Genomic DNA, 144,179 nt, shown 5'->3' with positions numbered 1-144,179 from the left:
AGGCACTGTCCCTGATGTCCATGCGATGTTGCAGAGACGTGTCAACCAAGACAGCCCTACAACATCCAGAGCCTTGAGGAACTCCGGGCGTATGTCATCCACCCCCGGGGCCCTGCCACCAAGGAGTTTTTTGACCACCTCGGTGACCTCTGTCCCAGAGATGGGGGAGCCCACCTCCGAGTCCTGAGGCTCTGCTTCCTCATTGGAAGGCATGTTAGTGGGATTGAGGAGGTCTTCGAAGTACTCCCCCCACCGACCCACAACGTCCCGAGTCGAGGTCAGCAGCTCACCATCCCCACCATACACAGTGTTGACACTGCACTGCTTCCCCCTTCTGAGATGCCGGACGGTGGACCAGAATCTCCTCGAAGCCGTCCGAAAGTCGTTCTCCATGGCCTTCCCAAACTCCTCCCATGCCCGAGTTTTTGCCTCAGCAACCACCAAAGCCGCATTCCGCTTGGCCTGCCAGTACCTATCAGCTGCCTCCAGAGTCCCACAGGACAAAAGGAACTGGTAGGATTCCTTCTTCAGCTTGACGGCATCCTTCACCGCTGGTGTCCACCAACGGGTTCGGGGATTGCCGCCACGACAGGCACCAACTACCTTACGGCCACAGCTCTGGTCAGCCGCCTCAACAAATGAAGGCACGGCCACAACAGGCACCGACTACCTTACGGCCACAGCTCCGGTCAGCCACCTCAACAATAGAGGCACGGAACATGGCCCATTCGGACTCAATGTCCCCCACCTCCCTCGGGACATGGTCGAAGTTCTGCCGGAGGTGGGAGTTGAAGCTACTTCTGACAGGGGGCTCTGCCAGATGTCCCCAGCAGACCCTCACAACACGTTTGGGCCTACCAGGCCTGACCGGCATCCTCCCCCACCATCGGAGCCAACTCACCACCAGGTGGTGATCAGTTGACAGCTCCGCCCCTCTCTTCACCCGAGTGTCCAAGACATGTGGCCGCAAGTCCGACGACACAACCACAAAGTCGATCATCGAACTGAGGCCTAGGGTGTCCTGGTGCCAAGTGCACATATGAACACCCCTATGCTTGAACATGGTGTTCGTTATGGACAATCCGTGACGAGCACAGAAGTCCAATAACAGAACACTACTCAGGTTCAGATCGGGGGGGCCATTCCTCCCAATCACGCCCTTCCAGGTCTCACTGTCATTGCCCACGTGAAAATTGAAGTCTCCCAGCAGTACGAGGGAGTCCCCAGAAGGTGTGCCCTCCAGCACCCCCTCCAGGGACTCCTAAAAGGGTGGGTACTCCGAACTGCTGTTCGGTGCATACGCACAAACAACAGTTAGGACCCGTCCCCCCACCCAAAGGCGGAGGGAGGCTACCCTCTCGTCCACCGGGGTAAACCCCAATGTACAGGCTCCAAGTCGGGGGGCAATAAGTATGCCCACATCCGCTCGGCGCCTGTCACTGGGGGCAACTCCAGAGTGGTAGAGAGTCCAGCCCCTCTCAAGGAGATTGGTTCCAGAGTCCAAGCTGTGCGTCGAGGTGAGCCCGACTATATCTAGCCAGAACCTCTCGACCTCGCGCACTTTCTCAGGCTCCTTCCCCTTCAGAGAGGTGACATTCCACATCCCAAGAGCCAGCTTCTGTAGCCGAGGATCGGAACGCCAAGGTCCCCGCCTTTGGCCACTACCCAACTCACACTGCACCCGACCTCCTTGGCCCCTCCCATAGGTGGTGAGCCCATGGGAAGCAGTGTACCTCTCAGAGTATTTTAACCCACTGCATCTGAGTGTGGAATCACAGCTCTACAGCAGCTGTTGGAAAGAGGATTATCGGGATACAGCATCTAGCACAGTCTGCCTCAGCCATGCACACAGTCTATTTAAACATCTCCCATATGGCAAACACTTCAGAGCCTTTCCTGTAGGGACCTTGCAGTTCAGAAACAGTTTCATTCCAAGAGCTCTAAATGCACACAATCATTCCATCAAGTGCTCCCGGTAAAACTGTTTGTACTTATAAGTACAATTACCTCACTGAAAACTTGCACAATAGATAGATAGATAGATAGATAGATAGATAGATAGATAGATAGATAGATAGATAGATAGATAGATAGATAGATAGATAGATAGATAGATAGATAGATAGATAGATAGATAGATAGATAGATAGATAGATAGATAGATAGATAGATAGATAGATAGATAGATAGATAGATACTTTATTAATCCCAAGGGGAAATTCACATACTCCACCAGCAGCATACCGATAAGGAAACAATATTAAATTAAAGAGTGATAAAAAATGCAGGTAAAACAGAAAATAACTTTGTATAACGTGGTGGAATTGAAGAGTCGCATAGTGTGGGGGAGGAACTATCTCCTCAGTCCGTCAGTGGAGCAGGACAGTGACAGCAGTCTGTCACTGAAGCTGCACCTCTGTCTGGAGATGATATTGTTTAGTGGATGCAGTGGATTCTTCATGATTGACAGGAGCCTGTTCAGTGCCCGTCGCTCTGCCACAGATGTCAAACTGTCCAGCTCCGTGCCTACAATAGAGCCTGCCTTCCTCACCAGTTTGTCCAGGCGTGAGGTGTCCTTCTTCTTTATGCTGCCTCCCCAGCACACCACTGCATAGAAGAGGGCACTCTCCACAACCATCTGATAGAACATCTGCAGCATCTTACTGCAGATGTTGAAGGACGCCAGCCTTCTAAGGAAGTATAGTCGGCTCTGTCCTCTCTTGCACAGAGCATCAGTATTGGCAATCCAGTCCAATTTATCATCCAGCTGTACTCCCAGGTATTTATAAGTCTGCACCCTCTGCACACAGTCACCTCTGATGATCACGGGGTCCATGAGGGGCCTGGGTCTCCTACAATCCACCACCAGCTCCTTGGTTTTGCTGGTGTTCAGGTGTAGGTGGTTTGAGTCGCACCATTTAACAAAGTCCTTGATTAGGTCCATATACTCCTCCTCCTGCCCACTCCTGATGATAGCAGTGTCGTCAACAAACTTTTGCACGTGGCAGGACTCCAAGTTGTATTGGAAGTCCGATGTATATAGGCTGAACAGGACCAGAGAAAGTACAGTCCCCTGCGGCTCTCCTGTGTTACTGATCACAATGTCAGACCTGCAGTTCCCGAGATGCACATACTGAGGTCTGTCTTTAAGATAGTCCATGATCCATGCTACCAGGTATGAATCTACTCCCATCTCTGTCAGCTTGTCCCTAAGGAGCAGAGGTTGGATGGTGTTGAAGGCGCTAGAGAAGTCCAGAAACATAATTCTTACAGCACCACTGCCTCTGTCCAAGTGGGAGAGGGATCGGTGTAGCATGTAGATGATGGCCTCCTCCGCTCCCACCTTCTCCTGGTATGCGAACTACAGAGGGTCAAGGGCGTGACGGACCTGTGGCCTCAGGTGGTGAAGTAGCAGCCGCTCCATGGTTTTCATCACATGCGACATCAGAGCGACAGGCCAGAAGTCATTCAGCTCACTAGGATGTGATATCTTTGGGACTGGGGTGATGCAAGATGTTTTCCAAAGCCTCGGGACTCTCCCCTGTTCCAGGCTCAGGTTGAAGATGCGCTGTAGAGGACTCTCTATCTCCAACGCACAGGCCTTCAGCAGTCGTGGCGATACTCCATCTGGACCCACTGCTTTACAGTCACAAATTCTCCTCAGCTCCCTGCTTACCTGGGCTGCTGTAATTGTGGGTTGGGGTAAGCTCTCTCCTATGCTGGTATCAGCAGAAGGATGTGTGGAGGGTGCAGTACTCCGAGTTGAGAGTGGGTTAGGGTGGTCAAACCTGTCAAAAAACTTGTTCATCTGGTTTGCTCTCTCCACATCTCTCTCGATGGTGGTACCCCGCTTCGAGCTGCAGCCAGTGATGATCTTCATCCCATCCCACACTTACAGTTGTAATATTGCACAACCTGAGCGACTTTATGAACCATTTCACTATCTGCACTATATGTAAATGCTTTTGTATTGTATATTTTTCATTTTTTTTATCGTATTATTATTATTACTGTTATTTTATAGGAAAATAAGTTTCTGGAGGATTTACATATTGTATTGAATCTCATTGTACCATATAATAACAATAAAGGAATTCAATTCAATTCAATAGAAGAGAGCGTGTATTTACAGATGATGACGACTCGCTTCTAAGTCGATTTAGATTTCCAAGCGTTATCTTCTTGGAGCTCTCTATATCATTTTTAAGATGAAATGCAGTAAAATATGTATATTACATTATACAGATAATTTTTTAACCTAATTTAAATAATGTATATTGTTAATAAGTAAACATGGGAGGGCTCGGTGGCTCAGCAGTAGCGATGAGCTGGCGCCCCATTCAGGGATTGTCCCTGCCTCGTACTGTATGCTTGCTGGGACTGGTGCAACCCTGGATGGATAGATGGATGGAATTATTAAACATGCACAACAAAGATATTTCAATATTCCTTAAAAGTTTTGAAGAATCGGCTTTCTAAGCTTACAGATGGCTTGACATTTTTTACAAAACTGATTGTGTGGCAATTGGTTACTTAGAGAAAGAAAAGGAAGGACAGGAATTGAGGGTTAGTACGTTTGAAAGAGACGATACTGCTGCAATAAATTATTTAATCAAGGGTCATGTACAGCACAGCAAGCATCTTGCAGGAGGCAGGAACAATCCTTGGATGGGGCCCTAGCTCGTCGCAACCACTGCGCCACCATGCCCCCATGTTTAATACATGCTTTAATTCCTATCATCATGAAAATGAAATCAAGTATACATCTTAGTATTTAAATTGTTCAGAGAGCTGTAATATCATGAATGTAATGTATTCTGTGTCCTGTCGGCGTAAGAGAAAGCCCGTTTAAGAAGCAAGTAGTGATTCACACACATACAATACATAGAAGAACACATAGAATACGAATCATTTAACATACTACTTTAGTTACGATGGGAACTGAGAAACTTTAGAAAATTAAACATTGATTTTAAGATCAAATTTACAACGTTCTACTTTAATGACAAACTATGAGATTGATGTGGACATTTTGACAGGTTTTTTTTACTGTGTCCCTATTTTTTTTTCTTTTCTCTGTACTCTAATACACTTCCGTATGACACTCAGATGGTGGGTAATGACTCACCTTTTTACAGCAAATTTGATATCTGACCACTTCTTTTTTATTTCGGGCACCAAAATACTGTAATTTGAGTGAGGGATCTCTGTTTCACTTTTCAGCAGAAACACCAGAGATATGAAGAGAACTGTTCAATTTACGAACGAAGTACATAAATTGGCAAAAGTCTACGTTAACAGTTTCACTTTCCCTGTTGCGGTTCAACATGGCAATAGACTTACTTTTGCAAATAACCCAAACACGCTTGTTGAAATAAACCAAGTAATAATATATGTTTATAACATAAGGATAACAGAACATGGAAATATGCACGTGCAATAAATAAAAGGATATATAGATGAAAGACTACGGAAGCTCTGAACCGCACAGTGAAAAAAAAATATGGGATAACCCTTATGTTTTCGCGTACATACAGGATACTTTTAAATTAGATTAAAATATTACAAAGGTGCTGTTCGGAGCTACCTATTTAGGCCTATGCCTTTACCAAGGCCATGGCGCTTCAGTTTGACGTCACTTCCAGCTCTTGTAGTGCGGTGATATAAAAAAGTAGACGGCTGGGCTTTTATTTATTAAAGGAGTGTGGGATGGTTGGAGATGGGTTTAATTGCAGCTTGCAATACCTATGACGTACGTCAGGTAATGCCCACAACATCAGTCACGAAATTCCCATCTCATACCCTGTTACACTATGGTTAAGATTAGGCTTGTGGGAGGGTAAGGGTTTAGGTACGTGCTTTATGTTTACAGGTATTCATCTGCACACTTGTACGGAGCACCTGAGGAGATATGGTGTTTTTTTTTTGTTCTTGGGAAACCACTTACCATAGCCTGCGCATCAGTTACTTTAAGGTCGCACCTGCCAATACTGTGTATGCGCCGCATACATTCAGATGAGCACCAAATGCCATTGCGTGCTACTGTACACCATTTTCTGGAAACAGGACATATCACTGAACAGTCTGATGTTTTCCACACACAGTTACACTCCACAGAAGTGGATATTGGCAAGTTTACAAAAGCAGGCTATGCATTCAAGCCCAGATTGTTAAATCCGTGAAGCAGCACCACTAACCACTGCACCAATTTATAGTAAAAGGAAATGACATTAGTTAGCCATCCACTTACTAGCCCGCAGCTTCTTATTCGCACAAGTAACGAAAGGAATTCATATTTCACGTAATTGAGTGCATGTAAAGTTTACGCAGTCCAATGTGGGTTCGCTAATTTAATTCTCTGGTAAACCTGGCACACTCGTTTCTTTCCTGTTCAGCCTTCTTCAGACATGTGGAAGAATTGTCAGGCACGTTCTTTCTTTTGTTTGAGGAGCTTGCCTCCTACTTTTGCCTTGGTGGTACCTTCTGGTTGTAGGAAGCTGTTCAACTTCTTTTTAAAGATTCAGACACACTATGCTGGTCCTCATGTTGCTAGCAAAATCACATCTTCCAAGCAACTGCCAATCAGTCAGCTTTGCAGTCTCAAGCTTTGCATATCAGTCTTCTCCAATCAGTTCCTGCACCACAAAGGTCATGGGAGGCTCTAATATTATATTTAAGTATGAACCTTCCCCATTCTCAAGAGGAGAGAGAGAGAGAGAGAGAGGTTGGGAGCATGTGCTGATAGCGCATTGCCGTACCCACCGCGTAGCAAACCACCTGGACTGGGACCCAAGTGCAGCGGGTATCACCTTAGTACCACACCGGAACAGTGTAAGGTTTTTTATGGTGGCTGGAGTGCCAATCTTGTCACTATTCCCCAAGTTTTCCCTGTAAACCGGAGGACCTGCTTGCAGGGCTAGATGCAGATTAACATCATACCAGGACAAAGCCCTCTCAAGGGTACACTATAATTCTAGTAATTGTTGATTGTTTCAGGAAACTTTCCTCTTTTATAGCTTTAAAAAAGTACCTTCAACTGAAGACTGTGTTATTTGGTTTTTTTTTTTTTGTGACCCTATATGGTTTTCCAATGTCTGTTATTTTGTTATTACAGATTATGGTCTTTAATCTATTTCCCTTTCTTTTAGAGTTTTCAACCAACATCTATCCATCCATTATCCAACCCACTATATCCTAACATAGGGTCATGGGGGTCTGCTGGAGTCAATCCCAGCCAACACAGGGTGCAAGGCAGGAACAAACCCCGGGCAGGGTGCCAGCCCACCGCAGTTTTCTACCAACAGTACTCTGTAAATTTTTAACTTGTAGCTGTCACTAGGAGGTTAACAAGGTATACTTTGTTGACTGTACAGGAGCTTTTGAGTGGATAGAATTGCAAGGGTCAAAATCAAAAAGAAGGATGATTAGACAAACTAGCTCAGGATTTGAAATGAGAGTCAAACTCATGAAACAGTGCAGGAGATAGAAAATCAATTAAATGTTAATCATGGTGAAAAACAGAGTAAAAATTTTGAAACCAGGTGTTGTGATGTAAGATTTTGCATATACAGTGGACCTTTGACTTACGAACTCAATTCGTTCGCAAGGGCTGGTTGTAGCTCAAGTTGGTTGTAAGTCAAGACTATTTTTCCCATAAGAAATAATGGAAATACGCATAGTGCGTTCCGAACCTCCCACAGCAACACTTACTTAACCTTTTCATAATAAAAAAGGGTTGTATAATGTGCATAAATTTACCAAAACACCAATCATTTTTCTAATGTACTAACCAAAAAAGTTATAAAAAGTGCCTAGCCTACCAGAAACAACAATTTCATACTGTACTCACCATTTAATTTGGGCTGCAGGAAGGGAGGAAGAGGAGAATGAAACGGAAGGTGGTTATTGTTTGGAAGGAGCCTCCTTATACAAATCTTTTCTTTGTAAAATTGTCGAGATGGTGGATTTCGACATGCTGTACATATTAGTGAGATCGGTCACACAAACACCACTCTCATATTTCCGCACAATTTCCTTCTTCGTTTTGATTTTGATTGCTTTCTTTACCTTTGTTACCTTCTCTTCCTTCCTTAGCAATTATCAAAATAAATTATATAAATCACTGCACTGACCGAAATTACGTCCACAAACACATGTATCTGGACTCCGACTGATGCTTACAAACGCTCTCGGCTGTTTGTTTACAGTCGCGCAAGCGGATACACGTGATCGCATTCAGGTTGTAATGCAAGATGTTGGTCGTAAATCAAAACAAAAATTTTGGTCGTAAATCAAGTTGTTCACATGTCAGGCCGGTCGTATATCAAGGGTCGACTGTAACTTGATAAATATTTTGTATGTCTTTATTTGTAATTTAGGCAAAGCAATGTAATTTAGTGTTACATTAGTGAATAGCATTCATGTTTACCCCTACCAGGAATGGGTCTCTTTGAATTTTATGACAGAGTTGGGGGAGGATGTTCCTTAAAACAGTTTGACGAGTATTTCTCTGCTAAAGTCTTTCAACCCCCACAAGGAAGCCAGTCTACCTAACATATGGTCTTGTTTGGTGGCAGGTTTTAAGATGTTGTATTCCCCTTTGGTCTGAAGTAGCCTTTAAGTTTCCTTATTGTCCTATTTGCTCTAGGGGTTGGACAGAGAATCTATAAATCTGCTTGCTCAACCACATTCTCTTTTTCTTACTAACCTCTGATGATGATCTCACACAATGAACTGACAAGAACAACACAATGAAGAGAACAGCTCGGCAGCCATATTGAACAGGCATGCGGCCTGTTCTGAAGAAAGCTGAGCACCAATGATGCCTTAACTAGAGACATTTTAAATAACTACAAGTCTGTGTGCCACCTGAAACTACACGTCACCATTTAATCAGGTTGTATGGTTGCCAATATTCAAATGTACTTTGCATATTGTTATTATTTATATATGAATATTATCAATAATACATTGTTTTATGTGTAACTTAACTCCTGCTTGTCTTTTTACTACACCTAATTGCCTATAGATATAGAAGGGAAGGTGGGGATAAGTTATATACTATAATACCTTATAAACAGTGGTAAGTCTGTGAGATTAGGCATTCTGACAAAGGCTACTTATTAATAATACAATAGGGGAAAGTAGAGCAATATATTACTCTACCAAGACAAAACACCAGGGATTGAGAGGCAAAAAATTAATGAATGCAAAGGTATTTGGGAGAATTCAATCATAGAGTAACAATATGATGCTGACCTCTATAGTTATGACCCCATGATGTCATGTGTCATACACTTCCACTTGACTCTGCATAGAAATGGCATAGCAGCCAATCAATAAAAACTCTCAAAATGCCGGAACCCATAAGAAAAACAAAGTGGTGTCACAGGAAAGAGGTTTACATTTTTCAATATTTTGGAAAAACACAGCAGGCACAAAAACAAATGTCACCACAAGGTTCCTTAATCATCAAATTCCCCAAGAAGAGGTCTTAATGACTTTTAACGACTACATAAAAATGATTTAAAAAAGGATGCATCGTTATCATGACACAACTGAAAGGGTCAACCGTGACTTGGAGAAATTTCTCCATTGAATTATTAACGATAGTCAATCTGATTGGTAATAGTTGCTTCCTTTGGCAGAATCGGCTTGGAAGGTTATACATCTTTTCTAGTGTCAAAATGATATTCAACCCAGCTGTTCTATATAACTTCTACTGCAGCTTTGACGCCTAGCATGGCTGAGTATCTCACTAGGCTCTCTTCTGTGTGGCGCCTATTACAGAGGACATTGCAGATGGCTGTTATTGTTTAACCAGGGTTTTGTCCCTGGCTCAAGTAGAATTTATTTTATTTAACATTTTTGTTGTTTGTTAAATATAAATTTAATATTTCGCTATTGGTAATCTTTTTGGTCCTCTTGTGTGTTATGGTTTGAATAATATTTTGTTTATTCATTATTTTTATATCTGTATTATGTTTATTTTGTGTTAATGTATTTACGTTTATCTATGTGCAATTTCCCCATAAAATAGATTATAGGGGTTGAGGCACCATGATGATCAGCTGGATAACCACCATCTGTCTATTTATTCGAGGCAGAGATTCAAGCCTTCCAGACCAGCAATGGCATTTGTGAAGTAAAGTGTTACTGTGAACATTATTGGATTTTCTGTTTTCTGTGAATTTTTGCCGTTGATGCACAGACTGGATTAGTTTTCGTTGGGCTGCCTTTTTGAGTGAACCCATCTTTAAAAAAAGAAATTGTTTTGCATTCTTCTCCAGTGGCATTTTTTGTTTTCAACAAAATTATTGGAATAGTGTAGCACAAGGATCTCAAGTTCCAGTCCTGGAGGGTCAATTAAAATTAATTCAAATGAAGTTAATTAGCAGCAAAAACAGGTCACTAATTAAGAAAAGGGTTAGAATGAAAACCTGCAACCACTGCAGCCCTCCAGGACTGGAGTTTGAGATCCCTGGTGTAGCATGCGATATCACTGGAGTAAGGGGTTAAGAAGGTCGGTTCTGGGTATTTCCAGCTTAACCAAGGTTACAGAGACATACTTTTAGTAAACTTTACTTTCTGACTGATTTTCTGGCTTTCAGATTAAAATATAATGACTGTCAACTTTGATTTAGGGATTTGAGTTTAGACTAGTTTGTGATTTTTCCGGTTACAACCTTTGCTTATATTTCTACTGATATCTATTAGTGTCTTGTTTAAAAAACAAACATGATGTTAGACACCCTTGACACATCAAAGAAGCAGAAATGAAGTCAACACATTAGTCAGCTAATCATTGCTTACAGCTGTACGAGTAACAAAGCCACTGGATAATCTCCTTTTCTTATGTTTGTAAGAGAAGCTCACCTACAAGTGGAGATTTGTTTTAGCATATTCACAGATGGCAAAGAAGGAGAGAAGTACCAGCAAATTAAACAAGCAGTGGTTGAATTTCAGAGTACATGTAAATTTGCATGTAAGGCTGCTCAGAAGAATCATCAAATAAATAAGAAACAGTATGACCAGAGAGTCAAACACAAGACTTTGGAGGAAGTAGACTGTGTTACTCAAGAATTTTAGCCTTAGTGGAAAGAAGAAACTACAAGGCAGCTGAAATTTTCTACCTTCTGTTGTGGTGAAAACACTGCCAAATGTACCCATTTGTCATATAATGCTGGAAAGAGGAATAAAACTGTAAAAACAGTACACAGAGACCATCTATTTATAATTGGAAAATCTGTTAGAATCTCACATGTTTGACATGACAAAAGAGAAATGTGCTACAAGCCTGTTACCAGGGCAAAAACAGCATTGAATTGACATAGGAAATGGCATAGCTATTTGCAACCTGTTGAGAGGTATGATGAGAAAGACTTGAATGAGATACATTCTGAGTCAGAAGATGAAGCATCACAGTTCTGTTACCATAATTTTCCAAAGTACTGCAGGTGCCAGAATATATGCCAAGGTCAACCAGGTATTTAGGTTTCCAAGTTTAAGATAACCAGTGTATGGCTGAGGCCTGAAAAACTTGTCAAGTTGAACAAGAGTGAAATGGATTCTAGGAAAGTTGAAAGGCATTGCCAGACCTTAGAAATATTTGTATAGCCAACATTTTGCAGTCTAGTGCACCTTTTGATACCCATGGGAATCAGCCTTGAGCTTTTGTGCAACTTTTCTGTGTTTTGAGAAACAGTAAAGGCGTTGCTCTTTGCTCTTTCCTCTTTACTAGATGGCAGTAAACCAGGTGTGTGCATTTAATGTGGGTGAAAAGTAAGGAGAGAGAAGCTGTTTTTTTGTTAGAAAGTTTTTTCAGTTCAGTTTTTTTAGTTTAGTTCAGTTGATGCTTTATTTTAAAATGAAGCTTGTTATCTGCTTAGCTGCTGGACACTTTCCAAGGAGCTCTGTATCTGGTATAATATCTTTCTCTTCTCTTTTCAATTAAGGATATCAGGGAACTGGGCTATCTGGGAACTGTCATTTGAGACTGAATGAAGAGTGCATGAACCCACCCAGGCTGTATAATTCTTTGTATTGCTTATATTTCCTACTATTAGTTATTATGCAAATAAATGTAATTTTAAAGTAAAAGCTTAATCTCAATGTCTCTGCCCAATTATTGATTACTAGTATTGTCAAGTGACGGATTGTCATTCCTTAAGGGTACCAAGGACACTTTGTGAAGTCTTCTATTGGTGGTAAACTGGGTTTGAAGTAAAGGGTAAAAATAAATGACAGTCCCAGTCAGTGTGCAGCCTAGGGTTGAATATGTAGAATACATTAAGGACAATGAGACAGGTAAGAGGTTACAGATAACAGTCGCATGATTTTGACATTATGTCCTATCCTAATCACTAAGAAAATAACCTAAGAGATTATATTGGTAACATTTTTTGTAGATGCGTGTCAGAGGTAATCTAATAAAACATTAAAACAATCTGCTCATTTCAGATGACTGTAAATGTAATTATCGTCAACATGAGGAAATGATTGGAGGATCTTACTCAGACAAAGAAGCTGAAGATATCTCACAACCATTTCTGGATTCTGTGGATTACACAGAATTAGAAGGAGGAGAAATTACTAACACTAGTACTCTGAGTGAGGTGATAACCCCTCCATCTGAACATCTCCTTAGAAGACCAGTAAAACCAGTACTTTGCCTTAGTTATAGTGAATTAGAAAAGCCAACAAACAGACCCTTAACCCTTGGTCACCAGGGTATGGTCATTCATACCAGTATCCCTTTACATATTAAGAAGATTTACAAAACTATCTGGAGTCACTTCTTGACCTATTGTCAAATCCTGTTCCCAGAAGAAGCAGACTTAAAGCTATATGAGGCATGGCATCATGAGGACATGCAGAATTTCAGAAGAAAAAAAGATGTAACACAGTAAAACAATTAGTACACTTTAGTGTTAGAATGGTACAAAAATTTTGACTTCAGTATTGATACCAGGTTTCAGACCTCAGTACCTATCTATACCAAGACAGTGCCAAAGTAAATAACAGATAACTCCTCAAAACCACCCCTCAATCACAGTAGCCTCTCTACCTTGCCGCATTCCGTAAATCTATACAAGGTGTGATGGGGCATGTTCCTCCTTGGAGTCTATATTAATACATTTGTAGGGTGGGGGGTTATCCCCCATGGTGAATTGAGTGAGATGTAATACATGATAAGGGCAATCAAAAGGTAAAGAAATTTTAAAAATTACATGGTAAGCACAATGGATAGAAGCTGGCTCAGTACAACAATTTTGTGGTGGCTTATAGTTAGTTCAAACACAAAGAGTGCAGAATCCTGCCAATAGACTAGTTAAAGTCAAGGTCAGACGAACATGCGATATTGCAACATTGTTGAACAGCACACTACATTAATTGTATTCGCCCATCCCTCACTGCCCACACGACTGCTATCCTTGTTCAAAGCCTTGTCACTTTTTGTCTGGATTATTGCAATTCCCTTTTCTTTGGTCTTTCTCGCAAAACTCGTTAGAAACTTCAGCTGGTCCAGAATTCAGCTGCCCGCATCATTACTAGAACCCCCTCTATTCACCATATCACTCCCATCTTGCAGCAGCTTCAATGGCTTCCAGTTAAGTTCCACATTGAATTCAAAATTCTTCGGTTAACTTTTAAGGCTATCCACAACCTTGCCCCTCCATATCTGTCCGACCTCCTCCATGTTGCCATTCCCTCCCTCACCCTTAGATCCTCTTCCTCCATCCACTTGACTGTCCCCTTCGCCCGTCTTACCACCATGGGGAGCACAGCATTCAGTTTCTCTGCTCCCCAGCTCTGAAACTTATTACCTTCCTAGCTTAGAAACATTGATTCATTCTCACTTTTCAAATCTAAACTTAACACTCATTTGTTTAAGACTGCTTTTTCTCTTTGACTACAATTGCTCTGTCTGATTTTAAATTTTGTTTTTTTAGTTTTGTTTATAATGTGTGTTTTATCTATTGTTCAGTATCCTTGAGTGTTTAGAAAGGCACCTATAAATAAATAAAATGTATTATTATTATTATTATTGTTGTTGTTGTTGTTATTGTTGTTGTTACTGTGAAAGATTTCTTTGGGCAGAAGGAGTGTAACCTTCTGAAATTCACTGAAGGATGTTTGCTCAGTGACATTCAAATCTTCTTTCAAGATGGCCCAGAAAAGCATTTGACTGTTAAGCAGGTTTTCTATGATAATTTTAAAAAATACCCTCTTTTTTCTTATCCTAGGTTCTCAGTGCAGAAAAGCTTATTTTTTTTGGTAGTTGTTACCTGTATTTAAGAAGCATAACAAAGAGATGAAAAATCAAAACTACTCTGTGGGCTGAAATTTAACAGGCTCAAATTCCTCCAGCCTGAGACGTCACTTATCACCTGTTTAAACCCTCATTGTAACTCATATATGTATTGCACTTTGGTGAGGCATTGCTTCTGAAAGGTGTTATACGAACACACTATATAAAAAAACTTGGAGCTTCTAAGTCCTAGGTTCATACATTAACAGAGCCAGACTATGTGTCGACTTTTCACATTCTAAATGTGCCTGCTTAGTTTTTCTAAGGGTACTTCGATTTTCCCCCCACATCCCAAAATTATCCAGGTTAAGTGGTCTAACAATTTTAATATGTCTGGGGTGAGTCTGTTTTTGCGTGTGATCCCTGTAATGGACTGATAAGTTCCCCATAGTACTGTAATGGAATAAGCTGTTTTGGATAACAATTAGGTGTGGCAGATCTTGTAATATTGTTGCTGAACTCTGGATGCCCTCTTCATGTCACTTTCTGAAACTTTTTCCAAAATGTACATCAGAGCAACTGCTCTAAAAGTCATCAAAGAATTATTTTAAAAAGGTTTCTTTGAAAGGGTTTCCTGAAAAAAAAACCTTTGGTGTTTCTGAAGATAGAATAGCCTGTCACCTGGAGAAAACATCTTTGTCTCAAGTGACCCATTTAATTACAACTGGAATTAGTCCAGGATGGGGGATCAACCGATCCCTGTGGGAATGAAATTACTCTTGTACAAACAATGATTTTTTTTTTTAAGTGGATGAACCAAATCATGCACAATACACATTGTTTTTAATGTTCAATTTACATGACACCCATTTAAACATCAAGCAGTGTTCCCCAAGGTAATGACTTCACAGCAATGGAGATCTAGTAATAGTAAGGAAACGGAAAGGAATGGTCAGAGGACGAGACATGTTCAATGTTTAACTTTTCCTTAGTTTGTATCAATAAATTGTTTAACAACTACAATTTCATGTGATTGGAATTACCTTCAGTGTTGTCGCTTTTGTCTCATAAATCAACGAGTGTGAAAACTTTAAAAAATTCAGCATGTATTTTGTATTTGTTTGGTGACACAGATTACCAATAATTCCCCAATTTCTGTTTATTCTTACTAGGTATGTCTGACATGTTCACACAATACATTTTAGTAACAAGACATTTTAATAACTCAGTGTTGACTTGTAAAAAGCTATTCTATATTCTGTTAATAAAATGATCTCAATTCATTATATATTTTTTTAAGTGCATTTAATGAAATGCATTCTATTACATTTTATTTTTAATCTTAGTACTGCATATCTGAACACCAGTATTGGATGAATCTCAAATAACTACATAAGAGTTGTGTAACGGTCTTCAGATACTGCGGCTTCTGTTAAAACAAAAGCAGTTGGAGTTAACTGATAACGCTTATCGCTGGGTCCAGGGATATCATATCACACAAATTTCAGTACAAATGCTAAGTATCAAAATGAAAGTTTATCTCTCACTATAGACTGATAGCATTGGCTGTACAGGAACAGTAAAGCCCTTTAAAAGTGTTACACTGCTTAATATCCCCATACTTTGTAATCCAGAATACACTCAAAACTTTTCCACTTCCAACTGACTTATTAAGTAATTCAAGTATTGTTTCAATATAAAAAAATTACACTACAGTTCTTGTAGATTCAGTAATCAGCCTTCAAATCTGACAGCAGTTGATCATCTTCCTTTCTTTTACCACATTTGAGCAGTACAGCATTATGGTTGCTGTCTCATAGAGCTTAGATCCCAGTATAATACTACCTGGAGTGAATTTTTTCTGGTCCTGTACTGATCTCTGTTTGCTCATATGAGTATTTCTCCCAGACACTCTTGCTTCCTCCAATTCTCCAAAGATATGCAGGCATTGTGTTGTAGTAGTTATCATTCTAGGAATTGAAACCACAAAGACATTGCTTCAGGCCCTACCACTGGCTCACACCTGCCCCTGCTTCAGCTGTTCAAAATGTTTGTAAGCAAGCTTGATTTTGGAAACTGCATGTAGTAATGGTTTGAGCCAAATATGATAATATCTTGTTATTAGGTCAGTTGACTGCTGTACCTTGTGTAAATGTGTATACCATGTAATGAAACTGTAGCCTCAGACAGCTGGATTCATCTTTTACACATTATATTCCTAAAAGAGTCTCTGGATCCTTGTGAACCTGATTAAGATGCAACTGATGAACACCAGTTAGGCAATTTCATTTCAAAGTATTGACGCTTAATGTTTTTCTTAAAAAGGTAAGCAATTCACTGGTGGAGCCTATTTTTAGCATAACCATCCTCTTCATAGGTACCTGTATTTTCTAATTGGCAGCTAATTCTTCTTTTTTTCAAAACCTGTTTTTTTCTGGTATTTTAATGGTGTATCAGCCTGATCTAACAGAAGTAAAAGAGAGGCAGAAATCATGTCCATATGGGATGCCAGTGTGTCAAAGGGATAAACACTCTCATACAAAGTAAGATTCACTCTCATGAGACTTATATGGAGTCACCAATCAACCTTATCCTCTGTCCACCATGGTGCCCTCTTCAGTAATACATTTTCAATAAACATTTAAATTTACCCTATCAAAGCCTAAACTGTCAAAATATTAGACTTCATAGACTTCGCCACCACCATCTACTCAAAGCACCATGATGTTCCAACAGTGAAGAATTAAAAGCCAGAAGTCTGCATGTCCATCATCATCAAGCCCTTCCGTGAGAACCCTAGACACAAGAGGACTATTTCATTTATGTTAGGTAGAATGCCCAGAGGGGACTGGGCGGTCTCGTGGCCTGGAACCCCTGCAGATTTTATTTTTTTTCTCCAGCCGTCTGGAGTTTTTTTTTTTGTTTTTTCTGTCCACCCTGGCCATCGGACCTTACTCTTTTTTTATGTTAACTAATATTGTCTTATTTTAATTTCTTATGTTGTTATATTTTTTTTTTTATTTACTGTTCTTCATTATGTAAGGCACTTTGAGCTACTTTTTTGTATGAAAATGTGCTATACAAATAAATTTTATTATTATTATTTTTATTATTATTATTATTATTATTATTATATCTATAAGGTCAAAGGTGATTCACCACAGTTTAACCCCAAAGTTGGACCAGCCTCTAGCTGAAGCCTTTTATATATGCTTGCCTTAGTTTTAAACGCTAAATATTTTGTTTTACATAATTTTACTGTACGCTGATTGAAGGTGGCCAGCCAGTTGACTTGGTACAATTAATATCATTCTGGAAATTTCAGGTTAATATATTGTTACAGTTTATAATGTCTTTCTTATTGTAGAGTCTCAGAGGGCTACATTGAATTAAATATTCAAAACAGTGAAACACTTCAGCAATTTTTGTTTTATACAGTAAACATCATTCCAATTTACTTTACATAATAAGAAATATAGTATAATTATTATGCATTTTTTGCAGTTGGAGTACTGTCAAGTTATGTAACATGGTTGCATTGTACACCAAAAAGGGATGAATTGCCAACCCTCTGGTTTAAACTGCAATACCTCATCAAGCAATATGTAACATGGTATGTACATATGTTGTCTCTACATCTGTACTGTATGCCTATATATATAAATTATACAGTATATAATATACAATATACAGTATATAAATTATAGGGTCATGGGAGACTATATTATACTTGATGGTGCATAGATATCTGCTAGCTTTTTGGACTACTCAGTTTCACCTAGTATGGCTACCTTCCCTGAAGATATCAGAAAGTTTTTAGTTGACCAGCTTGTTGCCATAAGAAACTCCATACATCTTAGTTTTCAAGAAGAACTTGGTGTACTATAATATCAATTTGAAACACAAGCACAACGATAACTGAGGAATTGGGGGCATTTGTGATATTAGGGTTTTGTTTGAGCTTTTTCTCTTTTTCTTGTTCTTTATTTTCATTGGCTTGGTTCTCATGTAGCATTTACTATTGCTATCAGTTATCATTGTAATCAGTCATTTGTTATTATTTCTATTCAATGTATGTCGAGTTGGAGTTTAAATACTGAGCCAAGGAGGGTGGACTCTCCTAGTTTTCTAGGTAGCTATCTGAAATCTTATTTAAGGAGACTTCCATACTTCATTGAGGTATATGCTTGTCTTTTTGCCCCCTTTTATTCAAATATCAGGTATTTACTCAAGCATTTGTTGAGCTTTGTGGGAATTTGTGCTGTTTTGAGGAATTAATTCTCTAGTACTTTCTCATTTACAGTTTTTGACAGCTCTGTAGTTAGGCTTCCTTAGGATTGGGGCTCGGGCTAATGTTTAGCCTTTTTGGTTTAAGTCTCTTCATTTCCTTACCATTTACGATGATAAAAGTTGAGAACTGTGTGGCTTTTTCTTTATCTATTTATTCTATGCTTTATAGTTTGTTTTTAATTTTGAATGTATTTGAGAAGCATCTTATGTTGTTAATGTCTTGCTTAATAAGGTAATTGTATTATTTAACCAATTTCTTTAAATAAATTATTAACTTTGCTACTTACTTGGCTTTTCCAGCATTTCTCTCTTTCACCACCTCTTGAATCACAATGGTTGAATATGGTGGGTTGCCATCACATTTAAATTCAAGCACTAGAACCCCAATTTTCATCCTTCTGAAAGAAAAGTATTGAAGAATTGATGCATTAAGGAAATAACAGTTTGATGATCACATGCAGTTTTTCAAGATACTGTTTCCAACTATATTTCCCAACCTCCTTAACTTATTTCTGGTGACTGAAATATGTCAAGGGGTATACTCGCTATGTGTGGAAATTCATCATGTCTAAAAGACACTGGTAATGTGGGTTCTAAATTACATAGACCACCAGACAAAAAAAAATCCCTAATCATGACTGTAAAGGTCAACAAACTAATCTGTTCTCAAATTATAGCCCAGCAATGACTCAGTCAGAATGAGGTGAAACAAAGCTTTAAGTGCCCACTGTGCTTTCACTTATACTGATGATATGGACAGTGGGGGACCAAGCCTGTGTGATATTTTGGGTAGCATATTCATGTGAAAAGATAATTTGTTAGCAAAAATTAGTGATAAAAAGGTTGTGATATGCTCCTGTTTGTTTCCAACTCCATGCAAGTCAGACCTACCCAGCCAAATTGTGGATTTTAAACACGTTGAATACTTTTTGGTGTTGAGGGAAATTCCTACATGAACCATCTGTTAGATACATTAATGTATTCCTTGCTTTATTCTGTCACTTTAGAACTATCCCTACAATTTAAATTTGGTTGACGCATTTGGCTTCATGAACATGTCCACCAAAGAATAATTTTTTTTTTGTTTTTTTTTTTAACTCAAATGTAGACCCAATTGTATTTTAATGTCACACTCAATTGCCTCCTCTGTTCAGAACTCCTGTCCTGCCTCTGTCTTACCTACTAAACTACTACTCTGTTAATGAATATCTGAATCAGTTTCTCCTGCATATAACACTGATAATACAGTTTTGGTTTGATTGATTGTTATAATTTTGGCTCATTGCAACCTTATTAAGAAATTAATAAGCTTCTTCTTCTTTCGTCTTCTTCTTTCGGCTGCTCCCGTTAGGGGTTGTCACAGCAGATCATCTTTTTCCATATCTTCCAGTCCTCTGCATCTTGTTCTGTTGCACCCATCACCTGCATGTCCTCTCTCACCACATCCATAAACCTTCTCTTAGGCCTTCCTCTTTTCCTCTTGTCTGGCAGCTCTATCATTAACATCCTTCTCCCAATATATCCAGCATCTTTCCTCTGCACGTGTCCGAACCAACACAATCTCACCTCTTTGACTTTGTCTCCCAACCGTCTAATCTGAGTTGACCATCTAATGTACTTGTTTCTAATCCTGTCCATCCTCGTCACACCCAATGCAAGTCTTAGCATCTTTAACTCTGCCACCTCCAGCTCTGTCTCCTGCTTTCTGCTCAGTGCCACCATCTCCAACCCATATAACATATCTGGTCTCACTACTGTCCTGTAGACCTTCCTTTATCTCTTGCTGATACCCCTCTGTCAATAATTTCTCTTGATACTCTTCTCTACCCATTCCACCCTGCCTGCACTCTCTTTTTCACTTTTCTTCCACAATCCCCATTACTCTGTACTCTTGATCCCAAGTATTTAAACTCATCCACCTTCGTCAACTCTACTCCCTGTATTCTCATCATTCCATTGACTTCCCTCTAATTCACACACATGTATTCTGTCTTGTTCCTACTGACCTTCATTCCTCTCCTGTCCAAAGCATATCTCCACCTCTTCAGTGTCTCCTCAACCTGGTCCCTACTCTCACTACAGATCATGATGTCATCAGCAAACATCATAGTATACGGGGACTCCTGTCTAATCTTGTCTATCAACCTGTCCATTGCAAATAAGAAAGGGCTCTGAGCCGATCCCTGACATACTCCCACTTCCACGTTGAATGCATCCATCATTCCTACTGCAGACCACACAACTGTCACACTTCCCTTGTATACATCCTGTACAACTGTTACGTATTTCTCTGCCACTCCCAACTTCATCATATAATAACACAACTCCTCTCGAGGCACCCTATCATATGCTTTCTCCAGGTCCACAAAAATACAGTGCATCTCCTTCTGGCCTTCTGTATTTCTCCATCCACACCCTCAGAGCAAACATCACATCTGTGGTGCTCTTTCTTTACATGAAACCATACTGCTGCTCACTAATCATCACCTCCCTTCTTAACCTAGCTTCCACTACTCTGTCCCATAATTTCATGCTGTGGATCATCAATTTTATCCCCCTGTAGTTACGACAGCTCTGCACACCCCCCTTATTCTTAAAAATCTGCACCAGTACACTTCTTCTCCACTCCTTAGGCAATCTCTCACTTTCCAAGATTCCATTAAACAATCTGGTTAAAATCTCCACTGCCATCTCTCCTAAACACCTCCATGCTTCCAAAGGTATGTCATTTGGACCAACGGCCTTTCTGTTCTTCATCCTCTTCATAGCTGTCTTTACTTCCTCCTTGCTAATCCGTTGCGCTTCCTGATTCATTATCTCCATATCATCCAAACTTCTCTCTCATTCTCTTCATTCATCAGCCTCTCAAAGTATTCCTTCCATCTGCTCAACACACCCTCCTCGCTTGTGATTATGTTTCCATCTTTATCCTTTATCACCCTAGCCTGCTGCACATGTTTCCCAGCTTGGTCCCTCTGTCTAGTCAATCGTTACATGTCTTAGTGTCCAGCCTCTCATACAACTCATCATACAACTTTTCTTTAGCCTTTGCCACCTCTCTCTTCACTTTACGACTTATCTCCTTGTACTCTTGTCTACTTTCTGCATCTCTGTGACTATCCCACTTCTTCTTTGCCTTCTTTTCCTCTTTGCCTTCTTGTCCTCTTACTCCCCCCCCCTGCGAACATTCAAAGTTCCTACCTTCAGTTCCTCTTTCTTTACCTCCCTCCTCTCCTCCTGCCTCCAGGCACTTCCCCTACCTCTTCTTCTCCTTCATCTTTGGCCAACTGTAGCCCACTTTCCACCAGCACCCTGGTGGCGACCATTGTTAACCCGGGCCTCAACCAATCTTGTATGGAAATTTGTATTGTTGTTCGCATATTGATCTGGCAAAATTTTACACCGGATGCCCTTCCTGACGTAACCCTCCCCATGTATCCAGGCTTGGGACCAGCATAAAGAACACACTGGATTGTACATTCTCTGTGGCTGGGTTATACGCTTCTATCAATAATAATTATCCTTTTTTTTAATGTATTCTGCATCACTCATAAAAATGACTATTGGGAACCAATTACACACAAAAAAAAATTGATTTAACTCAAAATAAGCATCTTTCACAGCTTTACATTTGCATTTCTAATACAACTGACTTAAGTTTCTTGGGTGTTACATTAAGAGCATACTCTGTGAAGGAACAGTATAAATGGGTTTTGTTAAATTCGAGCACCACTCACATAAATAATCTCTAGGGTATATTGCCATTACCCAGTTACTTTACTGTAGGTTGACTTTACTCAAAATGAGCATGTTTTTAAGCTTTTAAAAATATTTTTGGCAATATCTGGCATTATGCCGCTACTTACATTGATTCAACTGAAAATGAGTATGTTTGTAGCCTTTACACATCTGCTACTAATTCAGTTGACATACACTCCATTAATTTGTTGTAATTTGCTGGATGTCATAATAAATAGGTTAATTTATGTCTTAAAAAGCAAATGAATCTCATTATCATAAAATTACCTTTCAATTTGGAGTGTCATGCAGCCAAGTGATCAGGTGATTTTTTTAACCTTTTTCAATAGGATAAAGGGCCTTTGGTGGAATGTTATTTTAGGGATATTAGAATTTTAGTAATTTTTGTTAGCAATAAATACCATTTAAAATAAATGTGGTTAATTTGATTTAAGGGACACCTTTTTTTTAAAGATTTGGCAAAGATTTTTGTCACTCACCACACATTTATACCGTGTCAGGAAAAGATCAAGATCATATATAACTGTATTTTTTAAGTGCCAAACATGGGTGTGGCTGTAAAACTGGCCTTGGCATATACAGTATATCTTTGATAATTTGTCAAATGTGCCCTGAAACACAAGAACATGCTTTTCTTCTCTGTGTGACAATGGGGTACTATGTCAGATCATGTCATGTCATTTTCCAACCTGCTTAGTCCAGACCTGGGTTGTGGGGAATACTCTCACATTATGTGGCAACCGCCTATCTTTTAATTAAATCCAAAACACAGTTTTAGAAACTTTATTTAGTTCATTATTGCATGGCACAGTACCTGATGCACTAAAAGTGTCAGTCATTAAACCATTACTTAAAAAGTCAGACCTAGACCCACACATACTAAATAATTATAGGCCTATTTCAAATTTACCCTTTCTCTCTAAAATACTAGAAAAAGTAGTCGCCAATTAGCTTCAGTCTCACCTTACGCATTACAATTTATTTGAGAAATTCCTGTCTGGTTTCCGCACTGGTCATAGTACAGAAACGGCACTAACGCGGGTTGTAAATGACATTCTGATATCCTCTGATGAAGGAAACTCCACTGTAATTATGTTGTTAGACTTACAGTAAGTGCAGCTTTTGACACCATTGACCGTTCTATTTTACTGCACAGACTAGAAAATGATGTTGGACTTACGGGCACTGTGCTCGCTTGGTTTAGTTCTTATTTATCAAATTGATTCCAATATGTACAGAAATGTGCTAACAGTACTCCCATCATTATACATAGAAGTGAGATATGGTGTCCCACAGGGCTCAGTACAGGGACCTTTACCGTTTTCACTTTACATACTTCCACTGGGATCTATCATTAGGAAACATAATGTTAATTTTCACTCGTATGCAGATGACACCCGGTTATACCTTTCATTTAGATCAAATGAAATTTCTTCAATGTTGTCTTTAATTAGTTGTGTTAGTGAATTAAAGGAGTGGATGGACGGGAACTACTTGTGTTTAAACACAGATTAAACAGAGATGTTAATTGTTGGAGGGAATGACGCTGATCACAACAATATTTTGTCATCATTTAACTCATTTGGAATCACCATTAATTTTACTGAATCAGCACGCAATCTAAGATTTATTTTTGACTCTAGCATGTCATTTAAAGTGCATATTACAAAGTTGTCCAAATCATGTTTCTTCCATCTTAAAAATGTTGGGAAATTAAGGCACTTTCTAAATAAACAGGATTCTGAGAAATTAATTCATGCATTTATTTCTAGTAGCATTGACTACTGCAATGCAGTGTTCACTGGATGTTCAAACTGTTCTTTATACAGCCTCCAGTTAATCCAAAATGCTACTGCAAGAATTATTACAAGAACAAGAAAATACAAACACATCACTCCAGTTCTTAATCCTTACACTGTCTCCCTTTTAAGTTTAGGGCAGATTTCAAAATCCTCCTTTTAACATATAAAGCATTAAATGGCCAAGGTCCAGCTTACTTGTCTGAACTTATCATGACTTACAAACCAGAGCGCTCATTAAGATCTCAAGATGCCGGTCTGCTTATGATTCCAAGGATTAATAAAGTAACAGTGGGAGGTCAAGCTTTTAGTTACAGGGCCCTTAAACTGTGGAATGGTCTGCCTGCTACTATAAGAGAAGCCCCTTTGGTCTCAGCTTTTAAATCCTGGCTGAAGACTCACTACTTCAGTTTAGCATATCCTGACTAGAGCTGCTGATTAACTGTACAGACTGCATCTCTGTTGTTAGTCATTAGCACTAAAACATAAATAACATGATAGTTATAATTTGTTACTAACCCTCACCTATTCTGTTTTTCTTCTCGGTACTCAAATCTGGTACTTGGTGCCACAGCCCATCTGCCAAGTTGTTTTGCCTGCCTAAAGTAAAGTTATCCCTGATGGAGGATCACAGGAATCGTGGGGTAGAGGGGTCCTTTCATTAGATTGGCTGGCCCAGCACTGGCCAAATGGGGGAGGCATCTTGATGGCTGAGGTCTCCAGGGGCCTCATGTATAAACGGTGCGTACGCACAGAAATGTTGCGTACGAACCTTTCCACGCTCATATCGCGATGTATAAAACCTAAACTTGGCGTAAAGCCACGCACATTTCCACGGTAACTCATTCCTTGGCTTACGCAATTTATCCGCCCGGTTTTGCAGACTGGCGGCACCCAGCGTCAAAGCAGTGCTACTGTTCCTGTGTGGTTACCCTTTCTTAGATCCACATCAACAGCGGCAGCTTTATCAAATACACTGAAATTAACCGCATATCGTTCATAAATTTAATGCATCTGATTGTAATTAACCTGTAACAATATAATGGTCCACAGAATGGTCAAACTGCTGTTCCTGTGTGCTCATCCTTTCTTTCTTAGCTCCACATTCTTGACGCGGCTTTATAAATACACTGAAATTAACTGCATATTGTTTATTAGTGTAATGCATCTGATTGTAATTAACCTGCTGCAATATAATGGGCCAGGGAATAGCCATAGTATTCCAAATACCAGAACTGCTTTAGCGTTGTTACGCTCACTGCATCTTGTTCTTCTTTTTGCTGTTCCCGTTAAGGGTTGCCACAGCGGATCATCTTTTTCCATATTACTCTCACTGCACCACTTGGAGTATTTATATCACTGTATCTGAGTAAGAATCACAGCAGCAGATGATCGGAAAGAGAATTATCGGTACACAGTTTCAAGTACACACTACCTCAACCACGGCAAAAAGCGTCAAACCCTTTCCTGTACGGACCTCGCGTTTCAGAAACAGTTTCATCCCAAGAACTATAAACGCACTCAATCACCTCACTGTAAACTTGCACTACAGTTATAATATTGCACAACCTGCGCTACTTTATAAAGCGTGTATGATGACAATATCATTTTTAAGATGAAATGCAGCAAAATATGTTGCTTATAGTATACAGATAAAACTTTAACTTCATTTAAATAATCTGTATTGTTAATAATTAAACATGTGAGGACACGGTGCCGCAGCGTATAGCTAGTTCAAGGATAGCTCCTGCCTTGCGCTGTATTCTTGCTGGTGCTGACGCGACACTGGAAGGATAGACGAATAGAATAATTAAACATGTACTACGAAGATATTTCAATGTTCCTTAAAAGTTTTGAAGAATCGGCGTTCTAAGCTTACAAATGGCTTAACGTCTATTACAGAGCTGATTGTGTGGCGATTGGAGAAAGAAAAGTATGGACAGGAATTGGAGGTTAGTACGTTTGAAAGAGACAGTACTTCTGTAATAAATTATTTCATCGAAGGTCACACATGGTGCAGCAAGCCTCTTGCGTGAGATATGAACAATCACTGCGCCACCGTGTTCCCATGTTTAATAACATGCTTTCATTCCTATCATCATGAAAATGATATCACGTATACATCTCAGTATTTTAATTATTCAGAGAGCTGTAATATCTCGAATGTAATGGATTCTGTGTCCTGTCGGAGAAAGAGAAAGAACGGAAGCACATAGTGATTCACACACATAGAGCACATAGAAGATCAAACACAGAAAAAAGCATTTAACATGCTACTTGAGAAACTAGTAAAATAAACGATTTTAAGATGAAGTTTATGATGTTCTACTTTAATGGCAAAATAAACTACGTGATTAAAGTGGAAATTCCGAGATTAAAGTTGACATTTCGTGCTTTTTTCCCACTGTGTGCCTATGTTTTTTGTTTGTACCCTAATACGCTTTCATATGACACTCAGACGGTGGGCTACAACTCGCCTTTTCACAGCGACTTTGATATGTGATTTCTTTTTTATTTCGGCACTGTGCGACTTTGTGAATTTGATCTTTCGAGTTTTTCCGACACTCTGTCACTCGATCAGCTTTCTTTTGTTGATTATACCACTGCTTAAACCAACAAATAGTATTTTTTCCTTTGCCTCCACTTGGTATTCGCTGAAATTCTTATATTTTCTCCCGTGCTTTTCCCATTGTCTTTTCACAGAAGGCTATTTATATTGATTTGCATATTCAAAGAGGCGTAATTCTGGGAGGAGTTGGGGCGGGACAGAAGGCGCGTGCACGTGCGTTACTTTTCACGCAAATCGGGATTTATGTAGTGGAAGAACGTGAAAGTATGCGTGCGCACAGATTCCTGCATCTGGATTTTTCTGTGCGTACGCACAATCCCGCTTTTGTGCTTACGCCATGTTATAGTGTGAGTTCTACGCACGGCGTTATACATGAGGCCCCAGGACTCTAAACTAATCCAAATCATATTATGTGATATCATCTACTGTTAAATTCTGCCCCATACTTGTACATTTTTTATTTTTATAGTTTATTGAGGATTTGTTCTGTTCCATGTATTGTATTGTATTGACCCCCTTCTTTTTGACACCCACTGCATGCCTAACCTACCTGGAAAGGGGTCTCTTTTTGAACTGCCTTTCCCAAGGTTTCTTCCATTTTTTTCTCTACAAGGGTTTTTTTGGGAGTTTTTCTTTGTCTTCTTAGAGAGTCAAGGCTGGGGGGCTGTCAAGAGGCAGGGCCTGTTAAAGCCCATTGCAGCACTTCTTGTGTGATTTTGGGCTATACAAAAATAAATGATATTGTATTGTATTGTATTTACACAAATCCATCCATTGTCCTAACCTGCTTATGCAGAGCAGAGATGCAGGGCAGTTAGAGACTATCCCAGTAATCACTGTGCTCAAGGCAGGAACAAACCCAGTCCATCGCGGGGCAGGATACTATGTAATATATGAATTCTTTATCAAGTATAATTTGTTACTTAGTAATTTTATTTAATAATTAGTGGAAAGAGTGACAACAACGTCTCAGTGGTAGCACTGTTCCTTGAAATAAGGAGGCCAGGGTTTCCGCCCCTACATGGAGTTTGCATGTTCCACCTGTGTTCTCCCTGCTTTCCACCCACAGTCCAAACATGTGTTGGTCAGGTAAACTGCCATTGCTAAACTGGCCCAAGTGTGTGTGTATTCACCCTGCAATGGACAGGCATCTTGCCTAGGTGTTGTTCTTGCCTTGGCCCGATGATTGCTGGGATACCACCATGACCCAACTATATATAAAGAGGTTAGGACAATGGATGGATTTGTGTAAATAAAGTTTCTAAAACTGTGGTTTGGGTTTTATTAATAGATAGAAATTAGATAGATAGATAGATAGATAGATAGATAGATAGATAGATAGATAGATAGATAGATAGATAGATAGATAGATAGATAGATAGATAGATAGATAGATAGATAGATAGATAGATAGATAGATAGATAGATAGATAGATAGATAGATAGATAGATAGATAGATAGATAGATAGATACTTTATTAATCCCAATGGGAAATTCACATTCTTCAGCAGCAGCATACTGATACAATAAATAATATTAAATTAAAGAATGATAACAATGCAGGTGAAAAACAGAAAAACAGACAATAACTATGTATAATGTTGAATGTTAACGTTTACCCCTCTGGGTGGAATTAAAGAGTCGCATAGTTTGGGGGAGAAACGATCTCCTCAATCTGTCAGTGGAGCAGGACAGTGACAGCAGTCTGTCGCTGAAGCTGCTCTTCTGTCTGGAGATGATACTATTAAGTGGATGCAGTGGATTCTCCATAATTGATAGGAGCCTGCTGAGCGCCCTTTGCTCTGCCACAGATGTTAAACTGTCCAGCTCCATGCCAACAATAGAGCGTGCCTTCCTCACCAGTTTGTCCAGACGTGAGGCGTCTTTCCTCTTAATGCTGCCTCCCCAGCACACCACTGCGTAGAAGAGGGCGCTCGCCACAACTGTCTGATAGAACATCTGCATCAACTTATTGCAGATGTTGAAGGACGCCAGCCTTCTAAGGTAGTATAACCGGCTCTGTCCTTTCTTGCACAGCGCATCAGTATTGGCAGTCCAGTCTAATTTATCATCCAGCTGCACTCCCAGATATTTATAGGTCTGCACCATCTGCACACAGTCATCTCTGATGATCACTGGGTCCATGAGGGGTCTGGGCCTCCTAAAATCCACCACCAGCTCTTTGGTTTTGCTGGTGTTCAGGTGTAGGTGGTTTGAGTCGCACCATTTAACAAAGTCATTGATTAGGTCCCTATACTCCTCCTCCAGCCCATTCCTGATGCAGCCCACGATAGCAGTGTCATCAGCGAACTTTTGCACATGGCAGGACTCCGAGTTGTATTGGAAGTCCGATGTATATAGGCTGAACAGGACCGGAGAAAGTACAGTCCCCTGTGGCGCTCCTGTGTTGCTGACCACAATGTCAGACGTGCAGTTCCCAAGACGCACATACTGAGGTCTGTCTTTAAGATAGTCCACGATCCATGCCACTAGGTATGAATCTAATCCCATCTCTGTCAGCTTGTCCCTAAGGAGCAGAGGTTGGATTGTGTTGAAGGCGCTAGAGAAGTCTAGAAACATAATTCTTACAGCACCACTACCTCTGTCCAAGTGAGAGAGGGATCGGTGTAGCATATAGATGATGGCATCCTCTGCTCCCACCTTCTCCTGATATGCAAACTGCAGAGGGTCGAGGGCGTGTTGAACCTGTGGCCTAAGGTGGTGAAGCAGCAGCCTCTCCATGGTCTTCATCACATGTGATGTCAGAGCAACAGGCCGAAAGTCATTCAGCTCACTAGGACGTGATACCTTTGGGATTGGGGTGATACAAGATGTTTTCCAAAGCCTCGGGACTTTCCCCTGTTCCAGGCTCAGGTTGAAGATGCGCTGTAGAGGGCCCCCCAGCTCCGATGCACAGACCTTTAGCAGTCGTGGCGATACTCCATCTGGACCCGCTGCTTTGCTGGCACGAAGTCTCCTCAGCTCTTTGCTCACTTGCGCTGTTGTAATTATGGGTGGGGATGTCTTTCCTATGCTGGTATCAGCAGAAGGATGTGTGGAGGGTGCAATACTCCGAGGTGAGAGTGAGAGTGGGTTAGGGTGGTCAAACCTGTTAAAGAAGTTGTTCATTTGGTTTGCTCTCTTCACGTCTCTCTCAATGGTGGTACCCCGCTTCGAGCTGCAGCCAGTGATGATCTTCATCCCATCCCACACTTCCTTCATGCTGTTGTTCTGCAACTTCTGCTCCAGCTTTCTCCTGTACTGCTCCTTCGCCGCCCTGAGCTGGACTCGGAGTTCCTTCTGCACACGCTTGAGCTCATGCTGATCACCGTTTTTAAAAGCCCTTTTATTCTGGTTCAAAAGGCCCTTGATGTCACTTGTAATCCATGGCTTGTTGTTAGCATAGCAGCGTACAGTTCTTACTGGAACTACAATGTCCATACAGAAGTTGATGTAGTCAGTAGTGCAGTCAACAACTTCCTCAATGTTCTCATTATGAGATCCCTGCAGGATATCCCAGTCTGTAGTTCCAAAAAGTTCTCTCAGAGTATTCTCAGCCTCCGGGGTCCACTTCCTGAATGATCGTGTGGTTACAGGTAGGACTCTCACTTTTGGTTTATAGTGAGGCTGAACCAGAACCAGGTTATGATCTGCTTTCCCAAGCGCAGGCAGCGGGGTGGCGCTGTATGCGTCTTTAACGTTTGCATACAGTAAATCAACAGTCTTATTTCCCCGGGTGTTACAGTCCACATACTGGGAGAATGCAGGTAATGTTTTGTCCAGCGTCACATGGTTAAAATCTCCAGCGATTAGCACAAGCGCCTCAGGGTGCTGCGTTTGTAACTTAGCAACAGCAGAATGGATGATGTCACTCGCTGACTCCTCGTCCGCCCGAGGAGGAATATACACGATGACAACAATGACATGTCCAAACTCTCTGGGCAAGTAGTAGGGACGTAAACTTACGGCCAACAGTTCGATATCCCTGCAGCAAGTGGAGATTTTGACGTTAATGTGTCCAGAGTTACACCACCGTGTATTAACATAGAGAGCGAGTCCTCCTCCTTTGTGCTTCCCACAGGTACTTGCATCTCTGTCCGCTCTAACTGTGCTAAACCCGGGTAGCTCCACGTTGGCATCTGGGATGGTGTTATTTAGCCAGGTTTCGCAAAAACACAACAAACTGCATTCTCTGTAGGTCCTGACATTTTTCACCAGCGCAGCCAGTTCGTCGATCTTATTTGAGATTGAGTTTACATTCCCCAGAATCACAGAAGGCACCGAAGGCTTGAAACGCCACTTTCTCGCAAGCCGCTTCTTTTTTAGCTTAGTGCCGGCTCTGCTGCCACGATACCGCCTTCTTACCTCGTCAGGTAAATATGGAACCACACCGGCACTGGCATTTGTTCTCAGCGCTCGAAGTTGAGTACTTGAATATGCGAGTCTCGGCGTGTAAAAATCCATGCCCACATTGTAAAAGTAAGTGTGTCCAGGGAACGAATCCACATAAAATAAAGTAATAGGAGTGATCAATAAATAAAAATAGAAAAATAAAAGTAGAAAAGTACACATACATATACAGTCATACACGGAGCTGCTGAAAAGGCTGCCACTCACGGCGGCGCCGGATGTTTTTTTAGACACATAATGTGAGTTTATGCCATCTATCCAACTGAATTTTGTTCTTTTAACATTAAGTAATTTAGATTAACAAACCTGTCTTTTTAGATGTTATCAAATAAAGTAAGTTTGAATAACTCAAATAAGTTATGCTAACCCAATTTATTTCACTGCTGTTAGAATAACTAATTTAGCTATTGTTAGATTATCCACAATTAATTGCATTTGAATTACTCCATTAATTTTGAATGAAGTTCTTTCAACTTGTCCTTTTGAGTACTTTTTCTGATTCTACTATGCCAGTTCTTATATTTATACTGTATTGTAATTTAAAGCAACTTGTGATGCACACATTCTTTTAGAGGCATTAAACAATTTACGTTCAAAAAGTGATGTAATTTGTTTTTGAAATTCATAATAAATAGAGTTTTAAAAAGTGCGAAAAGTTTTTGAACGTCCCTCGTATGAAATAAAAGATTTACATACTGAATCGGAATTCATGTCTCATCTGTGAAAGGCAAATTGATTCCTCAAAGGAAACCCATGAAGATAGCACTAAGCCCACAAGCGCCATGAGGCAATAGAGCCAACCTAAGTGCCACTATAACACACATTCGAATGTTATTTTATTTTTTACATTTTTATCAATATTGTTATGTTATGTTTTACCGCTTCACTTGATAATCTTATTGTGTTTTGTTTTCCAAATATCTTCTTTGCATCTGCCAAAAGACCCATCTTTCTGATCAGCTGGGTAAGTGCTTGTTTTCCTCATACGCAAACGACACGAGCTAAGCGGGTGCTGCTACATCAAAACTCGGGCAATGGTTACGGTCAACGTTGCAAAATTCAGAGCGGCACTCCTCGCTTGAATTGCAGAAGGAATTGAGTAGAGCGTCCGGGTTTGTTACTCGGCTTGTCACTCATCTGATGAAGGGGTGGGTTCTGAACTAATACTCTTCGCGTTTGATTGGGTGAGCTTCGGGCCACTTGTTCCGAACAGTCGAGTTAGTGCTGTGGCTTGTGTAACTGCGAGTGCATAACGCTTGGTGAACTGGAACTAAATAGCAAGATATACTCAAACACAAACAAAAACGAAGAAACTTTGTGTTGCTGTAGCAGCAGACGTTTCGGATAGACCCGGTGGATCTGAGTGGTAAGCATCAGGAGTAAACTGTGTGAAACTGGAGCCTCGTGCACGTCGTGGAACTCAGCCGATGGGCAACCGGATCCGAGCTCATCAAATATTAACTAGCTAGGTTTTGTAAACGAATGTTCAGTAGACGGAGTTGTTCCTCTTGAAAGGTGTTTATCTATCAGAGTAATTGTGGTGGACATCTTCACCGTTACAGCCAGTATTGGCTTATGATGAAAAGGTATGACGACTTTACGAAGCTTATTGCGGTGGATGGATGCATTTAGAATTAAGAGGACTTGGTATGATTATAAGTGCTAGCACTTGTACAGCAGACATAATGTCAATACTGTGACATGAGTGTAAATGGCTGAATTCAAGCGTGTGAAGTACACCGTTCATTCTAACAAATCCCCTGCATGCGTTCGATAGGTTAATAGTGTTGTCTCAGGAAAGGACGATCATTAAGCTTGACATGACTGCTATTGATGAAATGCCGACGAGGTAATAAGTTCGGTGAGGCGTACGCAATACGTTTGGGGCATGTAATGGCTAGGGGATGACGTGAGTATATGTGTAGTGACCCAGCATGTGTCGATCGCACTCTTATCTTGGTAATTGATTAAGCTGTGTAAGATAATTCATACGTCGAAAATTGGACTTATTGAATAGCTAGCAAAATGACTATTGTTTCTGTGTAGCTTTGGTTGATTGCCCGACCTCGTAGCGGCGCTGTGTCTACTACCCTTTCTGTGTTGGGTGGGGTTAAGGTTTTTCTGTTGAAATGAGGATATTAAGTTGACCGCGTGTGTTCCCAGGTATCAGAAACGTCAGGTAGCTCACTGACACCTGCGTGTGTCTTAGAACAAGGGGCTGTTGTGTGTGTTGTGTAATCCTTTTCGTGAAGCAAAGGCGTATATGCGCGCGCGAGTAACGGAATTCAGTCTGTGTGATTACACATACCGTTAATCTGCCTTCAACCTTATGCACTCAGTAGAGGAAATCTTTAAAAATTGAACATTTTAGATTGGGTATTAAACGTGTAAAATTGAATTTTGTGGTTAGTCTCCGTAGGGCGCTGTGTTGGCGTATATTCTACCGCTGTCCCATCGCAACACCAAAACAGCCTGTTTTGAGTTACGGAGATGGATGGATGGAGGGAAGTCGGTGTAACAGCGCCCGCGCCCCAGTGTGTCTAACACTGCCCATCCCCATCTATGCGTGTGCCCTCATTTCAGCATCAACTCGACTTCATCGCTCGTCTGTTCTCTCAGGGAGGGCTCTTGCATTTGATACACTGGGGCTTTCTTTCACCGTGACAGATCGAGACGACGACTGGCTCCCATAATAACCCCTGCGCAATTTGTTCTGCGATGAGCCATGCGTGTTGCCTCGGTAAAGCAAATGGACTGATGCGTCGAATCCTGGCATCTCTTTGGGCTTCTGATTCCCGTGAGATTCTTGCCAATTACCATCATCCTGACCAGCGAATTGTGTGAGACTATAGTGCACTTAGGCTTCCTCTTTATTGCAAGTGATATTACCAGTGGGGGTGGATGTGATGTGAAATGTTTGCATGTTTCCTGTGAAGAGGAGAGCATGCATGCTGTTAGAGGATGTGGTGGGATTTCCTGTTCTTGGCACAAAGCAGCATCAAGGTACGTCAAAATCATGGTTTTACTGTGCTGAGTGATAAACATCTGCCACATGACTCAGAAATGTCCCAGATTCTGGGTGACCGGAGAAGGAGCCAATAAACTTATAATACGACTTAAAATGAACATATGTAGGCTACGTAACACTGATACATCTGTGGAATGTACGTATCTTAAGCATTAATGTCAGGAATGTCCTGTTCGCTCAGCACATAGATTAGCTACACCTAAATTACTGGTATGGGTCCCATCATGCAGTCCTGTTCAAATATTTTCCCATCACATCAAAAACAGCGTATAATAAGATTAAATCAATTTTAAAAATACCGGAAATTTAAAAATGTTTGTTTTTAGTACAGCGCGTTGCATTTCATCAACGCTGACCTCTCAAAAATGCATTTAGCAGCACCGTACCCTGGCTGTTGTCGCCGAGCCTTTCACTGACTTTCCAGAGGGGGACAGCTGCAGATCGCGACATTTACGTCACGGCGCCGAGTACCTCTGAATGTTCGACGTTTCCATGAATTTACGCTTGTATTCAAAGCGTCCCCGAGGTCGAACAACTGTTTTAAAATGTAACTGCAACAAGCAAAACCCTAACCACTGCCCCCACCCCCAGACTTCGACGGAGGGTTAACAATTGATAATATACGCCTTTCATCCCCTATTGTGGCATTATCAAAATTACAGGCAAGATAATTGTGCCGAGAAGAGTTTTAGCTACACGCTCTGTCTTGACCTATAGCAGGTTGTGTAGTACAACGTTCCAGGATCCGTTGAACTTGAAACGGTCACGACCCTCAACTCACTGATACGTCATTCTGTCCTACACCAATAGAGTTGATGTCCGCTTGCAGGTCCTAATATTGACACAGTGCACGGCTGATCATTTTTCAGCTTTTGTTCGGTTCATCTCAGTCTTTCAATTCGTCATTTTCTTTCATTTGTATTTAGTTTTAAACATCTCAACCAATCAAGCAAAACAATGGGGTGATCTTTATGACATTTTCATACTGGGGGAAAAACATAGCAAGGTATCATTCAAATACATGCAAATATTTTTAGTCGAGTTATTAGTCATTTGATTTAATTACTAAAATCTTGAACAGGTACCCAGAATGTAAGATTTTAATCTGGATCAGTCATTTGTCAAAAAAAAAAATCTGTCAGTGTTTTTCTATACTAACTCAGACCTGTATGGTATTTAGATTGCTGCTAGTTTGTTTAATATTGTGTATAATTCTGGTTGTTGTTTTTTAAAAGATGTCACAAGAGTAAGTGATGACTACGTGGTAATAACATATTGTAAAGTATTATGGCACAGTTTAAGAATAACTCAAATCATTTTAATATAAGACTTCTTAATCCTTTAGAATGTGCAAGACAGTTTTCAATATTGCCAGTTTGAGTATTCTTTTTGAAATTGATAAAATAAGGTTAGAAATAAAAATGTATGCATTTTTCCCAGCGAACTGTAAAGAGTGAGCCTTGGGGTTGTAGTTTTGCAAACAGGAAATAGAAATGAAAGAATTGAATAAAAGGGAAATTGTTTAAAGCAGGATGGATAAATCTTTCGTTCGGAGCAATTGTCGAGGTTTTCAAAAGTCCTAGATTTCATAAAGTTTAATTCAGTTATTTTTAAAAAAAATACTGCATACTTCCCATTTACAAGCTTAGAGTGTTGTACTCATTTACAAACATAGTTAAAACATGGAATCGTCTGCATGGTGTTGCTGTTTTTAGCACTGGCACCTCATAGTACTCCAAAAGAATAATGTTGTGGAGTTTATATGTTCTCTCATGTGTCTGTGGAGTTTCCCTCAGGTAGTCTGGTTTTCCTCTCGTATCTTTAAAGACGTGCATGTCAATTTCATTAGGGATTCTAAGCTGTTCTGGTTTGATTGAAGGTGGATGTGCGTGCCTGGGTGTTCCCTGTGACGTGCTGCTGGGTCTATTTCTGCCTTATCCTTGATGCTACTAGGATAGGCCCAGGTTTCTTCACTCATGTACTGCATTAATTGGGTTTCATAGTTGACGAATTTACAAAATCAGCTCAAGGCTGTTCCTCTGTTGTGAACTGTCAGATGTGAATCAGCCCAGCACACCTTTAAAGGGAGTTAAAGGGAGTTGCTTGCTTAGGATTGACACTGACAGCCATATTTGGTGGATGAGTAGAGTATGGAATAGGAACCCTATCAATTCAGATGCAAATATAAAAAATGTAATTTTTATTAAAGACTGTAATCAATTCGGACAAATCAGTTTGCAGTGTTTTTATAGAGTACCGGCTCAGAAGACTTACATAGATTTAAAAATATAGTGAAACATCACTAAAGACTGTAACCTTTGGCCATATACATAAATAAATGTGCATATCAATACCAAAAATCTATAAAGTGAGAAGCAATCTCATTTGTTATAATATAAATTAAGTCATGCTAGTAGAAGTTCTTGCCACTGTCAGGTGATCTGAAATTTCATAGATACACACAGAATGCCACACAGTATTTCTCTAGTAAAGTGAGACGGTCTTATGATCTGTCAGAAACCATTTTGATTCTAAGATTCCTGTCGCTCTAATGCCTTGTTTCATGGACAGGAGACCAGTATCTTGGAGAAGTAGCAGTAGCTCCAAGTGCCACAGCAGGATACTAAAAAGAGCTCTACAATGAAAGAGGGGCAGTAAAAGTTCATGAGTGTCAAACTTGTATTAGTGTGCGAATAAATAACATACAGTCATATGAAAAGGTTTGGGAACCCCTCTCAGCCTGCATAATAATTTACTTTATTTTCAACAAAAAAGACAACAGTGATATGTATTCAGTGGCGTAGCGTGGGTGTCAGCTGCCCGGGGCGGAGGAAAATTCCACCGCCCCCTTATTTAGGTATTTCAATTTAAAAGACTAAAATATACAGTAATTCTAAAGAATTTTTCGGCAAGAACAATCATCATTATTGTGTATTGTACAGGTTACAAATAAAAAAGTCATGTATATATGTTTTACAATATAATAATCACATTTATTACAAAAATTCTTACACATATGCCACTTACATTGATATAACAGGTATAGAACACTTATGATTATACCTTGACGATCGACAAGATGAAGTTATTAGCGAATTGAATATAAAACACAAATCGACTTCCAATTAGAACTAGAACGATACTGCTACTATTTATGTTTTTATTGAAAAATAATATAATTGTTAGAATTAAAAACAAAACTTCTGTCTTTAACTAAAACTTTATTCGTCTACTTTTTTTAAGAGCAAAGTCTTTTATTGCACTATCAATGTCTATAGCATCACACACCTCTTGCTCAATAGACAAGATAGCCAGATTGGTTAGCCTTAAAGTACTCATTGTTGATCTTAAATAATTTTTGATCAATTTCAATTTTGAAAAACTCCTCTCACAGCTGGCATTGCTTCTGGCAATTGTGAGGAATATTCAGAGCATTATTATAATATTGGGCAGAGTATCTTCCAGCTTGGATTTCACAATAAATTTTAATAATTCAAGTGGGTCCGCATTAATTAATATATTTTCGTTGCCTGTGGCAGTAATAAAAGTCCGCAGTCGAAGTCGTTCCAGTTTGAAGTCCTGCTCGTCAATTTCGGCAGATGCTTATACATTCATTTAAAGAAAGGGGATTCCCCAGTTTCATCACAGAATAAGTAATGAAAAATTCCGTGCTCATTTCAATTGGTCTGAATCGTAGGAGCGACAAAAATCTGAAATGAAATGGTTCAAATTTTTACAAGATATTATTATTATTTATTGTGAAATTTGGCCGCCCCCTAAAAGTGCCGCCCGGGGCGGGCCGCCCCTGCCGCCCTCACTACGCTACGCCACTGTATGTATTTCATTTCCTAGGAACATCTGAGTACTGGGGTGTTTTCTGAGCAAAGATTTTTAGTGAAGCAGTATTTAGTTGTATGAAATTAAATCAAATGTGAAAAACTGGCTGTGCAAAAATTTGGGTCCCCTTGTAATTTTGCTGATTTGAATGCATGAAACTGCTCAATACTGATTACTTGCAACACCAAATTGGTTGGATTAGCTCATTAAGCCTTGAACTTCATAAACAGGTGTGTCTAATCATGAGAAAAGATATTTAGGGTGGTCAATTGCAAGTTGTGCTTTTCATTGACTCTCCTCTGAAGAGTGACAGCATGGGATCCTCAAAGCAACTCTTAAAAGATCTGAAAACAAGATTGTTCAGTATCATGGTTTAGGGGAAGGCTACAAAAAGCTATCTCAGAGGTTTAAACTGTCAGTTTCAACTGTAAGGAATGTAATGAGGAAATGGAAGGCCACAGGCACAGTTGCTGTTAAACCCAGGTCTGGCAGGCCAAGAAAAATACAGGAGCGGCATTGTGAGAATGGTTACAGACATCCCCCAGATCACCTCCAAAGACCTGCAAGAACATCTTGCTGCAGATGGTGTATCTGTACATCGTTCTACAATTCAGCGCAATTTGCACAAAGAACATCTGTATGGCAGGGTGATGAGAAAGAAGCCCTTTCTGCACTCATGCCACAAACAGAGTTGCTTGTTGTATGCAAATGCTCATTTAGACAAGCCAGATTCATTTTGGAACAAAGTGCTTTGGACTGATGAGACAAAAATTGAGTTATTTGGTCATAATAAAAAGTGCTTTGCATGGTGGAAGAAGAACACCGCATTCCAAGAAAAACACCTGCTACCTCACAGGTGGCGCAGTGGTAGTGCTGCTGCATTGCAGTAAGGAGATTATAGGTTTGCTTCCCGGGTCCTCCCTGTGTAGAGAGCGCTTTGAGTAGTGAGAAAAGTGCTATATAAATGTAAAGAATTATTATTATTACCTACTGTCAAATTTGGTGGAGGCTCCATCATGCTGTGCGGCTGTGTGGCTAGTTCAGGGACTGGGGCCCTTGTTAAAGTTGAGGGTCAGATGAATTCAACCCAATATCAACAAATTCTTCAGAATAATGTTCAACCATCAGTCACAAAGTTGAAGTTCCGCAAGGGTTGGATATTCCAACAAGGCAATGACCCAAAACACAGTTCAAAACCTACAAAGGCATTCATGCAGAGGGAGAAGTACAATGTTCTGGAATGGCCGTCACAGTCCCCTGACTTGAATATCATCAAAAATCTATGGGATGATTTGAAGCAGGCTGTCCATGCTCGGCAGCCATCAAATTTAACTGAACTGGAGAGATTTTGTATGGAAGAATGGTCAAAAATATCTCCATCCAGAATCCAGGCATTAATCAAAGGCTATAGGAGGCATCTAGAGGCTATTATATTTGCAAAAGGAGGCTCAACTAAGTGTTGATGTAATATCTCTGTTGGGGTGCCCAAATTTATGCAGCTGTCTAATTTTGTTATGATTCATATCGCATATTTTCTGTTAATCTAATACACTTAATGGCCATCCATCCATTATCCAACCCACTATATCCTAACTACAGGGTCACGGGAGCCAATCCCAGCCAACACAGGGCGCAAGGCAGGAAACAAACCCCGGGCAGGGTGCCAACCCACCACAGGGCGCACACACACACACACCAAGCACACACTAGGGACAATTTAGAATCACCAAAGCACCTAACCTGCAAGACTTTGGACTGTGGGAGGAAACCAGAGCACCTGGAGGAAACCCACGCAGACACGGGGAGAACATGCAAACTCCACGCAGGGAGGACCTAGGAAGCGAACCCAGGTCTCCTAACTGTGAGGCAGCAGCGCTACCACTGTGCCGCCCTAAACTTAATGTCACTGCTGAAATACTACTGTTTTCATAAGGCATGTCATATATTAAAAGGAAGTTGCTACTTTGAAAGCTCAGCCAATGATAAACAAAAATCCAAAGAATTAAGAGGGGTTCCCAAACATTTTCATATGACTGTATTTACAATATGCATAAGCTAGTCATCATCTTCAGTCTGGACTTAAAAACTTAAAATACAAATGATACAGCCCTTACAGTAGCAGAAAGATCATTCTGCACTTTTGTGGACCTGTCACCTAAAATGTAATGTGCATTCTGAAAATGTTCATATGTTTATATGTTTTACACTGACTGCTATGATGAGGTCTTTTAAATAACAGGTGCCAACACCATTAAATCTTATATACTTGGATTAGAAGAAGGTCCTAAACCTAACTGAAAGCCAAAGTGCAAATTCAGGAATAAGAGTTATGTGGTTATACTTCTTACTTTTAGTAATGACCCTTGAAGAGGATTTTGAATTAAATGAAAGCTAGCAATGTGGGCAATGTGGAGGTCAGTTAGCAATGTGGACAACATGGATGCACAGATGCCTCATTACAGATGAAGAGTCTTGGCTTACAAACCTGCCCCAGAGACTATTCATATGAAGTCTGCATATTCTTCCCTTGGGGTTTTCTAAATGTACTCTTGGTTTCTTACCACATCCCAAAGATGTGCATGTTAGGTAAACAAGTGACTCAAAACTGGCCCTGTATGAGTGATTGTCCCATGTTATGAGCAGGAAAGTAAGGCTGCCAGGATGTGCTTTGGTGTTCTCAACAAATGTACTCTGTTAAAGTGATTCAGTAATGAATGGACGAAATCTAGAAACATAATGATTTGAACAGCCAGTGAATAAGGATTGAGATTAGTAGATTCTTTTGAATTAACTTAATGAGCGAATTGCTTAATTGTCTTTGTTTTAGCTTATTAAAAACAGGTTTTGGTGAGTGCAATAATGTGAGTTGTTAAGCAGAAAACTAAAGTTTAATGCGGTAAAAATTAGCTAATTTTCTGAGGCAAATAGTGATAGCATCTTGTTAGTTTTTTTTTTCCAATGACAAGGAGTTCTCATGCATATTTGAAGATATTTGAGAGTCAGCATCCACATCTTCAGTTTGTGTTTAAAGTTCAGTAAAAAGATAAAATCATCAACGCTAGGTAGTGGATTATTGTATCCTCTAACCAAGTTTCAATAAGATGACACATGTCACACTTTGTGCTAAATATAATGTTGTTAAATACATCTACACTTTTGCTAAAAGGCCAGTAAGTAACAGACCATATTTTTGCATGCCTTAATGTGAAAAATATCATAATCTTATTCATGTACCCCCAGTGGAAGACCTTAATTCTGATCAGATGTTCAATTATGATCTCTCTGTCTTGGCTACGGTTTTAACTTTTATTGATTTTGAGGTTTTTCCAATGTACAGTGTACTGTAATAGTAATATAATTTCCTGACAATTTTTTCTTTTTTAGGGTGAGGCAGATACTGTAAATTTGTGTGGTAAATTTGCAAAACAGTTTTCATTAAGAAGGAGAAGGGTGTCTGTCTGTGAAACCTGAGTTGATCCCCAACAACTTTCAGTAGCAAACAGTTTTCTATTTGTACATACACTGTGCTATCTTTGACCACCTGGTTTCTGTTCTTTTTTTTGGTCATGAAGTGCTTGGTTGATTTGTTGCTGCTTCCTTTTTTTTCTGATTAAAAAATTACTGTTGGTTATTTTGAATTTCAGGGCCAGGTGTGTAGCAATGACTGTACAGCAGCTGTATAGACATTTTATTGGAGCCAACAGAAAGTGGAGCTGTGAGCAGACTAGCAAACTGTCCCTGAACTCATAAGGAAAAAAATATATGTGCATCTGAGAAAAAGTGATACACAATGGAGGAAGTCAGGGAACTATTTGTAGTTGGTGAACCTCCCAGCCACTGTCAGGGGTACTAATTACTTCTTTAATTTTGTCAGGGAGCTTTCTTTGTCGGTTTTATTTATTGTTCATTCCTATAATCGCCACTGATTTGTATGAGCGAATACATGTGAACTTGAACATTGCTCAAAATTACAGCTACATAGCAAACTTTTCCCCTCAGTTCTGTATTGGGTGCTTGTGTCTCAGCAACTGTATCAGGAAGTTCCCTCCCACAAGTAGTCGTCTGTAGATAAAAAACAAAAAGACAACCCACTGTTTTTTCCATCAGGAATGTTTTAACAGTTATTGTTGATGCTTTGGTCTGAAACAATGTGTTGTAAAAATAAAGACCTCTTATTTGAGACAACTGGATAAGATACATTATTTCATTCAGTTATTGCGGTCTTTTCAGCAGTGGATTAAAAGACTGGAAAACCCACTATCGATTAAGACTTAACTATTTGATTTTGCCACATACCTCTTTACAATTTATTTTTGTTTCTTGCTGTTCACCTAAAGCTGCAGCCACAGCCTTTAAAGGTGCAAGGGAAGATGCAGTAGCCCAGGATTCCAACTGGTCTGTTCTGATGAGCCAAGAAGTATCCTCAAAGTAAAAAATCGGGAGTGTTCTAACCTAGACTTTCGCGTATACTCAGATATGGGGATGGATACTTGAGGAGTAAATTGCAAGACAGTGATTATATTTTTATATTATGTACATTAAAAAACCATCCGCAAAAAATCAAATCAAATTAATAATATATTAAAGAATTATTGTAAAAGTAAAGTTGAATAAATCGGGCTCTGCAGCTGCATGAATTAAAGGTAAAGTACGACTTCTGGATAATGGAAATAGCCCAAAAGTTGATAGAAATCAATGTTTTTTACCTAATACTTGTATGCCAAATTTGGTTGACCTAAGTGAAAGCATACTCAAGTTATCGTGTTTACATACACACAGACACACATAGACAAACACACAGACATAATTCCAAAAATGGTATTTTTGGATTCGAGGAGGTCTGAAACATCGAGGTTCATCAAAATCTCGAAATGGAATTTTTGGAAGATTCCAATACTTTCCCTATACTTCGTATACGAGAGAGTAAAGAAGCAAATGCCTAAGTACTTGCTGTGTCTTTGCTTCCAGCTAATACATATTAGGGTTGTCTAAAACCATATCCAGATGTGTGAGATTAACTCAAATGACTCTTTTCATTTCATTCATAAGAAAGCTTAGAAAAGTTATGTAGAGAATAGAAAACCTTGTTCAAATTCAGTTCAGTGTCGTTGATTCAGTTTAATTTAGTCCAGTGTCATGAAGGTGGGAGACTATCCCAGCAATACTGGACACAATACAGGACTCACCACTGGACAAGGCACCAGCCAATCACAGGACACATTAACACCTATGTCACATTAGACATCTTTTCCAGCAATTTTCTGTCGTAGCCTTCATTTACATAACATTAATAAGTTGGATGCAGTCAGTGACACGCTTCCATGAAGACAATCATCTAATGTGACATGTAAACGATTGAGACCAATTAGTCTGCAACTGGCTACGATAAAATCAGACAGGTTTGGTCAGAGGAGTGACTTCTTTACGTATGGGAGTTGAGAACCAACGAAAGTTCAGCCAGCAGTACAGTGCATACAATACAGTGACAAGAAATAAGGAACACGTGTCTTTTGAATCTCACAAGCAGAAGGGATGTCTGTAAGTCTAATGTTTTGTATTTTACATACCATAACAGAATGAGAAAAAATTATAGGGCAGATATTGCTGCTGAACTTGCTACAGCTGTTAAAAGTTTGTAAAGCGCGGCACTGTCATGCAACATGCTGTTGACTATCGGAAAAAGGGGCAAGTGTGACTGTGCTGGAAGATAAGAGTTCGGTTGGTAAACGTAACATGGGCAGTGATTTCAGTCATGCATTTTGACATGGTGGAGCGATATGATTAGTAACTGCAATTGGCAAATCTATGATACCCCCATGACAAAATGTCACATAATGTGGTATCAGCATAACACACACTCCCACACCCATTCATAATGAGCTGGGTTTAGATTAGGCAATTAAGCTACACAAAATTGTTTGGGATTCTGGTGGGAATGCAACATCCCCAGAGAAAAAACCCACACAGACGTAGGGAGAATGTATCTGTAATTGTTATTTATCTTTAAAGAAATTCAATGTTTTAAAGAAGTGCAAAATTCAAGAAATGGTTGGTTGAGACATACCCAAGTCATTACTATTACAAACTGCATTTTCAGTATGGCTAAAAAATTTAACATTACCAACACTTTAATTTCATTTGACACCATGTGGCTTCTCCACAAAGATGGACCATTCACATAACATACAAGATTTTCTATCTCTGTCAAACTGATCTTTTTATGAGTTCATTGTTATCCAGTGTTTCCTGGAATGTGCTTGCCAGTCTCTGCCTGAATGCAGTCTTCTGGTAGCTCCTAGTAAGTTAGGACATATCACAAGCTCTCCTAAGTCCTGTGGAAGTTAGGAGTTGTTTCCCAAATTAGGAACATACATAAAATGCTTTTATTAATACTCCTAAGAGTAGGGCCAGATTTGCATCATACGCCAGTTAGAACCGCTTTCCTACTCTGACACACTTGATAAATATGAGCCTAGGTCAGGTTTCAGGAACTGTGAGGAATCAGAAATAACTTCACCAGCTGGTTTCTTGAACATTGGTTTCTGAATAATTGTTGAAATGCATACCCCAATTAAGCGTTAAGGCTGTTTATTAATACTACTTACTGTATAGTGTACAATCACACCACCAGAGATGGAACTCTACATCAGTTCTCTGCTTGTGTTGTCCTTATTCAAAAGGCACTCCCTCTGTTTTTCTACCTCAGTAATGAATCTTGCGTGACACTTGTTTGTGATATTAACTTTTGAGCTTTTTAAACTCTTATAAGGGGAGGTATTTTATTTGGCTGATTGGATTGCACCAGAATAAACCAGTGTGTGTGTGTATGTGTAAGTGTGCACCTTAAAGCTTGGTTCCTGTCAGCACAGTAATTTGGAAAAGTTATAAAAAATAAATTAATGAACTGATATTAATTTTGGCTTCCTTAGCCACTATTATTTTGATTTCTACCTTTCCCATGATGTGTTTTGAGATTTTGATCAAATACAGGTAATGTACTATAAAACTTAAGTGAAAATGAATACTTTAACCAAATGTAAGCTATTACGCATTGTAAGATGCTAGGGATCACTGTTGCCCCTTTCAACCCAACAAACAGACATACTGAACACAGGGTAAATCACCAAGAAGGTCTTATTCTTTCTGATATTATAGTGCCCAATAGCACCTCCGCCACCATAAACAGGCAAGTAACAAATATAGTAACAATAATTACAATAAACAACACAAATCTCTCCTCCACTCCTACCAGCAAGCTCTGTCCACTACATCCCAACTCCGGCTCTCTTGCTGGGTCTTCAGTAGTCCTTTATATAGTCCCTGACCTGGTAGTGCTTCTGTTCTTCCATCCCTGTGACTTGCCAGCACTTCCGGGTCAGATGGAGGACTTGAGGTTTTTCTTCAGCCCGGAAGTACTTTGGGGCTTCTGACCCCGTGACTTGGGAGTAATTTCAGACTACAGTATATGGAAATACAAATCCCCAGATCTTCCTGCAACATCTCCTGGCGGCACCCACAGTACCCATCAGGGCTGTAATGCCAAACTACAGATTCCACCAATATGCTGCAGGAAACTCGCCATCTGGTGTCTTGGGGAAGGCAGTGTCCCACTGGCCGGGTTGAGCAGCCAGCCATCCACCACAGCATTCATAAATATAATAATATTAAGTATATTAAGTATTTTTGTATGCTTTAAAAACACTATTTGCTAAAACAAAAATGCTGGTATTCTGCATTACACCATTTTAGCTTCTGGTTGTTGTTTGTATCAATCAAAAATGACTTAGAAAAACTTAATGCAGTTTGGACTGTACTTCATCAGCATGAGGTTAAAATGAAGTTCAAAATGGCATATGCTTAATCTCAAAGAACACTTTGCTTGCATGAGCATCCAGCTAGTTCTGCAGTTAATGAAGCAAAATACACTTAACAGTAATAAAGTTTCTTGTGACACCATTTTAGGTGTCATAGCAGAGTGTATGAGAGTGATGTCATCTGCCAGAATTATTTTATTGCTATTACATGTTTTTCTTTTGTGACTGGAATTCATATGTATAAAAAGCAAAATCATGTACATCTATGTGTTGGGGCACAAGCCATTTTTGGTGCATATTGGGATGCAGCAAGCAAATACAGAGGGTCAGAATTTGTTTTGAGAGGTGTCATTTATAATGTCTGGTAAACCTGTCTGTTAAATCTCATCCTGTAGTGATTATAGTACAGATAGAGAAAATAAAATTTCATGTATCACTTTACATTTGATCAATTGACTAAGGTTTAGCTAGTAGCTGTTAGTTTATGTATCTTGAGGGTCAATCTTCTCTATGACTTGCTGCATGTTTGATTTGTGTTATTGTGTGATATGTTGGTTGTTTGTTAGTAAGAAATCTACAAGTGTAAGATAATAATAAAGATAATATTTAGCACTTTTGAGAACCTCATCAGGATCAGTGTGGAGTGTCCACCTCTGAAACAATATGAACTCATCAAAAATGCTCAGAAAAGGCTCAGTGAGGGCAAGAATGAATTGTTTACAGCTGACCAAAAATAAACTTCAGGGTGTGCGCCCGAAAAACAGTTGGCGTGAGGTAATACATTTAGAATTATTTTTTAGTTTTGGCTCTTTTATTCTTTCTACTGCTTGTATCCTTTGAGAATTAAGGGCACTAGTGCAGAAAGTAGACTATTTCATTTGGAGAACGTCTAGTTTGATAAAGTCTAGAATGCATAGTAAAAAGAATCTGCTTTTTAAGTATATGAATTAGGAATGAAGAGTTGATTTTTTTTTTGTTGATTTATTGTAAAGTGGACAGGGATTTTTTTACGTAAAATGTATTAAAACGAGAAGCAAACAGCAAGTCAACTGCAACAGATTACCCAAGTAATATAAGTAGTACATCTGTAAGGTCAGAAATAAAATCAAACACCTTAGTCAGAATTAAGAACAAGGTCAGAGTTTACAGATTCAAAAATAAAAGAGACAAATGTGTTTCAGACCTTTGATGCAATGAAGAATAATAAAATCAAAGAAGGCTGTGTGGGAACTTTAACTTTCTTCAAAACTCTCAAATGCATTGTTAAAATTAAGTGCCTTGAGCATGGGAAAGGTGCTATATAATTAAAATGTACTATTATTATTATTATTATTAAAATTGATATAGCAGAGTTCTTTCAATTAAATTAAATAGGGAATCCTGTACTCTAGGATAGTGGTTAAAATTAAGCAGAAATGCGTTAAAAGCTGAAGTCAGGGAATTTTTCTTCACACAAAGGGGCTTCCGAATTTGGAACAAACTACAAGCCATGCAGATGAAGTGGAAACATTGACAACTTTTAGAAAGTATCTGTGTGAGATATTTGGAACAAATTATCCATCTAAACAAGATTGCTGGATTAAATGGCTTCCTGTTGTTTGTCTGGCTTCTTGTGTTCTTATGAAGAGAGGGGATCAAATAGTGAGGACAAATAATTAAAATATTTTTTAAATTATTTTTTGAGATTTGTGTTTATTTTTTAAGAATATGCTACTAATCTGAACAAGTTCCTACTTTGGGGAATGGTTTGTCTACTTGTACAATGAGAATAAAAATGTGCAGGTAGCCCATAGCAATGCAAGCCTTGTTCTTGTATTTCATTTTTTATGTCCCCACACAAAAGGGGTCTGTTGTGAGTAAAATACTATCAGCCATTATTAATGTAGTATTACCATAAGCAATGCTGTATTATTCAAATACCTATGGAATGACTGACTTAGAAAAATAAGTTTATTTTGCTTTTATTTTTGTGATCATAATAGAAGAATACATAAAAGCAATATATGTTTATTTTTGGGCGGCACGGTGGCGCAGTGGGTAGCGCTGCTGCCTCGCTGTTGGGAGACCTGGGGACCTGGCTTCGCTCCCTGCATGGAGTTTGCATGTTCTCCCTGTGTCTGCGTGGGTTTCCTCCCACATTCCAAAGACATGCAGGTTAGGTGGATTGGTGATTCTGAATTGGCCCTAGTGTGTGCTTGGTGTGAGGGTGTGTTTGTGTGTGTCCTGCGGTGGGTTGGCACCCTGCCCGGGATTGGTTCCCTGCCTTGTGCCCTGTGTTGGCTGCGATTGGCTCCAGCAGACCCCCGTGACCCTGTGTTCGGATTCAGCAGGTTGGAAAATGGATGGATGTTTATTTTCTCAAGGCATTTCTTCTTTTATGTGAAAGTGCTGTTTTGGGATTGTTTTAACTCCTAGAAATGTACCATAACAAAATCTCCACTTTCTCAAACTGGTGATGCTTGTGACAGGATCTAAAGCAATCAGGAATTTGAAGAGAGTTTGCTTTTTTGGATGGTTTAGCCAGTAATGAGCTTGTATTCTGTGGTTAAAAAGTAGAGTGTTTCTGGCTTCTAATTTGAATTTAAGGTAAATGCTTTGTTTCCAATCCTGAATAACCTATGTCACTTTGATTACCATTAAATACTTTAAAAATTTGGATCAGGGAGTCAGTTTTTAAAGTACTGATCATTGTTGTAGGCTGAACATCTATACCACATGGCCCAAATTTATTAATCTAAAATACAAAATCAGGATTTACTTGCAAGAAGAAAGTGTGGTGTGACTGTCCATTAAAGGATAAGTTTGGTATTTGTTCTTCACAAACATGGTATATACAGTCAGGTGCATACGTATTTGGACAGTGACTCCATTTTTGCAATTTTGGCTCTGTGTGCCACCTCAATGGATTTGAAACAAAATAATCAAGATGTGATGGAATTGTACATTTTCAGCTTTAATTTAAGGGGTTTACCAAACATATTGTAAGAGCCATTTAGGAATGACAGCCATTTTTCTGCATAGCCCCCACATTTCCAGGGGCTCAAAACTATATGGACATTTGACTGACAAGCTCCTTCCGTAGCTAGGTGGTGCAGTTCCCTTATTATTTCATAAATTATTAAGCAGACAAAAGGCCTGGAATTGATTCCAAGTGTGAAATTTGCTTTTGGAAGCTGTCACTGTGAACTCTCAATATGAGGTCTCCAAAGAGCTGTCCATGCGAGTAAAAAGATTCATCATTAGGCTGAAAAAAACAAAACAAACCCTTTAAAGAGATATCCAGAAACACGAGGAGTCATTAAATCAACCATTTGGTACATTCTTATAAAGAAGGAATGCACTGGTGAGCTCAGTAACTCCAGAACGTCTGGAAAACCACAAAAGACAATTGTGCTGGACAATTGCAGAATTCAGTCCTTGGGGAAGAAGAACCCCTTCACAACATTTAGCCAAACCAAGAACACTCTCTGGGAGGTAGATAGATAGATAGATAGATAGATAGATAGATAGATAGATAGATAGATAGATAGATAGATAGATAGATAGATAGATAGATAGATAGATAGATAGATAGATAGATAGATAGATAGATAGATAGATAGATAGATAGATAGATAGATAGATAGATAGATAGATAGATAGATAGATAGATAGATAGATAGATTGATTACCAAAGTCTACAATCAAGAGAAGACTTCATGAAAGTAAAGGCAGAAGGTTTACTACAAGGTGCAAACCACTGGTAAACCTCATGCATAAGAAGGACAACTTACACTTTGCCAGAAAACATTTTTAAAAACCTGTCTATTTCTGGAATAATTCTTTTTGGACAAAGGAAATTAAGACCAATATATACCAGAATGTTTCTAAAGAGAGGAGTATGAGGAGGTGAAGAAAAAGCTCATGATCTGATGAATACCACATCATCTATGAAACATGGTGGAAGCAGTTTTATGGCATGATCATGCATGGTTGCAAATGGAAGTCAGTCACTAGTGTTTTTTGATGATATGACTGCTAGAAATAGCAGGATGAATTCTGAAGTGTACAGGGCTAAACTCTCTGCTTAAAGTCAGCCAAAGGGTGCGAAACTGATGGGACAATGCTTCACAGTACAGATGAACAATGAACTAAAACATACTGTGAAAGCAAACAAGTGCTTTTCAAGGCAAAGAAGTGGAATATTCTTTAAAGGCCAAGTCAATCAATTCACCTCAGCCAAACAGGACATACATTTCACTTGCTAAAGACAAAACCGATGGCAGAAAATCCAACGAACAAGACAACTGCAGTAAAGGTCTGGCAAAGCATCACTAGAGTGGAAACACAGCATTTAGAGATGGTCATAGGTTCAACCAAATATTGAAAATAATCATTATATTTATAATTATGTTAGTTTGTCCAAATACTTTTGAACCCCTGAAAATAGGGGAACCATGTATAAAAATCTCCATGTTTTCTAAACAGCTCATATAATATTTTTGTTAAACCTCTTGAATTAAAGCTGAAAGTCTATACTTCAATCACATCTTGATTGCTTTGTTTCAGATCCATTGTGGTGGTGTACAGAGTCAAAATTATGAAAATTGTGTCACTGTCCAAATACTTATTGACCTGACTGTATGCATTTACCGTGCAAAATTGTGTTGTAAAGTTAAGTGTTTTCTGTAAATTTTTAAAATTAAATAGTCATACCTGGCATTTTATAATGTATTCTGTGGGTCCCTGAGCGCCCTGGAAAATAAAAGCTTAAAACTTGCGAGATACATCCTCTTTAAAGAGACCAATGCTTTGATATAGGAAAACATACCTTCTTGTTTGTGACAACAAAATAAGTATGGAAAAATTGCTTTTGCACATATTTCTTTAGCTGTTTTTCCCGAGTAAGGATACGTTTTCTGTTTGCTTGTGTGACTTCTTTATGGGAGAAGTTCTCACATAAATACAGAAGTAAATCAACACAATACAAAGCAAGGGACACAAACAGTTTACTGTGATTTTGTCTTTCGTGGGGTAAGCACATTCTGGGGGATGAAAGTTGTTACAGAAGAAGATGAGTGCTGATGTAATGTGCACAGTTGGTCTTCTTTTAAAATGGCTGAATCTCAAAATATTGTGGTGCTATTAAATTTTTTCTTATGAAATGACATGTATCAGTTATTTTACAATGTGTATGTAATCTCAATGTGCAGATTAATGCTTGATGACTTTCTTGGTATGAAAGTTTTTTTTTTTATTTATTTAGTAAGTTTTTAGGCATTTATTTTGAAAAGCACTTTGCACTTCATAGATTACATTGTAAAATGCCAAGACCGACTACGTATTTTTTTCCAAATTTATAGGAAATGTTTAAACTTTAGACCCATGTTTATGAAATGAAAAAATATCTTTGGACTTGAAAAACAACATACTTATAAGATGTAAGGTGTATTGCAGTTTGCATATGTCAGGTAATTTTCAGGGTTTAAATTTTTTATAAACTTAACTTTAAGAATTAACAGAGCTATTGGTTGTTAGACCTGCCAAATATGAACACTTGTGAGAGAACTTAAGTGTTAATGTTGATAGCTGTACGTTTTACAAAAAAATCATGGAGTGATTTTTGATATTTGTCTTCCATTCCAATCTCATATCATATCATACCAAACCAGCATCTTTTCTTCCTAGTAATATTGCAAAAATCTGGTCTATTCTATCTTTGCCTGATGCTTAAACATTAATACAGTACATGCATTTGTTTCTTCTAGACTTGATTATTGTAATGCCCCTTTCTCTGTTGTGCTACTAAAAGTCTTCAGCTTGTTCAGAATGCTGAAGTTAGAATCTTACCAAAAACAAAAACAATTTGAGCACTTAACACCCACTCTAGCTTCTCTTCACTGGTTACCAGTGCAAGCTAGAGCTGATGTTAAAAGTCTTCTATTAACATATAAGGTCTTGCATGGATTTGCATCCCCTTACTTAGATGAACTAATTACACCATACACTCCAGTATGTCCTCTTCACTCTGTTAATGCTGGTCTTTTGGTGAATACCTCAGTTAAGAAAGATCATAGAGCATTTGCCTACCATGCACCTTAACTTTGGAATGGCCTTCAATTATGTGTTAGAGAAGCACACTCAGTTGATATTTTTAAATGAAGACTTTAAACCTACTTTTACTCCCTTCATTACAACCTGCCTTGGAATTCAGTCAGGTCTGTCATCTTTCAGACATTCGCTTAAAAGCTTAATTATGATGACTTGTTGACATACCTTAAATTGATGTGTTTAATGTCATTTTATTTAAATTTTATTAGTTATTATTCTTTCAACATTGATGTTGTTGTTTTATCTTAATTTCTATTTTTATTTACTTTCTTTATATCTTGTCCCATGTGTTCTTCTTATTTGTACAGTGTATTGGACCATGCTGCATGGTGATTCTGATTGATTGGTTTTTATCACTTTTTGGTCATAGGTCTTCTTCTCCATTATGCTGTTTGTGTGTGTTGTTTATTAAGCTAGTCCAGTAGCAGCACTATTAAAGACAGAAATAGAATTTAATTGTGGTCAGGTTTTCTTGGTCCACAGAAATAGTGCTAATTATTTGTCTCATTTCTTTCACATTTAAGCCATGACAGTGTCAGAAATAAACACACAGCCCTGCTTACTAATTTTGATTTAGAAAAAACAGTCTTAAACTGAGCACTTTGTCTTACGTTGTTAGTGTTAAGCCAGTAAATTCTATTAACACAAGATCTTCAAACCTTATTTTAGGACTTGTTGACCTGCCTGCTGAGCCCACTCAGCCAAATATGTCTACTGACCATGATATATTTTTTGAAGATAAGGTTGCTACTGTGATCTCAGTCTGTATTGATCTTCCAGCACTGGGGAAAGAGTGGAAAGCATGTAACTTATTGCTGTATGGATGTAAAGAGCCTTCTGCTGTCTATAAAGAGAGTGTACGTCTAACTGAAGAGATCTAAATATCCCATCACAGAAATAAAGTCTATAAGAATCAGTAAGATATATCACATGCAAAAGCAATTGAAATTGCAGAGATGGAGCACAAGGAGCTTGTCCTGACAAAGAAACTTAAAATGAACTTTCATTTACTTCAAGAAGTGTCAGTTCTTTCAGATCTGCCCTACACCTTCCCACTCCCCTTAAAGTATACCTGGCCTAAAATATTTAAATCTATCAAAATCTCAGACTCAGTTTTTAAGTGCCATTACAATACTTTTTCTATATCACATATGGAGAAAACAAAAAATATTATAATAAAAATGATTACCTCCACAGTAAGCAAAATAAAATGCAGAACATCAGAGGGGAACAAAGACTTAATCTTTTCACTGCACTTTATGGTGTATAAATGGTGGCATTTCTGCCTGTTTGGACTTATTCCTTTACGATCTGATTTTTCCTAATATGTGTGAGTGCACTGATAGCATTTTTGCTCTTTAAGGTTAGTATTATCTTTCCGTGAAACAACTTTTCCTGACCCTTATGCTGCTCTGGGGGTTTCCACTCTCACACACTCTTCTAACCAGACAGTGAAGCCAAAAAAAAACAATGTTGAATTTCCCCCAAACGTTTTTGTACAATGCACAATTAAATAATATATTAATACACTCAGGGTGGCATTGTAGCACAGCTGTCTCACAACAAGGAGACTGAGGTTTGTGTTTATGGTGCTCCCAGCATGTTGTCCCCATTTTTGCATAGCTTTCATCCCACAGTACAAAGACTGCGGGTTAGGTGGACAGGTGATGTTAAATTGTCCCATGTCTGTGTGTTCACCCCGTGATGGACCAGCATCCTGTTCAAGGATTGTTCTTTCCTTGCTCCTGATTGCTTGCTGAGATAGGCTCCAGCTTCTCCATGAAGAAGGTTTGGAAAATGGATGGATTGATTAATACACTCTCCCTAGTTTTTTTAAATGATTGAAACTGTTCAGTCTACACAATTCTTACACAGAAGCTACATTTTGTAAACTTATATTTGATCTTTTTATATAAAAAAAATAGTTAAATACTGTAACTGCAGGTTATTTAATTTAAAAGCATGTACACGATCTGGAATAGAACAATAACTTTTACTGGAGTCATTATAATATTAAAATTTTTATCGATTGTTTGCCTTAAGATAAATTTCAAAAACTGCTTTGCATCTAAAGCAGTCACAGGTATATATTTTTTATCAATCTGGTCAATACTGATTTGTACTAGTGTCAATGTCCTTTTTAGGATTAATTTGTCAGCTCTTTGTCTTGGCTCTTTGTATTGTGGAAGCACTCTACCCCCAGCTTCATACAGGAGCTGTCTTGTCAGAATGTCAGAACCAAACAGGGTGGAATTTTAGAGGAAAAGACACCTGCAAAGTCTATTAGCAAAGCATAACCGTCACCAGGCCCTCTATACACATTGTTTTGTGCCTTCCACTTTTTTTTGAGAAAAATGGACAATAAAAGTGACCCACTGGCTACTCGTTAGTTATAAATGCTTTGGAGAAAGTAAAACATAATGAGCAACTTGTTGTGTAGCTGTGTTTGTCCCAAATTACCAAAGTTCTGCAGCTTTTAGTTTGCTTCATAGGATGGTTCAGGTAATAGTGTAACACGTGTTCAAATAGTTCCACAGTCCATATATATTTGTTTTAAAAGTTTTAGTAAAATTCAAAGCAAAACAGTTCACACAAAAAATTGAAAAAAAAATTACATTAAAGGAAGGAAAAGTTCTTATTTAAGAAAGGTTATGTTTAAGGCCTATTTATCTTGTTTCATTTCCTTAATTTTGATCATTAAGTTGAACTTTAGGAATGTTAAACACGGTCAGAAAGCTGTATGACATCTCCTATTTGTTAACTTACAATATCTAACAGTCCATGCTAGCAATAAGACTATTTCCTAACTTTCTTAATTAGAAATTAGTCCTACAGATATAGCTAAGGAAATTCTATTTCATGTTAACTTACAGGGGAAAAATGATACCATTTACTAAGTAACTGTAAGAAACTGATATTTAATTATTGAAATTCCCCCGTGACCCTGTGTTAGGATATAGTGGGTTGGATAATGACTGACTGACTAACTGAATTAAGCAATTCTGCATTCTAAGATTGGCTGTTACGGGTGGTTCAGATGTAAAACTCTGACATTTAAGATGAACTGATGGTGCTGCTGCCATGTGCCAACAGGCTTTTGAGCAAGATAATTATGAAAATTAATGTACCTTTTCTTGTAAATAAAAATGTGGTTGATATAAAAAGAAGAAATCGATTGTCTAATTGGCTCTTGGGGCAGCTGCCATAGCCTCAACTGTGCTGTTCCCAGTAGAATCTGTCCTTCTCATTTCATTGTCTTAGTGCCAAAATGTATATCATGATATTTTTACAAATTATTACAGTTAAGGTATCTACAGTGGTATAATCATAAGTGCACATACTTTTAAAATGTAATGCAGTTATTGCTTCTATTGGCCCAGTTTCATAGGTGAACAGTTGGGAGTTTTACTTTAAATGTTTCTTTTTATAAGAACAATTTTAATTCACTGAGGTAATCTGAAAATATCTGAACAAGAAATAAACATATATTGCACATGCCCTTTTAAGACACAAAATCTTGTGTGACAGAAAAAAATAAATATTCAAAGAGCTATTCTTCCCAATTCTTTTATTTCCCACTGAACAGAAATCAAGCAAGACTAACGAGGCTTTAATTTTGCCTTTCAAAACATCTTAGAGAGCATTAAGACAAATTTTACAACGACAAACCCAATATAATTGTATCCTTTGACTGAATACTGCCTCAGCGGAGTTTATCAAAAGAAGCCGTGAGTGGCAGCCTTTTCAGCAGCTCCGTGTATGACTGTATATGTATGTGTACTTTTCTACTTTTATTTTTCTATTTTTATTTATTGATCACTCCTACCACTTTATTTTATGTGGATTTCTTCCCTGGACACACTTACTTTTACAACGTGGGCATGGATTTTAACACGCCGAGACTCGCCTATTCAAGTACTCAACTTCGGGCGCTGAGAACAAATGCCAGTGCCGGTGTGGTTCCATATTTACCCGACGAGGTAAGAAGGCGATATCGTGGCAGCAGAGCCGGCACTAAGCTAAAAAAGAAGCGGCTTGCGAGAAAGTGGCGTTTCAAGCCTTCGGTGCCTTCTGTGATTCTGGGGAATGTGAACTCAATCTCAAATAAGATCGACGAACTGGCTGCGCTGGTGAAAAATGTAAGGACCTACAGAGAATGCAGTTTGTTGTGTTTTTGCGAAACATGGCTAAATAACACCATCCCAGATACCAACGTGGAGCTACCCGGGTTTAGCACAGTTAGAGCGGACAGAGATGCAAGTACCTGTGGTAAGCACAAAGGAGGAGGACTCGCTCTCTATGTTAATACACGGTGGTGTCACTCTGGACATGTTAACGTCAAAATCTCCACTTGCTGCAGGGATATCGAACTGTTGGCCGTAAGTTTACGTCCCTACTATTTGCCCAGAGAGTTTGGACATGTCATTGTTGTTATTGCATACATTCCTCCTCGGGCAGACGTGGAGTCAGCGAGTGACATCATCCATTCCGCTGTTGCTAAGTTACAAACGCAGCACCCTGAGGCGCTTGTGCTAATCGCTGGAGACTTTAACCATGTGACGCTGGACAAAACATTACCTGCATTCTCCCAGTATGTGCACTGTAACACCCGGGGAAAAAAGACTATTGATTTACTTTATGCAAACGTTAAAGATGCATACAGCGCCACCCCGCTGCCTGCGCTTGGGAAAGCAGATCATAACCTGGTTCTGCTTCAGCCTCACTATAAACCAAAAGTTAGAGTCCTGCCTGTAACCACACGATCATTCAGGAAGTGGACTCCGGAGGCTGAGAATACTCTGAGAGAATGTTTTGGAACTACAGACTGGGATATCCTGCAGGGATCTCATAGTGAGAACATTGAGGAAGTTGTTGACTGCACTACTGACTACATCAACTTCTGTATGGACATTGTAGTTCCAGTAAGAACAGTACGCTGCTATGCTAACAACAAGCCATGGATTACAAGTGACATCAAGGGCCTTTTGAATCAGAAGAAAAGGGCTTTTAAAGACGGTGATCAGCATGAGCTCAAGTGCGTGCAGAAGGAACTCCGAGTCCAATTCAGGGCGGCGAAGGAGCAGTACAGGAGAAAGCTGGAGCAGAAGTTGCAGAATAACAGCATGAAGGAAGTGTGGGATGGGATGAAGATCATCACTGGCTGCAGCTCGAAGCGGGGTACCACCATTGAGAGAGACGTGAAGAGAGCAAACCAAATGAACAACTTTTTTAACAGGTTTGACCACCCTAACCCACTCTCACTCTCACCTCGGAGTACTGCACCCTCCACACATCCTTCTGCTGATACCAGCATAGGAAAGACATCCCCACCCATAATTACAACAGCGCAAGTGAGCAGAGAGCTGAGGAGACTTCGTGCCAGCAAAGCAGCGGGTCCAGATGGAGTATCGCCACGACTGCTGAAGGTCTGTGCATCGGAGCTGGGGGGTCCTCTACAGCGCATCTTCAACCTGAGCCTGGAACAGGGGAGAGTCCCGAGGCTTTGGAAAACATCTTGTATCACCCCAGTCCCAAAGGTATCACGTCCTAGTGAGCTGAATGACTTTCGGCCTGTTGCTCTGACATCACATGTGATGAAGACCATGGAGAGGCTGCTGCTTCACCACCTTAGGCCACAGGTTCAACACGCCCTTGACCCTCTGCAGTTTGCATATCAGGAGAAGGTGGGAGCGGAAGATGCCATCATCTATATGCTACACCGATCCCTCTCTCACTTGGACAGAGGCAGTGGTGCTGTAAGAATTATGTTTCTAGACTTCTCTAGCGCCTTCAACACAATCCAACCTCTGCTCCTTAGGGACAAGCTGACAGAGATGGGATTAGATTCATACCTAGTGGCATGGATCGTGGACTATCTTAAAGACAGACCTCAGTATGTGCGTCTTGGGAACTGCACGTCTGACATTGTGGTCAGCAACACAGGAGCGCCACAAGGGACTGTACTTTCTCCGGTCCTGTTCAGCCTATATACATCGGACTTCCAATACAACTCGGAGTCCTGCCATGTGCAAAAGTTCGCTGATGACACTGCTATCGTGGGCTGTATCAGGAATGGGCTGGAGGAGGAGTATAGGGACCTAATCAATGACTTTGTTAAATGGTCCGACTCAAACCACCTACACCTGAACACCAGCAAAACCAAAGGGGCTGGTGGTGGATTTTAGGAGGCCCAGACCCCTCATAGACCCAGTGATCATCAAAGGTGACTGTGTGCAGATGGTGCAGACCTATAAATATCTGGGAGTGCAGCTGGATGATAAATTAGACTGGACTGCCAATACTGATGCGCTGTGCAAGAAAGGACAAAGCCGGTTATACTTCCTTAGAAGGCTGGCTTCCTTCAACATCTGCAATAAGATGCTGCAGATGTTCTATCAAACAGTTGTGGCGAGCGCCCTCTTCTACGCAGTGGTGTGCTGGGGAGGCAGCATTAAGAGGAAAGACGCCTCACGCCTGGACAAACTGGTGAGGAAGGCAGGCTCTATTGTTGGCATGGAGCTGGACAGTTTAACATCTGTGGCAGAGCGAAGGGCGCTCAGCAGGCTCCTATCAATTACGGAGAATCCACTGCATCCACTAAATAATGTCATCTCCAGACAGAAGAGCAGCTTCAGTGACAGACTGCTGTCACTGTCCTGCTCCACAGACAGATTGAGGAGATCGTTCCTCCCCCAAACTATGCGACTCTTTAATTCCACCAGGGGGGGTAAACGTTAATATTTAACATTATACATAGTTATTGTCTGTTTTTTTCACCTGTATTATTATCATTCTTTAATATTATTTATTGTATCAGTATGCTGCTGCTGAAGAATGTGAATTTCCCATTGGGATTAATAAAGTATCTATCTATCTATCTATCTATCTATCTATCTATCTATCTATCTATCTATCTATCTATCTATCTATCTATCTATCTATCTATCTATCTATCTAAAGAAAGCTTTCACACTTGACTCACTACTAAAATTAAGGGATCTAGAAAGTGTACTTTTCAGTTTTCAAAATCTTTCTACAGAACTCAATGTTGGTGGATACATTTTTAAAAATATATTTTTAATGAAGAAATACCATTATTTGTATAAATAAAACATCTTACATTCCTTTGCTTTCTAACCTTAAAGATATATAGCATTGCAACATACATGGTTAAAAACCTAAAAATAATGCTTATTGTTCCTTACTTATAACTTTATTTACACTTATACATCTTCTACTATTGTAAAAACTCTGTGGTACCCCATTTCCCTCGGTGCCCTATGCATGTGTTTTTTTTTTGCTTAATGGTTAATGCAGGGTACCTTATTATTATTATTATCATAGAATGTGTGAAGTATCTGCATGCAAATGAAATCAGATCACAGATTTATTTACTGTTGCCAGAAGAGAACAATTGCCATTGGTATGGGGTGTGGGGAACAGCCCGGACACAGTCAGGCAGACATCGTTTTGTCACGCAACACACGTTTATTATACAATTATTATTTACAATTATTGTGCCACACAACCCACAGACTCCCCCAAAGTCCAGGTCAATACTACAACGCCTTTCCTTCAGACCGCCTCCTTCTCTCTCCTTCCAGACCTCGTCCTCTTCCACCTGACTCCAGCCATTGACTGGAGGGAGGCAGCTCCTTTTATTCATACCCGGATGTGCTCCAGGTGTGCACCGGCAATCTTCCACCCGACACGCCCCAGTGTGGCGGAAGTGCCGGCTGTCTCCCCGGATGCACTCCTGGTGTTCCCTCTCTTCTTCCCCCCGGCACTTCCTGGTGTGGCGGAAGTGCTGGGGTCCAGGGTCCATCAGGCATGGGGACGCCCCCTGGCGGTGGCCACGGGCCCCTACAGGGTTGGGCTTCCAAGCCCTGTACCTGTGGCCCCCAACACAACTAGGGTGGACGCCCCCTCGTGGTCTGGAGGAGGAATGAACCCTCCTCCTGTCTTCCTGGGTGTCCCGGCCGGGGTGCCACAGGGGTACTATATATTCCTAATTGTTCACATCTCTACATTGTTTTTAGTTGCTCAGTCATTTAACATTTGTAAAATGCATACATGAACATCATACAAAAAATGAGTTAATTGATAACTACATATGAGTTTGAACTGACCTGTTTAAAAATTAATAGTTTTAAATTTTCAGGAAAAAAAATTAATGTTGTGTCATCGCATCATACAGCATACAAAAGACTGACACACAGACATAAGCAGCATTTTAATGGTCCTTAATGAAACTGTTTATTGTCCCTTTAAGAAAGCACCCTAATCAACTGCTAGTGTTAGGCTCGGGAGACCCTGCTGTTCTTCTTCAAGGGAGATTTCTTATGCTCTTGAACCTTCACACTACACCAGATATCCTCTTTCCTCTACCAGGTCCAAATCCAGGTGTTCGATGTGCCGTGCTATTTGTCAAAACCTCCTTTTAGCTCCGTCAGCAGGCATAGCTCTGCCCTCCTCTCTGTAGGACCAGGTGGGACCCTCTTACAGACTGAGTTGCTACAACAACTCACACATTACACATTTTAACATTAATAACACAAAGGCAGCTAGAGCCCTACTGCCATCTAATTCCACTGTACAAGTTTAAAAGTTTTTATAAAATACAAATTTTTATAAATTCATTCACTGAAACACACTGTCAGTTGTAATGAAGCACACAATAATAATGAAGAGTTGGGGACACCAGGCGGTGACCCCATTTAATTGATGGCAAAACAAGAAACAGTTCTTTGATACGAAAAATGAAATTAATGTATTTTCAGACTGTGGTGGGTTGGCACCCTGCCCGGGATTGGTTCCTGCCTTGTGCCCTGTGTTGGCTGGGATTGGCTCCAGCAGACCCCCGTGACCCTGTGTTCGGATTCAGCGGGTTGGTAAATGGATGGATGGATGGATGTATTTTCAGACGCAAGTCCCCAATGTCACTGACTGGAGATGGCAGCGTCTGTGAATTTATATAATGCCGGCAGGAAGGGGAATGTCCAAAAGGGCAGACAACGGAAGTGACGTCAGTGGTAGAATGGCTGTCAGTGTTACATTCTGCTGAGGGAGGAATAGATAAGGCATTAAAAAACAGCGCCAACCCTTGACTTGGTGGGTAATTACCATCACTAGAGCCCTTAAACTGCCTCCTATGTGCATGTGCTTGACACAGTTTTAGGATATTTAGGCCATACACTAATTAAGTGCATGTAAACATCCAAATCTAGTTCTAGCAAGTTAAAGCCTGTGTGTACTGAGCACACACCTTTTTTCCAACCAGCTCATTATTTTGTTTGTGAATTTGAGGGCAAAATCAACCACTGTGTCTTCGCTTTCTTTTTTTATCTCAATGGGTGTACCTCCATATGGCCTGTTGTGCCAGAAGGACAAGTAACAAAGGCAGCTTCCTGATGTGCTAAACTGTGATAAAAATTATATAAGAAAATTTCTACCAGTTGACAAGTTTCTGTGAGTACACTGCACACATCTAGTTACATCTGAATCAAGGCGTCTCTCTTAAATTTCATGCACCATCAGGCAACAAGAAAAAAAAGAGTAAAATAATCTTGGCTTTCCCAAGAAATAATAATGAGATAAAAAGGCTGAACTCCAGGCAAAGAGAAGCAGTAGTGTATAATATTTATCTTCTTTTGTTTATTCTTCCTTAATTTGTGCATTAAAATCAAATGGTGTGCAGAGCTTAACATCCTTTAATTGATTACTCCCTGTTTATATGTATATTTGTGCTTTAAAGGGTTTCTCTGCTGTCTGGATTTGCCAGTCACAAAACTGGCACCAGACTTTCAAAGGTACTATATGGTTCAAAGGCAGTGGGTAACATGGCCCTAAGACAGAGAGCAAAAAGTCATGCTGGAAGTGGGGATACCAATCAAAATGCCATCAAAGGATGAATAGTACCATCAAGAGGCAGTAAACTCCAACATTGTGCTAGGTGACCAAAAAGTAATTTAGTGGGGATGCTAGGACAATAACGGTAGTGTGGCATTTGCATGAAAGAGGGCAGTCATTCCACCAAATGCCACAGAGGTTTATCAAGAGGTCAGAATTTCCTTGTGGCCAATAGGAGGGCAACATGTCGACACAAAGAAGACTTTGTTAACCCTTGAAAAATATAAGATCTGGCAGGATGCTGGGCCTAATGCTTTGCACAGTTAGATAGCACGTGGTCCCCGATTTGGCAATGTGGAACCTAACTTTTTAGGATAGGCAGCCTAGAAGACACTTAAGTGCCTGAGCCATGGCTACATAGGGGTCAGAGGTCCACAAGGACCTGGAGCTGCCACAGGAAGTCAAAGAAGAATTACAAGAGTATAAAAAGGAGGAGAGAACAGAGTTTTTAGTGTAATCCTATGAAAGCTGGCAAGTGGGCAAGCCACCCTTTTAGACAGAGTCATCCTACAAAGATAAGTAGCAGGATTTTGTGCCTTTGTCTGTTTATTATAGCTGTATTCTGTCTCTTGTACTTATGTATTTGTGATAAAAAATGTTTTTCTTTTCTCTCTATTATTTTAGATGCTGAGACACATGACAAGGGCACTCTATTATGTCACAGTGTACAAGTCTATGTGATTTATCTGCTACACTGTTGTAGTTCCTCTTTTCATTTTGTAAAGTCATGTAAATAAGTAGTAAACTCACTTCATTGATTTAACATATTGTAAAAAGGTTTATAACAAACTTGATTAAGCCATTTAAATCAAATTTTTCTAATTTTCCATGATATTCTCAGTGCAATTTCTTATCTACAAAAATATTTATTTTTAAAATTTGTTTTCTTTGTGTGTGGCATTCGCTAGTCTGATTTCAGGTTGCTTGGGCAAGCCTTGACTCTTCATTGTTCTTGGTGTACATTTGCCAATGTGTACACATTTGCTGCATGAACCTTGCAGCTCCACCTTGGGGTTTAAAGGCTAGAGACCTTCTAAGCCATGCATTTCTTACTGTTTTTTGTAGCACACTTTATAGAGTGTGTGAACTTGAACAAAATGGTTTAGGGCTTTTTCTATTGAACAAAAAGTGGGAATTTTCTGTCATATGGTGCTTGTACTGTATGACATCCATCCATCCATTATCCAACCCTCTATATCCTAACTACAGGGTCACGGGGGTCTGCTGGAGCCAATCCCAGCCAACACAGGGTGCAAGGCAGGAGACAAACCCCAGGCAGGGTGCCAGCCCTCCACAGGGCACACACACACACACACACACCAGGGACAATTTAGAATCACCAATGCACTTAACCTGTATGTCTTTGGAGTGTGGAAGGAAACCAGAGTACCCGGTAGAAACCCACGCAGACACAGGGAGAAGATGCAAACTCCATGCAGGGAGGACCCGGGAAGTGAACATGGGTCTCCTAACTGCGAGGCAGCAGCGCTGCCCACTGCGCCACTGTGCCGCTCCTGTATGACATAATAATATAAAATATTGTGTGTGTGCATGTGTTTTTAATGGCATTATTTGGCTTGTATTTTATCGTTACTGGTGCCTAACACATTGTGAAATACACTGTCTCTCCCTCACTCCCTTAGACAAGATTTATTAGAGGTTGTCTCCTTCCTCAGTCACCTTCTAGTGCTGTTGCTGGTCCTGTCTTTCATGGATCCTTCCAAGTGGCTCCAATGAGATTTTCTCTGCCACGTTCACTGCCTGCATGTCCATGCTGCCTACTCCACCTTACACTGCTTACTTGTGATAAAAAACACCATCATCTGCACTTACTTCAACTCCTTGACCCAAACCAAACCAGATTCCTTCCTGAGCATCGCCAGTAGTCATGTACCCAGACCAATGAATCCAATAAATGTAATCAGAGGACTGGTCGATCCTTTCACTGTCCCTCTCACTCACTATCACACACACACACACATCTTCTGCATGACCCCTAAGGATGGTTCTGCCCCTTCATATGGTGTTTTTCTCAAACCAGAATTTACATTCCGAAAACACAACTGATGAAAACAAATCTGATTTTAATTGAATATGGAGAGCCAAAACTTCCAAAGCTCTAAAAAACATGCTAAAGACAAATTGAAAATAACTTTTATTTGAACCATTTAATTAATCCAAAGTAATTTTTGAATAAACTCTCTCATTAAGTCTCTGAATCTGACAAAACAATGACTAAGGTGATATTCAAAAGTTTGGATTATTTCTTGAAAGATAGAGGTTGGGAGTTGTAATTAGACATATATAAATGAAAGACCTGTGTGTGTGTGTGTGTATGGAGCCGTCCACTCTGCTCATGCTCAACCACAGCCAGTAGACAGTGCATACATGCACTTTTACATTTTTTTGACACTTGCATGCCCCTCACTACTCACTATGAAAGACCTGTGTACAGCAAACACTGCTGTGTAACAACAACGTTATGCTAATGACACAGATGAAGAGACACAATGTTAACAAGTTGACACTATGTGCAAGTGAAGCACTTCAGCAACAGAGGGCAAAGCTTGAAGTATTCACTAAAAACATTATCTGTCTGGAGGTATTTTCTGAAGACAAAGATTAATAGGACTCATATGTCAGCGATACGGCTAAGATGTGGTATCACCAGTGTCATCTTATGAAAACCAGTGGGGTATCAAGCACAGGTGGGTCTGTGTCCTTTGCACTGAGTAATTCTTAAAGTTAGCTGACACCTCTCTCAGTTCACAAATATAGTTAAACTGCTAGGGTGTCTTCGGGTTGTTTTTTATCATGAAGACCACACACAGCTAGTATGATATAAGCTGGGTAGTTTGTATTGAGGTCACAAAATCCTATTGTGTTATTCATTCACTGCATGCTCGATGGATAAGCACCTGCCTCCAACGCCTGGAACCCAGATCTGTCAATGTTTTACATACAGTCACTGAAGTGTTAAATTATGTGTAATATCAGCCACAGAAGTTCCATATTTTTATGAAAACATGTTCAGGAAATGAGAACTTACCATGCTTGAATGATTGTTTTAAGTAATGGAAAGTTTGTAATTTTTTTCCCCACATACACAAGCTAGACATTTTTGATAAATACCTCAAAATAAAACCATTAACTAAATTTCTGTATACTTCTGATTATTTTAAATACCTAAACAAAATTAATTTGTTATTTCAATGGCCTATAATTCTGTTGGTGAAGTGAATAGATAAGTGAATTAAGGAACAAAGCAATTTTTTGTATTATGGGGATAAAAACAAGCATCCATCTGCAGCTTAATGATTTTAGTTTTTTTTTCATTTTTGGGATAATATTGGTAGCTCATCCAAATACTGTATGTGGAGCCTCATTATAAGGTAACTGTGTTTCCTTATATTTTTGTAAGCATAGTTGAATATGGGCGGCACGGTGGCGCAGTGGGTAGCGATGCTGCCTCGCAGTTGGGAGACCTGGGGACCTGGGTTCGCTTCCCGGGTCCTCCCTGCGTGGAGTTTGCATGTTCTTCCCGTGTCTGCGTGGGTTTCCTCCCACAGTCCAAAGACATGCAGGTTAGGTGGATTGGTGATTCTAAATTGGCCCTAGTGTGTGTTTGTGTGTGTCCTGCGGTGGGTTGGCACCCTGCCCGGGATTGGTTCCTGCCTTGTGCCCTGTGTTGGCTGGGATTGGCTCCAGCAGACCCCTGTGACCCTGTGTTCGGATTCAGCGGGTTGGAAAATGGATGGATAGTTGAATATAATCATATTGTGTCTGATAGCTCCCTAAGCCAAAATAACATACTTACATGCAACTACTTACAACATTTAAACTATAAACTAAATATACTAGATCTGCAGGATAAATATATTGTAGTCTGGATGAGATGGCTATGTGGGATGTACTGTATGCTCCTGCCAGTTTTCTAAAGGTTTCTTTCGACTCCTACACACTTAGCACAAGTCCATATTTATTCCTGCCTTCCTCCCACCTGCATATAAAATGTTTCATCCTGTTCCTGCCCACATGCTAAAAGTAACATCCCAGTATTGGCTGTACTGGGATTTTTTTATACAACTCCTATCCTCATTAGCCAGATTCAAGCGTTCCTGCAGGATGAAGCCTTGGCAAGTTGATAATCTGCTACAGCCAACAATGCAGAGTAGAAAGGCCGAGTGTGGCATTAAGGGGTGGTCAGGGGTGCAAACCAGACAGAAACAACAATAAATAGTTTTCTCCACTTCTCTCTAGTCACGCAATGGCTTCCACAAGGAAACCACTAGTGAAGGTGGTGGGTAACCTCTTGAAGTCTATCCAATACTGCTGGGTCTACATCTATATCTAACTTTGCATTTATCTGTGCCACATTATGCAGGAATCCCTGCAAGTGAAATTGAACATAATTGTTTGGTGTTTTTTAATTTAATTATATCTACCAACAATTTATTTCTTTATTTATGCCAAATATATATTTATTTTATTTACTTTTAAGGCACGTCCTCCATGGCTTATAGCATGCACTTTTCAAAACAAAAGACAGCCTTTTAAAACACAGTAAGTGCCTTGTGCTGCGTGGAAGGCCAGTATATTTATGAAGACATGACATGCAGGTGGTATTTATACAAATGAGGGTTCAACAGGGGTGTTGCACTGGCAATACTAAAAGCAGCACATTTCTGGAAGACATTACATGCAGAGTTTTGAATTTCCCTTGTCTGAATATAGCTGCAGGAAAACCTAACTTTATTACAGGATTATACACAAGGCAAAAACAGAGCACCAATCCATCACAGAGGATATACTGTCACTGTAGACACTGTCCATCCAGAACCTGTAACACACAATGTGGATTCACAATAAACATGAATGGCTAAATGAATTGCAGAGACAAGGAAAGGGTGACATTTTAAATCTAACAATGAGTTTACACTGAGTTTATTAAAGAAGAGGTGCAAGGACAGAACTATACATAGGAAAGATCATTTCAAGGCGACCCTAGGTGAAGTATTCTTTGGCTGAATTGGATGTTTAACTGTGGCACAGTGGCCTCACAATTCTTGAACCCTGTTTAGATCACTTATTAGAATGTGTTGTTGGCTCAAAAATTGTTATTTCTTTGTTCTTTTTATTTAGATTAGCTCCTGATTTCAGTTGTCCAAAACAGTTAATAACATATTTTTGGCAGCTTTATGAATATCCATTGCACTAATTTCCGTTGCATTTTGTTGTCAATTTTTGTAACAGAGCTGAATGTCATCGTAACTATGCATGAGGTCCTTTTTGGAAAATCAAGCATCTATTTGAAAGAATGGACAACACAGATGGAGCACTTTAGGGAACTAAATTCACATAACATTAGACAGGAAAGATAGGAACACCTGCAGTAAAGTAAGGTAGTTTTTGCCAGTTCATCAGAATTCTTCAGGAGTTTTGGGAAGGTAGTCAGTGTTGTCAAAAGTAGCAGTAAGATCAAGCTGAAATAGGACAAGGGAAGATGCAAACATTTATGAGGAAGTTATTCACTTTATAAAGTAATGTCATTTCAGACCATGCTGAAAATGTTAGGATATTTTAATTCATAGTAGAAAACATGCACCGTATTTCCTAAATCTGTGACCCAAAGTAATGCAAGTATTAACAGAGGATGATAATTGGAGTTTTGTGGGTTGCTGAATGACTTGTTCCAAATATGTGGCTGAATCTTCATCACTAATAGATAAAGACGGTCTGATTAAACAAATTGTTCATTCTCCCACCTTTACTAAATATATTGTTTAAATATGAAAGTCCAAGGATGGAAATATTGCATAAGCCCCAACAACAGCAACTAATTTGAAAGAAGGTAATTGGAGTCAGTGAGATAACAACGTGTCTGTCTGGTGTTCTGCCCCATTAAAAAAAATCTATTCTAAGAGGCTCACATATTTTTTTTTCACTGTACTTGGTCTATTATTATTAAATTCTTAAAAATGAAATAAAGTTCAAACTCAGAACATTTTAAAGACAAAGCCATTATGCATGAAAAAACTCTAGTTGGGGTAAATGTTGGATAATTGAGGTGCATTACCTTTAACGATGGTTATGACCAGATACCAGCTTCACAAGAAACTGGGTAATGATTCTTTTATATCTGTAGTAATAAGCAGAACTATGGTATCCCAATGTGTCTGTAAACTAAATTTTAGAGAAATTGAATGCTGTTATAGTAATGGACTTAATTACTAGAGGGATTGATTTTCACATTTGCACCTCCCAACACATAGCCTTGTTTGATGTGCTTCCTACCCTGCACACATTGAAGAGATTTCCTTTGGGTCTGGATATGGACATGACACCTAGTGCAGCCCTCAGCAATTGGATTTTTGACTTCCTAATTGGAAGATGCCATTATTTGCAAACTGAATGTATCTTCAACACATGCACCTTATAGTATAGTGTGCCAGGCTTGTTCCTGTACTCCTTATTTGCCTATTGCAGTCTAGCCAGAACTAGCTCCAACTTCATCACTAAATCTCCAGATGAAGCCACTTGATCAGCAAAAATGATAAGATAGCGTACAGAGAGGAGATATGGCTTCTGATATAGTGGTGCCATGACAATAATCTCTCCCAAGGTACTTGTCATAGATTTCAGGAAGCACATCACAGACCACAAACCCATCAGAGGAAGCGATGCTACCAGTCTGCAAACCCCAATTACCAACGGTTGTACTAAGTGCCATGCCAACGGTTGTACTAAGTGCCATGTCCAGCAGTTTCATGGTATACCTGTGTTAAATACTGAGCTGTAGTCTAGAAAGTGTACTCATGCAGAGCAGTTCATGCAGAACAGTTTTTATTATCCTTATGTCCTATGTGATGGTGTGGGTTGGCGTCTCACTACTGGTTGCATCCTGGGAACCTCTTGAACCTGTTAATACAGATAACTTACCCAATAACGTATGCAATTGGCAACATAGAGCCAGCCTGTATTATTACATCCCAGGATGACATGAAGATTAACAGATACGGAATTCTCTGTGGACCAGTTGAGGAAATATGAAAACTGGAGTTGGTACAAACAATTTGAAATATTCTGTTCAATTTTTCCTAGCAATGGTCTTTCAAAAATGATCACATCACAATGGAAGTGAGTACAACAGGGCTAAAAGTCATTGAAACAGTCCACTTTTGTTTTATTTGGCAAAGGAGTAAATGTTGGAGATTACAGATCATTGAAAATGTTCATGAAGACTATTTTACTGTAATGAGAAGGGGAGCAGAGACGGGCCCAGGTTTAATAGTAAATTATGTAATAATATTAATGAATACATTCAGAAATAAACACCTGATAACAAGATAAAATGTAGTTATATTGAAATTTCAGTTTATCAGTAAGGAAATATTGGAAATGGCAATAGTTTAAACATTATTTACTTAAAATCTAAAAGTATTAAACAATATGTGAACAGTATTACACACTTTAAGTATAAGATTGTAGTAATATCTCTGTGTTGAAATATAGCTGCTTGGGAAAACAAATACATGGGTTATGGTAATTAAAAAAACCTAGATAAATGCAAGAGATGACAATATACGCAACATCAATGTAAATTGTCTTTATATATAATTGTATTTATAGAAACTGTGCCACCAAGAAATACCTGTACAGATTCAGTGCACCTTAGCATAGGTTCTGAACATACCTGGACTGGTGTTGGTAGGTGCAAAACCATTTGTGAAAAGTGTTTTTATTTGATTCCTCTTATGAATATACTGTCTAATAAAACACTAAGGTCCTATGTGTCCAGTCCTCCTAAACAATCTGATTGGTCAGTCTGGCTTTGGTGTGATTGGTCAGTTTGGGTTTGGTGACACAATGAAAAAGGAAGTGTGAGTATGAGATGCACGTGAAGGAGTAAAAGCAAATGAGCCACACAGAGAGAGTTGCCTTCAAAGACAGCAAATATAAAACAGGAGGCAAGAAAAGTACATTGCAAATAATGAAAGAGTATGAGATGTAGGCTTTACAGGAACATGCTCAATAGGCATTCACACACACGCAAATACAGAAGAAATGCGCTGAAGGTTCACGTAGGGCAAGAGAGAACAAACATTTTTTAATTACAGTATTCTATTACTTGTCTGTGACAGCTATTGTGGCATGTGTTCAATACATGCACATGTTTGTCTTTTGGAAGACAATTTGATCAGTTCAAAGTTGCCAAATAAGGATTATATAAGATATCTAAAACTTCACACTCATGTAGCAAAATAATGTAGTCGTAAGTATCCAAAGTTGAACCTAAATCTAAAGTTTTTACTAATATGCAGAAGCAAAGAAATCAGTAGTAGATTAGCTGCATGATATTAGCTACACTTAAGTTTTAAAAAGCTTTTCACACAGTACTCTATTTTGGACTAATCATCAACCTACATGCATTACAAATTCAATATAGGGGGTACAAGCTTGCTGTAAATACAGAGGGCAAAGGGTTATTGTGTGAGAATCTTTCTTCGTCAGTGTTTGGTTCATTCCTGTTCTTAATTTATGTAAATAGTGTGAATAGTAGGGGGTGCCACTAAGCCCCCAAACCCCAGACACACACAACCCAACACAACTCCAACTGCAAATGTAAGGATTTTTAATCCAGACAGCTCAATACAATTGTACTTACAACTAATATACAGCCTTTTAAGTTCTTTCTCCTCTCCTCCAAGAGTGTAGCCCACTGCCCCCCAACTCTGACTCAACCCAAATAAGGCAGCAGGGTTTCTTTTAAGCTCGACCCAGGGATTGCTTCCAGTCTCTTATCCCAGTAATCCGGAGCACGGTCATGTGGAAACCAGGGCAGTCCTCCCCCAACAGTGCCCTCTGACAGAACCCAAAGACCCTGACAAGGTTGAGTATACGGACTCCATTTCACGGACTCCATTTCCCATGCAACCCTGCGGGTGTCCTAATTGGGTTTAGCCCTGAGGAACACTACATCCTGGGAGAATGACCTGCTCCTGGCGAGTCCACTTTCCATTCCAGTGTCCTTCAATTATGGCCTCCTAGCTGAGTATGAAGCCTTCTTTTATCCCAGCTAGAATGCCTGTCCTTCCTCCAGGGCACCCACAATAATTTAGACAAAATCTTACTAAAGTGTGATTTAAACTTGTAGATGCCATTAAATTAACTGGGTTAGCCGGTATTCTAAATTCGGCATAATCACTATACCCAGATCCAGTCAGTATTCAGGTTTAGACATGCGGGGAGCGCTCACAGTAGTTATTAACCACTCTTCTGTGTATTCCTCAGGCAGTTTCTAGTTAAATGTAGGAATGTTTATTGAGCAGGTAACTTAGAACAACAAGCTTGAAGCCAGCTGTGCTGATGCCACATGATGAATTTTCTGGCCAGAAGCAGAACAAAGGAAGCAGTTTGACTTCACTTAAGCAGTTTGATCTAAGGAGTAACGATATCCAGGATACATCTGTGGCTAAAACCAACCAGACAGCTAGTTACAATATGTGGCTTGCTTTCTGTTGTTTTTCACAATTTTATATTACGCTCCCATATCTTTGGTCTTCTGTCAGTAGTTATGGTCTACTGGGTCATTTATTCATCTGCAGTGTTTCCATCAAAGTGACAGCAAAAAAGGTCATTTTGTTACACCCCATAATATTCTGCACTAGTTCCCTGTATGTTATATCAAGGTTGTCATGATAAGCCTTTTGCTCAGTAATTAAGCATAAGATACAACTCGCTTAACATTATAGCAACAGGACATTATCTTAAGTGCTAGTATGATGCTCCTGCCTTAAGATTAAAGTATCATAAGACAATAACTGGCCGACTGTAGAAGCTACTGAAAGGACCACAGGTTGATGTGTGCAAAATTAATATAAATAAATGTAAAGTTTTACATACAAGATTTTTTTACGTTTTATTATTGTATTTGCTTGACAAGGCCAACTTCTTTATCCAAGCTGACTTAAAAGAAAGGATATGTTATAAGTGTTTAGATATTTTTTAAAGTATGAGCACAGGCAGGTTCTGTGACATGTTTAGGATCACATAATAGATGCTTTCCCATCACAGGAAGTTTTTTTTTTCTTTTAAGAAACTCAATAACTTTTGTGAGATTCTCTCCAAAGGAACTTGGGCCATTTGTAGTTCCTTAGTAGTTTTTTTATCTCCTTCTCCAGGGTATGTACTTTTCGTTCAACCAGGAACTATTAGTGGGTGGAGCTTAGGCGATGAACTGTATGATGTGGTTGTAAACAAGCACTGTTGCCACATTACAAATCTATTAGTAGCTTGGACTTTAGAGAGTTATCGATGAAGACAGAGTGCTGTACTTCGCACTGCATTATTCCTTATATCCGCTTCCCTAATGCCCTGTGCCATGCACTGCATCAAAGCAATAATCTCCCCTGTGAAGTCACGATTGCTTCGAAGCAATAAGGTGGAGTGGTACCCCATGAACCCCCGAACACGCAGCATTACTCTTCTTTGCACATCACGCATTTTGCATAAAGATTACAGTTCTTGTTGTGTGGTGGGGACACAAAAGCTGTCAGAGATCATAAATGACCCAGGGTCTGCATAGTTGGTTCCTGAAAACAAAGTTGTAGATTTTTTTGAAGAAGCAACCGATATAGTTAACAAAAACAAAGTATGTGGCATAATTTACCTTGACTTCCAAAAAGCATTTGATACAGTCCAACACCAAAGATTAAATATGAAACTAGAAGATGTAAACATCAGAAGTAACCTATAAATCTGGCTCTCTAGCTGTTTAACTGGTAGGAGACAAAGAGCACAGATAAGAAGAGAATGCTCTACATGGAGCAAAGTCATCAGTGGAGATCCTCAGGGGTCTGTTCTTGGACCATTATTTTTTTCTGATTTACATTAATGACATTGACATTGACTCTGGTATTGTTAGTAAATTTGTCAAATTCTCAGATGACACTAAAATTGGAGGGATGGTAGACACTGAGGAGGCAGCAAAAGAATTCAAAAAGACCTCGACAACCTGCAGAACTGGGCAAACACCTGAAAAATATAATTTAATGTAGAAAAGTGCAAAGTGCTTCACTTTCATACAGGAATGTCAAATAGGAAGGAACCTCTGTAAAGGATTTAGGGGTATATGTTGACGCAACATTTTCATTGACTAAGCAATGCACAGAAGCAATTAAAAAGGCAGACAAAATGTTACATTATATCTTAAAAACTGCTGAATTTAAGTCAAGGGACATTATGCTTAAACTATATAAGACTGCATCTGGAGTATTGTGTGCAGTTCTGGCCACCACGGTACAGAAAGACATAACAGCACTTGAAGCTGTGCAGAGGAGAGCAACCAAATGCATCCCAAGACTTAAGGACAAGTCCTACTCTGACAGACTCAGAGAATTAAACCTGTTTAGTCTTAAGTGGAGGGGACTATGTGGGGACCTAATCCAGGTATTAAAAATCCTCAAAGACATTGATAAAATAGATCCAGCAACATTCTTTTGGCTTAAGGGTGAATCACATACTCGAGGACATTAGTGGAAATGCATTTAGGACTGAAGCCAGAAAGCATTTCTTTACGCAAATAGTTGTGGGACTCTGGAACAAAGTACAGAGACATGGAGTTGAACAACAACCTTGAAAACCTTTTAAGATGAATCTGGATGAGATACTGGGACAGCTTAGTTATAGGCTAAACAAATGGGCTTGACTGAATGGTCTCCTCTCATTTGTCAAATGTCGTATGTTCTTATGTTCTGTGGTAGCAAAGAGCCTAATGTTTCAGAAGTGGGGACTGATCCAGTAACTTTGTGATTAAGGACTATTGCCTTTCCCACTTGAACACACTGCCTACACATAGAGTTATACAGTGAGTTTTGGAACTAGAAGGTACATCTTGTGAAAAACACTGTCCACTGCAAAATTATTTGCAGATGTGTTTAAAAAGGCTAAATGATTATATAACACCTGAGTCAGGTGATTTTATGCCTAAACTGAAATGTGTTTGAGTCCACATCTGGAATACTGAGCTGAGTGCTGGTCTCTGTTTATAACAAAGACATGGCAGCTGAGTAGCGGCCTCAGCAGTTGATTGAAATGGGAAATATAGAAGAGCCTCTCAGAGGTTATAACACAAAGCTCTGGGGAAATGCCCCAACTGTTTTAGCAAGCCATTTTTGATAATTCAGGGCTTTTTTTACATTTAAGCTGTTGACTAATTCCATCTGCCTCAGAGTGAAATAAAATGAGTCACTGGGAATTTTTAATGTACTTAGCAGCATGAATGTGTGAGTGCACTGTGGTGGTACAGCTGTGGTGGTCCTTTTTTGCATTGTGAATATAAATCCCTGCTGAGTGGATATGTTTCCAATTATTCTAACACCTGAATAATTGTGGTTTTCAGTGGAAGCTCTAGAGTCATGGACAATGAGTAGTCGGCAGGGGCAGGGTGTGTAATATAAGGCCAAGCCTTATGGGAGGAAGAAAAAACAGTGGAAAAATATGGAGCTGAACCATTAACAAAGGGAATCGTTATGCTGATATCTTTTCATCAGTATCTTTTAGTGCAGGATAAAACAAGAAGAATAATTGTATGGCACTTTTCACAGTTTTTATATTTAAACCGCTTTTTTGTCAGTAGCCAATTGTGAGATGTGACCATTTGCTATATGCACAGAAGCCATCAAGTCCTGGTTTAAAACTTTCCATTCTAATTCTTGCATTTTTCCCACACAGGTGCTGTCAAAATGGGAGTTCAAGGCTGTCTTAGCGTCACAAAATACATTCTGTTCCTGTTCAACCTTCTGTGTTTTGTAAGTATAGCATCTCAATCCATCTACTCCATTACTCCATCTCAAAGTTGGCAGTTTCTGTATGCTTGGCTCTGAGGTAATAGCAGAAACAAAGCAGCTCACCCCAGAAATAAGAGACTTGTTTTTCTAACTCAGGGGTCCCAAACCACAGTGCTGGAGGACCACTACAGCTGTAGCTCTTCATCCAAAGCTATTTTTAAATAAAACCAAGTTCTTGCTTAATAATAGTAAAACAGCATTTATTTTTATGGCTTTCTGTTGCTGACATTCTGCCATGTCAGATATTTATCACATTGTATATTTTCCTTTTGTGAGAAAATGATCCCATTGCTTTGTGGGCAGGAGTAGATTTGTACTTCTCTGTTCTTTCATTTTCTCTCTCATTTATTAAAACAGATGCATTATGTTAAACATAAATGGCACCAAGTTAGCTGGAGAGCTGGTGGTTCCTTTGTCATTTGAATCTCATTGTTAATTATAGAGTTATGGTTGTCACGTTTGCAGAGTACAGTGAAATTCTTATCTGCATGTACTACTCACCGTGCAACATCAACATTTTGATTAGCAACATTAACCACTTTACCTCAAAACTTCTGTTGTCTTTACCTTAAATAACCACCTGTGTGGCAAGTTACAAAAATAGGAAACAATTTGAAACAAAGGCAGTTCTTTAAAACTAAAACCAGCAATTAAAGGTTCTAATGCTTGACAAGTGAGTGAACTAAAATAAAGCTCAAAAAGGATGTTGCTTTAGCTGCAATAAATAGCTTCTAATTAAGAAACTAGCTGGAGTAAAAACTGACCATCACTGTAGCTGTCTGGGGTAAACCTGATGACCCCAACCTAGATATTTGCTTACTTTCTTTGATGAAGAAGCCCCCAAAGAGACAGGTCTGATACCAACAAGGCAGCTGAGCCAGTAACAGGAAAAAAACCTTTTTGTGCCTTGATTTACCTCCTACATTGAGAACACATATGCTGTTTAATTTCTGCACTTTCCTTTTCTTTCACAGCCTTTATTGGTTTATCTTCTAATGGACACCAATTGCTGTTGATATCCTCTTGACTTGAAATTTAATTGATGCGTTTGTTTTTTTGTTTTAAATAAAGGTTTTCTAAATTTCCTTCTGTCTCTCTGTATGTCTATTCATTTTTTTGTTTCTGTCAATCTTTAATCAGAATCTCTGTGCTTGTATGAGTCTTTGTTCTTTCTTTTAAAACACCTTCTGAACAGTTATTTTTGTTATGTATTGCTACCTGAAGAATTTCTTTAGTACAAGGTCTCTCCCTCTCTTCCCCTCTCCATTTTGTCTCTTTAGAGCTGTTTTCACACTTAAACATACCCAAAATCAAACGGTGAAATGGGTAATAGACAGCAAGAAAAACATAAGTTAGAAAGAGTGAATATTCTTATCTACAGTAAAACACCATTTCAAAAAGCTTATACTTACATCCTTTTCAAGCAGCCAGCTCATTTGCCCACATGCTATAAACTACAAGGCTACCGCCAACTTACATTACAATATGTAGAATATTTTTAATTGTGGATAATCACCAGAAGACAGACATGAAACAGAGAAAATGAACAAGTAACTTTTTTGATTCAATGTTAACATTTGCACATGTACCATTGTTTCTGTGGATCCACATATCTGTGGAGTCTTATCACATAATGATGGCTTTATTTCAAATTCATTGTGGTGGTGTATCAAGCCAAAATTGTGTCACTGTCCAAATACTCATGGACCTGACTGTAAACAAATTTTAAAATGGAAGACTCCTGAACAGGATTAAACATAAATTACTATTAACTATACAATTTTCAAGTCTTTCAGTGCTTTAGTCAGATGGCCAAGGAGCCTGGAGGAAAGCAAAATCTCCAGCTGATCAGATGCTGTAAAAAATAAACCTCTAGAAGTTATAAAGCCAAAAGACTGCCCAGAGCCTTCTGGGCATTCTAATATAAAGCTGTGTTAAACCGTTAAAGCTACTCATTGTTATAATGCACCATCCTAGAAGATTTCATACAGCAGGTCTCATCAGTAGTGGGAGTGCAAATCTCTTCCAAAATCATAGATGGCTGCAGAGTACTCTGATCAGATGACGGTGGCGCAGGACACCAGTACAGGAAACTGGAAAGAGAAAACAAAAAAACTAGTAGCTGGAGACTAGTGCAAAAAATTTCTTTATATGATATTGCAGTACACATTACAACCAGCACAAAAAAAGAAATTATTCATAGGACAAATAAAGAAGAGGGTGTTTACAAGTATTTTAAAAATTTGCAAAATATTAACCTGTCTTATCTCTCTCTATCAATTCAGCATTCCACATTTCGGTGCATAAGAAGAAAAGGCTGATTCACCAGTTCTTTTCATGCTTTGCTCTCAGAATAACAGGCAAACCAATGCTGGAGGATCTAAGATTATAATTAGGCATATAGGGGAACAGACACTCCGAAATATGAGAAGCAAGATTATTGAGAGCCTTTTATACAATCAAAAGTATTTTAAAATCAGTTTGAAGGGACAGGGGAAACCAGAGGAATAATAATCAGAATCAGTTACCCTAGACTGAATGTCTAGGTAATGTAAGAGGAAAACCAAAGCTCCCAGAAGAAAACACATTTAGATATAGGGAGGATGTATAAACTCCATAGAGCCAACCACCAGCCGCTTAATTTATACCCAAAATGCTGTATCTGTTAGGCAACAACACTAACCAATGTCATGTCTGTTTGTATGTGAATGTGTGTATCTGTGTGCAAAAGTGTATAGGCACTGAGTTATCACTTTCTTAGGTACATCCACCACAATCAGGGCCGGGTTTTCCTATAGGCTAACTAGGCTTCAGCCTAGGGCCTCAAGATCAAGAGGGGCCTACATTCAAATTGTTAGCAAAATTTTATTATCTCTCATGTAATTTACAAACTTAAAAATGGAAGGTGAAAGGGCCTCATAAGTGGAATAGCCTAGGGCCTCTTTTCATATAAATCCGGCCCTGACCACAATCACAAAAATTTCACATTTCAATATGTCATAAGTCACATGATAGCTACCGTATGTACAGTGTAAATCAGGCAGATCTTGCATAGGTTACAATTTCACTGAGTGTTAGAATGGGCAAAACAATTGCCCTTAGTGACTTTTAATATGTCATAAGAGTAGGTACAAGGCATGTTGGTTGTATCTCCCAAAAAGCTATTGTGATGGGCCTTTCATGCACAACAATTCCAAGGGTTTTCCAAGAATTGTGCAAAAAGCAAGAACTATCCAGTGATATATGATTGTGTGAACAAAAACAGCACGTGGAACCGAGTGGTTAAAGGAGAATGGCAAGAATCATACAATTAAAAAGATGGGCCAAACTACATCCAAATTCAACATGGATGAGTAGAATGTCATCTCAGAATGCACCCTTTGTTATATTTGGGCAGATATAGGACTGCACCTTCAAAATAATTATTTTGAAAAATTATTTAATAGGGAAAATAGTCAAAAACAAACCAAAATCTCAAAATCATTAAGAAGCTACAAAAGAAAGACAATCCAATACTAATAAAACAAAATCTGGAAAACAAGGAATCCAAAATCGAAAAACAAGAGCATCCATCCATCCATCCATTTTCTAAATCTTCTTACCCAGAGCAGGGTCATGGAAAAGCTGGAGTATATTTGAAAAACAAATAAACCAAACAGGAAATAATTAAATGAGTATGTAAAGAGAGGCAGTGGAACAACACGAATTAATGCCTCAGCAATAGACTGTAACTTTTCTGGCCTTTGTATAAGCAGAGGGCAGTCCCCACAGTTGCAGCATCAGATGACACTTTACCTTTGGGCATAACATATAAAAGACAAGGAACATTATTATTTGCCGACTTACAACATTTGAGATACAATTGGTTACATTTTTTTTTCCATTTGGAGCAAAGGGAGGTGAAGTGACTTGTAATGGTCACAGAGAGTCAGTAACAGGGTTTAAATCTACAACATAGCCTTAACCACTATGCCACACTGCCTAACATAACTAACAGAATAAACATACTGTACATACCAGTAACACAATAATTCAAAAACCAAGCACATTATATAAAAGTAATAAATGATGAAGACATAACATAAACATTTTTTAAAAATCAGACGTGGGCATCAGGACATCAATTGTCTTCATTTTAAGACACTCCACTGTTGCTCCAGCAGTGTGCTTTGTGCCATTGTCCTATTGAAAGACAAATTTCCTCCTCAGTTTAAGCTTTCTGGCAGAACAGAGCAGATTTTCTTCCAGGACCTTTCTGTGCTGTACAGAATTCATCTTCCTAACAGTCCTGACCAGATTAAAGTCCCTGCTGTTAAAATGCTGCCACCCAATACATTTTACATTGGGGATAGTGTCATCCAGCTGATATGCAGTTTTATATTAACATTACACACATTGCTTAGTTTTCACGCCATAAAATTCTGCTTTAGTTTCATCAGACCACAAGACTTTCTGTCACATCTTTTACAGTATTTTCTACATGATGTTTTGCATATTCTTTATTGGTTTCTGCCAGGGCTACTTCTTTGCCACTTTTCTATAGATGCCCTTTTTGTGCAGTGCCTTAGAGACTTTTCAGCTGTGAATATCCTCTCCACCTACAGTAAAAATTGCCATCACAGTAGCCTCTCTGACAAGCTCCATTCTTGTAGAGTGACTAAGCTTTAACAGGAGCTGTATGACCTAGGCAGTGTACTGTACCAGTAGTTTCATTTTTTTCACTTCATATGATGGACTGCACTGAGCTCTGAGTTATGTTCAATGTCTTTGAGGTAGTCTTTCACACTTCCCTAAATCTGTGCTTCTCTGTAATCATATCCCTGGCTTTTTTAAATACTCTTTTGTCTTCGTTTTCATTTGCTTTTTGGAAAATCTGTTCCAGACTGCTGGACCTCAACAAAAGGGGCGGGGCATTTATCATCAGCACAATGAGCAGCCAGGTCTGCCCAATATTTTTATACATGACTTGAAGCATGAATGGATGCTAACTGATCAACTATTTCAGTGGTATATACATGTACAAAAAAGCCTCAATTCCAAACATATGCATAAAAAGCTACTCTATGGCTTCTTATTAAAACTACTTGTCCTCTTAAATGATAATCGACACTTCATGAGTATTACAGTTTTGCAAAAATAAATTGAGAACAGGTGAGCCACCCATTTCCTGTTGGTAAGGTAATATGTTAGCCTTGTATTTACAAAGGGTAGAAATACTTTATAAGTCTCACGATTTAGATTTTTCCAATTTTGAAAAAGTGTTAAAAGTTTTCAGTTTGTTTCTTTTGATTTGACATAGTGTACACTGTTTTGTTTATCAAATGGAATAAGTCTTACTTTAACATATAATTTTGTTAAAGCAATTCAAATAAAAGGACATCTAGGGAGTGTGAGGAAATCACAAGAACAAAAAAGATTTGGGGTAGCCACCCTGCATACTTGAAAATTTTAGAGGAAATGAAGCAAAATAGCGTCTTTTCAGGCCAAGCTCAATACAGAACTGAATTGCGGTAGACAAAATGGTGTTTATATATAGTCAGAGGAGGAAGTGATGTCAGGAGAGCCGGGAGCACCGGAAGTGAGGTTGTTAAGCAGGACTTCCTTCTGATGGTCTGCAGAGGAGAAAAGTGAGCAAGCGTTATCTGACAGTGCCAACCCCAGGTCTGGCGGATAATCACACTTAATTCGAGCCCATAAACTGTCTCCTAATTGTGACAGGATTTACATGTAAATACTGTATTAAACAAATAAACTTTCAGGGTAAGCACGGCACCAAGCAAAATTTACAAACGGTGTAGTTCTAACCATGCAGTTATTACATTACAGTCATGTTGGGCCTAAAATGTACTTCTGAGGATCTTCAAAAAACTCAATTTGATTATGGATACAAAACTGTTGCTAATTCAGCTGTCCCACTAAAATCATTGTCCCAGCACAGTGTCAAATTATCCCTCCACTTAAAAGTAAATGCTAAATAAACCCAAAATGGCATCAAGAAATCTCTAAACCTCTGTCTTCTTGGGCTAAAGTCAATGTTTGTGAATCTGTTTAAAAAAAAAGCAAAGAGTTCTTAGAAACTAGCCAAACAGATTCAAGTACTTACTAAGAAGAACAATGATGCTTGTGCTCATGATCTTTAAGCCTTCCCTGAGAATGTTCCAGACATAGAGGTTATTGCATTTCATGGGTGTGATTACATTTTAATCTAACACTGCATTTTGTAATGGTAAGGGTTTCATTGGCTAAATATTGTTAATTGTTGGACTGCACATGGTGTGATACATAATGCACAAGAGATGCTCAGCTGTAGTCCTGGTGAGTAGCAATGACTATGGGTTTTTACCATAACCACTGTTTTATTTTGGAGGCTGCTTATTGTCATTTTTTTTTACTTTTACTTTAATTTAGTAATATACTGCTAACCTCTTAGTAAACATAATAAGCACTGTGCCTCCAAGTTGGAATTGGCAGGCAGAAGGTCCTGGACTAAACATTCACTAGCAAAGCAATAAAAGCATTGCACAAAGCCACTAAGCATGCAAAAAATGGGTTAAGGACAGAAAATCCAACAAGTCACAAAAAAGTCTAACACTGTGGAAGTCTGGATATCAGGACTTAACAGCCAGTATAAAAATAAACAAAAATAAATCAAGGCAGTCAGATGGAGGTCTGCAGCTTTCTTTTAACACTGCCTTCACTAGTGGGTTGCAGAGTTGGTAAGAGAGTGATGAAAGCTGTGCTTGCAGCTCATCTGCTCAGCCTTTTTACCTAACAAAAGTAGTGTATGAAAGTTAGAGTATGAGCCCGCAGAAGGGCCCGTAAGTAAGTCTGAACAGAAAAGATGAACAGGACAAAGAATATCCCATATGAATAAAATGTACTGTTGGTTTCACAGATGAGTTTTGTGTGCATGTTAATGGAACTTTTAAGTCAATGAAAAGAGATGAGTGAGGCAACTTCTCGGAAAGGAAGGAACCGTTAAGAGAAATCTGCTTTTGCTTCCTTCTGCCAAGTCCACAGAGAGGCCTCTAGGTTGCTTTTCACTTTGACTTGGAATGACTCACACAAAACTTTTTCTGCCGCCTCCTGCTGCTTTATTTGATGGAAACTGAGCAACTCTCAGTACTGCCCTGCTTCATTTTTTTTCCTATACTGTATTTCTTTATTTAGTTTGAGATTTTTTTTGCAGTCAGTGCATGTGTTTTCTGGTTAATATACAGTACTGTAAGTGGTCCACTTATTGGACTATTAAAAATGCCATGTGTCTGTATGACATTTATGCTCGCTTGGACTTGCTTGTAAAAATGGTCACCTTTACTGTAATTATTTATTGTTTTTATTCATTTAATTAAAAACAATAAATAATGAGAGTAAAGGTGACCATTTTTGACATCATTTAAAGGAATACTCCACCCAAAAGTGGGAAATTTTTAATTTCATGTTTTCATGCGAAAGAGAAAGAAATAAGTGTATTACTTAACAGAACCGAATAGTGACCAATGCTGCACAATGGCTCAATGTGAAAAACGTCCATGGATTATGGAAAAAAAAAATTCAGGTTACTCGTGATGCAAATTACTGCAGCATATTTAAAGAAAGCTAATAATAAACTGCACAATTCAAAGATAAGATATACATAATTTACCGTAAAAGAAAATGCAAAAATTAACATCTCACAAAACCACACAATGTGCTTTGGCCATGATTCTTTTTTTTTTACTTTAGTAGCCTTTTCTCTTTGTCAAATTTCTGGGCACATACCACTAACAAAAATGGAATCCTTATACAATTATAAGGTAAATTCTTATGATATACAGTATGTCAAAAGTTCCTTTTCAAAAGGTAGTATAGACCTGCATTTATTTTTATGGAAGACAATACTTGATTCAGTTACAACTTAGCATGGCTCATAAACTCCATGAGATTTGAAAAGAATACAAATGTATATATACTAATGGAAAAATTAAACACCATATGAGCCTCAGAAAATACTGTTGTATAATGTTATCCAATTGTTGCCAAAGAGTCTGACGAAGTTAATGGCCATTGGCAGCCTAGAAGGTCACGTATGCCTATGCTGCATTTCTGGGCAACCTAAAGAATATTTTTTTACTCGTGGTTTATTTATTTTTCTATCTGCTTTTACACAAATTTTTATGACCCGTTTCTCAAGTTTCTTTCATATTACCTACACACTTTTAGTAACTATTGAAGTTGTCTTTTGAACAGTGTCATTAGCCTAAACTAAAATAATTAGTTGCATTTCATCAGCGGTCCAATACACTTTTGATTTCATGTTGTACAAAATAAAACCCATTCAAGCAACAAGTAAAAACAACACCCAGTGAGCTTTGTCACCTTCATGATATCATGGACTGAACACCATTCAGTAACCAGGGCATAACAACAGCCATATTAAAGGGTTCCATCTATGGCGCAGATTCCTGGGACCTTTATTAAACAATTAATGAGTTAAAAAAACTACTACAAATAAAACCAGTGTAATTCCTGGCTTGACTCTGCTTATATTCTGACGCTTGTAAAAAAGCAGCCTTGTATTTGCATGCGATTGCCCTCAGTCTGTCCATTTTGTTCCTCTTTACAATGGTTGTATTTCAATTTAAGTAAAAAAATCTTGATTGCATACTTAAAATTTGTTTTTACATTCATATACAAGCTATAAAGCATTTTATACAGGAAACAGAGCTGGAGGTTGCAATGTTAAAAATGCAAAGATTTGCAGTGGTTGTGACGAGGATGGACAAGATCAGGAATGAGTACATTAGTGGGTCAGCTCAAGTTGGACCGTTTGGAGACAAAGCTAGAGAGGCGAGATGGCGTTGGTTTGGACATGTGCAGAGGAGAGATGCTGAGTATATTGGGAGAAGGATGCTAAGGATAGAGCTGCCAGGTAAGAGGAAAAGAGGAAGGCCTAAGAGAAGGTTTATGGAGGTGGTGAGAGAGGACATGTAGGTGATGGGTGTAACAGAGCAAGATGCAGAGGACAGAAAGATATGGAAGAAGATGATCCGCTGTGGCAGCCCCTAATGGGAGCAGCTGGAAGAAGAAGAACAAGAAGAAGAAGAAGAAGATACAAGCTATAAAGCATGATATACAGTATGTTGTGGTTATTTTCCTCTTTCTTGCTTTGGAGACTTATGTCCTAATAACAGTGTGTAACTGTTACTATTAATCTCCTTCTGTTCTTTCCACACATAAGATTTACCATTCTAATTTACAGGTGTACTGGATAGAAAATCAATTCATTAGTAAAATGCCTTTTATACAAATATGCAGAAATAATCTTATTCATTAAAATATTGATACAGCTGTACCACTTTTAACTTGCCAGTGGCCCTCTCCATTTTTACATGGGAGAGAAAGCTATTTCCATATTTGGAGAAACGCTAAGGAAATCCCCAACCCCATCTGCTACATGCAGAATGAAAACTGCGTTGCATTTGTCATTAATAATTATAAAATAAGCCAGGACTCATATAGTATCACTTTTTTTTTTCCTGGCAATTATTTTCTTTGATACACCTTATGTGAAATCTTTGACATTTTCCTAAAGGTCTGAGTGTGTCATGGTTGGAAGTTCTTGTTTGAGGCAACAGAATGCTAAAGATGTATTCAATACCCTTACATTATTGAGATTGTATTGGCTAAGCGTGCCACTTCAATCAAGAATGACAAACTAAGAGGATGACAAACACAAATGGCTGCTAGTGATGCAAAGAAATATTTTTAATTACCTTTTTTTAACTCTTGGTTTGCATGAAGCAACATTGAGAAATTACAAGAACACCAAAGAAATGCCGCTATTTCCAGAGCGGAAAAGTAGGTCACGTTTTCCCCTACCAAGAAAAACTGCATGTATCTGGTGTTTCTGAAGGTGCAGGTACAGCCCAGCCACATAAGTAAAGGTGAGAACCACTTTGTGTGGGTCCTTGTTTATTATTCAGTTGCTGACAAAATGGCTGGATACTTCTACATTGCTTGACATGGAAAATCATTCAACCATTGTCCTACATTTTGAACACTAAAGTGCACTGTGCAAAGGTTTGAAATTTCAAAATTTCCCATGAAAACAAGCAGACGTTTCAAGTATGGCTGCAGTGAGGTTCCTGCATAGAGTATGGAGGACAGCAATACTGGTAAGACCTTGGAGAAGAATTGCTGCTTCTCTGCATTACATAGAATCAACTGAGGTCTCTTAATTATGAACTTGGGATGCCCCCTGGGCGGCTTGTAAGGTAGTGTTCAAGGTATGGGAAAATGGAAGAAAATCCAGATGACTGATTCTGTCTTTAACCTGGCCTGGGAGTATCTAGTAATTCCTCAGGTGGAGCTAGAAGAAATTGCTTGGGATGGGGTGGCCTAGTCTCTGTATCGCAGCATGTTGCCAGCATGACTCCTCAGTATGATAAGTGGAGAATGAAATAAATTTGCTTTGCACTCCAAGGAAATCAGTGGACCTAAACCATGCTTGGAAAATGCACCTTACAATTATTACAGGGCCAAAACAACCCTAAGAAATGGAAAGTAATTACTCAAGCTTTTAGTTGTTTTCTGTTTCTACCACAAAAGGTAAAGGATGACCCATCTTAGTGCATAATTGTTCTTTACTGTCCAATATACTGCTGCTTATGTTCCTTTTATTAATTTTGCTGCAAAAACACATTTTGGCTATAGTAAGAGGTTAACAACTACAACTTGACCACAATATCTCTTAGTTTAAACTTCTAAACAGACATCTTTTGGATGATATTTCCTGTTCCTATCTTAAGCTAACATTTGCATTCAAATGATCCATAGCTTTTTTCTGCTTTCCTTTTGTCTTATGTTGTGCAGGATCATTACAGGCAAGGAGTTATTCACTCTTTCCTTTTGCTGATGTAGTCTTTCTTTCTCACATCAATATCAACTTAACCTTTCACACTTCCTTTCTGAACTTGAACTGGTTAAGCAGTCTTCATTACTCAAGCTCCCTCCACACATGCCCCATAGTAACTGAGATGTCCTGTTCAACTGGGACAGCCAGCACAATGAGCAGCCAGGTCTGCCCAATATTTTTATACATGACTTGAAGCATGAATGGATGCTAACTGATCAACTATTTCAGTGGTATATACATGTACAAAAAAGCCTCAATTCCAAACATATGCATAAAAAGCTACTCTATGGCTTCTTATTAAAACTACTTGTCCTCTTAAATGATAATCGACACTTCATGAGTATTACAGTTTTGCACTAAAACCATTGCTAGTAACTCTCAATGTGATAATATAATTTGAAAATGGAGAGAAGAATGAAGGATAGGAAATTATACCTCATGTGAACAGTCCTGGTATGAAACTTTATCTCCTTGTTGTGGACAGACATAATTATGAGTATCATGTTCCAAAATGGTCAATCCGTCTAGTAATGCAGTATGTTTATCAAGCAGAAAGTGTGACACATCACATTCAATAAAAGGTCTTTTATAAAATGAAAGATTTGTTAATCAATAGTCTGCACAGTTTGTATTATCTTATGTCACTTGGTGATTGTGCTTGCTGGTTATTCAAAGCATAGTTAAAATCCATCATAAAAAAGCATGCAATCATTTTCATTAGCCCTTAAACAAATTGGGTTTTTTTTTTCAAAGGCTTGAGGGAAGAATCCAGTATAATTCTATGTGTTAATCTACTTTTACAACGCTATATTTATAAATTACCTCTTGATCTGACAAATTTCAGAATGGTTTGTGGGTGATTTTAATCCACTGCTTGTGAAATTCTATCAATGCATTTTGAAAAACTGCTCAGTTGATCATTCCGATTTTCTGCCAGTTTTCTGGACCACCATCCAATCATTTGAAGAAGCCATTCATCAACTTTTTTACATGCAAACAATCACCTCATGTATCAAGGGGCACACAGATACTCGCACATTAAATCACACCAAAATTACAGCCACCAGATAGGCTAACATGTAGGTGTTTGGGATTTAGTAGGAAAACCAATTTTTGTGGAGAAAATCCATTCAGATATGGGGAGAATATACAAAGACCACATTTACTTTGGGCCAGGAATCAAACTCATGTTCCTTAAACTTTCAGGCATTATTGCCACCCATAAAAATCATTTTAAGTAACCTTTATTTTACACAGTATAATTGTACATGTCCATGGAATTCTCCAGAAAATCAGTAATATTTATCAAAGCCTTATAAACTCAGCGTATACTTGGTAAGCAGCCATGATTTTATAATAATTATAATTTTATTTATATAATTTTATATATATATCCTTTTTCTAAGCTAACATTAGGCTGCTATCTGGTATGACCCATTTGTCTGTCAGTACAGGTTCTTGTATCTGTAGAATATCAAGAATGTAAAGCTGCAATTGGACGTGTCTTCCCCCACCATTGTGTGCCTCTCACAAAGCTGCCCCATGAACGTGTTCGGTCACCTGTCAGCTCAGTGTTAGCATGTTATCAGTTAGCACACAGCAGCTTTCTTTACCGCACTATCTATATTTGCATCTCCTGTTGCCTCAAAAGAATTCATTACCAGATATCCTCTTTGACTTTTGGAGAGCGCTTCTTGAGTTGATGGCATGATAATATTTTTGCTTACTTTTCATGCACATGATGCTTGGTTCTTTCAGCAGTTTGTTAATGAATTTTAAATTGTGCAACACCTACAAAATTAACCTTATAATTTATTTTTTTCTTAATCACCAGAGGTTTCTCATTATGTTACAAACATGGTTTACTGTAAATTATTATGTTACAATTATTATTATTATAAATGAGTATGTTACAAACATTGTTTACTCTATTTATTCCTAGAGGAATGGAAGTTTTCAATGTATATGTGAAAAACATTTGTCCCTTTTATTTATTTAAAGTCTTTGTCTTTTGTCAGTGTTTTGTTGACCTTTTCTTATCTTTTTTACCATATCATTCTCAAATGTAGGCATTATATGTTGTGTGGAAGTATTCAGGCTTTTTTACCTGTTATGTTTTAGTGCACATCTCTTAACGATCCATCTATTTTTGTATCCAGCGTAGGGCAATTGGAGTTACTGTATATCACCAGTTATTGGGCACAAGGCAGTAACAACACCTGTACAGAGCACCAGTTCATGTCACACACACACACACACACATACACACTTGTGCCAATTTAACAATGCCAATTCACCAAATCTGTAAGTCCTTGAACTGTGGAAAGAAACCCACACAGACATGGGGAGAACATGCAAACTCTACACAGGGTGCAACCAGAATGGGAACCTCAGCCTCCTTATTGCAAGGCTGCAGCAGCATTGCCACTGTGCCATGCTCTGTTCACGTTTGTTAGAACAAATTGATTAACTGTAGTTTTCCTAATTCAGTATGATACTGGAATATACTCCAGTGCCTTAAACCGACCACTGTTTCAGGAGGCACCCACTATTTTAACTGGATACCTCTTGCAGATGACATAGTTTTATACATTTTCAACATACAGCAATTTCAATATGTTTTTGTAATTTCTTCTGGATGCTTGGTGTTCATATTTTGCAGTGGCGTACTGCTTAGCATTTCTGCTTCACAAGTCCAGGCGTTTGAGTTCAGTTACATGCCTGTTCACTATCTCTATGGAGTTTTAAAGCTCATATGAGTTTTGTGTAGATATGGCAGAAACGTTGAGATAGAAAGAAAAGGATAGAATAAGAAATATGATCAGGGGTACAATAAAAGTGGGAGAGATACTGCTGAAAGTATAGGAAAATAGATTGAAGTGGTATGGACATGTGGGGCCTCATCTATAACGATGTGCATAGAATTCACACTAAAACATGGTGTACAGACAAAAACAGAAATGTGTGTACACACAAAAAAATTCAGATGCATAAAAATGTGCGTAAGCAAAGTTCCAAGCACTTCCCCTTTATAAATCCAAATCAACGTGAATTTCAACACACATGCACACACCTACAGCCCTACCCTGACTCCTACCAGAATTTTGCATATTTGAACATGCATATCAATATAAATAGCCCCTTCTTTAGTGTTTTGTTAAAAGACAATGGCAAAAACATGTTTAAAAAAGAAGAATTTCAACAAATGTAAAGTGGATGTCCTACTCAGTGAAGCTGGCTTAGACAGTGGTATGAGCCACAAAAGGAAACTGATATAGCAGCACTCAAAAGTTCAGGTTCAGAAATAAAAAAGAAGTGGTCAGATGTCAAAGTTGACATGAAAAGGCGAGTATATGAATGTCATATGGAAGCGTATAAGGGCCACAGAGAAGAAAAAAAAAAGGTCTATGTCGAGATTAAAGTCAAAATGTCAACTTTAATCTCGAAATTTCCATTTTAATCTTGTAGTTTATTTTGTCATTGAATTAGAACGTTGTAAACTTCACCTTAAAATCAATGTTTAATTTACTATAGTTTCTCAAATCACATCATAAGTAAAGTAGCACATTAAATGCGTTGTATTCTATGTGTTCCCCGACCCAGTTGTTAATCACTACAAGCTTCTTAAATGGGCTTTCTCTTATGCCGACCGGAGCGTGCAGGCAGTGATCACCACAAAGAATACATTACATTCATGGTATTACAACTCTCTGAACATTTTAGAATACTAAGATGTGTACTTGATATCAATTTCCATGATGAAATGCGTTAAAGCATATATTAAACATGTGAGGCACAGTGGTACAGCGATAGAGATGAGCTGGTGCCCTGTCCAGGTATTGTTCTTGCCTCGTGCAAGATGCTTGCTGGGATGCTGGATGGAATAATTTATTGCAGCAGTACTGACTTTGTCAAATGTACCAACCACGTAACTAATCGCCACACAATAAGCGCCTGTAATAAATGTAAAACCAGCTATATGCTTAGAATGCTGATTCTTCAAAAAAAAAAAGGAACATTGAAAAATCTTCATTACACATGTTTAATTATTCCATCCAATCATCCAGTGTCACTTCAGTCCTAGCAAGCAAAAAGAGCAAGGCAGGAACAATCCTTGGATGGTGCGCCGGATCTTAGCTACTGCTGTGCCACCGTGCCCCCACTTGTTTAATTATTAACAGTATACAATATTTAAATTAGCAATATAGATGTAAAATGTAATATACATACTTTAATCCATTTCATCATAAAAATGATATCAAGTATACATCTGTATTCTAACAGCACACAGCCCTAAGAGGACAGCTCTTGGAAATCTAAGTCAACTTAGAATACTACACTCAGGGAAACGAGTTGAACATCTTTAAAAAAGTCTGAATGCACATCTTTAAAATGTCATAATAAATCAGTAAATGCTGAATGTTTGACATGAGATATAGTTTTTATAAGACACATTACGCAGTAGTAGAGTATATCAATGAGGAATTCAGTTAAGGCTAGTGTCACGCTACAGTGCTTGACTCAAGTTCTAGATTAGTAACATGGCACATTTAACAACTGCCATTGCTACATCTTTGTTCTCATATTATATGGATAGGATTTGTAAGGGATAACTGATTACACAATTCTCTCATACCTTTTTATCAAGATTCCAAATCTCATGTTTTGAAATGAAACTACCTTGATGCTGCCTCATTTTAGCAGCCATTCAATGTGGAACACATGGGAATTATCCACAATAATTTTTCTTTTTCCACTCCCTGTCATAGTACAGCAGTCAGAAACATTGACCAGACATACTATAATGTGCTATCTCTAAAGTTTAACAAGCCTCTCCTGTGTTTGCAGTTAACAACACCCACTTTCCTTCTTTCCTTTCTTTCAGCCGTCAATGTTCCCACCTATTTGTAGGCATTTTGTGCGTTGTACTTTAAGCTGAGCACTCGTTAGCAATTAACTCACACCAACATGAGACTTCACTTCTATAACTTGTGACATACTATGAGAAAATCAAACCAGAGTGACAGAGTGCTACGACTGAGTAGCTGGTGACAACTGACTGTAACAAGCAGAAGATGCAACTGTTTACAACTTGCTATGATTTTTCTGACATTATTTAAATGAAGGCTATGACTGAAAATTGTTGAAAAAATCATGTAGTGTGATTCTAGTTTTAGATTAACTTTGGCTGTTAACTTTATGTGGCCTTATATGGTGTATGACATAATATATGAAATGCTAAGCTGACTAACTCAGTCACTCTCTCATCAACAAAAACACTATTTCCCATTTAGCTAAAAAGCTTAAATTTGGCAGGATAAATCCACTTTCATATCATCCATCCATCCATTTCCCAACCCGCTGAATCCGAACACAGGGTCACGGGGGTCTGCTGGAGCCAATCCCAGCCAACACAGGGCACAAGGCAGGAAACAATCCTGGGCAGGGTGCCAACCCACCGCAGGACACACACAAACACACCCACACACCAAGCACACACTAGGGCCAATTTAGAATCGCCAATCCACCTAACCTGCATGTCTTTGGAATGTGGGAGGAAACCGGAGCGCCCGGAGGAAACCCACGCAGACACGGGGAGAACATGCAAACTCCACGCAGGGAGGACCCGGGAATCGAACCCAGGTCCCCAGATCTCCCAACTACGAGGCAGCAGCGCTACCCACTGCGCCACCGTGCCGCCCCTTTCATATCATCAAGTTTGCAATACCAATCAACTATAAGTATTAAGTGCTTCTTAAAAGTTAAAAAAAAAAAGAATAATAAATATGGAAGTTGTGTTTGTGTCTGTCGTGTTGGGTGTTTGGGTGGCTGTTGCACCCTCTGGTGGTTCACTATATATATATATATATATACTGTACAGTATATATATATATATATATATATATATATATATATATATATATATATATATATATATATATATATTATTCAAATGAAAAATGTATAGCTTTTAGCGGGCATGACCCTCAGTCATTAACAAGGTAACTTTTTCATTCTTTCAGTTAATCGGAGTACTGATGCTGGCATGTGGCCTCTGGATACTCTTTGATGAGTCATCATTTCTCAAAACCTTAAGTAAGCTGCAACGTCTTATGTTGGTGCAGTGCCACCTTTATACACTTTTAGAAATTTTGTTATTTGCACTAAGATTGGCACCTATTGTAAAGTTTCATAATATATTTTAGACATAAGCATAACTTTTCCAACACTCTCTTTCTCCACCTCTCTCTCCATGTAGATATACCCCCACTCCAACTATTTTCTTACATATTTTGTGGCTGTGGCACTTTCACTATGATGATTGGCTTTTTTGGATGTCTGGGTGCTCTCAAAGAAGTTCAGTGTATGCTGGGAATGGTAAGTTTCTCTCCACAATTAATGAAAAAACTCTTAATTTTTAAAGTTTACAAACAATTGTTATCAGTATTAGCAATCAATAAAATAATAAATTATAATAAATAAATAATAATATCAATACAAGCAATCAATAAAAACATATTTATCATAATCTTTACATGTCAGCATTATGTCAAACACCCCTCTAGAAAGCATCATCAACAATGGAATCAAACAAGGCAAGGCTTTGTCCATTAAAGATGGACTGAACAGATAATTGACTTACCTGATCACTAATAGGCAATTCACAAATAATACAATATGACCAGTGGCATTTTCTGCATGAAAATTTGCTGGGGCCATACCAAACATTTCATCTGTGTGTGTAGACTTCTCTAATGTAAACATTAACTTAGCTAAGGAATAATATCTGGCACTTTTTTTGCTAATGACTAGCAAAAGATGCGAGTTGACACACCTTTCATGTCACAAAAAATCAATCAAATAATGGGATTCTGGTGCCTGGTCTGTCTTGATTGCCAAGCAAGTCACTGTGATACCCTCAAGTGGCTCATAACTCAAACTACACACTACCCATCTTGCAACTGTACTAACTTTCATGTGGTCAAGTGTGACCGGTGAGTAGGGCTGACACGGGGGTTGGCAAGTGAAGCGAGCAGGGGGCAGAGCCCCCTAGTTATAAGTTAGGGCCCCGGGGGTGGATGAGATACGCCCGGAGTTCCTCAAGGCTCTGGATGTTGTAGGGCTGTCTTGGTTGACACGTCTCTGCAACATCGCATGGACATCAGGGACAGTGCCTCTGGATTGGCAGACCGTGGTGGTGGTACCCCTCTTTAAGAAGGGGAACCGGAGGGTGTGTTCCAACTACAGAGGAATCACACTCCTCAGCCTCCCTGGAAAAGTCTATTCGGGGGTTCTGGAGAGGAGGGTCCGTCGGATAGTCGAACCTCGGATTCAGGAGGAACAGTGTGGTTTTCATCCTGGTCGCGGAACAGTGGACCAGCTCTACACCCTTAGCAGGGTCCTGGAGGGTGCATGGGAGTTCGCCCAACCAGTCTGTACATGTGTTTTGTGGACTTGGAAAAGGCGTTCGACCGTGTCCCTCGGGGAATCCTGTGGGGGGTACTCCAAGAGTATGGGGTACCGGACCCCCTGATAAGAGCTGTTCGGTCCCTGTACAATCGGTGCCAGAGCCTGGTCTGCATTGCCGGCAGTAAGTCAAACCCGTTTCCAGTGAGAGTTGGACTCCGCCAGGGCTGCCCTTTGTCACCGATTCTGTTCATAACTTTTATGGACAGAATTTCTAGGCGCAGCCAGGGTGTTGAGGGGGTCCGGCTTGGTGAACTCAGGATTGGGTCACTGCTTTTTGCAGATGATGTTGTCCTGTTTGCTTCATCAGGCCGTGATCTTCAGCTCTCTCTGGATCGGTTCGCAGCTGAGTGTGAAGCGGCTGCGATGGGAATCAGCACCTCCAAATCCGAGACCATGGTCCTCAGGCGGAAAAGGGTGGAGTGCCCTCTCAGGGTTGGGAGCGAGATCCTGCCCCAAGTGAAGGAGTTCAAGTATCTCGGGGTCTTGTTCACGAGTGAGGGAAGAATGGAGCGTGAGATCGACAGGCGGATCGGTGCAGCGTCCGCAGTGATGTGGGCTCTGCATCGGTCTGTCGTGGTGAAAAAGGAGCTGAGCCGTAAGGCAAAGCTCTCAATTTACCAGTCGATCTATGTTCCTACCCTCACCTATGGTCATGAGCTATGGATAGTGACCAAAAGAACGAGATCGCGAATACAAGCGGCTGAAATGAGTTTCCTCCACAGGGTGTCTGGGCTCTCCCTTAAAGATAGGGTGAGAAGCTCAGTCATCCGGGAGGGGCTCAGAGTAGAGCCGCTGCTCATCCGCATCGAGAGGAGTCAGATGAGGTGGCTCGGGCATCTGATCAGGATGCCTCCTGGACGCCTCCCTGGTGAGGTGTTCTGGGCATGTCCAACTGGGAGGAGGCCCCGGGGAAGACCCAGGACACGCTGGAGGGACTATGTCTCCCGGCTGGCCTGGGAACGCCTCGGGATTCTCCCGGAAGAGCTAGAAGAAGTGGCCGGGGAGAGGGAAGTCTGGGCATCTCTGCTCAAGCTGCTGCCCCCGTGACCCAACCTCGGATAAGTGGAAGAGGATGGATGGATGGATGGAGTAGAAGACAAAGTAGAACGGTGTAAAGAGGTTCAAAAACTTTGGCATGATACACATGCAGATCAGGTTAGAGATTATGAAAGTACTAAAATTTGAAAGTCTCAAAAAACTGATAGTAAAGATCGCATTAGCACTAACAAACAGAAATCATTACTCGGTGAAATAACGGAAAAGCAAAAAGAGATTGAATATATGGACATAGGTGATATGACAGAAGTAAGCAGATATTGTTCGTTTTTAAAGTTTAAGTCGGAAACTTGTAGATCGTCTAATTCGTGTTGCCATCAGGTAAAAGTAGTGTTTCTTAGCAATGAAGAGGCATATCCGCGAGAATTAAAAGATTTGTTGTTTGGTAAAAATCAACAAACACTACAGGCAAAATATCAGAATTTACAATAATCTGCTCACGTTCGCATCATTCTATGCTCAAAACGTAGATTTACACAATTCAGGACCATACGCTATGAGAATCTGTGGTACCGCAGCTACTACAAGTTTACTTTATAAGAAACCAGAATTTGGTCAGGTTCGTATTTATGATCACGGAGAAGCGATGCAACAAAGAATCGAAAGAGTTAAATGATAAGATGTATTAGAAATTCTTCACCCAATAATGGATACAAATCCATCCATGCAAAAGTATCACACTTTACATGAAATTTATCTGAGAAACACAGACAAAGAAGTTTTCTTGGATTTCTATATAAATTGGAAAGATCACGGTCGCATATATAATAGACCGACATGTGACGAATTGTCAGCGATAATAGTTTCAAAAGATAGAGATCTCAAAGACAGAGTTGATATTCGTGTTTATCCAAAAGCACAGCATGATTCGTCACAAGCGGCAGATCCGGGAAATGACCGGTGTGTAGGGCTGACACGGGGGTTGGCGAGTGAAGTGAGCAGGGGGCAGAGCCCCCTAGTTATAAGTTAGGTTACTGATGGAAGCTTATTACTTGTATTGGGCACTGAAAATAGCAACAAAGCCTAGATAAAATAAAAATATGTTAATTTAAAAAAATCAACACACTAGAGTAGGTTAAAATAGTATGAGTAAGAACAAAAAAATGACAACTGTATTAAAAAAATTCCAAATCCCTCTAGGTTTTTCCTTTACAAGTAAGGACCCCTGACTTATCAGTGGAGTGACCAATTCATTTGGCCATTTGCAAAAAAACACCCCACCTCCTGTACCTTTCTATGCCACACTGACCTGGCTTCCTTAACTCCAGAAACTGTTAAAGAGTAATATCTACCCTTACTATGTATGACGTTTCCACCATTATTCAAAAAGGAGTCATAAAAATCTGTTTGCACTTAATCTTGTCTATAAGCAAGAATCTGTACAGCATCTTCTGTGTTGCAGCCACTCCTGCAATCCACTAATGAAAAGACTATAGTGTCACTGAAACCCCTTTACTAAGGGGTCAGTTTTTGTCCACATGGAAAGGGCAGCCTGGATAATTTCTTGAGCTCCTGTGAAGTTCTCAAGAGAAAGTGAATATTCAGTTATGTATTGGCATAAATTGAATTTTTTAAAAATACAGCTTGGCTAAATCCCAGTCTAAAAAATCAAACTTCACATGTCCTCACTTGCAGGAGGATTGTCACTGTATGACCTTAAAGGATATTTTTTTTTAAGTCCAAAGTTATCTCTTCACATACATGGTATATATGCATTTGCCACATAAAATTGTGTTCAAAAGTGAAGCGCTTTCTGCAAATTTAAAAAAACATTTTGCCCACACTGGTGCTTTACAATGGAGGGTTTGGGGCACGAAGGAAAAACTTCAAAACTTACCAGATACATCCAATTTTTCAAGCCAAGACAGTTGTCTAGTATTGATCCCCACCTTCTCTGTTTCTGACACATGTTTGTGACAACAAAAGGGACCTAAGAAAACTAGATTTATATATCTAGATTAATATTGCATATTCCTGGTACTGTTTTTCTCATGGTAAGGATACATTTTCTGTTTGATTGTGCAAGTCCTCACATAATTAAATCAAAACAAGGGCAACCCTGTGACAAGAAAAGTTTACTGTGACTTGGCCTTTTGGGAAGAACCCACCCCCCGCGGGTGTGAAACGTTGTTGAGCAGGTGGACTAAGTGCTATCGCCACAGCTAGTCTTCTTTTAAAATGGCTGAATCTCATAATATTGGTGTGTTTTTTTTTTCAAAAAAGACATGCAGAAAATGTAGTCTAGTCTAATCAGAAGATTCAGATAAATCCTTACAATATATGTGTAATCAGAAGATGCAGATCAATCCTTTTCAACTGTCTACGTTTGAAAAATGGATATATTTGGTCAATTTTAAAGTTTTTCCTTTATGCCCCAATGTGAAGTTCTGCAGGCAAGATATATTTATTTACTTTGCGCCCTCCCCCACCATAACCTATCAAAAATTTCAGTCTCCAGTTTTCAACGGATCTCAACATTTTAGGGTCCTCTGATACCGAAAACATTGATATCTCGATGATGTGTGTGTGTCTGTGTGTCACAGTTTCTTGAGGACAGTCTAGAGCTAAAACGGCTGGACAGAAAATGACCAAACCTGAAACTTGAGTCTGTTATGAGATAGATAGATAGATAGATAGATAGATAGATAGATAGATAGATAGATAGATAGATAGATAGATAGATAGATAGATAGATAGATAGATAGATACTTTATTAATCCCAAGGGGAAATTCACATACTCCAGCAGCACCTTACTGATACAAAAAAAACAATACTAAATTAAAGATTGATAATAATGCAGGTAAAAAACAGACAATATCTTTGTATAATGTTATAGATGATGATGTGTTTATTGTAGTGTTGAGGCAAATCGTGCAAGAGAAAGAGGCACGCTAGAGGAACCCTCAAATACCATAATTCGCAATTAATTGTGAATTCTTCTCGTCAATTTTTATTGTAATGACCTATCAGAAAGATCAGCATCGGAGTGGTACATGATTACTGAAATGTTATAGAATAGTTCGGGTAACTTGGTTGCTAGGGCGCAAAGCCTACTGACACTCATATCTGAATTTTTTTAATTTAGAGAAAGAGCTAAACTTTAGAACACAATATCGCATGACAAATAAATATATACCATGTATGTGGAGATATAACTTTGACTTGAAAAATACTAAACTTATCCTTTAAGATCTTACTTAATTATTGTTTACATCTACAATTCCAGGAGTACATCAAAAACTTTAACTTCCATGCTTTTCACTAACATTGCACTTCTCAAGAGTGAATTGGGAGCCCAAGTTTTTATTGTCTGCAGGCTGAGCTAATAAGCTTAAAAGAAATGGTCAGTATTTTCTTCTCTCTTGCAGTACTTCTTTTTCCTGCTCATGCTTCTGGCTGCACAGATTACCCTTGGAACATTAATCTACACCCAGAGGAACACGGTGAGAAGACGTAATCTGTTTTCTGTGTCATATCACAGGATAGTAAATTTGGCATAGTCCACTTATCTAATCCACTTTCTCTTGTTCTCATTTCCAGGTTAAGGCATATGCTGCAGAGTCAGTAACGAAAATTATTATAAACTACAAAAGTGAAAATGCTTCCAATCCAGCATTACACAAAGACTTGGACAAGATTCAGGAAAATGTATTTGTTTAGTTATCTATATATTGCTTATAGAACCTTAGCCTTGCTGAAGCCAGACATATAATATATACATCTTGAGACAACCGTTACTGAATTTTGTTGAAAACTGGGTGAGAACAGTTAGACAGCTCACTGAGTGTCACATTTCTAAGACAGCCTTATGAAGGTGACATTCAAAGTATGGGGCTGTGATTTTGTACTGCAATGATCAGAGGTGCCCTTGTTAACCTGGTCGGACAGACAGCAAGGTTCTGTTTACGATGAATCATCTACTGTCGAAAAGTCTCCTAAAAAAACCTTATTAGATATATAAATGTGTGTCACATGTGCAGAGAGCACATTGCATGTTTTAAAAATAAATATAACATGTTTTAAAAATAAGTATAACCTGATGCAAGGGAAAAACCTTTCCGTAGCATCTGATTATGTATTGGCATTCGATGGCATCAAAGGATGAATGGCAAACGTGGGCGATATATTACTGCAAATGCTGTGTGTGCTCCCTGTTGTTTAATGTTACGATAGTGTAGGAGTCAATGTAAGCTTGAAGGAACTGGTAGCTATATACATGAAAATAACAAACTGTAAAATACTCATTTGAAGTAAAAGGTTTGTCACACTTCATCAAAAGGACTGCCATTGAGAGAGCTGATAATGAAAAGCCCCAGGAGATTCAGGTTTGAGTACTGAAAACACCCAAATCAGCAAGTCTTCCCAACAACACCAGTAGATGCACAGATGAGGCTGCACAACATCCACCTTCTGACTGCACGTCTAAATGAATAACTAAAGAAATTTACCTTTACTGTCTAATTGGACTGCAGTGGGCTAGCGCCCTGCCCGGGGTTTGTTTCCTGCCTTGTTCCCTGTGTTGGCTGGGATTGGTTCCAGCAGACCCTCGTGACCCTGTGTTAGGATATAGTGGGTTGGATAATGGATGAATGGATGGATGTCTAATTGGAAATGCAAATATGCCATGATAAAATAGCCGCAGTGTTTTAACACATTGTACATCCATAGGCCACAATGCTTATCTAAACTCTGTTTGTCGTTGCTATATCACATAGTGCAATAGTTAAAATGACAGAAAGATATCATAGCAGATGGAGCCACTTCTCAAATGTATGGAGCCCAGTAGCTGCGGTGGTCTACATGTGTGCATGTGTGTCTGTCTGTCTCCACTGTCATTACAACGTGCAAATTAATTATTAAGCTTCAGCAGTTACCTAAGCTCCTGAATAGATAACAGCAATTTTAGCTTTTTATTTTCTCTCAACATCAAGTAGTTTTTAAGTATCTTTTACTCTCCCTGAAACCCTGGCGGTGTTTTAAAACACACTGATTGGAGAAATTGGGGGTGGGTGTTTTAGGAAGAGGTCTTGAGAGTGTAGTCTTTGCAGTGCAGAATTTCACTGCACACTTTTTAATGGGTTGTCCTCAGATGTGTATTCTCATTTGAGAATTATGTCTGGCCCCACATGATTAGCAGAACCTTAACTAATTCTTGCTCATATTTTTAGCTTAGGAACAGTTTTTCTCTTTATCTCATTGTGTAGCCCTTTGCATTACACTTTGTCAACCAGTGGCACAGATGTAATAAATTTATATGTTAAAAATGTAATGTAATGCTCCATAGAATGTTGTCCGGTGCAGAATTCTATATATTAAAGAAAATTTCTCCTCCTTGCCCTCATGTAGCTGCAGTGCTGTGGATGGACCTCCAAAAATGACTGGAAGCAAAACACATTCATCAACCAAGGATCAGTCCCCTGCTCCTGTTATAACCAGAGTAAACCTGAATCCCATATGAAACAAAATGAGACAGAGCTGTGTGAAGTGGAGAGCGAATATGTCTACAGTCAGGTACAAACCATTGAACCTTTCAGGAGTTTCCTACAGAGGTTTAGTAAGCAATATACTTACAATACTCTGAATCTTTTCAAAGAAACCTAACAGTAAAATTTCAGAAAGTAATTTTCTTACATTCTTTTCCAGAACTCCCTTTTTCCTTCATCAGATTGTGCTAAGTCTATCTTAGTAACAGTGGGTACAAGGCAGGAATCATCCTAGGATAGGACGCCCATTAATAGCAGATTTCACTTCTCGGCACACTGATACTCGGTCACACAAGGCCAGTTTAGAGACATCAGTTCATCTAACACAGACAGTTTATTAGATGTGGAAGGAAACCAGTGTACACAGAGACATGGGAAGAACTCACAAACACCACACAAACAGTGGCCATCCTGGGAATCAAATCCAAAACCATGAACTCTAAGGCTGAAACACTTAAAACTATATTACTGCTGCTGCCTTTCACCCACTATAAATGCAGGTATATCTTAAAGAACATTATACACCTAAGTCAATGTGATGGTGAACAATTTCTCAGTGGTTTTCTTTTATTTAATAATAAATGCTGACTGTAGAAAATGTATCTTGTAGAAGGCCTGCTTAGCTGTCGACACCTACTTTTCTTATATGTGTTCCCTATCATTATTATTTTTTTTTGTAATTCTTTAATCTAACCTAGTTTTTTTTTAAAGAAAAAATCATACCTGAGGTATATTCATTCACGATTTTCTCTTCAAAGGGTTGTCAAGACAAGATCCTGTTATGGCTTGAAAACAGTCTTTCCTGGATATTTGCCACCTGTGCAGTAATCGGTGTGATCGAGGTAGGTGTTCACGCAATACAAATAGGAATTTTTCAAGCCTGGTATGCCTTCTGACTACTTTCTAAGTACCTGGAGGAATTATCCTGTAATAAAATGATGATATGTTGTGGTTGTTCTGTGCTATGTTCAGCTGTACATGATATCTTTTAATGTACTAAAAAGAACATGGTTAATTTTAAAGATTTTTTTTTTCAGAATTTTCAAAAAATTTCAACAAAGCTTGACAATGCACAGTTAAACTTTATTTTCCATTATTGGCCTTTTATAGTTAATAATAGTTAAATACTCTCCAAAATCCATCTGTTCATCCATATGGCCTGTTCCATTGGCATTCTAGACCAGAGCCTAACCCCAGCAACATCTGGCACAACACAGAAACCAGCCCTGGACAGCATGCAAGTTAATGTTGGGGCAAATATGCCTACACACAGTCATAGTTGGCTAATTCAGATTCATCATTGTAACTATAAGGTATATCTTTGTGATGTGGGTATAAACCAGAGAACCCAGATAAAACATGTAGATGTGAGGAGAATACAGAGAGAGTTTCCTGGCTGAAGAACAAAAGTATAAATCTGTAGGGTTGAGAATCAGTAATTCCTTCTGCTGTGCCACCTTGCATCCTTAATGTTTTATAAGCTCTCAAAATGTTCAGCTGCTGATAATCTGTAGCATCCATCCATTATCAAATCCACTTAATCCAGGGTAGTGTTTTGGGTGCTGGAACCTATTCAAGCAGCAATGGTGGAACCTAGGTGAAGTAACATCACCAAAAATAATATCTTTATATTGTGCATAAGGTTAATATTTTATATGTGTGCTATATAAAATTCATATTAGCCACTAATAATATTTAACATGGACAAGCTAAGTAAGCCAAACTTACACATAAATAGTCAGCAGCTCATGTTTTGATTAAAATGTTTATTTTTACATGCCAAATATGGAATGGTGGTGCAGTGGTAGCACTGCTGCCACACACAAATTCAACATTCTGGATTTGAAACACACACCGAATTGTCTTTATGGAGTTTGTAAATTCTCCCTATGTCTATGTGGTTCTTCCACACTCCCCCCCAAAGACATGTAAACTAGGTGAACTGGAGGCTCCACAATGGCCCCAGTGTCATTATGGATGTGTGTGTGTGTGTCCTGTGACGGGCTGGTGACCCCCTAATGCTGCTGGGATAAGCTCCAGTTGTCTGTCACCTTCAACTAGATTCAAGTGGATTTTTTATGTGTTTATGTACAAATGTATAAGCCAGATAGAGAAAAAGTCAGTCTTTGAAACGTTGAAAGACATTGGACCCTGGCAGAGTGTTTGTATTGAGCTCCCTGATGTTCTGTGAAATAGAAATTAAACTGAGTTATGACACCCTCTTCTCTTCAAAGGTAAATCTTTGACTTCCACACCTTTGGTTATTATTATTGACCAAAGAAGAACATTAAGATATAGCAGAGAAAACATTTTAGGCTGGCAATTTTCATATTTTAAACCATTTGTCTTTTTTTTTTCCTCCTGGAACTGCTCGTGATTCACCATTTGGCAGCTTATCGATTTGCCTGTTTGTCTGCACATTTCATTATTTTATCTAATAAATGCTACTTTTATTTGCTGTCACAGTGGTTGGTTACTTAAGAGGATACTAGGTCAAAAATAAGTGAACTGAACTCCTTTTTCTACTTAAATTTGGCTAGCTTTATACCTCTTGTGTGCTCTATGTCTCAGCTCACAAATCGTAATCTCTTTATCTTTATATATCATTTCCTCTGACTTGTTTTGAAATTCAGAACATGGAAATTGACATGGGACCTGAGATAAAACCATGTGATAACATGCAGGAGGTAGATTTATCATCTTTATGAGTGGCTCAGGATGTTCTCCATGTTTCTTTTTATCCAGTCTTCTTCCCACATCCTAAAATCATATATGTTGGTCTACAATCAAGGCTGTTTTTTTTCATTTTATGCAAAAGAAAATGGTTTCCTTAGCAGAATTATCAGCAGGCCTGGTAGAAACCGAAGTGCTTGAGTAAAGCTAATGCTGGCAAACATAATAAGCTCTGTAGATTAAATTGCTTTACTCAAGAAAATATCTCTGCAATGCTGTACTGAGCAATGCACTTTGAAAATGCATCACACATAGAGTACATCAAGAAACAAATTCCTATAACTCCTTAAATGAGATACACTCTTGTCCAGACATAATGTGGAACATTTCTCAAACGAATGAGAAAATGTTGTGCTGACTGTTGTCTATCTGAATTCTATTTCCCTGCCTTCTCCTGCTATTGGACAAAGGTCTCAGTTTACAAACTCCTTGTTTGCTGTGAGAAAATGCCAAAATGGTATTGTAAAACATCTTTTAGTTAGATTTTTTAAATAACACTGTTGGATAAGTATAGGCCGAGAAAGAAACTAAGCCAGAATCAGTAGTAAATTCTGACACCTTTTACCATCACAAAACACAGTTGCTTTGCCTTTTTCTGTGCTTGACTGGGTAACAGTTCATAAAACGTTCATGTCATGTCATTTTCTAACTCTCATAATCAAGACCAGGATTGCGTTGATGGTGGTTGGGTTGGATCCTTTCCAAGCTAGCATAGGACACAAGACAGAAACAAATCCTAAACTGGCACTACTCCATCACAAGGAAAACACACACAAACCAATTTAGTCATCACTAATTCACCTAACATGCATATCTTTTGACAGTGGGAAGAAACCGGAGCACCCCGAGGAGACCCATGCAGACACAAGAAGAACATGCAAAGCTACATAGCTTTAATTAATAGTCACCTGTCACAGTGAAAAAGTAAAAAGAATATTGGAAAAGTCCCTTGTGGACATCAAAAGGAGATTACGGTCCCAGGTGACTTGATTTCCAGTGCTATAAGCTGCAAAGCCCATGAGTTACATTTTACAGTTACATCAGCTATTTTAATTTTTTTCTTTTTCTCCAATGCAAATTGTCCTCTTCTTTAGCTCTGTGAGCAATATATCAACTGCATTTCTTGTGATATTGTAGGTATTTCAGCTAACATCACTGATTGTTTTCTGCGTGCTGAATCGCCGACTGACACGACGCTCATCAGATGACATTCTTTTCTTCCCTGCCAGGTTATATAGACTCCTTGGGTATTCTTCTGGGTGGGTGGTAATGGGAAGAAGCCTCTGGCATGTTGTCATGCAGGATTACATCTTATTACCACCCAGCTTGAAATGGAAATATGTGTAGTCATCACCCCCCTGGTGCCCTTTATATAGCAGGTACCCAATCCACACAATTGAGTGTATGCACACACCCAGTGAACGGAAGTTAGGCCAAGTGTAAGCAAAAAGAAATGCATGAATCTTGTGACATCAAGCCCGGTCACAGTGATTTTCAAACACATTTATACATCAAAAATGTTAAGTTGTAAACAAAAGCTTTTGTTTCACTGTATATATATATATATATATATAGTCGCAGATTGAGGTCGTTGTCGTCCTCTTGAACCCTCTGACTCGACTCCAGACACCAGGTAAAAGTCCAAATATTACTTTTATTTAGACAATACAGTGCACAAAGCACCCTCCACTCCACAATATTCATAAACTAATCAATAAACACACAATAATCAATCCTCCACACTCCCAGACACTTCGCCACCCTTCCTCCCAGCTCAGCTCAGCGTACTGGTTTCCCAGAGTCCTTTATATAGTCCCTGACCCGGAAGTGTTTCTCCCTTCTGTCCATGTGATCATGAACACTTCCGGGTCGGATAAAAAGCTCCTTTCTTCAACCCGGAAGCACGTCGTTGCCTCTTGTCATGTGATCATGACGCACCTCCGGGTTATAGGGCAAGTAAGAGTCCAGAAGCCTCCCCACAGCGACTCCTGGTGGTCCCCAAGGTATCCAGCAGGGCTGTGCATATAAACTACATAGTCCATGAGGCCCTGCTGGAATTCGGGTAACGTCCACACTGTTGAGAGAGCTCCACCTAGCGGCCTGGGGGTGAGGGCGGGAATATTTAGCCGGCCACACACCACAATATATATATTGTATATATATATATAGGGAGAGAAGGTTTCTTATCACAAAGAGTGTTTCAAAACAATTTTCCATTATGCAATACAAATTCTTCAGACTGATATCGAGGCCTGAATCAGTCTTGATGTTTTTTTAGGGAATGCATTGTACATTTTTAGAAAAATATTAGCAATCTTTCATGTAGCAACTTAGGTTATCTTGCCTCATTCACAAAAAAGAATGAAGAATGAACTTAACTCCAATGCTATGCAAATGTGGATGACAATTTGTAAAAACGTATACACCATCTTAACACAATAAATAGCATGTATTCATTGGCACAATGCATATGTACATTTCTGTGCAATTTATTTTTAAAATACTAGGGGGCTTTGCCCCTTGCTCGCTTCGCTCGCCCACTCCCTGCATCCCCCCCCCCAGCCCCACCCCCATCTCACTCGGTGCACTTCTGTCATATCACGTATGTCCATATATTCTATCTCTTTTCTCTTTTATCTTTTCGTCAATATCGTATTGAATTTTGATTCCGTGTTTGGAATTACATCGTGACAACGCAATGTACTGTGTAACTGCCCATCAGTGAACATTGTTTCTTTCTCTCTACAAGAAATGTGTCTGACAATAGCATTCACACAAATGAGAAATGTTTGAACAGTGAGCGTGCCTGAAATTTTCTCTTGTGGAATTTCACTTTCACTGAATAACAAATCTTTTAATTCTCGCGGATACGCCTCTTCATTGGGAAAAAACACTACTTTTTTTTCCTTGACGGCAACACGAATTAAACGATCTACAAGTCTCCGACTTAAAGTTTAAATCTGAACAATATATTCAATCTCTTTTCGCTGTTCTGTTATTTCACCGAGTGATAATTTCCATTTGTTTGCACTAATGCAATGTTTACTATCCTTTTTTTGAGTCTTTCAAATTTTCGTACTTCCATTATCTTTAACCTGCTCTGCATGTGTACCACGCCAATGTTTTTGAATTCTTTACAACTTTCTACTTTGACACAAAGACTCGTCTCACGGGACGTGAAAGTGTCTCTCTGAGAAAATTACATCTCGTCTCCTTCCAACCTTCGAAGATTTTTTTTTTATAATAGAGAGATGGCGTAAAGGTACATATATGGCCAGGATACATCTTCAAATTGCCATATTAGTAAATCACACAAAATACATTGAAAAAGAAAAAACAAAACCCCAAAGCACAGTGCAGTATGTTAGTACATTAAATCTCCATCAATAAAATTCAAGGTAGGAAACAAGATTTATATAAAATGGCAGCTTGATTAGTAATCCTTGTCTCCGTTTCAGTATGATGTAATTTTTTATCTGAACAAAACAGAAAATTACAACATTAGAACTATCTAGATGAGAACAGACCATTCATCCCAACAAAGCTTGCTAGTCCTATCCACTTAATTCTTCTAAAAAAAACATCAAATCTAGTTTTGAAAGTTCCTAAAGTCTAGCTGTCCAAAACACTACTTGGTAGCTTATTCCAAGTGTCTATGGTTCTCTGTGTAAAGAAAACCTTCCTAATGTTTCTGCGAAATTTACCCTTAAGAAGTTTCCAGCTATGCCCCCATGTTCTTGATGAACTCATTTTAAAATAACAGTCTTGATCCACTGTATTAATTCCCTTCATAATTTTAAACACTTCAATCATGTCACCTCCTAATATACTTTTAAACTGAAAAGGCTCAGCTCTTTTAAACTTTCTTCATAATTCATCCCCTGTAGCCCTGGTATCAGCCTAGTCGCTCTTCTCTGGACCTTTTCTAGTGCTGCTATGTCCTTTTTGTAGCCTGGAGACCAAAACTGCACACAGACCTCCAGATGAGGCCTCACCAGTGCATTATAAAGCTTGAGCATAACAGCCTTGGACTTGTACTGGAAACATTGTGCTATACATAATATAACATTGTATTTGCCTTCTTAATGACTTCTGAACATTGTCTGGAAGTTGATAGTGTAGAGTCCACTACAACTCCTAAATCCTTCTCATAAAGTAGTACTCTTGATTTTCAGACCTATGTTTAATACTTTACATTTACTGACATTAAATTTCATCTGTCACAGATCTGCCCAAGCCTGTATGCTGTCCAGTTCCTTCTGTAATGATTTAACAGATTCAGAATTATCTGCCAATTAACCTATCTTGGTATCATCTACAAACCTAACCTGCTTGTTACTTATATGCCTATCTAAATCATTTATTTATTATTAAAAATAGCAGCAGCCCTAGCACTGACCACTGTGGAACACCACTCTTAACATCAACCAGTTCTGATAAAGTTCCTCGCACCACCACCCTCTGCTTCCTGTGTCTGAGCCAATTCTGCACCCATCTAAAAACATCACCCTGAACTCCCACTTATTTTAGTTTGGTGTCCAACCTCTCATGTGGCACTTTATCAAATGCTTTCTGAAAGTCCAGATAAATAATATCATATGCTCCACTTTGATCATATCCTTTTGTGTCTTCCTCATAGAATTCCAGCATGTTGGTAAAACACAATCTCCCTCTTCTGAACCCAAGCTAACAGTTCACAAAAACTCCTGTACTTGCCATGTGCTGCTCAATCTCATCCTTAATAATTCCTTCCATTAATTTTCCAGTCATGCATGTTAAGCTTACTGGAAAACTAAAATAGTATTCCAATTCATCTTTAATAATGTCATGTCATTTTCTAACCTGTTTGGTCCAGACCAGCTAGCATAGGGCATAAGACAGGAACAAACCCTGAACAGGGTACCAGTCCATTTCAGGGCAAACACACACACACACGCCATTTTAGAATTGCCAGTTCACATAACATGCATGCCTTTGGACAGTGGGAAGAAACCGGAGTACCCGAAGGAAGTCCATGCAGATACAGGGAAAACATGCAAACTTCACATAGGGAGGACCTGGGATGCAAACCCAGATCCTCACCATGCCAGCCATCATTTTTCAAAGCTCCACTTTAAACCACCTGTAATTACAACACAGCCAGAAATGTAGATGTACAGCAATTTTGTCAGCATACTGTATATAAAAATGAATGAAAGAATCAAATTTTATTTTTAAAAATTATACATTTTGAAGGTATTGTAGTTAGACCATGCATGCCAATTTTTTAACACCGTTTTTTTTTAAGAAATAATTTCACACTTAAATTTCATTTTAGCTGATTACAATATAATATTTTTCTCAGTTTCTCAAATAATAAAATAAACATTGAAAGAAACGGACAGATAGGTGATGACATAAAACTGACATGCTCAGCCATTAGTCACATTTATGCAGCTGTATGCCGTGTCATTGATTTAGTTTGGTTGGGGTGGTTTGCAAATATGTATTTGCTCCATTGTCTCAAAAGTTATGTGAGTTTTGTTCACATTTCGTGTGAAATTCCCCACAGTCCAGAGGTTTCTTCACACTTGTATTTGAATGGTGTGCAGTGCTGTGCTTAAGCATAGTTAGAATGGATTTTAGTGTCTTTCTGGGTGCTAAATACATTACAAATGAGTGATATACTGTATATGATTAGCATCAATGAAGTACTGTATTTCATCTCCTAATGTTGTTGGGGTGTTGACATATAAAATAATATTCTATTTAAAATTAATTCATGAATCATTCAGTCTTTATTTTATATAGTATCATTTCTAGGAAAAGGCATCTTGGGAGCGTGGAAGTGCGTACTATTTTTTTCAAACTTGTGTGCCTCTCTGTCTCTACAATCCAAGGCTGCATGCAAATGTTTGGGTGCACACAGATTTGTGTGTGTGTGTGTGTGTGTGTGTGTGTTTTGTTTGGTTTTTTTCACAGAGAGTTGGTTCTTTCCTGGTACTAATTCATTTTGTTAATCTCCCCCCTCCGTTTGCAGAGATTTCTACGTGGAGTACTGGCAAGGTAATAGCCACTTGTGTGTTATAGTGTGCAAGTATGGCCATGTATAGTACAGCCCAGTGAATAAATCCTGCCTTGTCTTGCCTTATGTTTTTAGATTTCTAATTGCTGCATTGTCTTTTCTTTCCTAGCTCTTTGGTATGATCCTTTCGATGTGTCTGTGTAGAAGAATTGGCCAAGACTACGACAAGCTCATCCGCTTCAGCTGATTTGGCTCCTGGCAATTGAGGCCCCAGGACTCAACACATCTATCCAGCTCTTGAGTGTGTGTGTGTGTGTTTATTCTTTCCAGACATTTGTTAACCTTTACTTATGCTTTTATTCCTGTGGAAGCCACTTGGAAAGCAGTTGAAGTTTGTTTTTTACCTTTATAATCTTTCAGTGGACTCCATCCAACAAAGTATGATCTCTGACACTCATGCAGGGAAATGCTGCAGCACATGCAATGCTGGCCTTTGCCATCCTCCTCACTGCAGGCTGCTGATCACACTGCTGATATTCAGACCCTGTGGTGTAGGAATTCCACTAGGAATCCATATACAGTAGTATTTGTTCTTACAGTACTGTATACAGTGGTGTGAAAAACTATTTGCCCCCTTCCTGATTTCTTATTCTTTTGCATGTTTGTCACACAAAATGTTTTTGATCATCAAACACATTTAACCATTAGTCAAATATAACACAAGTAAACACAAAATGCAGTTTGTAAATGGTGGTTTTTATTATTTAGGGAGAAAAAAAATCCAAACCTACATGGCCCTGTGTGAAAAAGTAATTGCCCCCTGAACCTAATAACTGGTTGGGCCACCCTTAGCAGCAATAACTGCAATCAAGCGTTTGCGATAACTTGCAATGAGTCTTTTACAGCGCTCTGGAGGAATTTTGGCCCACTCATCTTTGCAAAATTGTTGTAATTCAGCTTTATTTGAGGGTTTTCTAGCATGAATCGCCTTTTTAAGGTCATGCCGTAGCATCTCAATTGGATTCAGGTCAGGACTTTGACTAGGCCACTCCAAAGTCTTCATTTTGTTTTTCTTCAGCCATTCAGAGGTGGATTTGCTGGTGTGTTTTGGGTCATTGTCCTGTTGCAGCACCCAAGATCGCTTCAGCTTGAGTTGACGAACAGATGGCCGGACATTCTCCTTCAGGATTTTTTGGTAGACAGTAGAATTCATGGTTCCATCTATCACAGCAAGCCTTCCAGGTCCTGAAACAGCAAAACAACCCCAGACCATCACACTACCACCACCATATTTTACTGTTGGTATGATGTTCTTTTTCTGAAATGCTGTGTTCCTTTTACGCCAGATGTAACGGGACATTTGCCTTCCAAGAAGTTCAACTTTTGACTCATCAGTCCACAAGGTATTTTCCCAAAAGTCTTGGCAATCATTGAGATGTTTCTTAGCAAAATTGAGACGAGCCCTAATGTTCTTTTTGCTTAACAGTGGTTTGCGTCTTGGAAATCTGCCATGCAGGCCGTTTTTGCCCAGTCTCTTTCTTATGGTGGAGTCGTGAACACTGACCTTAATTGAGGCAAGTGAGGCCTGCAGTTCTTGAGACTTTGTCCTGGGGTCTTTTGTGACCTCTCGGATGAGTCGTCTCTGCGTTCTTGGGGTAATTTTGGTCGGCCGGCCACTCCTGGGAAGGTTCACCACTGTTCCATGTTTTTGCCATTTGTGGATAATGGCTCTCACTGTGGTTCGCTGGTGTCCCAAAGCTTTAGAAATGGCTTTATAACCTTTACCAGACTGATAGATCTCAATTACTTCTGTTCTCATTTGTTCCTGAATTTCTTTGGATCTTGGCATGATGTCTAGCTTTTGAGGTGCTTTTGGTCTACTTCTCTGTGTCAGGCAGCTCCTATTTAAGTGATTTCTTGATTGAAACAGGTGTGGCAGTAATCAGGCCTGGGGGTGGCTACGGAAATTGAACTCAGGTGTGATACACCACAGTTAGGTTATTTTTTAACAAGGGGGCAATTACTTTTTCACACAGGGCCATGTAGGTTTGGATTTTTTTTTCCCTAAATAATAAAAACCATCATTTAAAAACTGCATTTTGTGTTTACTTGTGTTATATTTGACTAATGGTTAAATGTGTTTGATGATCAGAAACATTTTGTGTGACAAACATGCAAAAGAATAAGAAATCAGGAAGGGGGCAAATAGTTTTTCACACCACTGTATAAAACATTCCAAGTGGGCGTTCACTTAACCATATTCCAAATGAGGTAATCTTTATTGTGCACAGCTCCATTTCTAAGTGAGCCCAAGAGAGAAAGAGTTAAGATGAATAAAACTAAACAACATACGGTGGTGAGTTATGTCCACTCTTCAGCTTGGCTAGCTAAGTGAGAGTGAAGCCAAGTTGTGTGCAATTAAGAGAAGAAAACATACATGCACTGTTTAACGTTGTCCGTATTTATTATTATTAATGTTACTTAGATGTAAAAAAAGATACTGTATTTTACATTTTATTGCATTTATAATGTTTTTATGTTTTTGTTATTATTGAATTCATTTTTTATATGTTGTGTTCATCCATCAGTCTTAACACTTTTTTCACATTTGAGGTTACAAAGCTATACAGCCTATTGTGCAATCATCCATTCATTCTTCCTTTTAATGAACATGCACAATCCAATAATGGGGTCAAGGAGAGCCATAGACAATCCAAGCAATAACACGCACAAAGCAGGAACCAGCCCTGGACATGGAGCCATCACAGGGTACACTCATGCATATACCCACACTGCCTCACACCTGAACAATGCAGAGCTGGCACTCAGTCTAACACCAACATATTTACACACAGGGGAAACACAGACTGGGCTGGCATTTGACGTTGCTCTCCTGGAGCTGTGGGGAACAAGTGCTAACCATTGCTTCCTCAAGCCCCACTGGAAACATTAATTTATACTTAGAGTAAATAATACCTTTAATGAAGAATCCTAGTGCAAAGGGCATTTCTGAGCAATTACACTGTATATAACAAGACAAGATTCTGTGCAGGTTATGCTCCAGCTAGAAGACCTGGCCCATAGTATGCAACTGTGCCATGTCTTGCATGGATTTCTTTCCATTTTCTGAATGATTATCGATTTATAGCTGTTTTTTAATTGTGTGTACTTATCAGCTTAAGACCAGTTACACCAGTTTTTCAGTAGCTGTTCATATTCTCTAGACTTTACATCCATGGTCTCAAAATCTATTTATTTAAAATTCATAAAATTTTGACTTTTCAAAATAACTTGATTACTTTCCCAGTACAATGTTCATTCAGTTTTTGACACTTCTTTCTCTTGATTGTGTTCCCAGAGGTAATAAGCACATTACAGCCAGGTCATTGCAGGGTTCATTCACACGCAAACTCATACCAAGGCACACTAGGTCAGTTTACCATCATCCTGACATGTCTTGTCATACTCCACAGAGAAGACATCCCAAGTGGCAAACAAAAAAGCATCTAAGCGTTATGAGGCAGCAATGTTACTCACCTTGTTATTATGTATATAATGGAATTTCTAACAATGGCAAATCTGAAATAAATCATCTGTATTAAGCTTGTGTGTTCTTATTGCAGCATCCTGGTTTATGAAATATTCTCCACATTAAAAACTGAATAAGTGCATTGTCCAAATAATTAAATATTTGCAATAGTCAAAGTTGTCAAAGGCTATCAGGGAATTTTGGGCTCTTGATGAAAGCCGATTTTTACTCCTGCATCGAACCTACATTGTAAATATGTGACTACGCATCACTTTGATGCGGACCCTATGCAGGGTCCCATGAGTCTGATTGGCCAATGAGGTAACTGCTTATTTCCTGAAACACATTTCCATTTGTCTTCTGAAGTAAACATGGAGCAGATCGAGGAAAGACTTGTCGAATTAGTTAAAAACATATACACATTTATATGATAGGTCATCACAGTATTACAAAGACGATTAGATGGCAGCCAATTTGTTGTGCAAAATATCAGAAAACAGTGATTTGGAAGTCAGTTAATGTATGAAAAAGTGGAAAAATGTGAAGAACAAGTTTGCCCATGGAAGAAAATGAGTAGCAACAGAAACAGTTATCCGGGAGGGCAAACACTTCATTTTAATGGATCATTCATTTTTCTTGTGTGCTACAAACACTGCTAACTAGCATTCTGGCATGTGCCTGCAGCGTGGTGTGAAGTATAAACTGCTTTCGATGCGAGGCTGTGCACATAGCTATGGCATACACATCAGCCTTTAGACCCTTCCTACTAGCACTCATTTGCTAGAAAACTCGCAAATCTTCTACTTATCATTCTGCAATATCTGGTGTGGAGCATGGCCCAGATACAGACAGACGGACATCGTTGGTTCACCCACAGCATGTTTATTTACATACTCCATATTTACAAAAGTGCAGCACAACCCCTAAACTCCCCCAAAGTCCAGGCCTCACGATGCCTTTTGCCTCTCTTCTTCAGGCCACCTCCTTTCCTCTCCTCCAAGACCTTGTCTCGTCCTCCCAACTCCAGCCACTGAACGGAGGGAGGCAGCCCCTTTTATCTCTACCCGGACGTGCTCCAGGTGCCTCCCGGCTATCTTCCGCCGGCACTCCCCAGTGTGACGGAAGTACCGGCTGCACACCCGGAAGCACTCCGGGTGTCCCTGGTCTTCTTCCCCCCAGCACTTCCAGGTGTGGCAGAAGTGCTGTGCCCAGGGCTCCAAAGGCATTGGGGCGCCCCCCTGGTGGTGACCATGGGCCCCTATAGGGTTGAGCTTCCAAGCTTAGTTCCCGTGGTCTCCAAAGCCACCAGGGCAGTCGCCCCCACGTGGTCTGGGGGAGGCGTAAGCCCTCCTCTGGTCCTCCAGCGTGTCCCGGCTGGGTACCACTCCCAGCCACCTGTGACACTGGTTATACTTGTACAAACTGAAAAAAATCTGGTACTAATATGTTTAGATCCACTTAGTTGATTTAGTTTCGGTTCATAATACAGTATAAGAATAATGTGGTTATTGTTGTCAAATGTACAGAATGCAGTGAAATGTTTACATGCAACATGCTGTCACTCACTGGTGCCATGATAAGAGAGCAGAACCACCTTACCTCAAAATGTCTGTCTCCCCCTCATGGAAAATGTCAGAACATATTTGTTATACAGCAGAAGAAAGGCCTGTCACAAGAGGTCACTAAAGGTCTGAGGATCAAGTAACTTCCATGAATTAAACATGGAGCAGCTACTTCAGCTGTACTATCAGAATGAAGACTTCTGCATGAAACATTCATTCATGCATTTCTGAACCTGCATTTTGAACTATAAGTTTGTTGGGAAGCAGCCTCTATTGTTAAAGCATTGGCAAAAGACAGAAAACAGCCATGGACAGGATGCCAGTACATCACAGATTACACTTATGGCTCTTCATACCATCCCAGTTTAGAGCTGCTAGGTAGACTAAGATGCTTGAGTTTGAAATGCAGGAGAAAAGCCAAGTGAGCACAAGGAATGCATTCACATTTCACAGAGAAAATGACCAGATCAGGGTTCATATCCGAATCCCTGGAACTAGAATTTGCTAACCCCTGTCATCAGTTTCTGCATGGTATGTTATTCTGTAGAACTTGCGTGAGTAGGGTTAGGGAGATGGTTGCGATGAATGGCCTGTTATCATCATAGTTATTTTAATGAGGTTTCTTAATATGTCCAAAAGATTTAGGAGCAGGTGTGAACAGAAATATGCATTTTTCTATATTCTTTCAAGGCGTACAGAATGAAGTTCACAAAAATTCCACATTCTTGACAAATGGACATTTAAATACTGTTCTCGAAAACTGTACAGTCAACAGCCAGGTTGTAACAGTAAAGGTTACCAATGGAATGAAATGGTATGTGTTGAAGGATTTTGATTAAATTCAACTTTATTTTTAATTAGCATGAAACTAAATGAATACTATGCAAGGCAGTTTCAAACTCAATCCCCTTAAAATGAATAGATCTGCATTGTTTATGGCATTCTCAGAGCCACATAGAGAGTGGGAATTTAGGATTGAATAAATCAGATTTCTAACTATATGCCAGAATAGAGTGTTGAATGAGTTTTTCAAGGAGACAAAGATTAAGTTCACCCAAGTTTACAAGGTTTTGTAGGTGAGATGCCAGCAGAGGAAAGAAAAAGAAAACCACCCAGCTAATAGACTGAGGTCAAATACTGTATGTCAGGACACAGCAGACCTAAGATCCACAAGCAACAGTGATGGAAATTGGACAGTAAATCCCCTCTAGCAAGCTACATTATTGTCTGTTGTCGTCAAGGATGCTTAACACTTTTGCAAACATTAGGTCAGCTAGAAAAATTGGGTAAGAAAGCATTAAACAGGTAAAGTCAGTAGGCCAAAGGCATATGATTAACCTGTCACAGCAAGCTATAAGACAGCTTTGGGAAAAATTAATTAGACGAAACATTCATACGAAGAAACAAAAAATATACTATAACAGTTTCTAGCATTAGACTGTGTTAATATTCTTTAAAAAGAGGCACAACATTTTCATCGCAGCACCAGTGGTATACTAGATTGCTTGAGATTTTAATACAGTGGCCACAAGGGGGCACTTGTGAACAGCCTGAAATAAAAATAAAGCCAAGAACTACAGAAAAGGCTGTTTTTAAAAAAAATAATAAAATAGCAAAAAATTAGATAACAAGGATGTTTAAAAGCAACAAAACAAACAAAAAATAATGCAGGTCTGCACTACCTAAACATATAACGGTCCTTTCTTATTCCGTAGGAAGCCTACTGCTTTTACCCACTTTAAATCCACAATAATGGACCTCTACCATTCCTTCCATAGCTTTCTTATCATAACTCTGGTCTTTCTCACCCCCGCCAGTTGAGTGGCTGCCAGACTTTGTCTCCCAGCTCCACAATCAACAATCATTTGGTTGGCAGGAGCTTTAAAACCTTAGCCAGGAATTACTTCCAAGAAAAACTTAGAGATTGCTTTCAGGATTGGGAATAGCTGAGGGAATTCTACCCACCTGGGTCATTACCACTCCACCTTCTGTCATCCCACAAAGGCTTCCATGCACATCAGTGTCCCAGGAGAAATTATTTTCAAGTGGCCATCTGTTGTAATGGGGTGTAGTGTCTGCTCCTGGTTGTGTTTTCAGTGAACCTGGCAATATCACCACTACCTGTGCACAATCCTCTATGGCATCATATGGTCCAAAGAAATTACTGAAGTAGATCCAAACTGTTACTTTAAATTGAGTTCTTCAACAAGAGAACATGGGGACACAGATGGAAACTTAGTAAGGGTAAAATCCACACAAAGGTTAGAAAGTTTTCTTCTAATGTGAACTTCTGTCCTGTACTGAAAAATCATTGAAAATGTGGTCATCATTAGACATTCTATCATAATGCTTAGAGGTGACTTTTTGGGGGGGCCTACCTCTACATGCCGTGCCAACTAGAATAAGAATAACAATGTAAATAAAACTGCACGAAAAAGTGGAAAAAAGATTACAGGATTGGTACTTTTTGTGAATAACGAGAAGAGGTGAGGCTTTGACGATTGTTAGAAAGCAAAGATCAATATGGCAGTTTTAAATGTGATGAAGAAATGTTTTCACAACTGCAGTCAGCACCAGGCAGAGGCAAGCAATATATCTGCAGCCTTACAGTAATGATATCATAAAATAACCAGTGGAGACAGACCACAAAAATCTGCATTGTAGTAAAGGTGAGGCTGTGGTCTGGAACTAAACAGGCCTACATCTGCAAACAGTTCAGTAATCCAAGCCAGACTTCTGCAACATGATAAGGTCCAAAAATGGCAACTAGTCAAGCAAGTTTTAGAGTAGTGTAAAGTGATAAAATGATGACAGAATATAGACCAGATGAGCTCCTGCATTAAGAATGAAGTGAAGCACTCAGATAGCAAAGGTCTTGACCCCTGTTAGGAGGAAGTTAAATCACACAGCACTGCATGGACTTGGACCTGGACTGAAGAAGTCTTGATCATATATTGGCAAATCATGATGGAGTTCTTTACTGTAGCTGAACCCAAAGCAATAAGGAACTCACAACTCACTGAAGGCTTTGTTTGGCTAGGACAAAGATCACTTTTATCATGGAGAGTATGAAATGAAGGCCACGTTTATATTGAGATATCTGTTAGTAAGATTAAGGGTGAAAATTTGTGAAGTATAATCTTCCAGGAAAGGTTCTATGTGTTGATAGTATACAATGACAAAAAGAGTTGTGTTAACATAGCAAACAGCTCTTGAATCAGTGAATAATTTAAGAAAGGTAGGGAAAGTCCTATAACAGTTTGTTGGAAGACAAGAGAAAAAAGTAATTATGCATCCAAAACATCACTTATCTACAAAACCTTGTAAAATCTTCCAGAGTCGTGGGAAGAGATACAAGTCAGGGCAGATATAGTAATGTGAAGTTTCTCAGTGTAGTTCAAAGGATCTGATGTTTCACTTTCAAAAAGGCTGCAGAGTGACTGAGAAGGAAGGAATCATATGATAGGAAGATAAGAATCCGCCAAGTCCACATTTAAGGAGTAAACTCTGTATCAGGGGAGGCCAACTGCAATCCTGGGGGCCTCAGTGGCTACAGGTTTTCATTCTAACCATTTTCTTAGTTAGTGACTACTTCTTGCTACCAATGAACTGCATTTAATTTATTTGCTATTTAAGACTCAGACCCTTAAAAACAGGGCTGAACAACCTCAGTCCTGGAGGGCTGCAGTGGCTTCAGGTTTATGTTCCAACCCAATTACTTCATGAGAAATCATTCATTGCTGATGAAGCACTTATTGCTCAAGGGATGTTTTTCTGCTTCATTTTAGTTATCTTGTTAAGGTTTTGAACTCTTAATTGCTTATTTTAGTCTTAAACAACTGTATTCATTGTTTTAACTGCTCCTTATTAGCAATAAGATGCAAATGACAAAAGAACTGGCAGTTCTACATCTAGCTTGTCTCCATTTCTACCCATGCACATTCATCATTCATTACTTAGTTTAATTAAGTACTCAGAAGGAAACTAAAGAGAAAGTGAAGATCCGAAAATTACTCATCTGTTTTAGGTTTCAACTCACTTGGGTGATGCATGTATCATTAGAAAGGAAAGAAAATCTGTGATTTAAGAATGACAAGCCATAAAATTGAATACAATATGTTATTGGTGAAGATTGGCTTCTACTTAAGCAACTGCGTTGGAGCAAAGGTCTGCAGCCATTGCGGCTCTCCAGGATCGGAGCTGACCACCCCTGCTCTATATCAAACCAGCTTTGTTTACTTTGACAGGAAATCTTCAATATGCTTAATCATAGATGTGATCAAGATGGAATATTATCCACATTTTCCTTTTCCAGCATCATTCTTGAAAGGAGGAAAAACAATAATCGCTCTTTCTAATTTTTTGTCTCCTCTATATGATCACATTGACACATAGAACCTCAACCTCAATGGAATTTTTGAACTCTAAGACAAGCTGGTAAAGAACAAAGAAAAAAACAGTTCTTTTGTGGACAGCAAATTCCAACGACAGGTGGCCTAGTAGTTATCATTCCAGAGTATCTGGTTTGAATTCAATCATGGGCACTGTCTGTATGAATAGTTCTCTCCATATCTACACGGGTTCATCTCAAGGTATTTCATTTTTACACACACGTCTCCAAGACATGAATTTTAAATTAATTGACAGTATGAACATATGTGTATGCATGAGCATGTACTATGATTGATTGTTATATTACATCTCATCTTTTTGTAGGGTTTGTTTCTGTCTTGCATCCAGTACTGCCAGAACTGTCCCTAGTTCTCACAACCCTACACTCGGCAAAGCAAATTCAGATAATGGATGCATGGATATCTCAGGAAATTTAAGAAGAAAGGTAGAAGAGATCCAGGTCTATACATGTAGTTACTGAGAAGAGAGAGAACGAGATCAAAAAGCTTGGAGTGCTTGGAGTCACTGTAAGGAAAAATGGGATGATAATAAAAAATTTAAAAAAAACTGAGAAAGGATGGGAAAAGAGAAGGACAGATGATCTGAAAAAGAAGATGGTGGTGACATCAAGAGCACAGGTATTTGAGAGAGTAACCATTTCCGCATTTCAACCACAGAAAGTAGAACCAACTGAGAAGTTGTTAAGTCATCTTTTTTAAGGACATAGAGAGAAAATATCAGTTGTATACACTGGTGGCATACATACAGGGATGGTTTTACAATCCTATGCTCTCTGAATGGTTGTAATATTCATCATTAAGTTCTCCTTAACCTTCCAGTCAGCAAAGGGGAACGCTCAAACAGCCAAAACAGTCTTTACTAATATCTGAATCAAGACGTTTTAAACTCTAATATTTAATATATTGTTTTTTTCACTTTTAATGGACTTTATAATGTTACATAATATCATTAAAACTCTCTAGCGTTTTCCAATTTATCAGAACAGTCAGCACGGTCCCTTCAAATAGTGTTTTCATTGTAATCGCAGCCTCAGAAAAATAGCGGCCACACTTTAAAATGAACAAGAGCCTGTCTCCTTTCACAGATGGACTTTATTCTTGTTTCTATGTTTCTCAAACACTGTGGCGCAACCCACTTTTGAGTTCTGAGATGCTATTGTTCTCAATGGCAGTGGGTCGCTGTAGGTCGCCACTCCTACAATTGCGCTCATTCATGCCACCCCCTCCTCAGACAACTGTGCTCAACTCACCAAGGGGCACCAACCCAACAAAAGCGTTTGGTGGCTTCCTAAAACATTTATATGGGAAAAAAGAGGATCACGACAACTAAAATGTTGAGAAACACTGATATAAGCAAACACAGAACTTCTCTTTTTTCCTGACAGTTCTTCCTTTATAATATACAAGGTTCACAAGACTTGAAGGAGCAGTTTCCATTCACTTTATAATAATCCTACTAAGTTGGTCATACTCCTTCCCTTCTGGGTGTGTTTCATCCAGTAGGATATCTTTTGTCAACTCCTGAAAAGACAGCAGAATTCATTTTGAGTTTTCTACAGTTTTTACAGATCTCATTCAGAGGTTTCCACTGTGCTGTCAGTCCATTCCTCATGGGAAGAACTGTGGGGTGCACTGTGATTCCACTTTCTTCAAAAATGTTGAAGGGACTATCTAAACTATCTATCTATCTAAAATGAAACTCAAACAAAGCTATGTGGCATAAATTAAGCTAACATTTTTTAAACAATATTAAAGGGAGAGGTCAACCAGAATGTGTGATCAATCAATATATTACATGTAGCAATTTTCACTGCATGAATAACTAGAAGTTATGTTGCAAAGCACACAATTCTAATATTCAAAGCAAAACAACAGCATTAAGCTCTGATGTTTACCTCTTTTCTGAACTTCCTTTTGGTGCAGATGTCTGTAATCCAGACAAAGCTATGCATCAAAACTTGTGGAAACTTGAATTAATTTACACTACTGTGACCTGTTAATGTTTCCCTACACTCAAATAGTTTAGTATTGTTTTCCTGCTTGTTTATTCACTGATATTTGCAAAGAGATTTCTGGTAGTATAGATGTAAAATGACTAAATGGGCTAATTATCTGATAAATTATTTATTTTTGACTGATACTGCACGTACATGTATTTTAATTCTGAAAGGAATGCTTTCTTTGTGGAGTTTGCACGGTCTGCTCAAGTAGGTTTCTTGGTGGGATTGAAGATCCAATGGATTGTTGTAATTCTGAAACCCCTTTCAGAGCAGGGTCCTTGTCACTTATTTCTGTACAATCAAAACACAAAGATAAGGTAGCTTTGAGTCTGGATGTAGAGATATCTTTTTCACTTTTGAATGTTTCAAAGTGCTCAGGTAACCTCAGACGTTATGTGAACACATCAAACACTCATTAATGGACAAAAGTAGGTGCCTTCCCAGCTCCTGGTCAGGCTCTGTCATGGGTTTAATTATTATACTTACATTATACTCCTTTAAACTACCATAATTTGTCTCACACCTCTATCAAGGCAGGTGTTTACCCAGAATTCTCCAGCTAGAGAGGCATATATGCCCACTTTCCAGTGCTGAGATTGAGCAATGAGAGACACATCACGTATGAACCACAGATATCTGAACATTAGATGCAGATTTAATTCTTTCATCATCGGTGTAGTTTTAAGTGCACTATTTGCTGTCCACTTTGTATTTATTATAATAATAAAATAAATATATACATGCTGTATAGATGCCTCGCAGTTAGGAGACTCGGGTTCACTTCCCGGGTCCTCCCTGCGTGGAGTTTGCATGTTCTCCCCGTGTCTGCGTGGGTTTCCTCCGGGTGCTCCGGTTTCCTCCCACAGTCCAAAGACATGCAGGTTAGGTGGATTGGTGATTCTAAATTGGCCCTAGTGTGTGCTTGGTGTGTGGGTGTGTTTGTGTGTGTCCTGCGGTGGGTTGGCACCCTGCCCAGGATTGGTTCCCTGCCTTGTGCCCTGTGTTGGCTGGGATTGGCTCCAGAGGACCCCCGTGACCCTGTGTTCGGATTCAGCGGGTTGGAAAATGGATGGATGGATGGATGGATGCTGTATAGACACTGTCACACACGTATGCTTAGGAGGCAACTTGAGGGCTCATCTAATGAGAATTTTTCCCTGAGTTAAGGGTTGATGCTTCTGCCTGATGCTTCTCCTCCTTTCTCCCTTGCAGATCTGATGATCAGCAGCACCACTGACGTCACTTCTGGGTCATGGGGTCCTCTCCTCTGGCTTCCTCTTAAGGGGTACTACCTCTGTCTTCAGCCAGTCTAATCTGTTGACTTGTGTCTGTATAGACGTCTCACTATTTTTGCAATGTTTTTGGTTTTGCTCATATAAATATATACTGCTCAAAAAAATGAAAGGAACACTTTTTAATCGGAGTATAGGATTAAATCAATGAAACTTCTGGGATATTGATCTGGTCAGTTAAGTAGCAGAGGGGGTTGTTAATCAGTTTCAGCTGCTTTGGAGTTAATGAAATTAACAACAGGTGCGCTAGAGGGGCAACAATGAGACGACCCCCAAAACAGGAATGGTTTAACAGGTGGAGGCCAACGACATTTTTCCCTCCTCATCTTTTCTGACTGTTTTTTCACAGTTTTGCATTTGGATATGGTCATTGTCACAACTGGTAGCATGAGGCAATACCTGGACCCTACAGAGGTTACACAGGTAGTCCAACTTCTCCAGGATGGGACATCAATACATGCCATTGCCAGAAGGTTTGCCGTGTCTCCCAGCACAGTCTCAGGGGCATGGAGGAGATTCCAGGAGACAGGCAGTTACTCTAGGAGAGCTGGACAGGGCCGTAGAAGGTTCTTAACCCATCAGCAGGACCAGTATCTGCTTCTTTGGGCAAGGAGGAACAGGATGAGCACTGCTAGAGCCCTACAAAATGAAATTTAGAATCATCAGTATATATTTGTAAATGGTACACAGGGGGCATCTTCAGGGCTTCTGCGCTACCTGTAACTCCACCCTGAACTACAGGTTGACACTGTCACTCACAACTTTCCCTCTTCTGTTCTCAGATCTGACGACTGCAGGCAGAAGAACCTACTGACGTCACTTCAGCTCATCCTCAAGAAGCCCCATTTCTTCTTCCTGAGACCTAATTAAACTGAAGCTCCACTTGAAGTAAGAAGTCATAATGGACTTGCATCTGTACAAGGTATTTCCCACAGACCACTTTATCGTTTATTTTATTTTATTTTTTTTGACAAAACACCTGCCATTTAATGGGGTGCACCATGTGATGTCCTAACCTTTCACTAAATCTCCTTTCACTTCTCTTACAATGGTCACAGCAATAAGAACATACATGTTTCACAAGCTCCTTCCGCAACAGTCTCCATTTTCATTAGGCTTACTTATTCAGTGTATAGAGAAATATGCTTAGTAAAAGGCAAATAATACAATATCAACCAGCAAAGCCTACTGTAAGGTGGGTTAAAAATTATAAAAATGTCTAGAACAAGACATCTTAAATCTAAAGTTTTTTTGGTAGATTCCATCTTCAGTATTGAAATATGTAGTATAGAAAATGCTCCAGTGCATATAATGAAGATTGAGGATTTTATCCCTTCCAATTTTCCTAGCCACAATTCAGAATATGATCATTATAAATGTCTCCCATAATAATATTATGTTCTGTTGCTTTAGCTGAATAACCCCCAAATTGTCCTGTTATTCTCCTCGTTTCTAATCTTTTTAACATTTATTAAAAACTAGAGGGCTTTGCCACCTTCTTGCTTCGCTTGCCAAACCTACCCCTGAGCCCCCTGCCTGCACTACACACCAGCCACTTCGCGTCTCTGCTGCTCACGTTGTGAAGAGGGGGTGGTGAACTCAGCCCAAGGAGTCGCGGTCGCTCCTCCAAAACCCTTCTTAAATGGTAATACAATGGGAAACAAATACAGTTTTTTTTTATCTCCTCTTTGCTTGATCAGCTGCTGGCTTGCTGCTGCTGCCGTGCCACGTGATCTGCATCTCGCACCGCGCACTTCTGTCACATCACCTATGTCCATTCAATCTCTTTTCGCTTTTACCTTTTCATCAATATCGCATTGAATTTTGATTCCGTGTTTGGAATTACATTGTGACAACGCAATGTATAACTGCCCACGAGTGAATATTATATTGTTTCTTTCTCTCTATAAGAAATGTGTCTGACAGTAGCATTCACACAACTGAGAAATGATTAAGCTGTGTGCGTGATTATGTGGGCAGGACTCTTCCAAATCTCTTTGCATAAGCTCTTGTCTCTTGGGGCTTCCGGCCCCCGGTGTGGTTACATCTTGGCACGAAGACTCGTCTCGTGGGACATGAAAGTATCTCTCTGAGACAATCACGTCTCGTCTCCTTCCAAGATTTTTTTTATAATAGAGAGATACTATTTATGTGACCATTCCATATTAACTTCTCGACAAACCACATCCCCAAAATGTAAAGAACTTCTTTCTTCCCAAAGGGATATTATTAAGCTACTGTATATTGCAAGCTCATTTTTGTTTTTCTTGGAAAAAAAAAAGTATCAACTTGATATTTTAAAACCCCACTTCTTAGCTCATTTTCCAACCTTAGGTACTGCATTGTGTAACTTTTTGAATACAAACATAACATTTTTATTGCCCTTCCACTCTACGCCATCATATGCATATAACAACCTTACTATATTATTTGAAAGTACAGTACCTGAAATATTTCATTAATCATTATCATAAAAAATTGATTTAAACAGGCTTTCTTGTCTAATGCCATTTTTTAAGATACATTTTTGTTAGATCCTACCTCCGATCTTTACACCTAATTTTCAGTTTAGTAAGAAATCTGCTTTCCATCCACACATATGTCCAATCATACATAAACCTCTGCGCCCAATTGATAAACTTTTCTTCCTTATCATATCATATGCTTTTTGTATATTGATGAAGACTGCAATCAATATTTCCTTAAAGATTTTGTAATGCATCGTCTAAACCTAGAATGTGATCTAAAGTGAACCTTCATGGAAGAGGACTGACTGCCTGTTGACTGTCTTCTGACATTTAAGTCAGAAGACAAGCAAACTTATTCCCAAATCCATCTCCTGTGCACCCTTCAAACTGGTCCCTGAAAGAGACACACTATACCCCCATGGTAGACAATGGATTTGCAAATAAATTTGTTCCTGAAAAAATATAATTACTAATTACAGTTTCTTTTTTTGCATGCTTAAAAAATTAACTGTAGGCTGGCAAAACAAATCATCTATTAGTAAAAACTCTTTACTGCATGAAACTTACTCATTATCATTTATATTTCTTTATTGGGCTAATGATTTGTATAAATACTCCTTTTTCAAATATGAAAATATATGTATTTCCATATGGGGTAAAATTGTGATAAAATATAGTATAATAAAACTCACTGGTAAAAAGCTGACAACTTTTTAGAAAATATAGTTAAATCAAACTCACACTACAGTAAAAAAAATTGAATTTCCACCCAAATATTCAAAGATGCTTTGCAAAATAGTAAAACAAAAAAAGTATCCTGGTTATTCAGTAAAGAAATTAACCTTTTGGTCTTTCATTATTAACAATAAAACTGACCAAATTATCACCTTTATCATTCCAATTGCAAGCTGTTTTACTTTGTTAAAATAAGACTTTTTTTTACTTCAAATACATTAAAAGCCTGAGTGAACAGCTCTAATTCAAGGAGTTCAAAATGTAATGATTTACTTCATGAGGAAGAGAAACATAATAGACTATGATAGTTGCATCAGATATTTAAAATTTTTAAAGATATTCTTCAGTTTAAATGTTTAAAGTCTAAATATTCTTGACTGTAACACAAATGAGTCAATTTTTGCCTTCTGATAGAAATCCATAGGTGGCTACATGCCTAATAATCAATTAAAAATAACATCCATTCATCCATTATCCAACCCACTATATCCTAACTACAGGGTCACGGGGGTCTGCTGGAGCCAATCCCAGCCAGCACAGGGTGCAAGGCAGGAAACAAACCCCAGACACACACGACCAACACAACTCAGGTTCTAAAATAAAGGACTTTTAATCCACTCAGCTCAGTCACAGCCAATACACAGACTTTTAAGTTTCCTCTTCTCCTCTCTTCTCTCTGCTTCTCTCCTTCTCCCCTTCTCCCCTCCAAGAGCATAGCCCACTGCCTCCTGACTCTGATTCATTGATGTGTGGCAGGTATCTCCCTTTATCTAATCCCTGGGAGTGCACTTCTGGGTGAGGTTGGAGACCTATGGAGTAGGTACTCCCAAATCCTGCAGTTCCCCCTAGCAGCCCCCACAGTTTCCCGGGACCACAATACCCAGCATGCCTTCTGAGCACCCATGTGGGGATTCGAGCCTAGGCTTGCTGCTAAGTAACGTCCTGGGGGGGACAAAGCCCTGTGAATCACATTATGTGAGTTCATCTTCTCCTGCATTTAGCATTTGTAATATTACTACTGCACTATTGGATTTTATTGAGAATTACTTGTGTTCTGTTCTGTGTATTGTATTGTATTTACCCCCTTTTTTTGACACCCACTGCACGCCCAGTCTGTCTGGAAAGGGGTCTCTCTTCGATTTGCCTTTCTTGAGATTTCTTCCGTTTTTTTTTCCCTAGAGGGGTTTTTTTGGGAGCTTTTTCTTGTCTTCAAAGAGAGTCAAGGCTGGGGGCCTGCCAGAAAATACGGCCTGTTAAAGCTCATTTTGGCACTCCTTGTGTGATTTTGGGCTATACAAAAATAAATTGTATTGTATTGTAAGCTGTCTCCTCCTGTCCTTCCATACAGTTTGCATAGAGTGGAAAAGCCATGAAAAATGTGAACACTTGGCTGATGTGCACAGCTATTTGGGCAATGTGTTCACCTAACTAATATTCCTGCACATAAGAATGAACCGTTAGTTTTAATAAGTTGGGACAAAATAAGTACATCTGTTATCTGAAGTAACTGGTATTTAACATACTCTCACATAAAACTCACAGATTATAAACACCACAAATGCATATAATAAATCAGGTACATGAATTAAAGTATAAAAAGGTTTCAAACTTTATATCAGGTCGACTTCACCTTCCTTTTTTGTTCGTTTGTGCATAGCAATACAAGTGGCAAACTGATGAGTTTAAAATCGCATCTGCTGGAGTTCAACAGTTTTTTTGATATAGCAGTTATCAAACATCAATTAAACATTTTTAAAAGGTTTATGCACTTCATGGTAGAAAGGTGATTTGTAACTGAGTGTTTTTGGGCCAAATAACGTAAAAGACCGGAAGGGGTCCTTCTTTGGGTTTGGCTTTGTTTCGTGTGTCTTTTCTCCTGAAATACGGTTGACTACTATGTCATTAGTTGTTCACGTTTATGTCGGCGACTTCCCCAGAACTGGGCTGCACGTTGATGTTAAAGCTGCAAGAAGAGGTGATACCAGCTGTTTTGTCTTGGTAGAGTAATATATATTGCTCTACTTTCCCCTATTGTATTATTAATATGTAGCCTTAGAATGCATAATCTCACAGACTTACCACTGTTTATAAGGTATTATTGTATATAACTTATCCCCACCTTCCCTTCTTTATCTATAACCTCAGGCAATTAGATGTAGTAAAAAGACAAGCAGAAGTTAAGTTACACATAAAATAATGTATTACTGATAATATTCATAAATAATAACAAAATGCAAAGTACATTTGAACATTGGCAACCATACAACCTGATTAAATGGTGATATGTAGTTCAGGCGGCACACAGACTTGTAGTTACTTAAATGTCTCTAGTTAAGGCATCATTGGCGCTCAGCTTTCAGCCACATGTCTGTTCAAAATGGCTGCTAAACTGTGCTCTTCATTGTGTTGTCTTCATCATCACAGGTTAGCAAGAGAAATGCTTATTTCAGATGTTGGTTAGTAAGAGAGAGATTGTGAGGTTAAGCACGTACATTTATAGATATTCTGTCCAACCCCTAGAGCCAATAGGACATCATGGTACTTAAAAGCTTCTGATCCAAGCCAATTCCAAACAACCATACTTCAGACCAATGGGGGAAATAGAACATCTTAACACCTGCCCCCAAACCATATGTTAACGTAACCTGGGTTTCTTACGGGGGATGAAAGACTTTAGCAAAGAAACACTCGCCAAACTGGTTTAAGGTACATCCTCTCCCAACTCTGCTGTAAAATTCAAATTGACTCAGTCGTAAGGGGTGGGGGGGTAAACACTAAATTACATTGCTTTGCCTAAATTACAAATAAAGACATACAAAATATTTATCAAGTTTTATGTAAAATCTCACATCACAACACCAGCCCTCTCTTGATTATTTGTTGGGTCATTCTCTTTGGTCTCCACTGTGATATTCACAGCTTGTTCAAAGTGCTTATTCAAATAATTATTGTATTTGATTTTTTTTAAATGTCTGATATAGTTTTCAGTCCGACATGGTCTTATGTTTCTCTCACATTTTTTTTTTACTTTCCTTTTCAGTACACCACTTGACCATCCATTTTCTCTTTTGCAGTTCAATAACATGTTAAATGTACGATCTCATAAGAGAGACCTATGAGACACCATCTCTGATCATGTCCCACTCATTATCAACCAGCCAGGACTCAAGATTTTCTGTTGTAAATGCTTTTTTATTTAGGTCTGATTGGATAGGTTTATAATCGCGAGGATCGAAGTGTGTCTTGGGTGTGTGCTGGATAGAGAGTTGACTTGAGCGCCTGCACTGTCTGTAAAAACGGGGACTTTTCCTGCTATTACACTTCTTTTTCCTTGCATATAAGGCTCCCGCAGTGCCTAGTCTTCTCTATGCAGCCTCACAATCTTAGACTTCACAAGTTTATTCAAATATCACTAAATGAAATACTTATTGTAAAAAAACCTTTTAAAATCAATTTGGATTATTTTCTAATATTGCTGTTTAATTTCAACGAAATTCTCTATATACTTCTCTTTCTTATTAGTTATATTGGTCTCCATGAACATTCATTAATTTTGTCGTTTGGCCCCACTCTGAACATTTTCTGTGAATGCCCATAACTGTCTGTTTTATTTATTTAAATTCTGCCAAATAATGTAAAGTTTCTCATATATAGACTTATTTTGGTTTAAAACTAACATATTAGTGTTTGAAACTATTTCTTCTTGATTGATAGCAGCATTAAGCTCTGACTTTCTAGGCATTGTGTTTTATTTACAATCAGAAAGAATCCCAGTTTCACATTTATTATTTAGTTGTAAATCTCAATCTAATGAGAAAGTTGTATTTTACATCATGTTTATAGGTACTCCGTGTTCATTCTTCAATTGAAAAATGACTTTATCTGTAAGTTATGTTGGTCTCCTAAAATATCTAATGGTTAGCTTTCACTGTGGCTTGGATTTCTGCAGCCAAAATAAAGACTTAGATGAAAAGGGGCCACCCCTTTCTTAGCATTGATGCAACCTTTGTCACACACGTGCGCATGGGATGCAGCTAAAGGGCTTGAGTAAAGGCAGTTCTGAGGCATGCCGGGATGTGGCAGAGTGCACTGACTCTTTTTCTCCCTTCCCTGTAGACCATTCACGGGAGATTCCACCTGGCTCTCTTGACATCACTTCCGGGACCGAGCCAATGGAAGGAGACCTTGCCGGCTCCGGCCCCTGTGATGTCACGTCCAGGCTCGAACCAATGGCTAAAGAACATGAGCCCAATCCTTATGATTTCACTTCCTGTCTCACCCTTTAAAAGCCTGCACCTTTTCCCTATTCTCTCAGCCTTGTTTTGGACTCGGTTGTGTGCACATCAGTGCTGTATACTTTAAAGAAGCAACTTTGCAGCCAGGAAACAAATTATACGGGTGGCTGCCCCAAACCTTTATATGACTCTGTCTCAACTTTGTGACACCTTCTTCTTCCTCTTCATCTTTTCCCATTTTAATGTGGGGTCAATGTACACCTCCATGCAGCCCAGTTCTTCACCGGCAGTCAAGCTCTTTTCCTTTACATCTTCTTTTACTTTATTTGCATTGTCCCCCCTCATTTTCTCTTCCCCTGTACTTCCATTGCCATCACTCTTTTGTCTACATTCATTATCTCTCCTCGTCACTTGTCCATACCATTTCATTCTACTTTCCTATACTTTCTTAGATATCTCTCCCACTGTTGTTGTATCTCTGATAATCTCATTCTTATTTTGTCATTGTTTGTAACTCCACACATCCATTTCAACATTCTCATTTTTGGCACATCTAACTTCTTCTCCTGTTCTGTCTTTACTGCCCATGTCTCAGCTAGATATATAATTGCTACTCTTAACATTGTCTTAAAAACCTTAACTTTAACCTTCATCTTAATTCTTTGATCACACAGTATTCCTGATACCTCCTTCCAGTTGTTCTATCCACACTGCACACTATGGGTTATTTCTAATTTTCCATCTTGGGCTACCACTGATCCTAGATATTTAAATGTATCCACTCTTTTCAATAACTCTCTTTACAGGCTATAGCTTCTGAATCCTGATCATCACTAAACCTCATACTGTATATACTGTCTTCATCCTATTTATCTTAAATCCTTTGTCTTCCAAAGCTCTTCACCATTCTTCCAAATTCCTCTCAAATTTTTAAAAACAGTTCTTCAGAGCGATGCCATAGGGGAACCATTTCTGGTTTCCAAAAGACCCATCCAAATGAAGGCTCCAGAAAGATCCTATATTTATTAAGATCTGTAACCGGCTCCGTACAATAAATAATCATTACTAGGTGGTAACAGATTTGTGAAATATCAAAAGGACTCTTGCTGCATAAGTATAGTAAACACAGGGTAAGTTCAGGTTTTCTTAATCTGTTTGTGTCCTGCTATTTAGCCTATCATACATTAAAGAAGTGTTGTTTTTTTTTCTACATAATAGGAAGTTTTTCAAAGCACAAAGAACCAACTTCATATGCAAATAACACTTCTCAAAATGAAATGGTGCTTGTCAAGCAATAGGTCTACAAGGAACCATGCAACCCAGTAAAGAACCATATACTGTAGTGCCATTAAAGAACCATTATTTTGAATAATGCATTCCCTCTTTTCTGGTGCTACACAGCACAATGTCTTTAGCAAAAAGTCTACACCAAGAGGGTTGTTCTTTTATCCCATGACTCAAAACATTCATAATCAGATCAAAGAGGCAAAGACTTAATGAAGATCCCTGGCCCAGACCTGCTTTAACTGGGATCTTGTCTATTACCCCAACACTTCTCTTAACCCAATTCCTCACTCCCCCATACACATCCTGGACAATCCCAGCTCTTCTCTGGTACACTTCTCATGCACCTTCAGACCTCTTGATGTGGCACTCTGTTATAAGCCTCCTCCAAATCAATAAGCACCATAGCACTAATGGAAGATATCTAATGATATCAATACAAATCATGATTTTATTAAGAAACCAAACAATTTTTTAGAGTTGAAAATAAAACTTATTATCTAACAATAGATTGAAATGTCTCCTTCACCTGATCTTTATGATCTAAAAAGTTAATAATTAATAATAATAATTCATTACATTTATATAGCGCTTTTCTCAATACTCAAAGCGCTATCCACACAGGGAGGACCCGGGAAGCAAACCCACAATCTTCCACAGTCTCCTTACTGCAAAGCAGTAGCACTACCACTGCGCCACCTGTTAGAAAAAAAGCAAAGATTATTTAGACTTGACCAGCATTTAATAAATCAGGAAAAAGTTTCAAGAATGATACTGTATTAATGGTACATTTTATTCTTTATTTACCATGCACGTGAGAATAATTTAAAATCGGTGTATGTGTGGTGTGTCTGTGGTAAGGTACTTTATAAAATGACCGGTGGGCGATTATCGCAATTTTTATACAACACGATATTCATGAGCGTACAGTACAGGATTTGCAGCTACCCTCACACGCTCGCCTCAGCCCCGTTTCTCTCACTATCAGCCCACCTACGTTATATCCCTCCCCTTATGTCACGGCGGAGGACCTATCCCAGCATGCCGAGTGGTGTTCCTTTCGCAGTAGCGGAGGAGAAGCGAGATCTCAGACGGCGGCCGGTCAAATTAAGCGGGACGCACTGATCCACTTTAGTCTGTAAAAAGCGGCTGCCTTGGGGGGGTTGAGAAATTTGTAGCTTGTCATCAGGAAGGGTGAGCAGAACAGAGAGAGGCGAGAGAGGGTGGAAGGAAGAACTCGGTCTCCCTGTGTCAGGGAGGGGGAAAAGCAGCGCCAGATAGGTGGGGGATTTGGGCTCCGCCAGCCGAGCACAGACCTGCAGCTTTAGACTCCGACGGGCCGCGCAGAGACCATGATCAAGCTCTTCTCCCTCAAGCAGCAGAAGAAAGAGGAGGAATCGGCCGGAGGCACCCGAGCCGGCGTCGGGGGGAAAAAAGCCAGCGCGGCTCAGCTTCGGGTCCAGAAAGGTGGGTGATCGAGAGTTGCAGTAAGAAAAAAGAAACCATAAGCCATTCAGTTGTCCCAACATATCGCCTGTCCTCCCCCGTGCCAGGCAGTCAACAACGGTGGCCCTTAACCTGTCTCTTCTCTCTTGACACCGGTAGGCCCTAAAAGGCCCAGCGCTCTGCTACCAGCGTCCTCAAGTTTTGAGGTCGCCTTACGATACGTGAGTGTTTCACTCAGATTTACAGGACATATTGTGTCGCGAGGCTGATTAAAATGCGGGAAATCGGAATAATGAAGGTCTCGGTCCAGATTGGTTCGTTTCTCGCCATTATATATACTGTTTTTGAATGGCCTAGTAAAGGGTGCATCCCATCACACACTTCCCCAGTGATCACGTTTATCTCATTCTGCCCTATAACCATACGCTAAAATATACTGCATAGATAAATATTAATAACTACTGAGCAAAAGTGTTCATTGGGTATTTATCTATAACCCGGTGTCCACACTTGGCCGGCATTCTCGTGCTGTACACATACATTGGAACAAAGTTGTTCTCTTGGATTTTAAATTTAGCAAATCATTTGCGGAGTTCTCTCCTAGCCAAATTGCAAGGTTCTGTCTAAAAAAGCCACCATGAATTCCACAATATTTGGTCACAGGTGTCAGTTTTGAGTAAACGTGAAAGTGTCGATATTTAACATTTTGCGATTACAGGATTTTATCTTTTTGATGCGTGGTCTGCCTTTAAGCTGTTCACTGTTCTGTGGAGTAGAAACTGGCTGCCAGTCACTTATTCTTAGTGAGCAGTACAAAGACGACTTTGTAATGCAGCACTCAGGATAATATTTAAAGTATGCTGATATGAAGCAGTTTGTTTATACTTTACAGTACAAAGTAACTTACGAGGCAGTGGAGTAATTGTTGCTCTTTAGTTAAGTGAAAGCTACAGTATCATTGATTTTACAGAAATAATAGATAAAGGATGACATAGGATAATAGCTAACATTGTATGCACTGGCCATATCAGTCTGAGCTTGTTTGTCACTTAGTAGTTAAGATCAATTAAGAGATACAAATGATGTGTTCATATTTTCTTAAAAGTTGTAGAGAAGAATGTGCATGCATTTTTCTGAAGGTATCCTTCGGATCCTCTTACTAAATGGTCAGTCTTGTACTTGGACACACTTAAATGCTAGACGATGGTTTTCAGATGCTCTTCTGTTGGTAAAGACACTTCCTTGTCAACAGCCTTTATTTGTCATCTTGGATGCAGTTTCTTTAATGTGCTGATGTCTCCTTAAGCATAATTATGACAGTTAAACATCAGTAAATTTAAATTTTATATATTGTTCAACCTGTTTTTCAATACCAACAGTTTAAGTGCTATATGAATACAGGGTAGTTAGGTGGTTTCTAAAACTAACCATCTTGAGAAAAATCATTTTCAGGAGTTTTCATTATTTGCAAAACCATGCATTTAATTCTGATAAAATGTGTAAAAGGACGAGCTGTCATAGCTGGATAATAATTGTCAGGTTTGTATTTTTAAGTTATTTCTCTGTAAAGTCGGTCCTCCTTATTTAATGTGTGTGTTTATTTTTTTTTTGTTCCTGCTTTTTCATAAACTATTTAAGAGGAACAATAGACCATTCAATTGCTTAAAGCATATATTTTCAAATATATATGTCCATATATGGTCTAAGAGTTGGGGTTGAATGCCAGAGAATGTTTGTTTGACTATCCTGTTATCTGACTTAATTTGTGCCATATATGTATTTACTTAATTTGTTCTCACTTTCTGCAGATATTAATGAACTAAATTTACCAAAAACATGTGAAATAGTTTTCCCTGATCAAGATGATCTCTTAAACTTCAAGTTAATCATCTGTCCTGATGAGGTGAGTTATTGCCTAGTGTGGAAGATTTTTAAATATCCTTTTTGACCGTCTGTGAAGATCTGCTTTGCAAACGTTTTCACCAGGAAAGCAGTCTTTCATGCCTTGGCTGAGAAATAACTGACATCCCTCAGTGTGCCATCTGAGAAGATTACTGCTAAAAATAGAGTCATCAGAAAATGAACTTAAAATATAAATACTTTCAGGTTTAATAGGCTTCAGAAACTATATTTTATATTTTTAATAGAAAAATATGCTTAATTTGATGTGTTACTGGTTTGCTTTTGAGTGTGTAGATTGTATGAAAGGTACAGAAATGCCTCATAGTGCTTAAAGCCCTTGTTTTGAGTTCAGGCTAGTTTTATATTCTATGTGTGAAATAAATGCTTTTATAATATTTGTATTGGTAATGCAGGAATAGCAGATTTCGTACATTGCCCGAAGGCCTCACAGAAGAGTCACAGGTGACTACTAAAATAAAAAGTTATATGGTATTGTGAGTACATCCTGCAATCACCTGGCACCCTGTTTTAAATTTATACCTCTCTGTTATGTTTTTGGCTGATGGGATTTAATTTTTTCTTTATTATAGTCCCAGCTTGGATAAAGTTGGTAGAGAATATGTCATGTTAGATTTAATCATTTTGCTGTGGAAGCATTATTACTTGTATAATATACTAACTATAAGAAGTATGCATCCACCTTGACCGTCTTCAAATTTTGTGGTTACAAATTTGTGTCTGAAACATGTTTCAATTGGATTTTGTAAAATCTGATTAAATTGCTTCACGTTTTGGAAAGGCAAGAGATTTTCTGTTTTGACACAAGTTGTTATATTCTGTTCAGCTTATTTAGTATAGGGTGGAGTTGTAGCTCTGAGGGGATCGGAAGGTTACCGGTAAATGCCTGTAAATGCCAGAAGTGACTCTACTCCGTTGGGCCCTTGAGCAAGGCCCTTAACCTGCAATTACTTCATCCTGGGTATGGGGTTGGTGGCAGGATTAGCACCAAAGCAACTGTTGAAAACCTAACAGTGTTCCAGTGTGGTGCTGAAATGTCAACCACTGCATTCAGGTCCCAGTGCAGGTGGTTCGTTGTGTGGCGGGTGCAGCAATGTGCTATCGGAGCATGTTCCCAACCTCTCTTTCTCACTTAGTATGGTTCTCATAGAACACTGAACACATTTACATATACATCAGTTTTATAACACAAAATACTATACAGTATATACCAGTCAGACATAATTATATAATATAAAAAGTGGTGTACACAGATTAATAGGTTTTCTAACATTTCCAATAAATTAAGGCTGATTGGAAGATATGGAATGCAAATAAATATATATGATGAAAAATGTATATCTCATAGCATCCAAGGTCCTAGAGAAATGAAAACATTTAACTGACTTAGGTCAGCTAGCCCAGTTATTTTCAGTTATTTTATTTTTAAATCAGTTAAATGCATCATTTGAGTGAGTTTTTCAATAATACTTCTAATTATTGTTTCTTTTATTTACAACATCAGTGATTTACTTTCCTGGACTTTATTAATTTAAAATTACCAAATGCATTATGAAAAGTTGATGTTCTGTGTTCCTTGAAAGTGCATTCTCATGGAGTATGGTTTATTATCTAATAAATTCAAGAAATCTATAAATTGTTTCAAACAATGAACTAAACTAGATACTTTTTTTGGTTAGCTTTGATATTTTTCTAATTTAAACTGTCCTAGAAATGTGCTTTGATATATTTTTTTTTTTGTATGACACTAGCATGGAGGATAAGATGAGTTTTTTCAGGAAAAGTGGGACTTTGCACTTTCCCCCTAGGTGGTCTATATGCGCTTTCCAGCAACAAATTGACCTGGTGTGTACCATTGTGGGTGGATGTGTGCCTGTGCATAGTGTTTAAATTGTAATGATAAATTGGATTAAATGTGAGCGAGGGTGCCCTGAAGTCAATGTTACTAGCATTATATCTAGGATATTTGTTCTTTATCTGCATTGCTGCCTTTTTAGGCTTTGACCCTCAGCTGTCCCATAGTAAATTAAGCAGGTTGAGAAAATGGATGGAAGATTTAAAATGTAGTAGAATTTTTAGGAAGGATTTGATTATCATCAAGTTATTTTGTAATCCCCCTGTTTACTTTATATTGTCCATGGTTAATGGATGGAGTGTAAACTAGCTGGTGTGCCCCCTCAACTAAAATTATAGAGTATATGTTCCTAAGAAAGGATTTATTTAAATAAGTAATTGGATACATGTACACCTTTCTAAGTACATGTTGGGTTAGGGGGTGTTGTTAGATTGAAAAATATGTAATTTTAGAATATCTTATGTATTGTTGTGGACAGTATGGTAAGGCTCTCATGTGAAAAGCTTAATTGTCGGAAAGTAATTTTCAAATTATGCAACGGATTACCAATCAGATTACAGTCTGTCCTTTTACTTAACATGTCTTCATTGTTCAATTAGCTTGTTTCTGAGCAGCTACAGTGTTGTTTTGGCTAATTCTTTTGTGGAAAGCCCATCTTGGGCCTTAGAGACTGACCTAATTTTTTTGTTTTTAAAAAGACAAATTTACATGTGTTTTGTGCCATGCAATCTATTGCAACTTATGGTGTTACTTGTTCTCACTTGGTACCTCTGAAAGTGTCCTCATAATATGCTGATAGTTATAATGCCACTAGTTCTAATATTTTTGGCATATTGTTACCTGCATGATATGCAGTTTTTGGTACGATGGGTAAGCAGGTTTAGAAAATGGATGGATGGATATTCTGCATTTATAGCTAAGATTCACACAACTTTTTTTGATTATTAGATTTGTTTGTAGGTTGATTTGTTTCAAGTCAAGGATAGCTGTTTTATTCAATAGTATGAATAACATTCATACAAACATTCAACTAAATTTTTATCTGTAGCACAAAAACATAAACAAATAGAAAATGTTTATACTGTACTGTATCTTATGAAAAGAGTTTATTAAATGATTCTTCTTTTGTATTATTGTGGGTATAGGTAATTGCTGGTTGATAGCAATTAATCAAATGATGAAAGGAAAGTTTAACTAGACACATTTTAATACTTTTATTTAATGCAGAAAAGATATTTTATTTTAACTGCAGTTTGTTTTTTTTTTACCCCACCCTTTTCAGTCTTTTCATTTTGAACAGTCATCTTAATTCAGTTTCAAATTTTAAGCTTAGAGATTTTGTAGAGGCGGCACAGTGGCGCTGCTGCCTTGCAGTTAGGAGACACGGGTTCGCTTCCCGGGTTCTCCCTGCGTGGAGTTTGCATGTTCTCCCCGTGTCTGTGTGGGTTTCCTCCGGGTATTCCGGTTTCCTCCCACAGTCCAAAGACATGCAGGTTAGGTGCATTGGCGATCCTAAATTGTCCCTACTGTGTGTTTGGTGTGTGGGTGGGCTGGCGCCCTGCTCGGGGTTTGTTTACTACCTTGCGCCCTGTGTTGGCTGGGATTGGCTCCAGCAGACCCCCATGACCCTGTAGTTTGGATTTTGCGGGTTGGATAATGGATGGATGGATTTTGTAGATTTTTTCCTAACTATGTAGAGTTCAACACAATGGTATTTTTTAATACATAAACAAAAATGAGTGTTTATTTTGAGCAGCAAGCTTGAAATAAATGTTGACTGAGGTATCAGCTTCAAAGGTTACTGTATCTGTTAACATTGGCACTACAACTCACAGATGTGCCATTTCACAGTATGTTTTACATACAGTAGGTAGGTAAAGTCCATTAGTTTTAAGGGCATAATCCACAAGTTCAAGTTTAATAAAATAACACATTATCAACCTTTCATTGCAGTTGATTAATGTTTTTTTTCTTTCAGATTTACACATTTATCTGGTAGCTTTTTTAAATTGTTGAGAAAATTAGGATAAAGCATGAGAAGTTGTTTATAAAAATATAACATTAATGAATGACTTTCAAACATGGCTTAAATACAGCTGTTTAAATTCCTTCCCAGTGAACACAACTATTTCTGAATTAGGAACAAAGTTTCTTTAGTTTGGGAAAAAATGTATGACAAAAAGTGAAGTTGGTGTTTTTTCTTTTTGTTTTTTTTTAATATATGGAAATTTGATATACCAATTCATTTATGCTGTCCTATAGGTTAAAATATTTTACCTAAGGAAAGTTTTTAATCAAACATTCATAGTGTTATTGTCATTTTATTAGTGGATACTAAGCATCTCCTCTGATATGAACTGTAATAATAATGTGTACTAATGGGTGATCCACATTTCATTTCATGTTTTTCTGTGTTTGTATAGTTCATTGGCCAAAAACTACTCGAGCAGAGATATGTTAAACCATATAGCAGGTGAAATAGGCTGTACAAAAAAATTTTGAAGCGTCTGTAGGCTGCACTTTACAGTAAGTAAAAAGGCTTAAGGCTTAAATAACACACATTGCAGCTTAGGAAGAAAGGTGAGTTGGATTATGGCCATGGGGGCTGTAGACACCAACTGTTTCTGTTGCATGTTTTCATTTTATATATATATATATATATATATATATATATATATATATATATATATATATATATATTATTAGGATGTATATTTCTTTCTGTCTAAGACAAATATGTAGATAGTAAATAGTTTTTTTAGTTGCAGAATAGATATTAGACAAAAAAAGAAGTATTTTAGGAGGTTGCAATCCTTGCTGTTCGCAAATCAAACTGCGAAGTGGCATAATGTGTTTTAATATTTTTCTGCCTAAAAGCTAGGCAGAATTCTAGGTCTTAAATGCAAAAATATATCCAAAAGAATAACATTACAGAGACTATTAACAGTACTAGGTTACTGAAATTTAAGGAATGGGCTATCTTTATTGAACCTACTTGAAGAATTTTTGATATCCCCCAGTTATAGTAAGAAGTTTTTCCAGAAAGAGCCCTATCATAATTTAAAGATCCAATTTTTCTGCCAACTTTAAACTAAAAAATGGTGCGTTGATACGTGTCTTTCTGTCTTTGTTTGTTTGTTTACATATACTATGTAAAGGATTGGTGCCCCATTCAGACATGGCACCAGTTTTATTCCTGATAGAGTTGAGAAAGTTTCTGGTTCAGTGTGACCTTAGAAAATGATAATATGTTATATGCATTAAAAATGTTATACAGTATATACCATTGATTTACTCTGGTAATTTTCTGTTGCAGGGTTTCTATAAAGGAGGAAAATTTGTCTTCAGTTTTAAGGTAGGCTTTTTCACTTTTAAATAATAATTTGTTTTGTATCTTTTTATTTTATTCGTGACTTTTGTTTTTGGAGAAATTTCTAAAATTAAAGTGCTTATTAGGAATGCAACACTGTTTTACGGACTTGTTAAAATGTACAACTTAGTCACAAAGAAACAATGGTATAGAAGCAGTTAGGGAAAGACCAAAAGTTTTGGGGACAAAGTTTTATATATCTGTCTATGAAATTTAGTTCATATTGAGGACTTAGAGGCCTGTAAATGTATGAATGTAGAAACCGTTCATAATGCAGCAAGTACAATGTCTTACTCATTAATATTGGGATGGTTTGGCTTTAAGAGTTCTGATATAGAACAAAGAGAAGTACTTTGTAAACTGTGCTTAAAAATGCTTCCTGGTGGAAACTGTTTATATACTGTCATTGAGACTTTGTGCATCTTTTTACTTGTAACAGTTTTATGTTTGCGGTTGAATGTTTGTTTAGGTAGGCCTATGAAGGGTTCCCAAAAAATAAGGTTATATACAATCATAAATACATTAGTTCATTTTCAACCCTTCACCCTATGAAGGGTTCCCAAAAAATAAGGTTATATACAATCATTAATACATTAGTCCTTGTACACTTTTTTTCTTGTAGGGTAGATGCCATTACCAAAAGTAAACAAGCTTCAGTAATTTAATTATGGATAAAATACACAGTTTATATATTTGTTATGCATTTCATTGATCAGTATGTTCCAGTTTACTGTATTTATTTTGTTTGACTGTTAATGTTTACTGGAAGGGTAGCTTTCACTGGGCATTTCTTCTGGGACGTTGAGTTGGGCCCTACAAAGGTGTGCACTGACTTTGCAAATCAGGTTGTTTTGAATAAAAACAGTTTTACTGTTTCTGAGCAAATACATATATATCATATAATATATCTTGAATTAACAAAAGCCTTCAAGATGCCAAGATTTTATTTTATGTCATATCGCCTAGATTTATTTTGAAACACACAGTATTTCAATGAGTGGTACAGTGATGTAGCACTTCAGTCTCTCTAATTGCATCTCTAGCATTGTGTGTAGTTGGCAAAGTGAAAAACATATTGGGATTAACAAACATCAATGAAATATTCCCCTGAATTTTTTTTTTAATATTACTTACTCCCTGTAGTTTGTAATTGTGTCTAAGAAATAATTTTAATTTCAGATTTCATACAGGAATTATATATCGACTATTCACACTGAACAGTGCTCTATCCAGTGTTCTCATGACAGTGAACACGAGAGCAGTGCAAGATGGGAGAGAAGAATGATTTGATTCTTTTTCTGGTACCATGTTATAGGCTATAAGCCAGTGAAAAATACTGATTGATTTATTGATGATTACCAAGCTGTAGTGGACTTTATGCCCGTAAAATATTTGTTTTATATCTTCATGTCTTTGTAGGTGGGCCAAGGGTACCCCCATGATCCTCCCAAAGTGAAGTGCGAAACAATGGTTTACCATCCCAATATTGATCTAGAAGGAAATGTCTGTCTAAATATTCTCAGGTATTTTCTGTGCTTGTTGTCGTGCTTTGGTTTGGTTTTTCTTTAAATTATGGTTCTCATTTTTACCCTTTCCCCCCCGTCTTTCATCCTTACAACATTTAAGTCCGTTACCTCTTCTCTGTTTATTTCTCAAGTTGTTCTGTGTTCTTCACAGGGAAGACTGGAAGCCCGTGCTAACGATTAATTCCATTATCTATGGCCTACAGTACCTCTTTCTGGTAAGTATTTAGTTTTACCCTGTGCTAACAATGTGTAGTAATTATGAGGAAAAGTTTAGATACTAGTTTGTGTTCCCGTTGTCACTGTTTTTTATTTGCGCACTCATTACTTTATCACGTACATTTTTAACACTTTACATGGCTATTAAAATTTGTGTTATATTTGGGGGAAAAAAGCTACTATTTCCCTTATGTTTAACATGTGTTCCTCTTTCATTGTTTTTAATGTATCAGTACATTGCAGTACATTTAGTAAAAAAAAAATATTGTCTAATATGTTTTGTTTCTCTAAAGTTATCTTCCTTACCAAATATCAATTAGCTAGAGTGGATGAGACTGTAGTTAAATGAGCCTTGGCGATTGTGATTAAAGAGCAAACAGACTTGTTGTTTATTCAATGATTACTAGCTGAGAATGACATTATTGAGGGGTGGCCATTTGCTCAAAAATGTCCTAATTATTCAATTAAATGTAATTTTCTCTTATTTTAAATTGAACAAATAATATGGTGAGCTAGTAATGCAGTGTATGGTATAATAGCTGAGTGATACTTAATTCTCAACGAAACAATTCAGTTTATCAGAAAAAGGGACAAAGTGAGGAGTTACTGTAATCCAGAGGCTGGCTGAGAAGTTTAAAAAAATCTATTAGATGGATTTAATATATTTGTCTTCTATTTAAATACTATCTCCTATACCATATCCAGAGCAGGGTCATGGATAAGCTGAAGCCCATCCCAGTAAGCAATTGAGCACAAGGCAGAAACAATCGGTGTGTAGGATATTAACCCATCACACTGTGAACGCACACAGATACACATGCCATGGGCCAGTTTAGCTTCTCCAGACCACCTAACCTGTCTGTCTTTGGCCTGTGGGAGGAAACGAGCACCCAGAAAAAAGCTGTGCAAACACAGGAAGATAAAGTATACAACATGCAGGGAGTACCAGTTACTTGAAACATGGTTTCCTTGTTGCAAGGCAGCCGTGCTACAAGCATGCCCTCCACCGTATCCAAAATATCTCTTACAATTCGGTCTCGACTGGGGTGTACGATGGTCTAGGTTTGCAATGAATAATTTTGTAGATTTTGGTGTGCAGAGTAGAGTATACTAGAAAAAGATAGGTCAGTATTTTTCTTTCTTTGGTCAGCCATCCAGGTGTTACTTGAGTACGATCCAGTTCACTGCAGAGTCTGACTATATGGATGTTCACTGCTGACTAATAAAGCTGTAATTCTTTTGCCGAAAGTTATGAGTGAAATGTTGTTTTTACTCATTATGAAATGCATACATTTCATTAATAATGATGACTGTGATAAAGCCAATCACCTAACCCTGATGCTGTGCAAACAGTGGGATGTGTATTAGGTGATCATCAAAAATTTACAGAAAGCAAGATCTGTGTACATCTGGAACTTGATATTTTATACTGGTGGAGGGGTCAAGTGTGATGGCAATTACATTCATTACAGCATTGCTACATTATCTGTGCTGTCACTGGCAGACCTTTTGCTTGATCACAGTTGCTATAAATTGATGGATTGTTTCTATACCTCGCCTGAACTGCTTGAGATTTTACTTCAAAGGAAAACTGATGCATACAGCACTGTATGACTGAACCGCCATGATAAGTGACTCTGGTCACGTGAACGCGTCAACCTACCATGTGTGGCTAAGAGGTAAAACGATTGCATTCCAGTGGAAGGACAAGAAAGATGATTGCTTTATAAGCACTGTTTACAGCAACTGTCGATGTTCATGTCGGGAAATGTAGAAGTCGCTATGCCTTGTGCTGTGGTAGGCTGCAATAACACAATAGACGATGTCAATCGTGCGGGTCAGGCACTGATATTCTGTTATGTGTAAGGCGCACAAAAAAAAAACTTTTGACATCTGCTCAAATAGTGTCTATATGGTGTACAAGACATGTAAGCTAAATCTGTTACAGTACTGCAGTAGATACTAGACATACTTTTCCTACTGTGAATACATTGTGGTTTTGGTATTTATATGTCTCTTTCACTCATAATAGCATTTTTTTGTTTTTGAAAAAAAGTTGAACGCTTTTCAGTCATTTTTCCTGGGGTAATCATAACACTAAGGAGGTTAATATTGTTAGACTTGTGCTTGTGAATTGCCCTCTTTAATTCACACAACAGATTTTAATTTGGTTCAGATTTGGAGACTGAGATGGCCTTTGTTGTGTGCTTGGGCCATGTTTTACCTTTCTGGCAGAGAGACAGGCAGGTTTTAGGGTAAAGTTTTCAAAAAAAAAATATGGAGATTATTCTTCCATTAATCCTCATAAGAGCCTCTTGACCATGTGTAACAAAACAACCTCAAAACATCAATGATTCACCACCATGTTTCACTTTGGTTATATGGTGTTTTTCTTTTTGTGCCAGAAATGACAACAGTATGCATTGCCATAAAATTCAATTTTCGCATCATCTGACTACAATACACAATTCAATTTGGTGCTTGGCAAACTTCAAGCAATTCATTTTTGAGACTGGTTCCCAAGAAGGGCATCTTTCATGAATTTCTTCCAATAAAGCTTCTTGTCATGAAGGTGGCATCTAACAGTTGATTTAGAAATAGTATCCTAAGATTCATTCAGATTATGCAGCTGAGTAACTGATCTTTGCGTGTGGGTTTTTTTTTTTGTCCTTTTATCATATACCCTATGCATGAGGGCAGTATCATGCGTCTTCTTTCTGGAAAATTTTTAAGAGTTTAATTTCCAACAAATTTTAGCATAAGTTTCTTATTTCATTCTAAAGCTGTAGTATGGCCCTAATTGTGGCCATAGTGGTATTTTCAGCTGCCTGCATTTTTTATAATCATTTGCCTAATTTTTGCAAGTAACAACCTTTAGTCTGATATGAGTTGAAAGCTTTTTGAATTTACCCATCTTAATGGATGACAAAAAAGATTTTACATGGGTGCAACCTCATTGTTATATCCCGGGGGGAAAAAGAGATGATAATAGGTAATAAAGCCTTGATAACAGGAGTAACGCAAAAATATTTTTTTTCCCCCAAGCATGCACATCTGCTTAATAAATGATGTTAATTAGGGCTGCTGAGTGTGCCACACATTTTCATGATAGAATACACTATTCTCAAAGTAAAGCAAAATTCTTTTAGGAATTATGTTTATTAGGTAAACAATAAGCAATTTCTCCAAACATTTTGAGGAGTATTTCAATTATTATATGTATTGCTCACTTTATATTTTTTCATTATGGATATCAATAATTCTGGAGCAGACTGTAATTCCTCAGTGAGCTGCTTATAGGAGATGGAGAATGTGCCCAGAATTCTTAGAGGTTTGAAGGGTCAGAGTGGATATTGTGTGTATTTGTCTTTATCTGGCTTAATGTAAGGCCCAATGAGTCAATCACGGTTTCAGACCAAACAAAAATCTTTCCTTTTTTATTTTTTTATTTTATTGATTTTATTGTAATCACACAGCATTCCATACAGATAGATCAATTTTTACAAACATAGGATTGAAAACAAACAACCCCCACCCCTGAGAAAGAGAGCATGGCCAACAGAGTAAAACTTTCAAGATAGTAAAAATAAGTAAATCGATGAATTAATAAGCGGATAAAGATAAATGGAGAAGAAAAAGAAATGAAGAGAGAATCTGCTTCCTCAGTGCTTTTAAGAGCTTAATTTAAAATGTTATTAATTAGATCCTGCCAGGTTTCGAAAAATTTCTACACAGATCCTCTGAGAATTTGATTTTTTTCCAATTTCAGATAGTATAAACCATCAGTTACCCACTGACTTAAAAGAGGAGAGTTAGGAATCTTCTAGTCGATCAAGATAAGTCTACATGCCAATAATGTAGTAAAACAGGTGGCGCAGTGGTAGTGCTGCTGCTTTGCAGTAAGGAGACTGTGGAAGATTGTGGGTTTGCTTTGAGTACTGAGAAAAGCTCTATATAAATGTAATGAATTATTATTTTTTATTATTATTAAAGACAATTACAGTTTCTTTGTTCTTCTCCACTTTAAGCCCATCTGGAAGTACACCAACCACAGCTGTTAATGGGTATGGAGGGATTGTG

At 38.7% G+C, this 144,179-nt stretch overlaps 2 protein-coding genes across 4 annotated transcripts in view; both read left to right on the top strand.

The window, feature by feature from the left end:
• The first annotated feature begins 32,270 nt into the window (after window positions 1-32,270).
• On the top strand, window positions 32,271-111,856 carry LOC114660696 (CD82 antigen-like). 3 transcript variants are annotated; one of them, XM_051933890.1, is made up of 9 exons: window positions 32,271-32,445; window positions 74,490-74,566; window positions 91,526-91,598; window positions 91,762-91,880; window positions 97,398-97,472; window positions 97,570-97,677; window positions 99,376-99,540; window positions 100,271-100,354; window positions 108,419-111,856. In XM_051933890.1, the coding sequence occupies exons 2-9, from the start codon at window positions 74,501-74,503 to the stop codon at window positions 108,494-108,496; spliced, it is 768 nt and encodes a 255-aa protein (XP_051789850.1). In that variant the 5' UTR covers window positions 32,271-32,445; window positions 74,490-74,500; the 3' UTR covers window positions 108,497-111,856. The 3 variants fall into 3 exon arrangements, with proteins under 3 accessions (XP_051789850.1, XP_051789851.1, XP_051789849.1); XM_051933891.1 differs by lacking the exon at window positions 32,271-32,445 and adding an exon at window positions 32,570-32,665; XM_051933889.1 differs by lacking the exon at window positions 32,271-32,445 and adding an exon at window positions 32,854-32,928.
• Window positions 111,857-130,796: 18,940 nt separating this feature from the next.
• ube2m (ubiquitin conjugating enzyme E2 M) overlaps window positions 130,797-144,179 on the top strand; it is a 23,646-nt gene continuing 10,263 nt past the window's right edge. Inside the window, exons 1-5 of the mRNA XM_028813564.2 lie at window positions 130,797-131,233; window positions 133,021-133,115; window positions 138,304-138,342; window positions 139,777-139,880; window positions 140,035-140,098. Of these exons, the coding sequence (XP_028669397.1) occupies window positions 131,119-131,233; window positions 133,021-133,115; window positions 138,304-138,342; window positions 139,777-139,880; window positions 140,035-140,098 (417 nt within the window). The 5' untranslated portion in view covers window positions 130,797-131,118. The remainder of the gene's footprint in view (window positions 131,234-133,020; window positions 133,116-138,303; window positions 138,343-139,776; window positions 139,881-140,034; window positions 140,099-144,179) is intronic.

Source organism: Erpetoichthys calabaricus, chromosome 11 (genome assembly GCF_900747795.2).
Source record: "Erpetoichthys calabaricus chromosome 11, fErpCal1.3, whole genome shotgun sequence".
Lineage (NCBI taxonomy): Eukaryota > Metazoa > Chordata > Cladistia > Polypteriformes > Polypteridae > Erpetoichthys > Erpetoichthys calabaricus.
Note: the sequence above shows the minus strand (reverse complement) of the source record. Positions and strands in the feature narration are given on the sequence as shown.

Excerpts from the sequence above, each read along its gene's own strand:
- LOC114660696 (XM_051933889.1), top strand. Across the intron at positions 91,599-91,761 it reads ATCATTTCTCAAAACCTTAA|ATATACCCCCACTCCAACTA; the intron begins GTAAGCTGCAAC and ends CTCTCCATGTAG. Across the intron at positions 97,678-99,375 it reads TGGACAAGATTCAGGAAAAT|CTGCAGTGCTGTGGATGGAC; the intron begins GTATTTGTTTAG and ends GCCCTCATGTAG.